Source organism: Podarcis cretensis, assembly GCF_951804945.1.
Source record: "Podarcis cretensis genome assembly, chromosome: 9".
NCBI classification, from domain to species: Eukaryota; Metazoa; Chordata; class Lepidosauria; order Squamata; family Lacertidae; genus Podarcis; species Podarcis cretensis.
The window spans coordinates 14176717-14320217 of record NC_137178.1 but is presented as its reverse complement, the minus strand read 5'-3'; the positions used below and the strand labels follow the sequence as shown (position 1 = coordinate 14320217).

Genomic DNA, 143501 nt, shown 5'->3' with positions numbered 1-143501 from the left:
ATTGTACTTTGGGGAACTCAACAATGTGAAATTGCTCGGCTTTTGTGAATTAGAATACAGATGCAGAATAATCCCGAGGTATCCTTGCAAGAGGGTGGCGCTGTGAGTTAAACCACAGAGCCTAGGACTTGCTGATCAGAAGGTCAGTGGTTCGAATCCCCGCGACGGGGTGAGCTCCGATTGCTCAGTCCCTGCTCCTGCCAACCTAGCAGTTCGAAAGTATGTCAAAGTGCAAGTAGATAAATAGGTACTGCTCTGGCGGGAAGGTAAACGGCGTTTCCGTGCACTGCTCTGGTTCGCCAGAAGTGGCTTAGTCATGCTGGTCACATGACCCGGAAGCTGTACGCCGGCTCCCTTGGCCAATAAAGCGAGATGAGCGCCGCAACCCCAGAGTCGGCCACGACTAGACCTAACGGTCAGGGGTCCCTTTACCTTTATCCTTGCAAGAGGCATCAAAGGAACATCATCTCATTATATCCAATAGTGCTTCTAACCCTGATGGATATGTTCTACCTCCCCTGTCAGAGGCAGTAATGCTTCTGAATACCAGTTGCTGGAAACCACAGGACAGGAGAGTACTGCTGTGCTGAAGTCCTGCTTCTGGGTTTCCCACAGGCAACTGGCTAGCCACTGTGAGAACAGGATGGTGGGCTAGATGAGCCATTTGCCTGATCTATCTGACTCTTCTGCTTTTGAATTACGGTGCTGGAGGAGACTCTTGAGAGTCCCATGGACTGCAAGAAGATCAAACCTCTCCATTCTGAAGGAAATCAGCCCTGAGTGCTCACTGGAAGGACAGATCCAGAAGCTGAGGCTCCAATACTTTGGCCACCTCATGAGAAGAGAAGACTCCCTGGAAAAGACCCTGATGTTGGGAAAGATTGAGGGCACAAGAAGAAGGGGACGACAGAGGACGAGATGGTTGGACAGTGTTCTCGAATGAGTTTGACCAAACTGCGGGAGGCAGTGGATGACAGGAGTGCCTGGCGTGCTCTGGTCCATGGGGTCACGAAGAGTCGGACACAACTAAATGACTAAACAACAACAAATCAGAGTCTTCTTATGTTCTCATGTTCTTGAATTAAAAGGGTTGACGGTCTATTTTTTCCCCAAATTTTTTTATTCATTTTATAACACAAATAAAGAACAATACAAACAAATTCTTGTCATATCCTTATTTTTCTAAATCTTGTTAAGTGGGCTTCCCCAGGTCCCACCTATTTGATTTTCATTTCACTTCATCTTTAGCAGTTTACATATATCATAGTTTCTTTTTTTAAATCACACTTAAAATAACTTCACATTTTCTCACTTACAAATAATACTATTTTAAAACACACTATCTTCTACTTCTAACCCTATGGCCTATATCCACTTCCAAAGCTATTCTAAGATTTAAATATTAACATATTTTTTTCAAATATTCCTTAAACTTCTTCCACTGTCTCTTCTCTCTGGTCTTGGAGTCTCCCGGTCAGTTCGGCAAGTTCTGTATAGTCCATCATCTTCATCTGCTGTTCTTCGATAGGTGGTAAATCTTGTTTCTTCCAATTCTTTGCTAGCAATATTCTCGCAGCTGTTGTGGCATACAGGAAAAAAAAATAGCATTTTTGGGGGGGATTTCACTCCCCACTATACCAAGTAAAAAGGCTTCTGGTTTTTTAATAAATGTGTTTTTCAACACTTTTTTAAAAGGGTTGACATTCTAAAGGCAGCTGGTCCACGATGTTCTCACGCTGACCCAGCTAACTCTTGCTGGCGTCAGGATTGTGTTGCTGGAACAATGATCCCACTTCTCTTCATCTCCTTCCCATACCCGGCAGGGCCACGCTATGCCTAACAACATAAGAAGATCCCTTTTGGATCAGACCAAAGCTCCATCCAGCCCAAGCATATATTCTTCAACCAGATGCTTATGGGAAGCCAAAAAGCAAGACCTGAGGGCAACAGAGTTCTTCCCAATTCTGATTGTGTGGTGAGTTCCTGCCTCCCCCCGGTGGAAATAAAGACACATGACACAATCATTTGTGGCCACAACTTTATTGGTTACAGGTAATGAGCGGTATTGGCTTAGGCATTAGTCCTAATTGACTATCCGGCTTCAGCCTGTTTGCTTGAAGTCTGGGAAGGGTTAACCACCAGTAGGGGGAGACCTGCTGATGTACATCAACTAGGGACTCCCCCGGAGTCACCGCTTGGGGATGTGCCTTGGACCCTTGCCTCCATAGGTTTCGGACAAGGCCATGCCCCCCAGAATCCTTTACTGGACTACCCTTCAACATGCGCTGAGGCAGCAAAAGAAGGCGATCCCCGGCCGCGCCAGTGTATTATAATATAAGCCACGCCCCCCAGGCCAGCTGATTGGCTGGCTTGGGGATGATGCGATCGGGGATTCCCTCAATCCCCTGAGAGCCAGCCCCTGCACACGTGGAGGGGGCGTGAAGTCCGCAACTCCACCTCCTCTCAAGTTTGGAAGTAGCTTTACCAGCGACTGTCATTCAGAGAGACCTACTGCCTCTGACACAGAAGGGAGAAATATAGCCCTCATGCCCAGTAGCCACTGATAGCCCTATCCTCCCTGGATTTGTCTAATTCTCTTTAAAGCCAACGAGGTTGGTGGCCATCATCTACAACTTATGGGAGGGAATAAGGACAGAAAAAGAGAACATAAGAAGGTAAAGGGCAAGAATCCCACCCATTCCCATCTGAAAAGCTTGCCAAGTTGGTTGTGTGCCCCCCTTTTTACTTTATTTTTCAGTTTCTAAAAATGCAAGTAGTCCCCAACCCCCTAGAAACATTCCACACATATAAAAAGGTAAAGGTAAAGGTACCCCTGCCCGTACGGGCCAGTCTTGACAGACTCTGGGGTTGTGCGCCCATCTCACTTAAGAGGCCAGGGGCCAGCGCTGTCCGGAGACACTTCCGGGTCACGTGGCCAGCGTGACATCGCTGCTCTGGCGAGCCAGAGCCGCACACGGAAACGCCGTTTACCTTCCCGCTGGTAAGCGGTCCCTATTTATCTACTTGCACCCGGAGGTGCTTTCGAACTGCTAGGTTGGCAGGCGCTGGGACCGAGCAGCGGGAGCGCACCCCGCCGCAGGGATTCGAACCGCCGACCTTTCGATCGGCAAGCCCTAGGCGCTGAGGCTTTAACCCACAGTGCCACCTGCGTCCCCCAGTTAGTTGTCTTCTATTCTTTGTCTTGACCGATGGTCCCAGAGAGAAGCATGGGTAGCTGGTTGTGAAGGTACAACATTGTCCTTTCCAGTTTACTAAATAAATATGTACCATACAGTTTCAAAATAATATTTGGTCTTTGTGTTCCTCGGCACTCCAAGATGCTTCGTTAGTTTCTCCATAACAGTCTATCCCACCATGCCTCTGGGCTTAAGTGAGTAGCAGTTTTCACAATATTGGGTTAATATATTTCTAGCTGCAGACGCACACAAAATATTTGCAGGTCATTACACAGCACCAAACTGGCTGCTGAGTCCTATTTCAACATTGTTGATGGAGCAAGCTCGCACAACTCTGCCCTTCAGTGCCTTGCCATTGCTCCCTGCTGCTCATCACCACCTGCCGCCTAAGGCAGCCATCTCACCCTGCCCAATGTTAGGGCTGACCCTTGGCAGAAACACTTCAGGAACTGAACCAGGAGCAATGCAGATCCAGCAGTGGTGGATCAGGTTTTAAGGGTGCGCAGGAAAACTGCAGGAGAGAGGAAAGGAGGGGGAAGTTCTGTTACGCAAGCAGAGATCTGCTTCGTAAGTGTTAGATACATCCCATAATAAAGGTAAGGTAAAGGGACCTCTGACCATTAGGTCCAGTCGTGGCCGACTCTGGGGTTGCGGCGCTCATCTCGCTTTATTGGCCAAGGGAGCCGGTGTACAGCTTCCCGGTCATGTGGCCAGCATGACTAAGCCGCTTCTGGCGAACCAGAGCAGCGCACGGAAATGTCGTTTACCTTCCCGCTGGAGAGGTACCTATTTATCTACTTGCACTTTGACGTGCTTTCAAACTGCTTAGTTGGCAGGAGCAAGGACCGAGCAACGGGAGCTCCCCCCGTCGCGGGGATTCAAATGGCTGACCTTCTGATCAGCAAGTCCTAGGCTCTGTGGTTTAATCCACAGCGCCACCCGCTTCCCACACATCCCATAGTAACTCCTTCTAAATGTCCATCTATACATAAATATTAGTACACACACATCTTATGCAAACGAGTGCCTTCTGATTATGATGCACTTTTAGCGACACAGAAGTGGTTGTCCTACCTACAGCTCTATCCTAATAGAAACCCTCTTTTGAAAACAAGTTAGGAACATAAGACGATCCTGCTACATCAGACCAATGGCCCATCTCGTCCAACATCCTGTTTTCACAGTGGCCAAGCAGATATCTGTGGGAAATCCACAAGCATGATTCAAGCGCAAGACAACTCTCCTCTTCTGAGGATCTCAACAACTGGTGTTTAGGTTTCTCATTGATGTGGATCAAAGAGTTCCTCTGACAGAAGGCACTTTCTGCCTCCATTGGAGGAAGACTTCTTGCGCTGGAGGAAACTCCTTCCAGAAGAAAGCTTCAACCTTCGGATCCAACCCGTTGTATATTTTCTGTGCCTCTGTCTCTAACTTGGAAATAATGGTGCTGGATTGACCAACAGATAACCCTTCTCCATCATGAGTAACACAGGCGAGTATATCTTTCATGCATTTTTTGCTTTATTCAACAGTTTTTTGCCAGCGTGACCTTACTCTATTAATGTTAAGTCAAATTAATTAAAGTCATCAGGGCGTTCTTCCCACACTCTTGCTGACACACAGCTTGCATGAAAAACGACTCTCTCATTGATTCATCTTTCATGACCTACAGGATTACATGTTGTCACTTTGTGTTGTTTTTTATGAGCCTTTTTATATATTATATATTAAAATATATTAAAATATCAAAATATATAAATTTTAACCAACTTTGCAAAAGTGAACAGCCGTTTTGCTGTTCATGCCTAGGTAGGGCTGCTGGTGATTAAAGGAATTATTGGAGGCAGAGGAGAAATGAAATTCAGAATCCAGAAATTCGGATCCAGAAATTCACCGCTACAAGAAATTGTGATGCTGCTACTGCTCTGCAAACTGTTGCACTATAGCTAGTGAGAGACTCTGCACAAAATGGAATTATTACCAGTGCTTTTTCTCAGGTACGCAGGGGTACGCATACCCCTAAACATTTTGTGAATCCAAGTTTGGCCTCATTGAGGGGCAGTATTTCAATATGAGTAGGAAAATGAGAGTACCCCCTAAACATTTTGTTAGAAAAAAAAAGCACTGATTATTACTATCAGTAGTGGTAGTGTTCATTAAATTCATATTCCGCTATTCAATCTAAAGGTTCCCCAGGAAGTACATAACGAAATATGAAATATATGAAATAAAGGCCATAAAACAGTATGAATCAAATATCAGAAAAAAAAATCCTACTTTTTAGCAAAAGGCTACAAAAAAGGATGGTCCAGCAACTGGAGGGCCACCACACATGATATGTATTGCTCAGTGGCAGAGAGCATGTTTTGCATGCAGAAGGTTCCAGGTTTTGTCTTTGGCTTCACCAAATGGATAAGGCAGCTGTGAGCATGTTCAGGGAGACAGGAGAGGATATATTGTTTAATGATAGCCTTCCTAACTTGCGTTAGCAAATTCTGTGTCTTAGCAGAGTTTAAACATTCCCCTTTAAACGCACAGCGGTTTGCTTGTTACAGGTTCGTCTAAGATTCCTGGTAAGATCCCTTCTTGTGCCTCTTAAAAAGAATATACACGACAATCTTATTAAAGTCAGTAAAAGGAAGTTTACTCGCAGTATCATCCATTCAGTTAGATCCCTGAAGGCAGACTTAGGTTATAGAAGTATATATACATGTGGAACTATCCCTTAAAATTTATTGATATTTATAGACTGATTACACAAAGTTAAGCTAAGCAGATATATAAGATTGAATGTTTAATTATTAAGATACAAAATTACAATCTCAATAATAAAGTTACAAAATAATAACAAGGAAGTAACGCACGGGTGGAGGGAAGACACAGGACAAGAAATAAGAAATGGATAAATGTTGGTACATAATGAAACGTGAAAATGTGAATTTACAAATATAATGTATATGTATCAATATGTAAAGATTTCATATATGTATTGCAACATACATAAATAAATAAATAAATAAATAAATAAATAAATAAATAAATAAATAACATGTGGAACTATCCCATAAGGGAGTTATTCCCAAGTGACTACAGACAGGCAGTCACTTCTCCTCACACATAGAGAAAAACAAAATGGAGAAGAGAGGAGCAAAAGAAGATGGTGTGCTCCTCTTCCCCAGATTAGGCCACACACACACACACACACACACACACACACACACTAGTCACATGCAGAGGAAGTTTCTCCCAGCTCAGGAGGAAACAGGAAGTTTTCTCCTGGCTGGTACAAAGCATCCCCTAGCATGTCCACTCTAGGAATGTTGGACTTGACTGCTATGTGTTTCACATCCCACAGCAGCAAGTGATGCAAAAGACCTCCCTCTGCTTGACTTTCTGGAAGGCTACCATCACCCATGAGCAGACAGCACTGAGCTAGATGGGCAGAAGGTCTGACCTGGCATAAGGCGAGTTCCTCTGACTACTGCTCTGTATTCAGTGATGGGACACTCCATGTGGTACCCTAGGGCAGCATTCTTCCACCTTGAGTCCCCAGATGCCATCGGACTACAACTCCCATCATTCCCAGCCGTCATGGATGATGGGAGATGTAATCCAACAGTGGTTGGGGATCCAATAACACTGCCGTAGGGAGAGGAACCCCAGCTTAGAGCAAGACCTCCATGTGAGATAACAGATTTGGTGGGTATTGTCTTTTGTTTCTTGAGTGCTCCCTCCAGAAGTTTGCCTAATAAGAGATCTGTGGTTGCTCTTGAAGAGCTGGAAGATGGGGAGCCAGAAGCGAAGCAGTTAAAATGGGACAGAGAAACAGGGAGATACAGGGGCATGTTTACTAAACCATCTGAAGTTGATAGCCCCCATGGCCTGGCTTCTTCTTCTTCTTCTTCTTTTTTATCTTCCTCTATCTTCGTAAACCTCAGTGAATTGATGAAATGACCTGGACTTGATCTTCAGGGCAATATGTCTGATGGCACTGCTGGATTGATAAATTGATTCAAAACTATTACCATGGTGAAAAAGCAATAAGGTCATAAAAATTGCATCAGCTGGCTAAGTAAATCCTGGCATTTCATGACAAGCAATGCAGAAGAATCGCAAGGAGAGCCAGGCATGAGGCTGAATGAGTGAGCGAGAAATGACTTTGAAGAGCTCATCATCTCCGATCTATTCTTCCTGCCAGCGACTCATGCCTTCGCATAGCGCCACTTCATTATGGGGAAATAACTGTACACTTCTAGCATATTCCTGGCCGTCCCTGGCGGCCCCTGGAGGACCCTTAGCTGCTTAATACCTCATCATGGGCTTCATTGAACACTTTAATCTGCACTTGTGTGATCAATAGAATACTGGTGTAAATTAAAAGGACAATTTCGTGTAATCAAGCCTGTTAATGCTCATTTTGAAAACCATTATTTGTGGAAGGCATTTAGAAGAAAATTGCAACACGGCAAGGCTGATGCACTCAGCGATTATTTGAAAGGAAGCCGCCTCTCATTTATCTCCCCCACCCTGATTTCTGTGGTTTTTATATGTGCATATGGTGAAGGGGTCATTAGAAAACACAGGGTGGAGGTGGGAGGAAGGGAGGGAGGGAGGGCTGGAGGGAGGGGGGGAGAAGAGCCGAGAAGGGAGTCCAGCAGGAATAGATGTGTCCTCTTTGCCTGCTGAGCTTGCCTCCGTGCTGGGAAGAAAATGAAATTTTCCAGTGTTCTATTTCTGTGGCAAATTCAATTACTGTGGGGACTTGTTCAAAGCGGTGTAACTTCCAAGAGGCAGAAATTGAAAACCTGGCAGCTAATGAAATGGCAAATGACTAGTAAGTTCAGACAAGGGCCGTCAATCGGATCAAACGCCTAGCAAAAAAATAAAAAAAAATAAAAAGCAACTTCCCTTCCCTTTCAGCGTGGAAACCTGTCCCGGCATATTCTATTTTTCTCCCTCCTCATCTCTTTGTTGACCTTTTTCCATTTTTTTTAGGTCGGACCAACCTACTCTCTGTATAAATACTCTGTATTTTACTGAAGTTTTGAATATATATCTGTGCTGCTCCATGCCCATTTGCTAGGCCTGATTTATACAGGATGCGGGCCACAGGGAGACCCCATACCTGTGTCACTGTTGCATTTTCACCAGATCGTGCTTACATTTATTTATTTGTCTCCTCATACTTCCATCCACCCTTCCTCCCAACGGGAGTGCAGAGCAGCTAAACAGTGAAATATCACAGGCATCGCAGTCCACAGCCATTAAATATTGCTCGCATCGCTCCATAGCTAGATATAAAAGCAGAGCAAAAAAATCAAAACAGGTAGCAAAAATAAATAAAGGATAGAATCACCTTTTAAAGAAAAATGCCAATTACATCCCAAAGGCATGGACAAATACAGTCATACCTCATGTTACGTTTGCTTCATGTTACGTTCTTTCAGGTTACGTCCCGCGTCGACCCGGAAGTACCGGAAAGGGTAACTTCCGGGTTTCGCCGCTCGCGCATGCGCAGAAGCGCAAAATGACGTCACACGCATGCGCAGAAGCAGCGAGTCGCAACCCACGCATGCGCAGACGCGCCACTGCAGGTTGCAGTCTTTTCAAGTTGCAAACGGGCCTCCGGAATGGATCACTTTCACAACCAGAGGTACCACTGTAGAAAGGTTTCACCTGGGCCAGAAATGTGGAGGCAACCAAAGCACTTGTCTAATGCCCTAGCTCATTTGCCTGTTTAGAGTTGCCCTCTCATGTTTCATGGCCTAAGGTTGCATGTCTGGCCCGCTAGGATTACATGTGAACAGGCCTGTGCATGTAGTATTTGTGAATGAGAGACAAGGTCTTTCCTGTGGTCATCCCCAGACTGTGGAACTTCCTCCCCTCTCAGGAATGAGATCTTGGGGGTTGTAGTGGATAGTTCTATGAAGATGGTGGCCTAGTGTGTGGCAGATGTGAAAAGAGACAAACACCATGCTGTGGATCATTAGGGGAAGGATTGGAAATCAAGCTTCCCATCTGGCAGAAGTGTGTTACCCGCTGCTGCTCTCCAAAGGTGACCAAATGAAAACTGGTTGGCTCAGCACACTCATAGAACCATAGAAATGTAGAATTGGAAGAACCCACAACACTGGGATTAAGAGTCTCATGCTCTACCGACTGAGTTATCCCAGGAATAAATACGGACACACACAACTTGGGATTGTGCAATTATTACTGCAAGTATCTGGGAAAGTATGTATATCTGAGGGAGGAAATACAGCAGCATCTTTTTTTTTTCAAATTCCTGAGGATGCCTTCAAGCCTGGTCACGATTTTACTGCTAATTCAGTCCTTCAAGAGTTCCCGGTGTCAAGTTAATGAATTGTTGTTGGCATAATTATAAGATGTGCTCACTTTTTACAATGAGCATAAAACTCTGAAACATAATTTGACGGCACCTCGCTTTTTAAAGAGCTATTCCTTAACCTTTGAGACTTTTTCTTTTTGGTGCGGCCCATTAATTTAACACGATCCTCCTTTTTGCATTCCGTGGCGCTCACTTGAGCTTCTAGTTGGTTACTGAACTCTTGGATTTCTGCACTCACTGCTTTAGCAAACATCGACAAAAAAAAAACACTTAACACTGCAAAGGGGAGTACCAGTAGACACATCTCAGACTTGTCGTAGTTTGAGCCGGGGCAACAACATAAAATAAGAAGAATCTGCCTATGCTGAACTCATAGGCTTCATGTTGGTGTGTGATTTTTGCCTTGATCACTCTGCAGAACAAACACCTGAGGCACCTTTACCATCTTCTGGCTGCATCTGTCATGGAGGTCCAGGGGCACTCCAAGCACTTGAGCCTGGAGATGGCTTGAGAGCAGTTTCCCTGTGGCACAGTGCACCAGTAAATGCTAAATGGGAGAGGGAACTAGGAGGGGGGACCTTTTCTTGTGCCACTGCCTGGTAAGGACAGGCAGAAAAAAGCTGAGTGATAGGAGTATAGCATCTAGATCAAGGGAAGTAATAGTGCCACTGTATTCTGCTCTGGTCAGACCTCACCTGGAGTACTGTGTCCAGTTCTGGGCACCACAGTTCAAGAAGGACACTGACAAACTGGAACGTGTCCAGAGGAGGGCAACCAAAATGGTCAAAGGCCTGGAAACGATGCCTTATGAGGAACGGCTAAGGGAGCTGGGCATGTTTAGCCTGGAGAAGAGGAGGTTAAGGGGTGATATGATAGCCATGTTCAAATATATATAAGGATGTCACATAGAGGAGGGAGAAAGGTTGTTTTCTGCTGCTCCAGAGAAGCGGACACGGAGCAATGGATCCAAACTACAAGAAAGAAGATTCCACCTAAACATTAGGAAGAACTTCCTGACAGTAAGAGCTGTTTGACAGTGGAATTTGCTGCCAAGGAGTGTGGTGGAGTCTCCTTCTTTGGAGGTCTTTAAGCAGAGGCTTGACAACCATATGTCAGGAGTGCTCTGATGGTGTTTCCTGCTTGGCAGGGGGTTGGACTCGATGGCCCTTGTGGTCTCTTCCAACTCTGTGATTCTATGATTCTATGAGATCAGGCTACTCACCCGTCTTGTCCAGCTTCCTGTTCTCCACTGTGGCCAAACAGATGCCTCTGGGAAACAGGATTCGAACGCAAGACCACTCTCTCCTCCTGTGGTTTCCAGCAACTGATATTCAGAAGCAGTACAGTGGTACCTCGGGTTAAGAACTTAATTCATTCTGGAGGTCCGTTCTTAACCTGAAACTGTTCTTAACCTGAAGCACCACTTTAGCTAATGGGGCCTCCCGCTGCCGCCCTGCGATTTCTGTTCTCATCCTGAAGCAAAGTTCTTAACCCGAGGTACTTTTTCTGGGTTAGCACAGTCTGTAACCTGAAGTGTCTGTAACCTGAAGCGTCTGTAACCCGAGGGACCACTGTACTGCCTCTAGCTGTGGCAGCAGAACACAGTCATCAAGGTAAGTAGCCAATGGATCCTACATATCTGCCTCTCTCTAAGCTGAGAGAGAGAGAGAGATCTGCATGTGAGAAGGTCAATGGTTGGAAACCTCCTCAGGGTAGCTGGAGAAAGGTACTGATTACAGTAGAATCAGGATTAGGATATTCTGCAGAGGTCAGGAGAATATTAAAGTAGGTTATGGATCTGCAGTATCCCAGACTTCTTTGGTTCCCTGAGACACACACCGAACAGGCCAAAGAAATAAGCCATTCCTGAAACTGGTTACAGTGGTACCTCGGGTTACAGACGTTTCAGGTTACAGACGCTTCAGGTTACAGACTCCGCTAACCCAGCAAAAGTACCTCAGGTTAAGAACTTTGCTTCAGGATGAGAACAGTAATTGCGTGGCGGCAGTAGGAGGCCCCATTAGCTAAAGTGGTACCTCAGGTTAAGAACAGTTTCATGTTCAGAACGGACCTCCAGAAAGAATTAAGTTCTTAACCCGAGGTACCACTGTATTTGATTTCCTCCCATTGCTGTCAACGAGAAATAAATTTTACAAGGGGAAGGGAGGGGGGAACCAGATGGAGGGACGTGGGAAAATCCTCCCCCTTCACCTTCTGACCCAACAGCAGTGTGCCCGATTTAATTCATGCAAATTTAATCAATAGAGCAATCAACTAAAACTCATAAGCTTAATCAACTAAGATTTCTTATTTAATTAATCGATTTACAGATATATCATTTGTACAAATGACCCCACAGCAGGTTACAAAAATATCACAATTAAAAATGAATAAAAACGGCATTAAAAGCATAAAATAAAACAACAGTAACAAAAATAACAGCGCAGCAGGGCACATCAACTGATGCTTATTTATTGAGAAAATGTATTTATAGTCCAAAAGAACCTTTAAGCAATGCACAAGCAGAAATAAATAAAATACGTTAATGATCGGATTAAAATGCATTTTTTTTTAATAAAAAGAAAAGTTCCAAAATTAAGGATGGACAGTGCAGGGCACTTCCTCTGGGAAGGCCTGGTGGAATAAAAATGTTACCTGCCGAATCTGGTAAAAGTCACTGACTATACCTTGAGCCTCTTGTGGCAAAGATGGGTTCAGGTGCATCCCTGGAACTACAAACCTGCTCCTTAAGAGAGAGTGCAACCCCATCTAGGGCAGGTAACTGACCTGTCTCCTGGGCATGGGAACCACTCAGCCCCAGCCGCTCCCTCTTACAGAGCTTAAACTCAGATTAATCCGTGGGATGTAATCCATTGGAGCAGTCAAATACAACATTCCTTTTTTCCCTAGAGTGGACACAGGCAGGGGGGTGTTACTCTAGCCAGTATAACTTCCTATTACAATGGTCTGGAGCATCCTCCCCCTGCATGTGACCAGGCAGATGGGCGTGGCCCTGGCTGACTCCATAAAAGAGCCGAGTCACGCAGCCATTTCCCTCTTGATGATATTTCCTTCTCTTGATGCTGTTCTCTTAATGTATTTTGCTGTTTGCTGGCTCTCAGCCAGCAGCACATGGGCTCAGTCCCCATATGGGATGAACTCACACTTTGTTCTGTAACTACTAGCTATTGCCTGCCTTCAGGGATCATACTGTGAACTGAATGTGAGTAAACTTCTTGTTACTTTTAAGGAAAGACTTGTGTCTTTCTTCCTTTAAGAGGGATCAAAGGGGATTTACCAGGAATAATCCACTCTGGGCAAGCCAGACTGGACTGCTTAATTAAAGAAATTCAAACGAATCTGCAAACTAGCTTCCTGCTGTATTGAGAGGAATCTGTTCTGCTACATGACTCACTAGAATGAGTGAAGGAAGGATAATATTTAATCAATATATCCTCTCCTACTATCCTTAACATTCCCACATAATCAAGAGACAGTTTTTACCAGGGGTTCCTAAGAACATTATTAAGAGGGCCCTGCCAATCATGAGAGACTCACTGAGTGGAGCAGGAGTGCTGTGCTAGCTTCCTGGCAGGAGCATCACTATTGCTTACCAGGCTGGGTTGAGGTGGTGGGAAGGTTGGTGCAGTGCAAACACACCAGCAGGAGCTCTTGATTGGCTCCACCAGTGCATTCGCACTGCGGCAACCTCCAGGCCGCCTCACCCTTCTTCCAGGAAGCAACAGTGACCCACTTGCCAGGAAGATACCCAATGAACAGCTTCTGCCCATCATGTTTGCCTTGGTCCCTTTCTTTAACCTCACCGTCTAACCCATGTGCAAATCCTATTGTTTTCTTCGAAATGAGCACAGCAGCTGGTACACAGGAGCTGCAACTGTGCAAGGCCTTGAGAAGAGGAGGAGGAGGAGGAGGAGGAGGAGGAGGAAGAAGAAGAAGAAGAAGAAGAAGAAGAAGAAGAAGAAGAAGAAGAAGAAGAAGAAGAAGAAGAAGAAGAAGAAGAGTAGTGGTAGTAGTAGTAGTAGTTTGGATTTGATATCCCACTTTATCACTACCCTAAGGAGTCTTAAAGCGGCTAACATTCTCCTTTCCCTTCCTCCCCCACAACAAACCCTCTGTGAGGTGAGTGGGGCTGAGAGACTTCAGAGAAGTGTGACTAGCCCAAGGTCACTCAGCAGCTGCATGTGGAGGAGCGGGGAAGCGAACCCGGTTCACCAGATTACGAGTCTATCGCTCTTAACCACTATACCACACTGGCTCTCAAGCAGCAACGAAGGGCTCTTGTGGATGAGTGAAAGCAAAAGACCCAGTTGCACCGGGGGTACTCAAGCACTTGAGAGAGATGAGCAATATCTGACATTACTTCTCTCCTTTGGTGAGAACCTACAAATTTCCCTTTCATTGACAGGCGAGGAAGGAAGAAAACCACTTATATGCTCTTAATAAGAAAGTCTTAATGCAGGAACTGCTTCCTCCAAGACAAATCTGTCGAGGGGAGAATACGTTCTGTACAGTAATGAGGAATAATAACGGTCAGCCTGAGGTAGTTCCCACTCACCAGCGTCCACTTCATCTGCGTTTATCAATGAGAACAGAAAGTCACGGGATTCCATTAGCCAGGCGCTATCAAAGTATTGACGAGGCAATGAGGAAACCTCGTCCTTTATCGTCAGCTGTCTAGACCTGCTCTCCCAATTGCGACAGAAGGAAGGTCGTGTTCTGTGCATGCCTAAGTATCATTGGAAGTGGGGTCTTTAAAAGGGGGGTGTCATTAAACCAATTTTATCTTTGCAGAGGACAGTATCGTGTTGTTGGAATCGATATGGATCACAAGATATATACCATCGCTGATACAGGGTATGCCCTCTGTAGTAAATCAAGGTACAGTGGTACCTCGGGTTACATACGCTTCAGGTTACATACGCTTCAGGTTACAGACTCTGCTAACCCAGAAAAAGTACCTCGGGTTAAGAACTTTGCTTCAGGATGAGAACAGAAATCGTGCTCCGGCGGCACGGCGGCAGTGGGAGGCCCCATTAGCTAAAGTGGTGCTTCAGGTTAAGATCAGTTTCAGGTTAAGAACGGACCTCCGGAAAGAATTAAGTACTTAACCCGAGGTACCACTGTATCTTGTGGAAACGGAGAGCATGTTCTTCCTCTAGGGCAGGAGAAACATCCCCGGCGTGCACACTCTCTCACACAATAATGTCTTCAACAAGTTAAGCAGGATATCAGGATATCAGGGATCGCTTCACAACCTTGGATGCTTCTGGAAGTGTTAAGTTGTGGGTGAACATATCAGACAACACAGCAATTCTTCAAACAGCTCTTGTTTATTCACAGGCCAGAACAGAACAGAACTGAAGGGTTCAGTCAGCCTGCTTATATAGAGCTCCAGCACAATGTAACTGTAACAATTTTCTAAAACTATCCAATCACTGAACGTCACTTTCAATCCCTTATTTGCATAACTATCTACAGTATCCCCCTGCTGGCCCAGGGTGAGAACTTCAGTACATAACAGGAAGTTTTCAACGGGGGCAGGTGTTCGAATCCAGAAGGCACATCTAAAATCCAGAAAGAGCTAGCTGTGCAAGTAGCCAGGATTGCATTCAAGTAAACAGGATGTAATGGGGTGGGGCAGACTTATGTGTGCTTCAGTGACACACATGGGGGTCAGGAACAGAACCCTCACACAAAATGGTATGTATATATGGCCAGATTTTTGTATTAAAAGGGAGGCTAGGCATCAATAGTGATCCCTTTTGAGATCTCAAGTAGCAATCTGATGCTGGACCTGCCACTACCAATAGTGACCTTCTGAGTGCTTGAACACTGCTCTTTTTCTGCAGTTTTAGGTGGGTTGCAAAACCGTGGGATTTATCAGCTTGGTGGTCAGGGATGTGCCATTGGGATTTACACCACCAGTTCTACAGAATTTGCACAAAAAGTGGTTTTCAGGTCTCTGCAGAAGGCAGGAAGGTGTCTGTGCTTTACTGGAAAATCAATTCTGTTGTAAGCAGCCCATGCGCATGATGCTCAGCAGAAAAATATGCTAACGTGCAGGTCATTTAATTGGGAAACCCATTTATCATGTTTTCCAGGGTAGACACCAGAGTTTAGTGCCTCATCATCACAGAGGCTTCTGGACTCCCTTGAACCTTGCTCTGCTAATGACCCCATAAAGACAGCCATTTTGGTTTATTGTAGGCCTCCATTGGAGAGATATTCCTGGTTGATTGTAATGTGCGTGTTTTCTGTGGGGAGAAGGTCCTTCTCACTTGAGCTCTGTTATAATTTTATTTATTTATTGAAATTTATAATGGACACTGCTCTGAAAGGTTAGGACATGTAATAATTAAAAGAAGCACAAAGGATAAATGGAGGATGGGCATGGAAAGTCACAAGAATATATAATATTTGCACTAGTCTGTCATCTATTCTGGTAGATGATAGATAGATAGAGATGATAGATAGATAGATGATAGAGATATATGATAGATAGATGATAGATAGATAGATAGATAGATAGATAGATAGATAGATAGATGATAGATAGATAGATAGATAGATAGAGATATAGATAGATGATAGATAGATAGATAGATAGATAGATAGATAGATAGATGATAGATAGATGATAGATGATAGAGATGATAGATAGATAGATAGATAGATAGATAGATAGATAGATAGATAGATAGATATCATGGGTAGGCAAACTAAGGCCTGGGGGCCGGATCCAGCCCAATCGCCTTCTCAATGCGGCCCATGGATAGTCCGGGAAGCAGTGTGCTTTTACATGAGTAGAATGTGTCCTTTTATTTAAAATGCATCTCTGGGTTATTTGTGGGGCATAGGAATTCGTTCATAATTTTTTTTCAAAATGTAGTCCGTCCCCCCCAAGGTCTAAGGGACCAGCCCCCTGCTGAAAAAGTTTGCTGACCCCTGAGATAGATAATAGATAGATATAATTTGTAGTATATAATATTTGTACAAATCTGTCATCTATTCTGGTCCATGTTTCAATACCAGTTCATGCTCCAGGCTCTATTAGTGCAATGTGCTCTAGGCGCATCTATCCTTTGAAGATGACTTGAACTTTTCAGAAAATCCAGAATGCTAATCCTGATGTGTGTTGGGATGTAGACACATAGTCACACTGTTCATTCCAACTCTACTGGTGGTCAATCCACTTCCAGGCCTGATTCAAGGTGCTGGTCTAAAGTTCAAAGCCTTACACAGCCTGAGACCCTCCTAACTTAAGGACCATCTCTCTACCCCATTGCAGTCTAGTCTGCAGACCTTACTGTCTTTATGCCATCTTTGCTGCAGGGTTGAACATGTTAGTTTTATTCAGCTCTGGCCCGTGAGCTGATATGGCTCATCTTGCCTTGAGCCCAACAGAGCATAATCCCATAGTCTGCAAACGAAAGGATGAAGCAGGTATGGCTACATTGCTAATTTTTATTTCTAAGCTATACCAAGAACACACAAATGTACATCTTGCCTCTGTGAGAGCAGAGAGCAACTCCCAACTCCCAACTCAGAACGACAGAACAGAGAAACAGGAAACCAGTGAACGTCACATCCAGTCTCCCTTTCCTGTGAGAATCAAACAGTAACTTGAACTGTGGAATGAAAACATAGTCTTGTGACTACCAGCTGCAGCTCAGTGAGGAAAACAGAAACCAACAGAACAGTGATGGTCAGAAATGGGACAAGTGCTTCATATTGTCCAAAGAGATGTGGAAAGCTACCTTCGGGGGGGGGGGGATTCCAGAAGGGGTGTAAGACTCTTCTTCCATCAAGCTTTTGGGCTGCATATACCTTCCTGAAGAATCTTGGGAGTTGTAGTTTACCTCTCACAAAGCTACAGTTCCCAGCACTCATAACAAACTACAGGTATCAATATTTTGGGGGGGGGGAACCTTTAAAAGTACTGTATGTTGAGTGTGCAATCAACAAATATTACTTTTGATACAGTTTTCTTTACCCGTATTTGAGTTACATTAATGTGATATTAAAAGTTATGACGCTGGAAAAAGTTATGACCCTGGAAGATGAGGCCCTCAGGTCAGAAGGCGTCCAACATGCTACTGAGGAAGTGAGAGCTGGACCATAAAGAAGGTTGATCGCCGAAGAATTGATGCTTTTGAATTATGGTGCTGGAGGAGACTCTTGAGAGTCCCATGGACTGCAAGAAGATCAAACCTCTCCATTCTGAAGGAAATCAGCCCTGAGTGCTCACTGGAAGGACAGATCCTGAAGCTGAAGCTCTAATACTTTGGCCACCTCATGAGAAGAGAAGACTCCCTGGAAAAGACCCTGATGTTGGGAAAGATGGAGGGCACAAGGAAAAGGGGACGACAGAGGACGAGATGGTTGGATAGTGTTGTCGAAACTACCAGCATGAGTTTGACCAAGCTGCGGGAGGCAGTGGAAGACAGGAGTGCCTGGCGTGCTCTGGTCCATGGGGTCATGAAGAGTCAGACACGACTAAATGACTAAACAACAACAACAAATGTGATATTGTTCGCTTTTAACTAGTGTAGTTTTCTTCTTCTTCAAACTGTTCATGAAAGCAGTATGTAATTTTTAAAATAAATGAATAGCAAATACATCTTACAGCTGTGCCTGAAAACAGTTTCAGTGATATTCCAAACAGTGATGTTTTGGAGTGCTTTAATCCAACAGTAGGTCTCTGTAGGCTAAGGCCTGCTTGTCGTTCATACACTTGACTGGCAGGCAGGCATCATCTTCGTCAAAATATTACAGAGGCGAGATAATGACTACTGCCACTTGAGAGAGCCAGGCCAGTCAGCGGGGGGCGGGAGCGGGGGGGTAGACAGACTAGCTGTACTGTCATTTTTGTAGTTATCAGCCAATGCATTGTTACTCATCCTAATCACAGTAATTGTAAGACGACAACAGGCAGACAGGTTAGGAAAGATTCGAGGAAATGAAAGCTATATCTCCCGGCAGCCATACAACTTCATTTAACCTTAACAGAGCAAAAACTGCTATCATTTCTCCCTGGCCCGGCCAGGCAGGGAGGTGTGATTCTTCTGGTGTCAGAAAAGCTTCTCATTTGCAATGTATGACAATTTCCTCACACCTGGAAAAGAGAGAGAGAGAGAGAGACTGCCACAAGTCAATAGACTATAAATTGTGCTTGGAAATGGGATCGTCTTAACTAAAGCCAACTTGCTTTCCCCAGGAGGCTCCCCAATGCTTTTTTGCTCACTCACTTTCCTTTCCCCCTCCTCCTCTTCCTTTTGATAATTTGTATGTTTAGACGTTTGGTTACTGCACTTGTAACGTCTTATAGCGGACAGCATCTGTCAGATTCAGACACACAAAAGCATACAGACATATTAAAGGTAAAGGTAAAGGGACCCCTGACCATTAGGTCCAGTCGTGGCCGACTCTGGGGTTGCGGCGCTCATTTCGCTTTATTGGCTGAGGGAGCCGGCGTACAGCTTCGAGGTCATGTGGCCAACATGACTAAGCCGCTTCTGGAGAACCAGAGCAGCACATGGAAACGCCGTTTACCTTCCTGCTGGAGCGGTACCTATTTATCTACTTGCACTTTGATGCGCTTTCAAACTGATAGGTTGGCAGGAGCTGGGACCGAGCAATGGGAGCTCACCCCGTCGCGGGGATTCGAACTGCCGACCTTCTGATCAGCAAGTCCTAGGCTCTGTGGTTTAACCCACAGCGCCTCCAGGCTATTAAAACCGTGGTGGAGAAAGTAAATTATATTTGCTCTGTGTTTCTCTTTTTTAAAAACTTAAGAGCATAAGAGGCTGGGTGGATCAGGTCAGTGGACCATCTAGCCCAAGCAGATGCCCATGTGATGCCCCACATGAATGCAATAGCAACTCTTCCCCATCTGTGATCCCCAGAAGCTAGTATTCAGATGCATATTGCATCTGACAGTTGACGTAGTCATCATGGTTAGTGGCCATGAAATCATCTAATCCCACCTACTCTCTGGCCCTTGTGAGGAAGGGAGACCAGGCCAACCCAAATGCCCCCTCTGTTCGCCTTCATTTCCTATGAACCTTTCACTGCCATCAAATGGCTGCCTCCATCAAACAGCCTGAGCGCAAGAACATCTGTACATAGTATGGTGTTTGGCTCTTGACCAAAAGAGACCACATGGCCTTATGAACCAAGGTTAAAAGTTTACTCCAATAAACCTTTGTTGGGGAGGATGCTGGATTAAGAGAAAGTATTGCATTTCGAAATTAACAATTAATAAAAGAAAAGAAAATCCGTAGAGTTTCTGGTTAATCTCTTGAGCAGGAGGATCCTGAAATAGAGAGAAGTTTAGTCTAGACTTCTCCACAACAATAGTCTATTTCTATCTCATGGAGACTGGGGGGGGGGGTGTTCAGCCGAAGGGCCACATTCCCTCCTGGGCATAGCTGTCAACTTTTCCCTTTTCTTGCGATGAATCCTATTCGGAATAAGGGAATTTCCCTTTAAAAGGGGGGAAACATTGACAGCTATGCTCCTGGGTAGTCTTCTGGAAGCCATAAGCTGATAGGCGGAAGCAAAGGTAAACATGGACCAGGCAAAGGATGTGACTCTTGCCTGTGTACAACTGGTCACATTCCAACCATGCAAGAGTCAGGTTTCTACACAAACACTCCTCGTCCCAGACAGACAAGAGGCATTATGGTAGTGCAAGGACATGTTCTAGCCATGCCAAAGAACTTGAGGAAGACAGGTGCAGGAAAGAATGTGGTCTGGGGGAAGTCCCAAAGGCCACATAGAGAGACCTAAAAAGGCACATTCAGCTCACCACCTTTGCGCTAGGCCCAACCACAGATCCCACAAAGCCCTGGCCCACATCCCTAATCTACATCTGCTGCCCTAGGCTGGAAACAGTTACTGTTGTTGACACATATTATCATTGCTTTTTTATTTTTTTTATTTTTTTTAAGTGATAGTCCTCACCAGTACAGAATACTGTCTGCTCTCTTTTTGCTACCTGTGGCAGCCATTTTGTTTTGGCACCCATGACAATTTTATCAATATACGAGTACCGGCACCACACATTTTTCCACATCCACCCACAACACCCACTATATTTTATCATTTGCTTTTTAAAAAACTTGTATACCGCTTGACATTTCAACAGAAATCTCTAAGCAGTTTACATATCCAAACAAAAATAAATACATTTTCGTTTAAGCACGTGGGCCTGAGGTTCCCAATCCCTGTTCTATAGAGAGGGGGCTTCTTCTTCATTTTAACAATCATCTCCTTCTAGCCCTATTAGGCCACATTCACACCATACATATAAAGCTTTATAATACCACTTTTAACAATTATGGCTTCCCCCAAACAATTCTGGGAACTGTGATTTGTGAAGGGTGCTAAGAGGAGGCCTCACAGAGCTACAATTACCAGAGTTTCCTGTGAAGAGGGATTTACCATTAAAACCTTTCTGAGAATCTTAAGCCTGAATACTGCTATCTTTTTGCGCCATCATATTAATGCACAAGGCCCAAGCAGTTACTGCAACACTAACCTTTTAAAGTGAATTTTTGTGAGGCCCCTGGCGCGCTGTGGCAGATAGATGCCACATAAATAACATTTATTGTTATTATCACTATATGTCGTGTTCACTCTGTTTGGCCGCCATTAATAAACCATTCGGGCAATGTTGTTGCAATGTATAATATTAGCAGCCTGTTCCTCGGGGAAACATATAACTGGGTATTTAATATTCTAGATGTTTCCTGACCCATCTCTCCCAAACGCAAGGCTGCCGAATGGTGTTCAAAGTTCAGTGGGAGTGAGAACGGGGTGGGTTGGGGGGGGAGAGATTGCGCAAGCATGCTCAGGTTTCTTTAACATTACAACACGATCCGCTGTAACTCATGCAATATGTCTAGCTATTAAAATTCTGCTAGTTTGGGTAATATTCGCTAAACTAAATTGCAGATAGTTGAAAGGTTGCCATTTCAAGCTCTTTGGATATTCAGTATAAAAGCTTGCCCCGACGTTCCTTTTCCCCTCTCACAGCTGCAGTTTCAGTGATTGATTTTTTAAAAAGGTTTGCATGTCATCCCCAGAGATTGTTGAGGCAGACCTCCTTCGCTGAGAGTCAGTACGGTGTTGCGATTGTAATACTGGTCTGGGGCCTAGACCCTAGCCACCAGTCAGCCATGGAATTCACTTTGGGTCAGTTGCTATGACTCCACTTAACCCACTGCCACAGGGGCGTTGTGAGATTAAAGTGTGTGAGAAGGGAGAATTCTGTACACCAAGAGTAAGGAGCATTTCCCAGGCTGAGAATGACGTTTTTCCCATATGTGGACCACTTTCAAGTGGTGGGGAGGGCCAGAGGCAGAGAGGCATGTCCTCCACACACATCAAGGTGGAAAAACAGGAAGCCATCTTCTTGGGCCACACTTCCTCATGAGTCACATGACCCATGCGACATTGTGGCCCTAAAAGACACTCTTTGGGGGGGCTACCACCCCAATATGGGCATGTTTGGGCACAGCACAAGATCATGGCTCTGAAAAAAAAGCGCCTTTTGGGGTCGAGATTGCATGAGATAGTGGAGCCCAAAATGGCCGCCATGCTCTTGTGCGAAAAAAACCGGCATGTCCCAGTTTTATTGGGTCAGTTGAGGGGTATGGAAAGGGAGTGTTGGTCAAAAGAGCAATGGATACAACTCTTACCTTTGTATAGTTGTCTACATTCCAGCCATGCAAAATTGAGGTTTCTGCAAATACACACACACACACACTTCTCTATTCTCCATCCAGGCAAAGAAGAGGCCTAACCTAACCACTCAAAAGCACTCAAAGAGGGCATGGAGCATGGTGCGTGAAGGTTGTGGCCTCAGAATGGAAGACATAAACTATGTACCCATTAGCTGCTTAGAATGCAGTCATGGTGTCTCCCCACACATGCACTGTGTTTCAAGCCCCACTTTTGCACTGCTGTCCACACCAAAGAGGGGTGGCCGTGTTTTTTCTGGGTGCCCATTACTTGATTTGTTTCCCTGCACCTACAACCCCCCCCAAAAAAAAATAAACTTGCCTTCACTGTAGCTACCATCTGCACATGTGCAATGGCTGTATAAAATGTACACACCTCAGCTTAACCGCACCTTATGTTTTCAAATCAGATGGAAGCTGGTCTGAAGGAAGGCATATCAAATAGGTGTATTTCTCAAGGAACTGCAGGATGCCTAGGGATTGTGGCTAATGCCATGTGCAGCTGGCTTCCAACACTAGCAGTTGGAGGTGCTGCAGTTGGTGTAAGCAATAATGTGTACACAGTCATGGTAGGGCCAGAAAAGAGTAGCCAATAAGGTGCCTATGGGTAACCTGCAGGAAGGCAGGTCCTCTCCTCGTCTCTCTCTTTTTGCACAGGGGTCTCTTTTTTCCTAGGTATTATGTAAAATAATAATAAATGTGGAATGACAGCTAAGTTTCAAATCAATCACAGGCATCTGATGGTATTACTAAGCGTCCATACTCTATTCTCAGGTCTATGGAATCATAATTTGAGCCCCTCAAATTGATTTATACCTCTGTGATAGAGCAGTCCCAATTCATTATTCCATATTTAATTAATATATGCTTCAAAAGGAGTTGTCAAAAGACCAAGTTAATTATAAAAATGGAGGCAAAAGAAAAGGAGAAGCTAAAATCCATTGTGTCACATTTCAGTTCGGTGACAATCACTTCACTCCTGAAAGGATTATGGATGGATTTCTATCATTTGATGTGGCTTTCAGTAAATATTGATTTAAAGAAATAGATCATAGCATGGCTCCTTGAGTCTATGGAGCTGTAAGAAGGAATGGATGAAGAATTTATTTGATCTGCTTTTTGCAATGGGCCGTCCAAACGACTGCTCACAAACCTACCTGTGGATCGGAATTTTGCGATAAAATTTTTGTGATAAAATTTCATTGTGAAAAAAATACACACAAAAATGCATATTTTATATTTAATGATGTGTTTTTAAAAAATCATATTGCTACACCCCTCTGTCTGAGCAGTGTAAGATTCCAGTCGTTCCAGGCACTCTGGTCTGTGGTGTCTTTATGATATATGGCTTTATTTACACATATACACAACCTGCACCTAGATGGAGGGGTTGTAGAGCATTCACTTCCTATGAGGATGTGGCTCCCCCCTTTAAAAGTTTGCATGAAAAATGTGAATCGACTGCATTTCCCTCTTTTCCCTAAGTGTAACGTGGGTCTGTATTATTTTAAGCAGTTCTGAGAACATCTGATCTGTGCTCCTGATTTTGTGTGACACAGGAAAGTCACTGGATTGGGAGTTCACATGGGGGAGATGAGAAGGTGTCCTAAATATTAATCCCACCTTGGAAATAGTTTGTATGCTTTATCCTCCCACTGCTAGGGGAACTTCCTAGGGCCAAATCCCCCTCCTGTGGAACCTTCTGGGAGCTGTGTGCTAGTTGTGGGTGAGGCCAGAGGCAAAACTGACTGGAGCAATGGATGCCCCTCTTACCTTTTCTACAGTAGGCTACACAGCACATTCAGAGGTTTCCACTTGCCCTCTCTCTCTCTCTATCCAGGTGTCATGGACTGGCTAGATGCAGAACTGTGGTGAGGGACACCAGCTGGACAACCCCCAGGGGAAGAAGGCTCAGAGCCAGGGGATTGGTGGTGGGACAATGAGGAGTGGTCAGAGGGAGAAGATGGAGCAGATTGGGAGGAGGAAGTGTCCAAAGCTGAAGAGATAACAAGGTTTAGTGAGCAGGAAGAGGCTGTGGTGGCAGAGAGAAGCCAAGAAGCATGGAAGAAAGCCGGCCAAGAGGCAACCAAGCTGAAGCCAAGATGCCCACCCCCCTGCTGTAACCAGCTCCCTTTCCCCCTGGTCTCCCAGCACTGCCCATATGAAATGGGCAGAGTAGATACAGACAAGGTGAAGAAGTCTCAGGGTGCAAGGGAAAGAACCTGGGGAGGAGGAGACTTAGAGAGCTGTGGGAAGTCGGGGACTCTCAGTCCTTGCAGCTGCCTCATTAGAGCAAGATCAACTGGGAAGAGCTGCTGTGCTCAATAGGCCTGAGCTGTTTTTGTTTCTTTGAAGAAAAAGTTAATATCACTGACATCTTGTGAGTTTTTGCTGACCTGACCCCAACACCCACCCTGACACCAGGTAAGCAAAATGTATTTTCATAGTTCCAGCCTTCCAAAAAGCACTTTAGGAGGGTGCCAAGCAGGACCAGTGAGAATTGTGGCCCAGAGGAAGGGGTCTGGAGGGCCTCTTACTACTCCTAGGCCTGAGGTTCTCCACTTTTACACTACACATTTTCCTCCCGGCAACAATGAGCCTTAGAAGCAAAGCGCTCTCTCTCTCTCTCTCTCTCTCTCTCCTCACCTCAACCTCATCCAAGGCTAGTTCCCATCTTTAACACTGACCAGAAATGCAAGAAACGCCATACACATCTGGACTTGGGATCAGAGACAGTGCTCCTGATCCCCCCAACTGAAGGTGTGTGTGGTAGAGAGCCATTGTGCAACGTTATACTAGGGAATCAGCAACTGAGTCCATACACTCCAGCATTGCTCTGACGAAAATCAGGATGCGTGTCTTTTGGTGCTCTTGCAAGAGCCAGCTGACTCACGCAAGTGCATGAGACCACTGCAGTCACTGGCACATCCTCTTCCCCGAGGTTGGTGGCAGCAGCGCTGGAGGGGGGGGGAAAGGCATTCCGTGATCAAATCAGGATGTCATTCCAGGATGTCCCAGGAAAATCAGGACACTTGAAGGGTACGTGGGTCAAGTCTGATGACTTGAACAATGATGCTGGGTTTCCTCAACTGCCAAGCCAGAGGCAATATGGGAGTTGTGGCTGCAGGAATGGGAATTGCTGATGGGCCACATTCAGTGCTGACCTGGGCTCTTGCCCTGAGCTTTGACCAAGCTAGTTCCTGCATCAACCTGATCGACCTTTGCAAACGTAGCTTCACCCTCCTCAGAAAGATGCTTGAGGTCTCCCAGGGGCCAGTCGCAAACCGCAGCATGTTTGCAGATTTACAGAGGAGTCATGTATGGTTGGAGGGGTGGGACGGAAGGGTGGAAAGAGACGGGAGAAGGAGAAGGTTGAGAACTGCCTGCTTGGGAGTCTATACAAACTAAATCAAAGGTATTGTTCAAAATTTACAGCGGGTCACCTCTTCTTTTTTCCTCCCTCTATTTCTTTTCAATATCGAATGAAGGGCTGCCCAGCAAGGTCATCCTTTCCTTATTAATGAGGCATCGCTGGAGCTTTGTCTCATTAGGGCACTCAGAACTGTGCATTTACTGCAATTTCTAGCACTTAATAGAGAGGGGTCAGAGCAGGTCATATTCAATTTCCACTTGGCAGAGGGAGGAAAAATGGAAGCGATTCATTTGCACAAATTTGAATAATTCTTCTCCGTCTCCTTTTCCCGGGCCCGCTCTGCAGATAATTCTTGCATTTGAGCATCACGTCCAAAGCTTTCCTGGCGGCCAGCAGTGGGTCCTCTGCAAAAAGCTGTATTGCAGCTGACAGGTTCCAAGAATCCAAGTGTCAAAATACAACTGTTCCTTATCTCCCTAATGCCACCATTGCTATTACCCTGCCTCCTCCTCTCCCCTCACAACTGGGAATAGCGACTGCCTCCAGCGAGCTCTTAAACTTATCATAAATGTATCAAGATTGCTGTGGGCCATGAAACAGCTGTAGACAATTAATCTTTCCACAATTCTCCGGCATAAGAATTGCTCTCCCCGCAAAGTAACATCTGCTGTGCCGAGGTGATTATTCATGGGCAGCGGGTGACACCATAGTTTTATGCATAGAGCCATCAGTGGCAATGAAGCAAAATTTATAGTTTTCCCTGGTTCAGTAAGAATAACATTTCGGCTGCATTAAAACATCATCCATCAGCATTGTCCCAAAGCTCAGGGCCTCATCTCATCTGGAGAAATTAAAAAGTATTCATTTTAATGCTAAGTTGTGAAGTCTGCAGTGACATTGCTTTTTATTATTTTGTGGGGGTTTTTTAAAGCAATATTAGTGAGGGTGTTGGAAAGGTGGAGGGGAGGGGAGGTTACACGGTGCAGCGAAGCTGAGGATTAAATGTGCTAGCAGGTAGTAATGATATCCCAATTATTGGGCTGCTGCTTCTTATTTATTCATAACCCTTGAATGCTTAATCAAAAATTCTTGAATCAAATGCAACAGCTAAAGAGGGAAAGTTATTTCACCGAGGCAATGTAATTCTATGCCTTGGATGAACACAAACAGAGACGGAGAGGCAAAACCTCTCTGCTCCAACCAGTGAGACAAATTCAGTGTTTTAAACATGAAACCAAAACCCGGTAAGAAAAGATATTAGATGGTAGTATAAGATAATGATTTGCTAAGGGTGGGGTGAGGGGGAAGGACCCCTTCTAATTTACTTATTTTAAGCTGATTAACCTCCTCTTTGGCAAGGATCTGGCTTAGGGGAAAACCTGGAAATTGCTTCTTATGTGCATTTAAAATAGCTTGTATTAAGTGCAAGGTTGTGAAACGTTTGTGCTTTGGTAACAGCCATTTTTAGTTCATGAGCAAAGTTCAAAGCAACACAAGGAAGGTTTCTATGTCACAGGGAAAATTCACTTATTAGTGCCTTTTCGCTGTCGCCCTGCTATAATGTACTTGTCTCCCCCACCAGCCCTACAGCCATGCAGAGTCAGTTTAATATTTTACCCATAGTGACTGGAAATGTTCATCCTGAATCATCAAAACTTGGGCAGGTGACACATCTGTAATCTTCAATGGGAAGGTCATGACTGATGCTCTGCTCTATAGAAGCCACTTCTCATCATAGTTTTGGGTGACAGCCCAGAATCTGCACTGGCAGATTGTCAGATATTACCATTCTTTGGTGTCAAAGCTTCCTAAATCACACCTACAAAATGATGATGTATTGGAGCTTCAGGTTGGCCTATTGTTACACATCTCAACATAACGCATACCCCAGGTACATGCCCATCTTGCATTCTGTGTGCACGCCCAAACTAATATCCCATCATCTCTGTTTGAGAAGGGCCTGGTTTCTTGACAGGTTAGTCCAAGCAAGGAAAATTCCAGGGGTGCTTTGTGAAAATCAATAATAATAATAATAATAATAATAATAATAATAATTTATTATTTGTTTCCCCAGCCACTCTGGGCGGCTTCCAGCAAAGATGAAAAGTACACTAAAATGTCACATTCTGCCTTCAGATGTCTTCTGAAAGTCAGGTAGTTGTTTATCGCTTTGACATCTGATGGGAGGGCGTTCCACAGGGCGGGCGCCACTACCGAGAAGGCCCTCTGTCTGGTTCCCTGTAACTTGGCCTCTCGCAGTGAGGGAACCGCCAGAAGGCCCTCGGAGCTGGACCTCAGTGTCCGGGCAGAACGATGGGGGAGGAGACGCTCCTTCAGATATACTGGACCGAGGCCGTTTAGCAAGAATGAATGCTATTGATTTTCTCCTTGAGACAACTAGAGGTGGCCTATTGTATTGGGGGCGATACCATTCTGTCTAGGGGGGAAATGGCTCTGAGGTGAAGTGTTTGTATTCAGTTGCTTGGAGAACAGTCTCTAGGCAAGTATTATAGACATGCAGAGATGGCCAGAGAAGTCTATAATCTCTGTGTCAGATCAGCCAGGGAAAAAAGGCAACAATAATGATGCAAAGCCAGGAATGGCACAAGAAATGGAAGATGGTGGCCCTGATCCGATACTGATACAATTAGCTGTGACTAAGCCCCATTGGAACAGATTAGTCACAACTCATATTAGCAGGGCTGGGGCCAGTACGTCTAATCTTAAAAGTTCAACTACAGTGGTACCTCAGGTTAAGTACTTAATTCATTCTGGAGGTCCGTACTTAACCTGAAACTGTTCTTAACCTGAAGCACCACTTTAGCTAATGGGGCCTCCTGCTCTGGTGCTCTGGTGGCGCGGCAGTAGCAGGCGACCCCATTAGCTAAAGTGGTGCTTCAGGTTAAGAACGGACTTCCAGAACGAATTAAGTACTTAACCCGAGGTACCACTGTATAATGAATTGGGGGGGAAATGTTTAAAATAACATTTGTTTAAAAAACCAGAAGCATTTTTGTTCAGTATTTTAGGACAAGAGCTGCCGAAAGAAAAACGGACATTATTCATGTATGCTACAACAGCAGCAAGAATCTTAATAGCACAAAACTGGAAGACTGGAGAAATACCGTCAAAAGAACAATGGCAAGAAAAGTTGAATAACTATGCAAAGTTAGAAAAACTAACTGACAAGCTGCGTGAAAAGGACAACGGGGACTGTGAAAAAGAATGGGAACCTTTTATAATATATTTGCAGAAACCAAACAAAAAAAATGGACTCATTGGCAGGATTTAAATAAATATTTACAACTTTATTGAAAGAGAACAAGAAGTATAACAATTGGACAACATAGAACTAAATACAAACAGTAGATTGTACCATTTGATGTAACAAACCAGAAATGGAAGCTGAGGGAAGTCAACAGGGAGGGGGGGAAATTGGAAAATGAATGTTTAGTAATGGTGATGGATATTTGTTGTAAAAAAGAAAATCAATAAAAATTATTTTAAAAAAGAAAAAAGAAGAAGATGAATTGGGTAGCGCCTTTCCAGGTGAGGAGATGGTGCTGAGAGAGATCAGAAATAGCAGCTGACGTCTTCAGAAGACAGCAATACAAGAGACAGAGTACTGTGAGTTGATTAGGGATGAAAGAGAAATTCCATTCAGTGCTCATTCAAAGCCAAAACTGTCAAATTTTCACTTTCAGAAATAATACGAAAACTGAAACACAGCTACCCCTCAAAATTTACACTTTTCTGAATTTTGCATTGCAGTTCTCCAACTGAATATTCTTTACAAAATTCATATAATGGGGGGGGAAACATGCATAAAAATGAAGGTACTGGTGACATACAAACATGCATTATGGATGGGGAAATTGCTTGCAACAATGTGTACATTAGTCAAAAAGGCATAGAAAAATATGTTTATCGAGAGAAATTTGCAGTAAAATGTTGGTGAATTTTCATGACGATATAAAACAAATCACAAATTGATGCAGAATGTGAAGAACTGAATTTAAGATTGGAATAAGTAAAAGCTAAGAAAACAGAAAAGGATGGCTCCTTTCCTCCTTAGAGTTTTTAAAATTTTATTTATGATTTTCAGGTTTATACATTTCAATAATTTCACAGTCATTTTAGCATTTCAAAACTTGACTCCCTTCTCCCTCTTTCTGTGGTTCCTTAAAGTTATTTTTGATAACTTCTGCATATCCAAATTAACTTAATTTGTTCATTTATTCATCTACTTTAAACATATACTCTTATGAAACTGCAGGTTGTTACCATAATCCTACCAATGTTCGAATCTTATCTGTTTATAATTTGTCTTTCCTCCCTAGAGTTGACTGACAGTGAAACACTGTGGGGTTATGGGTGTCTCTCAGAGGATGTTCTGCCATTGAAGCCTCTCCTTTGTACTGCTGAGGTCATCACATAAAACAAAATAGTGACATGCTCATAGCAATCAAGATTAACTGTGGTAGAGGGAGACACAGCTTAGAAAGCCTTGGGTTGCCCACTCCCACCCTTCAATAAACACACAAGACGTAATTGGCTGTACATTTGAATAAATAAAGTATACTATTCATTGTATTAAATTGTAGATTTTAACAGAAGTAGCTCATAAAGTTCAACAAAAAAAGTAGAAGACCCAGTGGATCAGTTCATTCTCTAATCAGTTTATGCGTAAGGTCCATGTCTGTGTAAGTGTCTATTCCACCTGTCTGTTCATAGAGTCCCACCCTTCACCAATTCTCCTAAAAGACACTCATCATTGTGCTGCTTCTCAGAATCACAGTTTCTCAGCAGGATGACCTCATCTTGCTTAAGCACCGCAAGTTCTGAGTTAATGCTACAATTCCCCATCTCTTTAACCCTGTTGGGAAGAACTGAAGAACTGGAGAAAGTGCACCGTTCCTTCTCAGTTGTTTGCCGCTCAGCAGCAAGCAGAGAAATCGCTCTGTGCAAACCGTATTCCGCATAGTGATCGTTTTCCATGAGAAAGACTCTCCTCCTTGAAAGAGAGGGGAGTGGTTGTGGGCGGGAGCCCGAGCACCGCCCTAGCAGGGGGCGTTTGCCCCCTGCCTCCAGCTCACCTGGCTGGTGCTCACGCCCCCACCGGTGGCCATCCAACCAGGTGCCATGGAGGGGGCGTGCTCAGCAGCCTTTTGCTGCAGAGCCAGCCTCTCCCTGGCCTCATTCTTCCTCGTCGTCATCCCGTTGCGAGTCACCCACCCTCCACTCCCTTCGAGTTAGGGCTTAGGTCATTGGCCTTGCTATGGACCTTAGGTTGGTCGCCCTGGTTGGCCGGGGGGCCTGGTAGGAGTTTTTCCATTTGGCATTAGGCTTTTTGGTTTTTTCGCCTACCTCGTAGCAATCGTCACAACTTTTGTGGTATTGGTGGGTAGGTTAGGCATTGGAATAATGTGTTGTGGTGTGTCGAAGTGCTAGGTGTGGCCATCGCCTATGCCTTCAATTTTTAGGGGTATTCCGTTAAAGGAATCTGGCAGTCGTGTATTCTGTCCGATGCCTGCTTGGCGGGAGGCCATGGCATAACCCTCGGTGACAGCAGGGGTGAGCCTATAGCTGGATTAGCATCAACAGGCTCCACCTACTGGTGAATAAACCCATCTGTTTTGTGATCCAATGCCTAAGCCAATACCTTTTCACTGCTGTAATCAATAAAGTTGTGGCCTTTCCTAGCCCATTAACCTTATATCATGTGTCCTTGTGTCTTCATTTCACTTTGCGGGGGTCGGGTCCTCGAACCACAAGAAAACATTTCTGCAACAGCCAACTGGGCCACAGCTCAGTGGAATCCTGGAATATCCAAGTTGAAATATACTCGGAGTCGAGAGTGGATTTCATGCTCTTTATTCAGCTCATAGTGGTGAGGAGGAATGGAAGTTCCCCCAGAATGTCTGCTTTATATACATTATTTACACAATGGGCCCCACGTGATTGTCTAATTCCAGGATTCTCCTGTAGGCCAATCAGGTTGCGGATTCACTTCCACCTGGAGCTGGATTGGGTGGCTCTTGTGGACCAATCAGACTGCTGCATTCTGGATCCTATTCAACTCAGTACATAACACCAGTGTAGCCAGGAAGGAGCCCTGATTGAAATACCGGAAAGCTGTGTACGTGTCAGGGGGGGACTGAGGAGGAATGCTGGGAGCCGCTGCCCCTTTCTCTGCACCTTCCCAAGAAGAGACGGACAGTCTAGATTTAGAACAGTGGTTTGCAGAAGGGCATAGTTCAGAGGCTGCCGAGGGGGAAAGCTGGGACATATTGGAGGAGCAGCAGGATGAAGACGCACCGGGGCAGAGTAAGCTGGCAGACTCGGTGGCTTTGGAGAGCATTCCTGATCCCCACTCTCCCAAAACCAGTTGGGCCGTGAGAATAGCAGAACAGAAATCTCAGACGCTGAAAGCACTGACCAGCCAGTGCAGGGGTGATGTAGATTAGGAGAGACTGAAGGGGTGGGAGTTTACTTGGAGCAACGCTATAATTTAATAGAGACAGCGTTCCTTTGTCTCTCTCTGTGAATACTAAATAAATTACATGGTAAGAACTCTTTTCAGTTATCTGCTTTTTGACTGCCACCGGAGGAGGGATCTTAATTCCCTGGAACCTTGGCAGTAAGCCAGCTTTGTCTGACCAGATAGCAACTTTGGACTGCATCTGAAGCTGGGGGAGGCTAGTGTAGAATATACCAAACTAGATAGGCCAACAGCCTAACTTGGGTGGAGAAAGTTTTCTTAACTTTTTCCACCCATGACATTTTTGATCCATTCAATCAGGGATGGAAACTTGTGGCCCTCCAGACATTGCTGAACTATAACTTCCATCATGCCTGGTTTTTTGCCATGCTGGCTAGAGAGGATGGGAGTTATAGTTCATCAACATCTGGAGAACCACATCTGGAGGTTCTCCACCTCTGAATCAAATCTCCGTTTCCTATTTCCAGGGTGTGCAACCAGTAGAGGGACACAGCTAGTCCACACATATTATGGAAGTATAAATATTTTCATTCATTCGTGCGTATTAGAAATTGAATTCACATTTAAAGGCAAAATTACCTGATTTGGACTTTAGGGGGGGATATGTTATCTGAAGCACAGTCATCCTTCAAAATCTGTACATGTACAAATTTTGTAATGCGGTCCTCCAAATTATGTGTACGAAAAAGTGTAAGTGTGCATTAAAATGCAACTGCAGGAGACAGTGGAAGACAGAAGTGCCTGGCATGCTCTGGTCCATGGGGTCACGAAGAGTCGGACACGACTAAACGACTAAACAACAACATCAGTGAAAATGACATACAAAAATGTGCTATATTAGTAGAATTTGGTTTGCAACGATGTTCATATTGGGCAAAAATTGCATACAAAAGTTATATACAGTGGTACCTCGGGTTAAGTACTTAATTCGTTCCAGAGGTCCATACTTAACCTGAAACTGTTCTTAACCTGAAGCACCACTTTAGCTAACGGGGCCTCCTGCTGCTGCTGTGCCACCGGAGCCCAATTTCTGTTCTTATCCTGAAGCAAAGTTCTTAACCTGAAGCACTATTTCTGGGTTAGCAGAGTGTGTAACCTGAAGCGTATGTAACCCGAGGTACCACTGTATTAGGAGAAATTCACACTAAGATGATGATATAGTTACCTGAAGATTTTTGAAATAAATTGGCAAACTGATACAGCAATGTAGAGAATTGAACTTAAGATTACAAAAATGAGAAACTAAGAAAAACAAAACAGATGCATTCACTGATTCCCTAGTGTAGATGCAGGGTGGTACGCAGCTACATTCCACTCACAGAAGACCCATTGAAAGCAATGAATATGACTAACTTAGGTATGTTCCATTACTTTCAATGTTTCAATGGGTCTGTGCCAGGTGGAACTTAGATATAGTCGACAGTGTTGTTGTTTCTCAGGTTGGAAGGATGAGGCTTTTAATATATGTAGCTAAGGTGAGGAAAGAAATAGATGGCCAAATTTCTAAGCATTTTATACCCTTCCTTCTATTTGATTTTTTTTTTTTTAATGGTGAAGCACAAATTACCCGAGCCTTAGAACTCCTGGTGTCTTTCCCAGGCCTCTGAAGTCAACAGTTATGGTGCTAAACTTTAATCAATCCCATAAAATGTTACTCAGAAAGTGACCCTGGTGTTATGGCTGAAGTACATCTCCTACATTAAAAAGCACTTTTGTTTCAGCATGGCCAATATTATTGAGAGAGAGAGAGAGAGAGAGAGAGAGAGAGAGAGAGAGATGCTAATAAGTGGTGCCTAAGATAAGTATGCGAGAGGAAGAGACAGGACGAAAGGGTGAAAAGAAACAGAACAAAGGCAAGGGAGATTCCATTAGGCTAGAGCAGGAGTAGCCAACATGGTGCCCCCAGGTGCTATTGGACTACAACTCCCATCAGCCACAGCTAGTAGGGTCAATGGTGAGGGAGGATGGGGGTTGTAGTCCAGCAATATCTGGAAGCAGGGCCAGGCCAAGACATTTTGGCACCTGAGGCAAACCACCAAATGATGCCTCTCTCCCTGCCAGGGAAGAAGGGGTGAGTGAAGATCTCTATCGGAAAAAAGGGGGGAAATCTAAAGCTCTGCACTGGTATCTGATGTCCCTATGGATTCTGCCGCCTGAGGCAGTTGCCTCACCTTGCCTCATGGGCGAGCCAGCCTTGCCTGGAGGGCACCATCTTGGGTGGAGTCTATCAAATTGTTTTGACAGGGTTGGGTATATGTCATTCTTCCCTGAAAAAGTGGGATAATGTAAATGTGGTTAAGTGGGAGCCCAGAGAGCACCCAAAATGGGGCACTCAAAGACAGAGGCTATGAAAACGCTGAAGCCATATTAGACGCCACAGTTTTCCTTTTTTCAAAGCCAATGTTTCTGCAATGAGAATAAAGAGCCACAGGGGAGACGCTCTGTTTGGGATTATTAAAGAGAAATGTGAGTCATGTTCATTAAAGGCAAGCTTGCAGAATGTTTTATATTAGTGGCTGTGTAATGATTAGAGCTTCCTGCAATAATGATAATGAGGATTCAACTATATGAATTGAACATTCTAAGTTAATTCACATCCTTTCAACTAATAAGCCCTTAAGGAATCAGCAGGAGGAAGTGATGGTTTTAGCTCATCATTTGAGTGAGCTGGAGAGAACTGAGTTGACACCTATGTCAGATCTGAAATGGCTCCTAAACTGTGGGGTTCTCTCTCTTTTGAGATCACACTCTTCATTTTGAAGGGGAATAAAAAAAAACCAATTTACACTGGTACCTCGGGTTACAGACGCTTCAGGTTACAGACACTTCATGTTACAGACTCCGCTAACCCAGAAATAGTACCTCGGGTTAAGAACTTTACCTCAGGATGAGAATGGAAATCGTGTGGCGGCGGCAGTGGGAGGACCCATTAGCTAAAGTGGTGCCTCAGGTTAAGAACAGTTTCAGGTTAAGAACGGACCTCCAGAACTAATTAAGTTCTTAACCCGAGGTACCACTGTATTTTATTGTGGCTGTCACAGAGTTATTTAATTAAGGAGACATCACGTAAGGTTTGGCCTGTTTGTCCAATATAGAGAGCTGAAGGACACTGTTGGCATTTGATGGCATACACAATGTTAGACGAACAGGCCAAACCTTACGCCAAAGAATAAACGGACATAAATCCGACATCAGGAACCACAAGACAGAGAAACCAGTAGGAGAACACTTCAATCTCCCAGGACATTCTATACAAGATCTCAAAGTAGCTGTTCTATTACAAAGGAATTTCAGAAATAGACTGGAAAGAGAAGCTGCTGAATTGCAACTTATCACCAAACTTAAAACCATGGAGAGACCTGGTCTGAACAAAGACATTGGATTCTTATCTCATTATACATGACAAAGCCATTTTTCACCTTCTCACCCCTTGCTTTTTCCTGTAAGACCTATTGCAGTCGTTAAGAGTCGTCAACAGGCTCATCACAGCAATCTGCCAATCACCCAATCCCACCACCCTTCTGAGTAATACCCCTCCCCACCTTCTCACTATATAGAAGGGTCTGGTGACTTCTGTTTCAGTGTATCTGAAGAAGTGTGCATGCACACGAAAGCTCATACCAAGAACTAATTTAGTTGGTCTTTAAGGTGCTACTGGAGGAATTTTTTTATTTTGTTTTTGCTATGGCAGACCAACACGGCTACCTATCTGTAACTGTGTATTAGTTGTCTTTTTATTTGACATGTAGTATGTAGAATTCTAAACTGGAGCCATCTGCATGCAGGTACCAAGTTCCCACTTTCTAGATGTGATCCATTGGCACATGGATTGTGTTGCACCCAGCAGGCCATGGGTGCTAGACTCCCTTCTAACCTCCACCCACCCACTCATGCGCAAATAATGCATCTGGTTTTCATCAATCAAAGGCAGGAAAGCATGGTACCTATTTGCTGCACAGACGCACGTTTTATTTATTTATTAATAGAAACATTTATGTGCCCCCTTTCAGGTCCCACAATTGATCCTAAGGTAGCTTACAAACCCTGATATGCTAAATACTGAGAACAGTGAAAAACCTTTCTAAAAACAAACAAAAATGCCTTGATCCCCCAACCTGCCCATCAACAAAGGAGCCAGTCAGACCTCTCTTGGGAGAGAGTTCAACACCCAGGATGCTGCCACCTCTAGCTGTCAGGCTTCAGGATATCGTCTTCCTCCTCCGTGGCAGTAGATAAGCAGAACTAAGGAAAAGGAGTCTTCTTACCTGTTAGAAACTTTAATAATCACAGCAAGAGAACAAAGAACACATCTCCTAGAATGGCCGTGCTCCCAATTAAGGATTCCACCTCTTTCTGTCCCTATTAGTCTACTTCCCTTCTAGGTCTTGTAATCTGAGCTTATACCCTCTGTGCTTTCTATTCTGCCACTTTCTGAGCTCTCCGTGACTTTGGGGGGTGAATGCTGCCCACAGACTGTGAATCTGTTAACCCTCTCTCTCTCTCTTCCAGTGTTTCCTCTCCTAGCTGTTCCCCATCCAGTATTTCCCAGCTTCTGCCTTCTGAACTGTGCCCCTCTGCAAACCACTGTTCCAAATCTATACTGTCCTCCAGCTCCTGGGAAGATTCAGGATCAGGAGGAGGGGGTAGCTCCCACCTGTGCTGATCCCGGGGGAAAGGTTACCGTTGGCGTAGTCAAAGTCCGGTCCTGGGTCACTAGCCTGGAATCCGTCCACAAGGAGCAGGGCGAGGTCCGAAGCAGGAAGCCGGGCGGGGACAGGAGTACTGGAGAGTCAGGTCTGGGTCCGGGCAGGAACAGGTACTCAGCAACGACGTTGCTCCCACAACCTGGGACCGGGCCGACTGGCCTTTATCTGTTCTGAGGCCAGGGGCGGCCCCGGCCCCTAGGAGACCCGCCTCTCTTGGCCTTAAGGCGAACACTCCTCCTGGGAGAAACCAGTTCCCTTCGCCTCTCTGCCCTGAGCCTCTGCAGTTCAGGAGAGGCTGAAGGGTTACTGGGCCCAGGGGGAGACTCACCTGCAGGCACTGAGTCCTCAACCACCTCTGGAGCCAGAGTGGATTCACCTGGTGCCTGCTCCTGAGGATCCGGCACAGGTGCAGGCGCTTCAGAATCAAGGCCATGCCCCAGTTCAGCTGGCCCTGGAGGCGGGGACTCCTGTGCAGGCTGGGATTCCTCTGGTTCAGCCTCTGAATCGGAATCCCAGGCCATCACACCACCATTCTTCCTCAGTGCTGCCCTCCTCAGCACGGTCCCTGACGCTAGCCAGTATTCCTTTGATGGTGGAACATAGATCAGGACCCATGAGACCCCACTGGAGGAAGGAAGGTCCATACAGGAGGAGGTGGGGAAAGCCTTGCCCCAAACACTGTCACTTTGCATCCATTTTTATAAGTAATGGGCCGAAACTTTAATATCAGACTTTTCATGTGGGTGTACTCCCCTGAACATCTGTTTCAATTATCATGCCTTTCTTACGTGTTCCTAGGAAGAAGCGGGAACTCATCGTGATTTTCAGCTGAGGGAGCAGAATGAAAATGAACTTTGATAAGGTTTTCTGTAAACAAAAATATTGCATCTCTTGAAGTCAGTTACCTGACAGAAGACATTAGAGCAGAGGAACCTGAGATTGTGTTTAGACCTGGACATGTATTGTTAAATGTGACATGCTCAATTTATCATTAGTTATGAAGTGAAAACGGATGAATACACATTCAATTTAGTTCAGCTGCTTTCTTCATTTATCACACTCTTTCATCATCCATCATTCCCCCCTCCGCACCCCTTTTGATTTAAACAAATAACACACTTTCATAAGTTTAATCTAATTAATCATAATTGTAATGTAATGTTCCCTTAATGAACCATACATTGGGCTTTATAAAGTTTGCGGCAGATTTTAATAAAATCAGCTCCAGATAGAATCTACAACTCGTCTTGTTTCCCCCAAAAACTACCAACCGCTTTTCCTGTTATTGTTTCGGCTGATAATGATGATGACAGATCGGTCACTCGAGCGAATTGTCCTTGTAGAAAGAACAGTTCCAATATATTGGAAAGTGTTCGTCATTATATGAGACAAGATATATATTTAAGGACAGATTAATTGAAGCAGAAGCAAATCAGAAAATCAACCCAATGGATTTTTCCACTTTATCGCGGCAGAAGAGGCAATACTTCCTATCTCGCTGGGCCATCACAAACACCACTGGCTGGGCAAAGGAAGTGTCAGCTCACTTAAGAAACGGGAGAAGACTGTTCAGATATTCTTCATCATATTTACCTCTTAATTTCTCACATTTCTATTGAATGGGTAGATCTTACCTCCTAAGAGCACAACTCTGTTGAGTTTGTTTCAAGTCACTTCCTAACTTGGAAGTAGCATGGCGGTTCTGAGCTCCTAATAGTGCAGCCATTGTATATGGCTGTTTTGGATGAGGTGGCCAATCTTGTGAATGGGCACGGGTTGGACATTGCAGCAAGCTTTTGCAAACGTAGCAAGTTGCATTCTCTGGCTGTATAAAACACATTTTCTTCTGGAATCAATGGCAGGTGGGTACTTGTTTTTTGCTACACAGTTCACACATGATCCGGATCAGCGGCATATTTTTGGACCCCCAAAAAGCGCTTCTGGAGAAATTGGTTTCATTCTGAAAATAAAAGCTCATTGCTGAGTGATTCTGCAGCTCCTCACTTGAAAGCAGATGTAGGTGGTCATAGCAATGAAAGGTGTGGTCCCACCTGTCTAATTTTGGGGGCCTCAAAATTTAGAAAATAGGGGGGATTGAGCATTTGGGGAGGATTATTTGGGGGGGAGGCCAAAAATCGCTCACCCGCCAGAACGCAGCACACAACCGCTCGTGTCACTTACAAAAAAGGTTTACATACTGCACTCTCATAAAATATCAGGGTGGTGTACAGCAGTATAAAAACATAAAACCCTTAAAAGCAGTCTAGAACTAACATGAAAATAGATGATACGCAGGATCTCAGTGATCAGGCTGGTATATAGCCTTGAGGTAGCCTGAGCCCAAGTTGCTCAGGCCTTTGTGCCCATGCTTTAAGATAGTAGGGTTCAAAATCTGTTTTCCTGCCATTCTTGTAATTGCCTTCCCTGCCTTTCTCAATGCAACTGGCTAATTTGTAGTGGTGTCAGAGCGAGTCTGGCCAATAAGTGTAGGGCAACTAAGCCCAACGGGTAGCTTCAGAACTAGAGGTACAAGAGGTCCATTTTTTAAAGAAAATTAATAGTACAGTGGTATACAGTGGTACCTTGGTACTCAAACAGCCTGGCTCCCAAACATATCAGCTCCCGAACGCCGTAAACCCAAAGCTCCTGCAGCCAATTGGAAGCCACGCCTTGGTTTTTGAACGGTTTCAGGAGTCGAACAGACTCCTGGAATGGATTAAGTTCGAGAATCAAGGTACCATTGTAAAATGAACTAAGCCATGTCCTCAGGGCCTGGGCACCATTGATTTTCCAAGGGTGCCTTGCTAGTGAGGAGTGGCTGAACAGCTACAGAGCTCTTTGCTGCAAAGGAACATGTGACCTTTGCTGCTTCTTGTGCAGTTGCTGCTGTTTGCCCCCAACTTCATAAGCTCGCTTGGCTCTTTCCCTCCCTATTCCCCACACTCCCGTTTCTGGTCTTACTTTTGCAGCAGAGAGAGATGCACATGGTTTGTCTGCGCCTCAATTCTCTCCCAAGTCAGATGCAATCGTGGTTACATGGAGGGGAAGAGAAAAATCACCCCTTCGGAGGTTTCGCCCATCAAGTAGATGATCAGTCAAAGTCCTCCAAACACTTTAGCAGAGGTTGCTGTCACTCTTCCCATTATCCTGGCTCTGTAGGCTCCAGTCCCCTTGTCTCCCCCATGCTGCTCTCCCCATCACTTCCGTAATGCCCCTGACAAGCTTTGGCTCTGCAATCTTCTCGGTGACACTTTGCCCCTCTGCTCGTCCTCCGTTTCTCCTTGCGTTTCCTCCGGCACAGCTTCGCTAATGCCCCGAAAGCCGTTACTTGCCATTAGAAAATGGCCAGAAGCACGGCTATCAATTAACGTTAAGTGTAAAGCATGAGCTCTTGTTAATCATTCATTATCCTCGTGCTGCAATAGCACAAGTCGCAGGAGTAGCCTGTCCAATAATCCTTACGGCCCCCAAGGTGCCCATCAACTGCAATACTGATTACTAAGCTCCTGCATTATCCGGAGGAGATATATATGAACAGAGTCCCGCACAATTTATAGGATGTCACCAGCAGCCGGAGAGTTCGGCCCCAGCGTCCCCTGTGACATTGCAAAGGATCCTGGAGCACACCTCTCGAATCAGGCTGTGTGGCCTTCATGCAGCCTTAGAAAATCGAGAAGCTCAGTGCTACAGCATCTGCTTTGCATGCAGACCCCAGCTACCATCCCTGGCATCTCAAGGCAGAGACGGGAATGTTCCCATTAGAGCTGCTGGCAGCCAGTGTTGACCATACACAGCTGGAGGGACCAGCTGGAGGGAAGGCTGTGGTTCAGTGGTATCAGCATCTGCCTTGCATGGACAAGGTTCCAGGTTCAATCCCTGGAGTCTCCAGATAGGACTGGGAGTGAATTGTGCCTGAAAACAAGGAGCATAGCTGTCAACTTTTCCCTTTTTTTAAGGGAAATTCCCTTATTCCAAATAGGATTCCTCGCAAGGAAAGGGGAAAGTTGACAGCTACACCCAGGAGAGCCCCTGCCAGTCAATGCACATGACACTGAGTTAGATGGAGCAACGGTCTGACTCATTCAAAGCTAGCTCCCTATGTCCCCAACAGCAAAACTTGGGCCTGGCCCCCTGGGTGTCATGGCAGGACACTTAAAATGGCAATTCAGTTACAAAGGCATACTTAAGTCTAGCTTAAAATGGTGGCTGAGCTTGGAGCTCAGACAAAGCGGATGTTCGCACATTGCTGGCAGAGCAGAAAGAGATGGAAAGAGGAAGGAGATGTGCCCAGGTAGGTAGGAGAATATATATCTATGCCCTCCCCCTGTCAGGGCACAGTGGGAGTGTCTCTCACAGAGTTCTCTCACAGAGTTCTCTCTAGGAAACTTAAGGGGGAAATCTGTGAGCTTCAGCTCCTATCATGTGCTCATCTAGCAAAACATGAATTGTTGGTTTGGCCGGATTTTAAATATCCTACTGTGCCTCCATGGCAACTACGGTGGCCGAAGAAGGCTAGGTGATGGCTGGCACTCTCAATGACACAGATATGGTGCCTGGCAACCAGAGAACAGGCCTTTTCTGCAGTGGCCCCACACATGTAAAATCCTTGGACAACTGACTCTGTGGTCATTATGGGATCAGTCATTTGAACAGGAGTTTTTACTTCAGCTGTGGTTGTTGTTTTGACTTTGCTTGGTTCAATTCATTGTACACAGTACTGCAATTTTCATAACTGTTTCTTCCTCTTCCTCCACATTGAGTAAGCAACACTGTGGGGAATAAATTTGGAAGGGTGGGCTAGATGGGCCATTGGTGTTGTTGTTGTTAAAATTTGTATACATCCCTTCATCTGAAGATCACAGGGCGGTTTGCAACCTAAAATTACAAAATGAGGACACAAAGTACCTAACAAAAAAACAAAAACTAATAATAATAATAATTTATTTGTATCCCACCCTCCCAGGCCGAGGCCTGGTTCAGAGTGGCTAACACAATAAAACAACGCATTATGCATAAAAACACACATCAATCAATTAAAATACATCTTAAAATTAATTCCGACAAGTTAAAATCTGGGCAGGTGGCAATTATCAGGTTGGAATTGAGAGTGGTTAATACTTGCCAGGACCAACTGTTTCCACTGATCATACAAGGACCTGTGAGCAGGTTGGGGGCCTCCTTCGGGCTTGCTTTATACAAAGGAAAGCAAGTCAAACTGCATCCTGCCCAAAGGCCTGGCAGAACAGCTCCGTCTTGCAGGATGGAAAGATGTCAAATCCTGCAGGGCCCTGGTCTCTTGTGGGAGAGTGTTCCACCTGGCTGAGACCGCAGCCAAAAAGGCCCTGGCTCTAGTCGAGGCCAGTCTAATTTCCTTGGGGCCGTAAGGTCCTCTGTGGGGCATACCAGAAGAGGCGGTCCTGTAGATACGAGGGTCCAAGGCTGTATAGGGCTTTTAACCCTTCTCCCACAAGTACATTGTTCCTATGTTCTTATTGTCTCTGACTCTTGGCCATGCTGGCTGGAGCTGAGGCTTGACAACCATATGTCAGGAGTGCTCTGATGGTGTTTCCTGCTTGGCAGGGGGTTGGACTCGATGGCCCTTGTGGTCTCTTCCAACTCTATGATTCTATGATTCTATGATTCTATGATTCTAAGCTGGAGTCCCAACAACATTTGGTAGGCCACAGGTTCCCCACCTTTGGTTTATAGCAAGCAGAGGCGCATTCTAAAACGCACATGTGGCAAAGCATCCTAGGATAGTAAAGAAAATCTGCTTGGCCACTGCCAATTGCTAAATAAGAGCATAATTAAATTTTTTTTCCACCAAATCACCCTGAATCCTACCACAAATCAATGGGCTCTCCTAGCCGAAGATGCACTGACTCTATTTTAGCTCAATGAAAACAAAATCAATGAAGGCCAATTATAGCCCATCTCATTAGAGTATGCAAATAATGGGCCATACAAATCAGAATTCAAATCCCCGCTCCCAGTAGCAGCAAAGAGGAGAGAATCACGTTGGAGGTGATTCAGAGAAATGTGCGTGGTGATGCTGGCCTCTAGCTGTTTCATGCTGCAGAATGCCGGCTTGTGTTGTGGGATTTCCTTCTAGCGCATTCAAAAGGAACAGGCAATAGGTTTTCCTTTTGAAGAACATCCATTCTCTGCTTGCAGTTCACTCTGCATTCTGCCTCCCGGTAATCAGGTACCTTGGTCTCCCGAACATATTTCAGCATAGAAATTTCACAGATGGCCTACGCTGCTAGAAAATGCTAATGCATGCATCCGAGGAAATAGGAGATACCTCTTTTTGAAAAAGCTCACGCTTCCATAATCTTCATGCTAATATCTGGCGAGAAGCCACTTTCTGGAACATGAGATTGTTCGGCAAGATAGACCAATGACAATTACCTAAATTTCTTGGGAAGTAGCATAATTGTTTCCAGCCACAGATTGCAGCAAAATCTTGTCCAACAGGACACAGGGCAGGGGTGGACCTTGGTAAGATGCCACCCTGTGCTAGGCCATTTGATGCCCTCCTGCCATCCCTCATGGCGCTGGCTTAAGCCAGGCTTTGGGGAAGAGTTAGGAGGGCTCTAGGAACCTGCCAGAGCCCTCATGCTCCCTGACCGGTGCCGGGCAAGGGCTTACCGGACTTTGAGAATGAGCCCTTCTCAGCTGTGCACCCGGTGCAACTGCGCAGCTCGCACTCCCCTAAATTTGCCCCTGCACAGAGGTGTGCATAGCAGTGTTGTGAGTTTGGAGAGCGAGAGTAGGCTGTAGGCCAGGGCCCTTCTAATGCCTGGATCCAGCAAGTGTAAGCCAGGCTAGCTTCCTAATGAGGTGATGGGCCATTAAAGGGCTCTGTGTGAGACGGCCAATGGATGGGCCCTCAACCTGTGAATCGTTAGAAAGACACAGAGTTGAGAGCGGAGAGTTGCAGTGCTAGAAGCTAGAAGCAAATCAGCAAGCTGGAGAGAGTCTAAGCGATGTTTGATTTTTATTTGAATCCAAGATGGGAGAAACAAGGCCCTCTGGGAGGGTTAATGCTGTGAACCTCTCCATCATAGGCTCAGGTTGTATATATTTGTCAATAAACCATAGACCATAAAGACACCACAGTCTCCGCTGTGCCTCAGTTCCTGGACCCCTGGAATCACACACCACTTGGAGATTGGGGTGGCACGCAGCAGTAGTATATGTAGCTAAATCTTAGAATCACAGAATCGTAGAGTTGGAAGGGATCCCTAGGGGTCATCGGGTCCAACCCCCTACAATGCAGGAATCTCATCTAAAGCATCCATGGCAGGTGGCCATCCAACCTTTGCTTAAAAACCACCAAAGAGAGGATTCCAGTGTTGGAAGTAAAGCAACAATACTTGGAATAAGTCACTGAATCAGTGGGGGGAGATAGAAAGGCAACTTATTCTTCTCTCACTGATTCCTTCCTGTGTAACCACTTCTTGTCATGTAGAGCATGTGTCTCCTCATGCTTTACTTACCTCCTTCCTGCTGCTGCTTCAGTTAGCTAGTGTTAGACCCAAGGCTGGCCTGCTCATGAGGTGGGCTAAGGCATCTGCCTCGGATAGAAACCCAAGAAGCTATGCCCTCACACGCACCCCACCCCACTGCTTCTGCTGGGGAAGGGGCATCTGCAATGCCAGTGGTTTCCAGTGAGATCTCACAAGACCTTGTTTGTTCTGCAAGAGCCAATGAAATCTCACCATGACTCCCCTCAGTGGCTGCCATTTTGCAGGAGCCGCTACACAACGTAAGTAAAGGAGGCTTCTGGCAGTTCCCTCACTGCAAGAAGTGAAGTTACAGGGAACCAGGCAGAGGGCCTTCTCGGTAGAGGTGCCCGCCCTGTGGAATGCCCTCACATCAGATGTCAAAGAGATAAACAATTATACGACCTTCTGTAAACATCTGAAGGCAACCCTGCATCAGGAAGCTTTTAATGTGTGGTGTTCTGTTGTGTTTTTGTATATTCTCTTGGAAGCCACCCAGAGTGGCTGGGGCAACCCGGTCAGATGTGTACACACACACACACACACACACACACATATTATTGTTAACAGATTGAGGCAGGCGGGTGTGGGGACTCCCTGGTCCTGAATGGGGTAACTGTGCCCCTGAAGGACCAGGTGCACAGCCTGGGAGTCATTTTGAACTCACAGCTGTCCATGGAGGTGCAGGTCAATTCTGTGTCCAGGGCAGCTGTTTACTAGCTCCATATGGTATGCAGGCTGAGACCCTATCTACCCGCGGACTGTCTCGCCAGAGTGGTGCATGCTCTGGTTATCTCTCGCTTGGACTACTGCAATGCGCTCTACGTGGGGCTGCTTTTGAAGATGACCCGGAAACTACAGCTAATCCAGAATGCAGTAGCTAGTCTGATGACTGGGAGTGGCCACCGAGACCACATAACACCGGTCTTGAGGAGGCACCTTCCCATTTTGCCTCGAGTGGCAAAACATGAAGTGCTGCCCCTGGTTTGACCTTCCTCTTGTTAACTTCTGGTCCCATGTTGGCCACATGTAAGCCTGTGCTCATAATAGTATTATTTGCCAGGAGTAATAAACCTTAAATTTCTTTATTCTTTTCACCAGCAGTCTTACCAGACTATTTATTTTTGCGTGGCAAGATATATATGCCAAACTCCCAACATCCGACTGTCCTCTGTGAAGTAGGAAATGTGACTTCAGCCAAATGCCTTTAAGAAACTTCAGAGGAGGGCATCAAAGAAAGAGATCCGCCTGCACAAACAAAAATTATCTGTGTGAGCCTGCACATTGTTTCTTTAAAGTACATTCAAAATACATTTCCCCCCCTCAAAGAATTCTGGACAATGTAGTTTTGTTGAGGGTTGCTGGGAATTGTAACTCTGTGAGGGGTAAACTGCAATACCCAGAATTCTTTGAGAGAAAGAAAATGCTCTGAATGTACTCTAAGTGTATATGTGCAAACACAAGCAAATTTATCCAAAGGTGAAAACCTCTAGCGGACCAAGCTGGGGATGATACAAACTTTCAAGTATTAGGAATCCATTCTGTACTATACAATTAAGAGTCGCTGGCCCCTCCTGTGTCCTACTTTCCAAGTCTTTCAAGGTGCTTCTAAAAAAAAAATTTTTTTTTATTGCTGTTAGATTAATGGATCCACTTTGACAAGTTCACCATGACCCCGGAAATGGAAGCAGCTAAACACTGGAGTAAGAGAGAAGTTGGTGGAAAACCTAAAAGGAATTTTATGTTCCTTGGGTGGTAATTACTGTATAGCACTATGATATTTTTTAAAATGTAAAAATCGTGCTGAGAGTAGGAAAGCTCCCTGCAGATATTTTATATGCATATGTGAAATCTCAGAGCTGACGCTCTGAATCCGAAAAGCCCCTTCTTTATCCTGGTGTGCTTTTGCCATTTATGTCTGCCCATTTATGTCTGTCCTCTAATATATAAATATATAAAGATGCCTGATTGGAATGATCCCTTCTGGTCTGATCACAAGCTCTACTGTATAAAGGGGAAGAGAAGGTGAATGCTGAAAAGGTCTTTTGATGTGGGGTCAAAGAAATATTGTATTTCCAAATAACAGCCACGGATAGAGAGGTGCTGTGGCTAGGGATGTTGCAAAACTAGATTTTGAGTTTCCATGAGATGATCTTCATAGCAAACAACTGCATCTGTGTAGCCAACATGGTACTCTCCAAAGGCAGTTGCACTACATCTCCCATCCTACCTGACCATAGGCCATGCTGGCTGAGGCTGATGGGAGTTGGAGTCCGACAACATCCTTCAAAGAACCTGCTGAATCAGGCCAGTGGTCCATCTAAATCCAGCATCCTTTTCCCACAGTGTGCGGCTAGATACCTATGGGAAGCCCCCAAAGCAGGACGTGAGTGCAACCGTGCTCTCCCTACTTGCGATTTTCAGGGCCATACATTGGCTCACCCTGAGCTGTGTTACCTGTCAGCAGCCAAAGGCCCCCATACTAAATCTGCCCACTGAGATGTGGTACCCGTTGGGCAAAAGAGCTACAGAGAAGTAGCAGCTGTGGGAAGGAGGTTAGTTGTCAGGTGAGGTTGCTCAATGCCATCCTCAACAGCCCTCACTCCCTTTTCAAAGTCTTCCTTCAGGAACAAAGTAGTTTGTTTTGTTTTGTTTTCAGGTCCTCTGCTGGGCACCGCTGGGTTCACCCGCAGCCGTGACTGAGGCGAGTCCAGCTGCCATTTTGGTTTCCCACAATGCCCCAGGACAAGTTTCTGTCAGGGGCATTGTGGGAAATTAAAACAGTGACTTTTCCCCAGCAGAGCACCACAGGCAGGCATCTGCCCAGACATGCCATGGAGCCTCTTGGGCTTGCCGATTGGAAGGTTGGCGGTTCAAATCCCCACGACGGGGTGAGCTACCGTTGCTCTGTCCCAGCTCCTGCCAACCTAGCAGTTCAAAAGCACACCAGTGCAAGTAGATAAATAGGTACCACTCTGGTGGGAAGGTAAACGGCGTTTCCATGTGCTCTGGCTTCTGTCACAGTGTCCTGTTGCGCCAGAAGCAGTTTGGTCATGCTGGCCACATGACCCGGAAAACTGTCTGTTACAAACACCTGCTCCCTCGGCCTGAAAACGAGATGAGTGCCACAACCCCATAGTCGCCTTTGACTGGACTTAACCGTCCAGGAGTCCTTTACCTTTTACCTTACCTAATGCTAGCTCTGTTGGATTGCTTTGAAACTATCCTCATATTAAACGTCTCTCTGGTGGCTTCTTTGAAATGCCAAACGGAAAACAGCTATAAATGTGCTCAGTCTTAACAGAAAACACTCTCAAGAGGTTTGGAGTGGATTTTTTTTTCCTAAAGAAAGAAAGCTTGGTTTAAAACAAAAAACAAAAGAGCCACATACTGAATGCGGAAAATGGACAGAACAACTTGGGAAAACGTTTTATTTTTAGCAACTTCCTCCAAAAAGGAAGAACAAGGAAATTGCAGTGTTAGATCTCTCATTAGATCCTATTAGAATTTTATTAGGGATAAAGAGATAATTATTTCATTACCTGCTGATGGCAGCAGAAATGTTAGCAGTGCAACAAGGGGAAAACAGTTGAAGTACCAAGAGGTTTTATTAAAAAAAAAAAAAATCATTTTTCACTTTTACAAAAAACACAATAAGATTCATCTAAATATAATATACAGATTTAGAAGTACCAAGAGTTATTGATTGGGAATAAAGAGTTGGAAATGAATTAGATTTGCAAAATCAACTTATAAAAAAATAAGGAGTGAGGATGAAAAGGAGGTTGAATACATTATTTTGAGTTCATTTTTAGATATTATATTAAGGATTCTATTGTAGGTGTGATGAGTTGAATTAGATTATCGACTAAAGCATTTTTAACTAAACCACTTAATTATTATTTTTTTAATCGCTAAGTGCTGTACAGAAATGCAACATAAAAACAATTCAACAGTTTTCACAAAAACAGAAAAGATAAAAACCAGCAAAAGTAGTGCTATAAAAACAGGAGCTCAGTAATGGAGTCCAATCCTATGGCTCAGGGGAAATCTTGGCAAAAAAGAATTAGGAAACTAATTGAAATGTATATAACATGTTAAACCGAGGATTAGAGGCTTAATATATGTAATTACTGATTTAGTATAGGTGGAAAAGAAATTATAAAGTAAAGTAATTGGATATGTGTGATTAAGAGGTTGGCATTGTATTCCCTCATATTGATACCTATGCTTTTATTTATGAGCAGTAGCCAACTGGAAGCCTGCAAGGACATGTACAATATTTAAATATGAAATAAATTCTACTATTTTTTTTTTAAAAAAAGTGACATTTTTTTGCAGCTCCCAGGTTTTGGGGGAGGCAGGAGAGTCAGAGGTGCCCAGCTTCTGTGCACAGCAAATCAGCCGACGACATCAGGGCAGAGAGTTGATAGTTCTGAAATGCCCACACTTGGTGTAACTCTTTGACTGGAGAGCAAGAAGGCAAAATGTCATAGCCAAACTCAGCACAGGTGGCGGCAGAAGGAGGATGAGAAGAGCAACCACCCCCTAGACCAGCTTTTCCAACCTGTGGTACGCTGGTTTGACATCAACTGATAGGAAGTGCCTACAGAGGGTGGTGAATACAGCACAAGATATTATGGGCTGTCCCGTGAATCCGCTGGATGACATTGCGGAAGAACGTTGCCTCAGGAGAGTGAGGAAAATTCTCAGGGATGAATCACACCCTGGCTGGCACTTCCTTGATCTCCTGCCCTCGGGCAGAATATATAGAAGCATGATTAGTCGCACCAACAGGGTAAAGAACAGCTTCTATCCGTGGGCTGTTAGGCTGCTGAATGAAAAGATAACAACAGGGCAAGTGACTTTCGGGTTTGGTGGGTTTGAGTCAGTAAACGAGGGGAATTAAGACAAAGAGAGCTGAGTGGGGGGTGCTCGTGTAATCTCACTATATACAAGTTGTACACGTGACAATAAAGTATTTCAATTTAAGACTGCCCACCTATCTTCAATATCTTTCCTTCTTTCTTTCTTTCTTTCTTTCTTTCTTTCTTTCTTTCTTTCTTTCCTTTAATACAGGACAAATACAGGACAAAGCCTTCTCCCTCCACCCCTGGCCAAGAACAGACCCTACAAGCGTCCCTTTTTCCAGGGACATCCCTGATTTGGAGAAGCCATCCCGGTTTCTGATTTGATCCCGCAATGTTCCCCTCTTCCTTAGCACGTCCCTGTTTTCATTGGAGAAATGTTGGAGGGTATTAAATTATCCGACCCCTAAGCTGTCTGAAGGCAATCCTGTATAGGGAAGATTTTTAAAATGTTTTATGAGGTGCTTTTTTTCTGAGGGGGACACTTACCCCTAAACATTTTGTGAATCTTTATACTTTTGTCCATTTACTGTATTTATATTTCCCAATTTGAACTATAAAATTGTGTTTTTCTTGAGTCAAAATGAGAGCATCTCTAAACATTTTTTTTAGAAAAAAAGCACTGGTTTTATTATGTTTTTATATATGTTGGAAGCCGCCCAGAGCAGCTGGGGCAATCCAGTCAGATGTGTGGGGTATAAATAGTAAAATTATCATTATGGAATGGGACGTCCCTATTTTCATCCGAGAAATGCTAGAGGGTATGCAAGAAACACACTTCTCCCATTCTGTGCTCTCCTCAATATTTCTTTTTCAGACACCACCCCTGAAACTGGGGACAAAATGGGCCTCAGCAGCACGCAGTCTTCCTCCAAAAAGAAATGTACAGTGAATTAAACCGCTTCTATGTCTTGTTGGCCACGTGTGCTTCAGCTCCCTTCTCTTCTTTTTAAACCAATTTTTCTTAAGAACCCATTTAAAGAGAGGTCACGCTCACTACGACAGAGCATTGAAGGCTGATATGATGTCTGTTTGTGAGGGAGACGGAGGGAGGGAGGGAGACTGTCTGATTGACTGAATTAGCTCGGTGAGCAGGGAAGTTAGTGTCATTCAAAAACGAGGTCTTACAAGCACCGGCTTCTTCATAAAGTAAATTTACCTTTTCGTTATTATTTACTGAGTATGCCTGGATTTCATTTGTATGGATTTTTATTCGGCAAATAATAAAAAAATGAAATAAAAATAGTACAGACAATCTAATAAGATGGGGATGGCAAACATTATTTGGAGTCTGTATTATGATCCTGAGGTCATGATTCTTTCTTTTCTTTTTCTTCCCCCTTCAGTTTAAAGCTTGCAATAGATTATGGGTGCAATTCTGCAGGGAGTTCTCTTACGCAAACCCCACAGAAATGACTCTTACCTGTGAGTAAACGTGCACCCATGCTGTGGGTAGTAGTCAACTAAGCCTTACTCAAACTAGACCCACTGAAATTAATGAACATTTCTACTCTGAGTAGAACTTAGCTGTCAATTTAAAGCATTCTTAAACCACTTTTAACCGTCATAGTTCCTTCATAAAGAATTATGGGAACTGTTGTGTGTTTAGGGTGCTGGGAGTTGTAGCTCTGTGAGGGGTCTCCTAACTAAACACAATAATAATAAAATGACATCCAACGGCATCCAAACTTTGACCGAAATCTGTTCCTTATTTTCCTGAACCACCATGCAAAATTCCATTGCAGTATCTTAAGAGGCGTTAAATGCAGAGTAAATAAATTCCCAAATATATATATAGGAGATGCTGGTAGATGCTTCTTCTTGTCCATTCATTATTATTTTTTGGAAAAAAAATTAGCTGACGGTTTATCATTTTCATTGCATTTTTATTATCTGCTTTGAAAACAGGTAGCGCAGAGAAGTAGATTATGTAAACCTTTGTAAACTGTAGGATCACCTTAACGGTTTTTTTAAACGTTTGAGGTGTTAAAATGCCTTTGCATTTGTGCTTTTACGTGAATTCAATTTATTACACCAAATACATGGTTCTAACTGAAAAAGTGTGCAAAGGTTGTGACAAAGACGAGAAAGAAAAGTAGATTACTTACCGGTACTTAGAAAAGCCATAAATATAGAGAAGGAAGGACATTTTGAAATAAAATATGATGTAAGAATGGTTGGGACATGAGATAGTAGTTAGAATCAAGGGGTTCAGTGCATTCATTTCAATGAGAGTGTGAATGAAGACTGTGCCACTGAAATTTGTGGGACTTTAAAGTCCTTGCTGATAGCTGCATCCTCCCAGGTTTTTTAACCGTAGATTGCTTTGTAACATTTGCAATGCAGACAGGAGTGTGAGAAGCAAATGGAGGAAACAAAATGGATTTTTCCATAAAATTCCATCGTTTTGTTATTTTCTGCCTAGCACTCGTATATGCATTCAAATCAAAGGTCCTCTGGGTATATACAAAACCACACACTTTGCTTTTGGCTTGGCTCTTGGATAAAATAATTTACAACACTACCACCTTGTGGCAAAAGAACTGCATTTGTTTAAGGTAAAGGTAAAGGTACCCCTGCCCGTACGGGCCAGTCTTGACAGACTCTGGGGTTGTGCGCCCATCTCACTTAAGAGGCCAGGGGCCAGCGCTGTCCGGAGACACTTCTGGGTCACGTGGCCAGCGTGACATCGCTGCTCTGGCGAGCCAGAGCCGCACATGGAAACGCCGTTTACCTTCCCGCTGGTAAGCGGTCCCTATTTATCTACTTGCACCCGGAGGTGCTTTCGAACTGCTAGGTTGGCAGGCGCTGGGACTGAGCAGCGGGAGCGCACCCCGCCGCAGGGATTCGAACCGCCGACCTTTCGATCGGCAAGTCCTAGGCGCTGAGGCTTTAACCCACAGCACCACTTGGATCTTGCAACGTGTGGATTCAAAGGCATATGCTAGACCCGGTCAGCTTTTCCTACATTAGCTCTATCTAGTGCCATGATTCCTAATTTTGGGCACATGCCTCACGGGGGGGGGGGGGCAATTTGATTGGGGGGGGCAATTCGGGAATGTGTTATTAACAGTGAACGGCCTTTTAGGCTTCCTCCACGTGAATAGGAGTTCACTTTTTGAATAATAAGAATTATATGTCACTGGGGTGGGGGGAGGCATCAGGATTTTAGAGATGCTTAGGTGGGGCATGGCCAAAAAAAAAAGGTTGGGAACCACTGGTCTACTGCAACTGATGCCTCAGCTGGTCACCATTCTGTGCAAATGAAGCTTACTCATTTCACAACAGCAACAGGCATCTGAGAGATCCGTCTTTGTTAGAAGTCTGCAGGCTCAGAGCTGGCTCAAGTTTCAGAAAAATAGCTCAAGTAGAATCAGCGGTGCAGGTGGGTCATTTTAGACTCTGGAGTTAATATTGTTACTGGAGGTGGGGTGTGCTCTTTCAGGCCTGTCTTACCCATAGAGGCTAGTGGCGCGGGACGCCAGGGCGCCAAGTTCTGGAGGGCGCCAGGCGAGAGTCCAGGGAACACCGAATGAGTGCGCTGAGTCAGTTAGCGAGGGTGCATGAGCCGCTCCCACAGAGCGTCGGCTCAGTTTTTTCCCTTTTAGCCTGCAGGCGCCGAAACGCTCAGCACAGGCCCGCTCGCTCGGTGTGCTGCCTGCCGTGGCCATGGCGGCACAAAGCGGCTACCTAGTCCAGCATCCTCTTCTCAGAGTAGCCAATCAGATGCAAACTGGACTGTCCACCTGGTAACTGGTATTTCAGAGGCATATTGCTCAACAGTGGAGCTAGAACCTAATCATCATAGCTAATAATAATATATAATAATTTATTATTTATACCCAGCCCATCTGGCTGGGTTTCCCCAGCCACTCTGGGCGGCTTCCAACAAAACATTAAAATACAGTGGTCTGTGAAACATTAAAAGCTTCCCTAAACCTGGCTGCCTTCAGATGTCTTCTAAAAGTCTGGTAGTTGTTCTTCTCCTTGACATCTGGTGGGAGGGCGTTCCACAGGGCAGGTGCCACTAGTGAGAAGGCCCTCTGCCTGGTTCCCTGTAACTTGGGCTTCTTGCAGTGAGGGAACCACCAGAAGGCCCTCAGCACTGGACCTCAGTATCCGGGCAGAACAATGGGGGTGGAGACGCTCCATGAATTTTGTCTATTTCTCCTTTAAAGCCATCTGTGAGATCACAGCATTTTGTGTGAGTGCATTCCGTATCTTCTAGTCCATGCATCTCCCATGCAGGCACTGCCAGGCTTAAGATCTGGATCAGCATCCTTGCCCCATGTCTGCGGAGGCTACATAAGAGAGAGGGTCTTCCCTGTGATGGTACCCAAGACTGTGGGACGCCCACGCTGAGGCCCTGCACTCTGCCAACTGCTCAGCCTCCACAAAGTACAGGCAGGGAATCCCATCCAACTTGCTGGGCTATGATGGACAGCATCTTCCTTTCCCTTGTGCTGCATTCTGGAATCCAAGCAGCAAGAGTTCTCCATTCCACCTATGCCCTCCTCAAAAAGAGAGAGATACAGCCTGAAGGGCCAATTTGCCGGCACATCTACAGCATCGATACCGTCGCCCCATTTAAGCTGTTTGCAAGTGGCATGTCAAAAAAGGAGAGCCTTGCGTCTGTTTGTGAATGGTGGGTGCACATGATTGATGGGTCATCAGAACACACAGGTGTTTCCCATGAGCACCAGGTGGCAAAACAATGCAATTAAAAGGTCCCACGGCCTCCCCAAAAATCTGTTGATCAAATAACCAAGAGCTTTGAAAGGGAGAGTGTGTGGCCATCACTTCTAGATTGGTTTTGGAGCCGGAAGCCACTCTGGGAGATCTTCAAACTGAAATTATGGGGTGGGTGGGAATACAAAAAATAAAAATAAAACCTGCCTCCGTGATCAGATGTCTCTCCCTGTATTGTGTGTACAGGTCTTCATTCGGGGGGGGGGCGGGGTGAATGGGAGAAAACGGGCACGGAAAATGGGCACAAAACAATATGCAATCTTGATTACAGAAATCAGCTTCCCAGGAAGCTCATCTTCAGTTTTTTTAAAAAACGGAGATATGCTTGAGAGTGGCAACACAGGGACAAACTCTCAAAAGCCACAAGGGAAATACAATTGACACTGATAGGGGATGAGGCTCCAGGAGCTTCTATTAGTTCTCTGGTCTCTCACGACAAAATTATGTAAAAGGTATTTTACGTGCATAATTCATACAAGCTGAATGTTTTGGGCGACCTTGGCGCAGGTTTCTATTTTAAGTGCCGACTATGCACAGCTGTGGGGAATGAGTAAAAAAAAGGGGGGTAATGCTACCACTAGTAGAAATATAGAATTTATTTCAATTTACAATAAGGCAACATAACATTTCTCATACAGGAAGTGACAGATACACATATAGGGCTGCTGCCAACACAGACCATGGAAGAAGTGCATTTCAGCAGACACTGTTTACCTCCAATATTTTTTCCCCTTCTGACTTTTTAGCATTTTATTACAAAGGGAGCAGAGTGATTTATATATATATATATATATATATATATATGTATGTATAATTCCAGACAGTTCTTCTGAAAGATGGAGTGGATTTCTACAAGAAGCAACCTTTTTTAAAAAAAAAAAATTAAATAAAAACAATGTCTGCAGGCTGTTTTGGTTCCTCACTGCAACTGTCAAGAATAGCCACCAGTCAATGTTTCATTTTTCTAGCTGTTCATCCTGGTAACACTAAATGACATCCACTTCCTCCCTAAAAACTTCTCGGCAACAACAAAAATACACCCATCAAAAACAAGCCATCGAAATGTTAGACCACCTATTCAAACAATCAACACACAGCAATCCATCAGAGTGACCGTAGAGGAGTTTCCCAAACTTTCCATAACCATTTAAACAACGTTGACTGTTATTTGTACAAACTACATAACTTGGGCTCGATTTTTATTACTATTATTATTATAATCATTATCTACAATCCCCCTTGGGCAAACATTCAGAAGTTGCTGCCTGGGATTTTTCCATTCTGCTTCAATCCAGTCCTCTTTTCCCAGACATCGAAAGCAAGAATTCACCGGCGGACAGTGGCAAAACCAACAAGCCACAGCTGAAGGGAAAACAAAACGACGCCTTGGCTCTCCCCACACTTGGTGCTTTGATTTCTTCTCTTTTCTAATGGGGGGGGGGGAAACAATCCACACGTTTCTATAGCGATGAGGCATGGAAAGCGTCCGCCACAAGAGATCAGTCAGAGTCTGCTGGTCGACTCGACAAGGCTCCATTTCCTATTATCATCTTGCTGTAGTTCTTCTGCTCCTCTTCCTTGAAAGTCTCCTTGACTTTGGCTCGTTTCAAACCTCCGTCCCTTAAAAGAACAGGGCAGAAAGGGAAATGTATGAAGCAGAATAAAGATGGCACTCCTAAGAAGGCTGGCTAGCGCAAGGATTCCCAACAGAACGTCTCCCTCTTCTCTCCCCAAATAATAGAATTGGAGGGTTGAAAGCCAGCCCCCTGCAACGCAGGAATATGCAGCTGTCCCACACAGGGATCGAACCTGCAACCCTGGCATTATCAGCACCACGCTCTAACCAGCTGAGCTATCCAGGTGATATGCTACAAAGGATTGCAGGAAGTTAAAGGGGTATGTGGAGAGAGAGGTGAAAGGAGATGGCGGTTGCACAACCAAAAGTCATTGCAATCGCAGATCTGTTCAGCTGGACACTATTGCATTTGTTGGCAGTGCTCAGAGCAGATCAAGACTGCAATCCTAAGTGCCATTTGTGGCGTTTGTCCGTTCGTTTGAACATGTCTGTACAGGGCGAGAGAAAGGGTTAATAGGTAGACCAATAGGAAAGCCAGAGGCGGAGCCTACCTGTTTATAAAAGGGCTTAGCCCAAGGTTTGTGTTAGCTAATTGGTTGGTTTTAGTGGGTTGGTGGGTTGGGAAAGGCAGTTGGGAAAGCAGTTGGCAAACAGTTGGAAATAGAGAGACAGTTAGTGCAGTTGGTTCTTGTGTGAGGGGAGGTAGAAGAGTTAGAGACAGGATAAAAATAAGACTGGGCCATGTTGCATTTTCCTCGCCTCTCTGCCCTCCTCCTCCTCCGGGCAAGCGGCTTCGTTTGGGCGGCAGCGCCAGCGGCAACTCGCCTCAGATCACCTGACACGGACCCGCTGCTGTGGCTACCTTACCGTAAATACCCCAGCCCAGGCAGCAGCAAGAAGAAGCTGGCAGCGGCGGCAGGTTAGGGGTTAGGGGCGCAAATTACTTGCCTTGCCCCAGATTAGGGGGCGCAAATTACTTGCCTTGCCCTGGGTGCTGACAACCCACGCTACGCCGCTGGGGCTTACTTCTGAGCAGACCTGGTTAGGCTTGCACTGTTACTTCTAGAATCACAGAATTGTAGTGCTGGAAGGACTAGTCCAACTCCCTGTAATGTTGGAATCTCAACTAAAGCATTCAAGACAAATGGCAAACTGAATTCTAGGTCATTACCACCCACTGCTGAAATTTAAGGCTCTAAATTTTTGCAGAGTACGCTCTAATTTCTCTCTCTCTCCTCTCTTGGACATAGTCTCATTTTTCTCACCAGGGCAATTCCGTAAGTCCTCCTTGGCGAGCGATAGCAGACTTCACCCTGTTAGCAAACTGAACGGCATCTTCTCCTTCCTGCCAAGAAAGAAACAGAACGCAGTCGTCTGTAACCCACATATAAATGCAATAAGGAAGTCAACTGTGGACTTCTCAAGTTTAGCCAGGAGAGGGAGAGAAGGGGGTTGAGAATCAAAACAGCATCTCTGGTTAGCTGCCCCCAAAAGTTACAAGGGCACCACTATGGGCCGTTCCTCCTGCTAATTAAACGGCAGTGTCTGTGCCAACCCGCCAACAATGCGAAAACGGCAGATACCTCTCTCGTCACCGGCGGCAGGTACCAGACGTGGCACACGATGGCCCAGCTGGTCATGATCCGCAGAAGGTAGCTGACGATGCCGTGCTTGCTGCTGTTCCAGAAGGCGTCACCAAACTGGGGGTCGTACTGCAAAGGGAGGAGGACAGCATTTGAGAGTCACGCTCACAGCCAACGTGAAAAGGGCCATTTCACAAGCCGTGTTAGAAGGAGCATTCTTGGAAGGGAGCAGAAATTCCCAAAAGTGTAGGGCTGTGAGAAGTTAATCAAGAGTTCTAAGGGGGGGGAGCAACCATTAGGCCAGCGGCGAGACAACCTCTCGCCTATGGGCACAGTGAGGTCTGGCAGGCTCCCCCCATTTGGCTTGCAAGGTTAGCATTCATGAGTGGTGGGGAGCTGGTAGATGAAGATGATGGAATATATGGAACTTGCCGAACTGACTGGGAGACTCCGAGACCAGAGAGAAGAGACGGTGGAAGAAGATTGAAAGAAGTTTAAAGAATATCTGAAAAAATATGTTAATACAGTGGTACCTCAGGTTACATACACTTCAGGTTACAGACTCCGCTAACCCAGAAATAGTGCTTCAGGTTAAGAACTTTGCTTCAGGATAAGAACAGAAATCGTGCTCCAGCGGCGTGGTGGCAGCAGGAGGCCCCATTAGCTAAAGTGGTGCTTCAGGTTAAGAACAGTTTCAGGTTAAGAACGGACCTCCGGAACGAATTAAGTACTTAACCCGAGGTACCGCTGTATTTAAATCTTAGAATAGCTTTGGAAGTGGATATAGGCTGTAGAGTTAGAAGTAGAAGATAGTGTATTTTAAAACATTATTATTTGTAAGTGATAAAATGTGAAGATTTTTATGGTAAAAGTAAGCATGATTTTTAAAAATGGTTAAAAATTATGATATATGTAAACTGCTAAAGATGAGGTAAAATGAAAACCAGACGGGGGGACTTGGGGAGGCCCACCTAACGATGTTTAGAAAAAATAAGGATAAGATAGGAATTTGCTTGTATTGTTTGTTTTTTTCTGTTTGTGTTGTTATAAAATGAATAAAAAATTGGTGGGGGGAGAGTGGGGGGGGGAGCTGGCTAATTATAGTCAAGCGTCCCTATTGTATTGAGGCTTCCGCTTTAAGTTTTCGGTCTTCAAACGTTTCAGAAGTCAAATGGTCTTCCGGAACGGATTACATTCGACAACCAAGGTTTGACTGTAGTCTGTAGCTAGTTAGTACAGTGGTACCTCGGGTTACAGACGCTTCAGGTTACAGACTCCGCTAACCCAGAAATAGTACCTCAGGTTAAGAACTTTGCTTCAGGATGAGAACAGAAATCGCGTGGCGGCAGCATGGCGGCAGCGGTAGGCCCCATTAAATAAAGTGGTGCTTCAGGTTAAGAACAGTTTCAGGTTAAGAACGGACCTCTGGAACGAATTAAGTACTTAACCCGAGGTACCACTGTATTTCTGCTTTTTTGGAACAACCCACCAGTAGCTTTTTGTTTTTCTTAAAGTAAACATTGCGATCAAACAACTGGTCTCCACGCTAAAGAGTAACTTTGTGGTCCTAGATGTTGGTCCTAGGCAGTTTCCCAGGGACCTGTCTTCTGCTCCCACATTTGTGAAGCTAACTACTGGACTTGGTGCCATGGGTTTATGGCACACTGCTCCCTGGAAAGAGACAAATCTGCTTTCAGATGTAAGAACAGGGAAAGCCTGGTTGCGCTCCATTCATTCCTCTGCCCAGTCCCTCTTTAGCAAAACTCATGGATGGAGGAAGCTGAGCTTCCAGATGCTGGCTCTCACTTGCATCTTTGTCCAGTTTAATGTGTATTGAACCTGTCTGGAGGCATCTCCAGACTTCCATGCCTGCGTTGGAGTCCATGAGATCCAGCAGCAGCGACACCTTCCTGGGAAAACATGGGGAAGCGGTTGCCGTCCAGATGTTGCTGGTCTCCAACTCTCAGTGGCCTCAGCCAACATAGCCTGTGATCAGGGATGATGGGATGTGGCGTTCAATACATCCAGAGGGCACTAGGAACACCTGTCCTAGGAACCGGCTAGAATTGGCTAGAAAACCTTCTAGAACCTAGAATATTTTTGCGTGTTCTTACCTTGATAGCAACTGGGTAAATTGTGCCACCAATTTCAAAGCTTCCCTTTTTAAACATCATGACCGAGGTGTTGTTTATACAAGTGCCTGGTTTTTTAAAAAGAAATAAGAGACAGAGCAATCAGTAAACACAAACCCAGATGGAGCATTATTCACATTAGGCATTAAAGTCCTGAGTTGCAGAAGCCTGTATTGAACTAAGTTGACCCGATCATGCAAGGACTTCTGATTGCTCTGATGGATCTTTATTCTCTCCCTACATCCCTACCACATTTTGAAATTTATTTTTATTTTGCGGGCTGGGGGTGGGGAGTTGGGGAAGAAGAGGGAGGGCAAGTTCCATTGTGCAAGCTGGAGTCGTTCCGTGAATGACAAAGGAACACAGGGAGCTGCCTTATGCAAAGCCAGGCCATGGGTTCATCCAGCTCAATAATGTCTACACAAGGGTCAGGGCCATCTTTACCCGGGGGTGCAGGGCACCTGGGCGCCAAATTCTGAGGAGAGCCAGGCGCCCACCACTGAAGCCGCCTAAGCTCTTATCTACCTGTTATGAAATAACAAATAATTTTGATCAAGCTAGAAAAACAAAATACATATATACCTAGGTATTACTGAAATGTATACCTGCTTCACTAAAGGACGTGTCCACTAAAGGACACTAGTGGGACGCGGGTGGCGCTGTGGGTAAAACCTCAGCGCCTAGGACTTGCCGATCGCATGGTCGGCGGTTCAAATCCCCGCGGCGGGGTGAGCTCCCGTCTTTCGGTCCCAGCTCCTGCCCACCTAGCAGTTCGAAAGCACCTCTAAGTGCAAGTAGATAAATAGGTACCGCTTTATAGCGGGAAGATAAACGGCGTTTCCGTGTGCTGCGCTGGTGCTGGCTCTCCAGAGCAGCTTCGTCATGCTGGCCACGTGACCCGGAAGTGTCTCCGGACAGCGCTGGCTCCCGGCGCACAACCCTAGAGTCGGACACGACTGGCCCATACGGGCAAGGGTACATTTACCTTTACCTTATACCTGCTTCACTAAAGGACTTTCGACTTTGTGCGCTCATTTACCAAAGGCGCACCATGCCAGAGGCGGCGCTTGTCATTTACCACGGTGGCGCTTGTCAGTAAATAAATTAAAAAACAAAGTTTGTTTCTTTTTCCTCCCTTCTTTTGTGAACAAGAAATAAGGTGTGTGACATAAGCACAATAGTCATACCTTGGATTACAGCCGTTTCAGGTTGCGTCTTTTCTGGTTGTGGACTGCCAAAACCCGGAAGTACTGGAATGGGCTACTTCCGGGTTTCAGCAGTCGTGCATGCACAGAAGCAGTAAGTCGCGCTTTGCGCATGCGCAGAAGCGCTGAATCGCAACCTGTGCATGTGCAGATGCGGGTTGCGAACATGCATCCCGCACGGATCACGTTCCCAACCTGAGCGTCCACTGTAAAAGTTAATTTGGGACTAAACTAAATTTGGGGGCGCTGGGCGGATTTTTGCACCACGGTGGCACATACACTAAAGACTCCCCTGACAAGGGGTATATGCTGCATGCCAAGCCACATATCAGGGGGCAGGAAGGGACAAGGGCAGGGAGAAGCTCAGCCACATCGTCTTTATTATTTATGCATTCATCATTATTATTTGTTGAATTGTTTGTCGCATTACCTTGCCCCGGGGCAAACTAAAGCAACTTACAACCACCCAGACAAAAACACCCCATGCAGACACGTGAAAACCAAGAGAAAATAAGAAATTAACTTATTTCTCTTGGTTTTCATGTATCTGCATGGGATGTCTGTGGCCCGCTGCTAAGTGGCCACAGATAGTTAAATTAGGCCAAAGGCCTAGTTATAATGCTTTTGCCTGGTACCTAATGAAAGGCGCCAATTGAACTTCCCTGGGGAGTGTCAGCATCGCCCTTGAGCCAGTGTCACCAACTGGACTCATGCACTTCAACCCCGACTGGGCTAGGCGAGCTGGGTAGCACTTCCAGAGACCACCAGGTCAAAGTGCTGTGGACTCACAGCTTAGAGTTGTGAGCACCGGATTCACTTCCACAATACAGTCGTCGCACAGCAGAGTATAGTAGAGTCTAGCAGTGTATACACGACTCGGAGAGCAGCTCTGTAGAATATCTTCTTTTATTCTATAACTACAACTATAATACAAAACTATATACAGAGCTAAATAGGTCTAAGCATTAATGAATGCTGCACTGAGTGTCTGCAGCTGCTCTTAGCAGCAACCTTATCTCTACACACGATCTCTAACACTCAGTCTCTCTCTCTCTCCGACACACTGACTGACTGACTGACTGACTGACTGACTGACTGACTGACTGACTTGGTGCTGGAGCTGAATAAGTAGAAAGCAAAACACTGCTCCTCCTCTCTGCAGAATCAGCAGACTCGTCAGGAGATTCTTGGATATGGGAGGGGTGAAATCTCCTCAGGGAGAACATGCCACAAATGGGGAGCCACCACAGATAAGGCCTGCTCTTGTGTTGCCATGGAGGAGGCAAACAAAGATGGGCCTCATATTATGATCTCACTGTTTACGGTCATATTCTGCTGTTTTCCTCCATAAGACTGTCACAAGAGAGGATGTTCTCGCAGGAATTTGATGTAACCAACCTGAGGGGAACTCCTCACGGCGAGGGAAGAGTCCAAGAGCGACTCAGACAGTATTAACTTATGGTCTGTGTGTGTGTGGTTTGGGAGCTGCATGGTCAGGGAAAAAACAATGCTGTCCAGGGTTGTAAGGACTGCGGAGAGAATAATTGGGTGCACTCTTCCCACCTTGGATCAAATCTATGCTTCCAGGTGTCATAGGAAAGCTGCAGAGATAGTGCAGGATAGTGTACATCCCAGAAATGATCTCTTTCAGCTTCTGCCTTCTGGATGAAGGTTCAGGGTTATAAAGACTAGGACTAGCTGCCTGAGTAACAGTTTCTATCCAAATGCGATTTTGGTTTTAAACGCAGTGTAAGGTGGTCTCTATGGGAGTATATTGTATTTAATTATGGGGTATCAGAGTTTTTAGGGGGTTAACCAGGCTGGGATAGCAGGCTTGTTTGTTTTTGAAGGTCTGCTGTAGATTTTTCAATTTCGTTGTTCTGTATGGGACAATGACAATAAAGTTTGTCGTATCGTATTGTATCGTAATTGTTATTAACCCACAAATGAGGGAACAGAAGTGTATGTTTTACCTTCTGGAAAAATTAAAATGGGCAGCTTCTCCTTATCCGCAACATGTTCCCTCAACCTGAAAGAGAAGGAGAAATATTTCAGTCTTCGCCTCAGTACTCAAGAGGGTCTCTTGGAATTAATCTGTTTCCAATAACTCAGGACATAAGTAGAGGGTTGCTGGATCCAAGCCGGAAGCCATTGGCAACACCTTGTGGGAACAAATTGCACACCTTAGCTCTGTGCTGTGCAGTGAAATATTTAAGAGTCAAGCGAGCTAAGTGGTTCTCAGATCGGGAGGTACCTTTCAAGGTTCTACTCTTCAAAGCACCATTTCAGTTTGGTGCGGGTGGGGAAGAAATTTTAGCAACAGAAGGAAGACAAGGTTTTAAACTGCATTTTAACCTGTATTTTAAATTGCTTTTTTTCACTATTATGTTTTTACTGTAATTTCACTGGTGTTAGCTGCCCTGAGCCCGGCTCTGGCCGGGGAAGGCGGGGTATAAATAAAAATTATTATTATTATTATTATTATTATTAAGGTTGTTGGCATGGACTTGCCTGAAGGTTTTGGTTTAGTAAGCCAGGATATTCAAGGAGCTGCATGCGGGTTTGCAAATACTTTTGCAGCTGCTTCACTCCAGCCAGCAGTTGAACAAGCAATAAATAATAAATAATGATGATGATGATGATGATGATATATAATTAAACATTAAATATATGTGTCAGGGGCTCAGGAGCAGAGGCACAGGGGAGAGAGGAAATGGAGAGCGAAGGGGAATAATCTGAGGGCAGCGTAGGGGTGTATGAGAGTGGCCCGAGAGATTCCATGAGCTTCTCCAGCGAATCAGAAGATTCCCAGAGGGGGGCGCCGACGGCCAGGGCAAGGGGGGTCCCAGGGGGGACACACCAGAAGCAAGGGGCCAGCGGGGACTCCCAAAGCAGCAGCGAGAGATCAGGACCGGCTCCTCCACCAGAGCGTAGTGGGGGGGAAGAATCTCATGTATCAGGACCAGCTTCTCCTCCAGCAGGGAGAGAAGATGAATCAGGGCTGGCCACGCCTCCATCGCAGAGTGAGGGAACGGAGGGGAAGTCAGATCCAGCTAGCCTCTCCGAAGGGGGAAGCAGTGACAGGAGCAGTGTAACGGTCAGGAGGAAGGTGGCCGGGTGGGCGCGCGCGCCAAGTTCAAATGTACAGGCGCGTGGCACAGCAGGTAACCCGGATTGGGAACCAGGTCCTAAAGCCCGCCGGAGGGAGGGGGAAAGACTCAGGGGACTCAGCGTCAGAAGAGTCTAGAAAGGGCAAGACCCCAGCGGACAGGCGGACCCAGAGGAGGAAAGAGCAAAGGAAGAGGTGGAGCAAGGCTAGAGTCTTAAACTGGTGTCTGGGGGGAGGAGATTCAGCGGTCTAGACTCCAAGACGTAGAGCTGCGCGCCGCGGCTTTGAAATCGAAACTGATCTTCAATAAAGACTTTTGTATATAACAAGAACTGGCGTTGGTCCTTTGTGAGCTGGGACCTCGGGCAGCTCTGACAATATGTCATTAAACATTAAAAACTTCCCTAAACAGGACTGCCTTCAGATGTCTTTTAAAAGATAGTTGTTTATTTCCTTGACATCTGATGGGAGGGTGTTGGGTGTTCCACAGGGCGGGTGCCACTACCAAGAAGGCCCTCTGCCTGGTTTCCTGTAACTTGGCTTCTCACAGTGAGGGAACCACCAGAAAGCCCTCGGAGCTGGACCTCAGTGTCCGGGCAGAACGATGGGGGTGGAGACGCTCCTTCAGGTATACTAGGCTGAGGCTGTTTTGCCAGCTTTTCCCAGAGATAAGGCAGACCAGGGTGCATAAAAACAATGTTTTTATTTTAAAAAAATTAAACCGGATTTTTTTTTATTTTTAAAATAAAATCCTTTTGGAGGAAAATATTTCTAAAGATAGTTTTCTATTTAAGTTACATTATAGTCCAAAGGCTATTCATTAGAAAATAAGGATTTGTTTTACATTTTTCATGTATGCTAAAACTCAGTTTTTTAAACAAATTTAAAATTGTTTAACCACATCAGTTAAGAAACATGGATGCATATGCTATAATGTTATTGTTTTAGTTAAATAAATTGTGTAAATTGTTACTAATGATTATTTTCCCATTTCCAATAAAGTACAGCAGAAAAATTGTCGAAATATAAACAGTTAACTCATTAGACCTCAAAATAATTTCATAATTATCTGTCTATGTATTTCTAATAGTATAACCAAATCAGGAATTTCTGATATAACTGAAAAAACTACTCTGAAAATTTATCATTCCGAAAATGAAACCTTCATCTGGTTGTAAATATTAAGATTATACCAGCAAGAATGAGTCTTTCTGCAAAAAAAAGAGAGATTTAAATCAAGTCTTACTGACTAGTGATTTAAATCGTGATTTAAATTGATTTGAGCTAAATCAAATCCACCCTGAGGCAGACTATACCTTTATTTGCATTTGCAAGGTTATGAATAGACAGAACTAACACAATGACATATCAGAGAGACTGCACACCATTAGCCTGGCCCTCTCTCTTACCTTACTTTTCTAATCCCCAATGGCAGTTAACACAAGGAGTCCCACACTTTTCCGTGCAGTAAATAAGAAGCATGGGTAGGCAAACTAAGGCCTGGGGACTGGATCTGGCCCAATCACCTTCTAAAAATCCAGCCCGCGGATGGTCCAGGAATCAGTGTGTTTTTACATGAGTAGAATGTGTGCTTTTATTTAAAATGCATCTCTGGATTATATGTGGGGCCTGCCTGGTGTTTTTACATGAGTAGAATGTGTGCTTTTATTTAAAATGCATCTCTGGATTATATGTGGGGCCTGCCTGGTGTTTTTACATGAGTAGAATGTGTGCTTTTATTTAAAATGCATCTCTGGATTATTTGTGGGGCCTGCCTGGTGTTTTTACATGAGTAGAATGTGTGCTTTTATTTAATAATAATAATAATAATAATAATAATAATAATAATAATAATAAATTTTTATTTATATCCCGCCCTCCCCAGCCAAAGCGGGGCTCAGAACGGCTAGCAACAATAAAATAATACAACATTCTAAAATCAATTCATTATAAAATCAGTTTAAATCAAATCAAATTAAATTCAAATGCATCTCTGGGTTATTTGTGGGGCATAGGAATTCATTCATTTCCCCCCCACAATAAAAATACAGTCCGCCCCCCCAAGGTCTGAGGGACAGTAGACCGGCCCCCTGCGTAAAAAGTTTGCTGACCCCTGCTTTAGAGCAACCCACAGCCATTTGCCTCTTGGTGTTCGGGTCAAAAAACAACAACAAGCCCCATACCTTTTCGTCACCAGGTGGCGATCTTTCATTTCGGAGCGTTCAAACCAAACATGTGGGCAGGCTTTGACGGTTGCTCTCTGAATCACACCCATTAGGCCCCCGTGAGCTTGGCCCACCTGTAAGGTCCCCCCACCAAAAAAAAAAAGAGACACAATTAAATCAGCAGGGAGTTCCTTCAAAATAGTTCCCTTTTAAAACTATAAAGGAGCCTTGTGAGTGGAGTTGATGCCCCCCCCCATGCATTGAAAGTGATGTCATTCTTGAAGGACATGATTACCGTATTTTTCGCTCCATTGGACGCACCGGACCATAGGAGGGGGAGAACAGGGGGGGGGATTTTTTCTTGTTCTCCCCCTCTAAAACAAGGTGCGTTCAAGGTACATTCACCAGAGCTTGTGGGGCTGGCGGTGGGGGGAAGCGCTGCTTTTCCCCACCGCCAGCCTCAAAGATCCCTGAAGCCTTTGGAGCGCAGCGCCCCGGTGCCCTGGAGAGGCTGTGCGCGCAGCCATCCCCAAGCTAGAGCAGCGAGACGGAGCCCTCCGCAGTGCTCCGTCTTCCTGTTCTGGCTTTGGGCTTAGCGGCGCAGCCTGCATTCGCTCTATAGGACGCACACACATTTCCCCTTAATTTTTGGAGGGGAAAATGTGCGTCCTATAGAACGAAAAATACAGTATGTCATCTTTAAGTGCCCACAATCTGCTTTTTTGAGCTTCCATTACTATCTGTTTGCTGGGAGGTTAACAACGTTGTGTCAGGGAGGTGGTTATCTCACACTTTCTACTGCACGTTACTGTCACTTCCCAGAACCATAGAATTGTAGAGTTGGAAGGGACCCCTTAAGTCATCTAGTCCTCCACCCTGCGATGCAAGGATCTCTAAGCTAAAGCATCCATGATAGATGACCATCCAACCTCTGCTTGAAAACCTCCAGGGAAGGAAAGTCTACAACCTCCTGAGGTAGATCATTCCTCTGCCAAACAGCTCTCACTGTCAAAGTATTTTCTGATGCTTAGTTGGGATCTACTTTCTTGTAACCTGAATCCATTGGTTTGGGTCCTGCTCACCGGACCCAAACATTATTTTAATGGCATTTAATTGAACATTGTTTTAATGGCAGGGTGCAGATGGGGCCTTTGCAGATGGGCCCAATTCAGCCCACTGGTTGGTTTAATCTGGCCCCTGTGGCAGTTTATTTCCTGGGGGTAATATCCTAAAAAAAGCTCAACAACTTCAAAGGTTAACAACTTTGGTTGGTCGGCCCTCATGGCCCTTCACTTCATCAAATCTGGCCCTCTCTGAAAAAAGTTCGGACACCACTGAACAAAGCCTTTGTGGCAGTGAACTGGGCACAGCGGCGTAGCGTGGGTTGTCAGCACCCGGGGCAAGGCAAGTAATTTGCGCCCCTTAACCCATGGATTTGCGCCCCCTAACCCATGGATTTGCGCCCCCTAACCCTAACCCCCAGATGTTGGGCCCAGTGCAGCCGGCCCCCACTGCTCCCCCCACGCTACGCCACTGACTGGGCAGGCATGTCAACAATTTGTTTTGCATGGGGAGCTATTTTTTCTGGCAACCCTACACACAGATAAGACACAGCCTTTGAATATCTACCTTGATATAGCACTAAACCTTCCTCATTTTCTTTCCCCATTTACCCTTGCCTCTTCTTTCTCCATTTCTCAGTGTTAACTGTAAGCTCCTCAGGACAGAGACCTGCTTTCTTAAGCAATGTCAAGGCTTATCCACACTGATAGCACTGACAGGTGGAAACTATTAAAAGTGCTTCTGTGCAGCTGCACAGCTAAATCAGTTGCACAGTTCCTCTTCCTTTTTGCATCAAGAGTTTTCTCAACTCAACACGAAGCAATGACTTCAATTATTAGCAACTAGGAAGTAGCTACAGTTCAACGCTGGCTTCATGTACAGAGGTCTTTACAACTCTCAGTCCTTGCAATTGCAAAACTCATGAGACTTAAGACGTACCATTGCGTAACAGCCATCATTGGTCAAGATTATGACGTCTATTGGGGATGTGTGGTTGGCAACACAAATTCCTCCTTTCTTAGGCTTGTTCTCCCTGCAAAATAACAGGAGGACACCACAAGTTTTTCACAACTTTGCAGTAGGGGACGAGCGGTTGCGAGATGCCCATAAACCGGCAGCACGTTACACATGAGTATTTTTCGCTGTAAAGGCTTAATAAGCAGGGTTGCCATTTAAAAGTCAAAAGAAAATGCATTTTTTGTCAACATTTAACATTTCTAAGCTGCAATTCTCAGCCACAAGCAAGGCATTTAAAGCAGTGCACAGACTTTAAAAAGCATACAGCGGTACCTCGGGTTACATACGCTTCAGGTTACATACGCTTCAGGTTACAGACTCCGCTAACCCAGAAATAGTGCTTCAGGTTAAGAACTTTGCTTCAGGATGAGAACAGAAATCATGTTCTGGTGGCGCGGCAGCAGCAGGAGGCTCCATTAGCTAAAGTGGTGCTTCAGGTTAAGAACAGTTTCAGGTTAAGTACGGACCTCCGGAACGAATTAAGTACTTAACCCGAGGTACCACAGTATTCTGAAAGCAATTGGACTTGGCATTTTTTTAATGGTGTTTAACCCCCAGAAGACCCACACAAAGGCACTACACAGACAATTTGTGGGACCTTTCAGCTCAAGGAAAAGTCAAGTAAGAGGGGCATGATAAGACTTGTATAAAATTAAGTATGCTGTGCAGGAAGTAGATAGAGAAAGGTTTTTGTCCCTCTCTCATAATACTCAGGCATCCAGTGAAGCTGAATATTCAGGACAGATAAAAGAAAGCACTTTTTCACACAGTACATAGTTACAACTATAGGATTCACTCCTACGGGAAGCAGCTATGGCCACCAACTTGGATGGCTTTTAAAGAGGTTTAGACAACTTTGTGGAGAATAAAGTTATTAATAGCTACTGGGTAAGTCTCCCCACTTGGGAGCATTCCAAAGTCAAGGCATCACCACCAAAAAGGCCCTGCTTCATGTCACTACCCACTGCCCTTTCCAAAGGCCCACAGACTATACTCAGAAGAGGATGTTGACATCCGAGCAGGGAAAGATAAGCCCAGATAAGCCCTGTTCTTCATCATGCAGAGCCCAGAGATGACAGAGTGGACTGTACCACTTGAGACAGCTGGGGGAAGATGAAGTTTCTGAATCCATCTCACAACAAAACACAACAGGCCCTTCCAAGCATCCTTTTCACTGTGTATTCATGATGCTTTTGGGGGCAGTTATGTGCAATCCCACTTCGCATACCGTTTGAGCCTGCAAAGATTTTAGGATGGACATAATTTCTTTGTTTCCAATTGCTGGCTGCCCTTTTGCTTCCCACCAAAATTCTGTAAATGTCTAGACCACAAATGTACTGGGGGGAGGGGGGGACAGGTTGTCCCAGATGTGTTGTGCTCCAGCGCAAAAGTACAATAATGCAGTAACGTTGGAGAAGCATTGCAGAAGTGGAAGGAATGTGTGGACAGCCCAGTATTAATCCACCACCATGGGGTCACGAAGAGTCGGAGATGACTAAACGACTAAACAACAAAAACAACTAGGGAACTACTGATGTACCAAAGACATAGCACAGAATGTACCTGCAAAAGCAACACACCTGTTTGGAGGGACCCAAACACACACACAAAAAGAACTTGCTTTAAGTTAAACAAACAGCACTTCAGCTTAAAAGAGTTCATGCGCCATCCATTCCTTGTGCTAGCAGTTTACTTGCAGGGGTGTTTTGTTTTTTTTACGCAACAGAATGTTAAAAAGATGTGATCCCAGACTGGTAACCTCTAGTGGTACAATTCATTCTACCACTTGATTCTGCCTGATGTGCACATCAGCAGTAGCAACAAAATACACCTTGATCTACCCGGCACCATCAGAAAAGAACTTATCTAACTTCAGTCCTGGGAAGGGGTCGTGTTTTCTTTCACTCACTTGTTATGGTAATAAATGTTGCCAGAAAGCGCTCTGACAAGGATCCGGGAGCAGGTGAGGTGGACAAGATCACTCAGCCAGTCTTTGGTTCTGCAAAACAGGAAAAACTGGGTGTAACAGCAGCCTTAGAAATCTAAGTTACGTAGGTCCACATTTCCCAGGATCTCAGAGTTGCAGCACTGGTTATTTACACATCACAACCTAATTTCAACTTCTTGATAGCAAAAGAGGAGTCAGCATTCTAAACAAGCTGAAGAACAAAGAGTTCAGTAGCTCTGTCTATAAAGATACATATTCAGAAAATGGATGATTTGGGAAAAGTAGCTTCCCAAAAATAATGGATACCCTCTTCTCTACAAAATCCAGCAGCCCCCCACTTAATTCTCAACTCTTCTTGTCCTTTCAGCTGCTTTTGATCATGCTCTCCCCTTATCAATTACCGTATTTTTCGCTCTATAACACGCACCGGACCATAACACGCACGTAGTTTTTAGAGGAGGAAAATCCGTAGGCATGCCACCCGTAGGCATTCCCTCCATAACACGCACAGACATTTCCCCTTACTTTTTAGGAGGAAAAAAGTGAGTGTTATGGTGCAAAAAATACGGTACTTTTACACCCCAAGTCTATAAGATTGTGTCACCAGCTGGTTCCCATCTCTCTGCTTGTTATTTCAATGTCTCCATAAATGAAAATTCGCCCTTTGCTTTCCCTCTTATAAACACAGTCACGTATGTTTATAAGAACTTTTCTGGCAAAACGGATGGGCCATTAGTTTTACACAGCGAATAATGAAACTTGCTCCTGCAAGATTATAAAGCTTCGCACGATATAACGTTATGCTTTGGCAGGTGAATCCCAGCTGTCAATCGGCATTCCAATAATTCCAAGAAACAGCTTGCGTTGACGCAAGAGGTTGGCCCAAGGCGGAGGTGGAGTTTTGTTTTCTGTTTCGTAACCTCTTCTTTTCCCAAAGTTACTGATGCAAAGGAGATCCACTTACTCCCCATTTGGAAGCTGGCCTACCAGCGTGGCACCGCAAATCATGGAAAGGATCCCAATGTGTGCCAAGGTAACCCTGGGGAGGGAAAACAGAAGGGAAAATCCAAAATGCATTATCCATTCAAGACCATCAGAGCCTACTTGGAGCATCTTCAGATAATTTGCAATTGGAAATCCTGACAAACGAGTTTGATCGGAAGAGAAAGGCTTCCTTAAAGTGCATACTTTTGGTCTCCAGATGAGTTTTTAAAATGTAACCATCTCCATAACCATGTAGCATACTTGGGTTCACAGGGAAACCCAGCCAGATGGGCAAGGTATAAATAAAGAATTCATTAGTATTATTATTATTATTATTACTATTATTACAGTGGTACCTCGGGTTACATACGCTTCAGGTTACAGACTCAGATAACCCAGAAATAGTGCTTCAGGTTAAGAACTTTGCTTCAGGATGAGAACAGAAATCGTGCTCCGGCGGCGCAGCGGCAGCGGGAGGCCCCATTAGCTAAAGTGGTGCTTCAGGTTAAGAACAGTTTCAGGTTTAGTACGGACCTCTGGAACGAAGTAAGTACTTAACCCAAGGAACCACTGTATTATTATCATTATCATCATCATCATCATCATCATCATCATCATCATCCTTCTCCCATCCAGGCACTGACCACCTTGGCTGCAGCAAAGTACTGCATTGTGTGCCTTCAGGCGAGGACTTGGGTCACATATTGTGGTATGGATTAGTGCTTTTAGAGCACTATTTCCCAAACTCGAGTCTCTAGCTGTTGTTGGACTACAACTCCCATGATCCCTAGCTAGCAGGACCAGTGGTCAGGGATGGTGAAAACTGTAGTCCAAAAAAAAGCTGAAGGCCCAAGTTTGGGAAACACTGGGCGCCGGACTAGGGCTTGGGCAACCAGGGTTCAAAACGCCACTCAGCCATGAAGCTCGCTGGGTGACCTTGGGCCAGTCACTGTGTCTTAGCTTTACCTACCTCACAGGGTTGTTGTGAGGATTAAATGAGGAGGGAAAGGACCATGTTGTCACTTTGAGCTTCTTGGACGCAAGCTGGGATACATACTAGTGGCCAAAATTGTGGGAACCTTTTGGGGAAAGTATTTCTAGGTTTGATGGCTCACAAGACCTGATTGACTCTCTAAACACTCATGCTCATTGGTTACATACTGAATATCAACCTAAACAACTTATGCTTCTTTTTTCTGGTTATTTGGCTATAACTTTTGATAGAATACAGATAACTGAACAAACTTCGTTACATTACATTCTTCATTAAATTATCTTTCCATTGATATATAATTTTATGGTGTTACTCAAAAGAAAAGTGGTGTTGTGAGCCATCAAACCTCAGAAATACCCTTTTTTCAAAAGGTTTCCACAATTTTGGCCACTAGTGTAATTAATAATAATACTTAACTCAAGCTTGTATGTTATTTGCAGCATTCCTGCAGAGTCCAAGGGTCCATCTCAGCTCAACCCCAGTGACAAAGAATAGCAAAGTAGAGCATTTGCCAGGTTTCAGAGGCCAGCAGGAGGAATCCTCCAGAAAACCAAGGGACAACATAGCCTTATACCACATTGGGCCATTGGTACACTGACTGGCCACTGCTCTTCATGGTTCCAGCCCAGGCGTTTAACCTGAAACCGCCTGCGTGAAAAACAGGTACACTGGCACCGAGCTACCGCCCTTTGCCAAATAGACGTGCCACGTCCTTAAGTGGCAGCTAGGCTTGTTAATCCACTCTATTAAAAAGAAACCAGTGCTGGCTTGCGCATAAACCTTCAGCCTGGCATGCAGTTTCGGCTTGTTCTCAGGAGCTAGTTGAGCAGAGAACAGCATTTGTGCACCAGGCCCTTGCTCATTTAAAACTGCTAAAGCTCGACTGGTTCCTTCTGAATAAATAAGAGATTTTTTCTCTTTCTTTCCTTCCTTTCACACAGGGTGGATAAAAATCAATGATTTTAAAAATACATATATCAAAAAAATAGGTGTTTTTTTTTTATTTAAATCTGATTTTTTAAAATTAAATGCTTTTGGAGGAAAAATCTTTCTAGTTTTCTAGTTAATTTACATTATAGTCCAAAGGCTATTCATCGGGAAATAAGGGTTTGTTTTTAATTATGTAGCATGAGGCTTTGTATGCCATGTTTAATTTTTTTGGTAAATTGATCCATTCACAATGTCATGCTCTTCCAGACGTTTCTGTAAGGTTATTTGGGGCAGTTTTTCTAACGAGACGATATTATCACAGATGCTTGTTTGTGCAGTTCTCAAAAGTGTGGATTTGTGTCTGCAGAGATAACATGCCTTTCCTTCACAGGAAAAATGTTATAAAATAAACATAACAGAGTTGAGGAAGAACCTTAATCCCATTGTTCCTTTGCAAATTTATATACACAGAATCAATTTTTGTTAAATAAATTGTTTAAATTGTTATTAAGGAAATGAATTTTTTTCTCTCCTTCTAATAAAATACAGCAGAAAAATTGTCCAAATATAAGCAGTTAATTATGAAATTAGTGTGAGGTTTAATAAGTTATCTGTCTATGTATTTCTTATAGTATAACCAAATCAGTAATTTCTGATATAACTGAAAAAAATACTCTGAAAATTTATTATTCCAAAAATGAGACCTTCACCTTGTTGTAAACATTAAGATTATCCCAGCAAGAAGGAGTATTTCTGTAAAAAAAAAATTATTTAAATAATAATAATAATAATTTATTATTTATACCCCGCCCATCTGGCTGGGTTTCCCCAGCCACTCTGGGCAGCTTCCAACAAAATATTAAAAATACAATAAAACATCAGTCATTAAAAACTTCCCTAAACGGGGCTGCCTTCAGATGTCTTTTAAAAGTAAGATAGTTGTTTTTCTCTTTGACATCTGGGTGGAGGGCGTTCCACAGGGTGGGTGCCACTACTGAGAAGGCCCTCTGCCTGGTTCCCTGTAACTTGGCTTCTCTTACTAACTAGTGATTTAAACCATGATTTAAATCATGATTTACAGTCATACCTCAGGTTGAAGTAGCTTCGGGTTGAGCGTTTTCAGGTTGCGATCTGCGGCGACCCGGAAGTAACAGAACGCGTTACTTCCGGGTTTTGCCGCTCGTGCATGCGCAGACGCTCAAGATTACATCATGCACATGCGCAGAAACAGCGAATCACAACCCACGCAGACGCGGGTTGCGTTCGCTTCAGGATGCGAATGGGGCTCCAGAACAGATCCCGTTCACATCCAGAGGTACCACTGTAAATTGATTTGATTTAAATCAAATCCACCCTGCTTTCACATTACAGTGGTGCCCCGCAAGACGAACGCCTCGCAAGACGGAAAACCCGCTAGACGAAAGGGTTTTCCGTTTTGGAGGCGCTTCGCAAAACGAATTTCCCTATGGGTTTGCTTCGCAAGACGAAAATGTCTTGCGAGTTCCTGCAGGTTTTTTCCCCTTTTTCCCCCCTTTTCCTAAGCCGCTAAGCCGCTTATCAGCTGATCCACTGATAAGCCGCTTAACAGCTGATCACTAAAAGCCGCTAAACCGCTAATAGCGCTAATCCGCTAAGCTGTCAATGGGCTTGCTTCGCAAGACGAAAAAACCGCTATACGAAGAGCCTCACGGAACAGATTAATTTCGTCTTGCGAGGCACCCCTGTATTCATCTTTCTTTTCTTTCACATTATTTTTTCACTGATTTTTTTAAATTTTAGATGATAGATAGATAGATAGATAGATAGATAGATAGATAGTCTGGAGAGGTTGCCAACTGGCTACTCAAGGTGTGGACAATGGTGAACGTGGATGGGCCCACGCCCTGACTCTGTTTAAAGGCAGCTTCCTACGTCCACACACAGAGACAGGCTCACCGAAGAGGCAGCAGGAGACAGTAGCGAACGAAGACGCCAATGACCCACACGATGGTCAGCCGTAAACTGATGTAGTGAAAGTTGACGTTGGTCCTGGTAAGGAGGTTCCAGGAGACCAGCTCCTCCGAGGTGAACCTCTGGGTGACTTCGTCTTCCACAATCGCTTCATACCCCTTTTTGCAGAAGTAAAACACATCGGAGAGCTCAAAGTCCCCATGGCGCAGGCCAGCAATGGCTTTCTCCATGGTGGTCTGGTCCCTCTGTATGATAACTTCAGAGTAAAGGGTGGGGAATAAACAAATAAAAAGCACATTATAGATCAATGAGAAAATGAAGCCGGGCAGTAGGCAGGTCAGTTACCTGCAACACAAGTTCCAGGCAACACCTGGTACCATTTCCACAAGCTCAGTTTATACCTGCCATTAAAAGGACCAGGTGGCAACATTTTATCTAGGAGATCAGCAGGAAATAATTTTGCCATTCTAAGTCCCATTAGCCCGGTGACTCCCTGGGTGAGAAAGCCTTGCTCCTCCACATGTGGTTTGGCTGAAACCAATTGGAATTACTTCATCCATCATCAGCTTTCCACAACACATCTGCTATGCCAGCTTTCAAATAACCAATTGCATAAATTGATTAGGAGTGTGGAGGTGGAGATGGAGGTGATGCTTTGATCCGACATTAATGGCTTGTTCCGTTGAGTGGGGATCGCACTTCCAGTGTGCTTGGCTACCTAAAAGACCACCTGCCCCTGTGTAGACTTGTAAGATGACTTGGACAATCTGGGAAAATTCTACTCATGACGCCACACCCTACAGAATATCAGAGGCAGTGACCTGAAAATGGGCATATTCTGCTGTGGCCCTAATAAATAAATAATAATTATACCTTGCCAACAAAGGTCCGTATAGTTAAAGCTATGGTTTTCCCAGTAGTGATGTATGGATGTGAGAGCTGGACCATAAAGAAGGCTGATCGCTGAAAAATTGATGCTTTGAATTCTGGTGCTGGAGGAGACTCTTGAGAGTCCCATGGACTGCAAAAAGATCAAACCTATCCATTCTGAAGGAAATCAGCCCTGAGTGCTCACTGGAAGGACAGATCCTGAAGCTGAGGCTCCAATATTTTGGCCACCTCATGAGAAGAGAAGACTCCCTGGAAAAGACCCTGATGTTGGGAAAGATGGAGGGCACAAGCAGAAGGAGACGACAGAGGACGAGATGGTTGGAGAGTGTTCTCGAAGCTACCAGCATGAGTTTGACCAAACTGCGGGAGGCAGTGGAAGACAGGAGTGCCTGGCGTGCTCTGGTCCATGGGGTCACGAAGAGTCGGACACGACTAAACAACAACAAGGTGTTTCCCTCAATTACCTGTCAGCTGTTTTCCCCCAGGGTAAAATCATGGCTGCTTCAAGCAGAACCCACCCACTTCCCCATCTGTTCATCCACCTGCGGCAATTGGGAAAATTCACTTCAGCAAGTGAAGCTTTTGTTTTCCCGATAACTACATATTTACTATCTTTCCTGAGTCAGGAGGAAAGGCTGGCTTTCTGGCTGCCGCACCATTGCCCAATGCGCTGGAACCCAAACCGGAGGAGAGATAACAGGGCAACTCTGGAACAACCCAAGGTCCCCAATGCAATGCACGGTGGGGGAAATGAAAGAGTTGTTTCTGTGGTCTCGAGAGAATAATACAATCCTCCAAGTCAACAGCTGGTGAAGGGAAGAGACTCCCCACAGATCTTGTTCCTCGAGGCCGGCCTGACAGTGATGAATTATGCAAGCCCGGGGCGGCGTTTTAGCTAACAATGCGCTATAGAAGAAGGAGGTGCAACACTGAGTAAAGCAGGGGTCACATTCACAGAGAGTACTGGAGCAAGCCTCAAAGGGATGCCAGGGATGCAGGAAGCAGAGACAGCACAGGGGTAAAAGAAACATTCAGAGAAGTGAATCCACCCTCTTTTTACCCTCTTCTGGGTGGGGTAGGGATATCAAGCAATAACAACAGAAGTCTTCAAAACCTCAAGCTAGTGACGACAAAAGTAAAAGGAGCGTAATTCTTTTCCACCCGGTCAACCATGGCCTATTGACAACCGCTGAGCAGTGAAACCACAATTTCAAAATCTTGGTTAAATGGAAGTTGTATTAAGCAACCACCTTTCCTTAAGTGCAAAGGAATCAAGTAGGGGGGAAATGTGTTGCAACTAAAGATAGCAGAGCAAGTAAAATAAATCGGATAAAGGACAGATTTAATCAACTTACTATGTTGTTGTTTTAAAAAATGCCACCCTCCCGCCAAAGGAGCTTAGGGAATATCTATGGCTCTTCTCTGCCACACCAATTCTCATTCTCACAACAGCCCTGTGAGACAGGATAGGCCGAGAAAAGGTGACTGGTGCAAAGCTACACCACGAGCTTCACAGCCAAGCGGGAATTCGAATCCGCATCTCTCCACTCCTAGTGCAAAACAGTGTTCTGTACCAAACTGACAAACCTGTGGTCTTGGTTTGCAGACAAGCACAAACAATAGTTTGGTCATTTGGAAAAAATAAACTATGGTTTGCCTCAGACCAAGACTGGGAATTGCTTTGTGCAAGAAGCACACAAATTCTTCAAGACTAGTCTAAAAAGGTAAAGGGACCCCTGACCATTTCGTCCAGTCGTGGCCGACTCTGGGGTTGCGGCGCTCATCTCGCTTTATTGGCCGAGGGAGCTGGCGCACAGCTTCCAGGTCATGTGGCCAGCATGACTAAGCTGCTTCTGGCGAACCAGAACAGTGCACGGAAACGCCGTTTACCTTCCCACTGGAGCGGTACCTATTTCTCTACTTTGATGTGCTTTCAATCTTCTAGGTTGGCAGGAGCTGGGACCGAGCAACGGGAGCTCACCCCGTCGCGGGGATTTGAACCGCCGACCTTCTGATCGGCAAGTCCTAGGCTCTGTGGTTTAACCCACAGAGCCACCCGCATCCCCCAAGGCTAGTCTATGTAGTGCCAAAATTTGGTATTATGTTTGCTTGAGCCCAACCTTAACATCTACCACACCACTTAATCAACAAAATGTTTGTTTGGTTGATTAATCTCCTAATTAAAGCTACCTGGAACCCAGTGGGTGCTTCTGCATCAGAGGTGGCTAAGCTGTGAGCCTTCCAAATATTGATGGTCTCCAAACTCCCATGAGCCCCAGCCAGCATGCCAAATGGTCAGGGATGAAGTGAGCTGTAGTTTCACAAACCTGACATAGAAGCCTTATTTACTAAAGGGGGCATGGGCTCAGCTTGCAATTTGGCATCACTTTCCAAAATTATAAAAAGGAAGGGCAACTAGTGAACAAAATTTCCACTGTCTTTGGGCAACGTGAACCAAATGGATCTGCACAAGCTTGTAAACAGCTACCTGGGGCAAGAAGGAACCTCCTCTAAGTGTCCAGGAAGGAAAACATTGCAAAAGTTGTTTTACTTAAAAGCCACACTTATGCGTCCCAAATGACTAACACAGGCAATTGTGGGTCAGGCATGCAATCGGGGTTCCAGGACTATCACATCAAGACCCCCATGCAGAGAACTTGGTTTAACATCCTTGATGGACCCATATGAGTATCTCCATCATTTAGCTGACAACCGAGTATTGTAAGATTTTTACATCAGATTTCAGGACCATTCCCCGCCCCCCTCCAAACAGCCATTCTTGTTATAATGGTGCAACAGTTCTAATTTTTAAGAAAACCCTTACCATTTGAAGAAGGAAGCTTCTGTGCCTCTCTCTGTTTCTCAATACGCAGCGTGGCCCACTGTTTTGTAAAGAAGAAAAGGGACAGATAAGGCAAATGTGCAGTAGTAATTCTGATTTAGGTCATCTTCCTGATCTAAATATTGTTGTTGCAAGAGATGCTCGCTTTACCCTTTTATCATTTCTAACACCTTATTGGTATGTGTGTTTTTATGGTGACTATTACCCATTCAAGAGTTGTATTTCATTCAAGAGATGAAAACAAGGGATATACTTATTTGAATACTGTACTGGTAATGCTCTAGTAGCTCCTTGAGCATTCAGTTCCCCATTCTCAAGTTTTCTATACCAAAACAAAAAACAAAAACCAGCACCACACCTCCAATCATATTCTAACTGCTACTGTGCCACAGTTAGATATGCCAAGCCAGGTTCATAAGAAACAATTATTTCGGTCCCAGCTCATGCTTACTGCCCTTTCCTATCTATAGGCTTGTCACCACAGCCCAACACAAAATAAACTTTTGCAAGTAGGGCATCGCAGCTTCCCACATAGATCAGTTGGACCACACGCCTGTGACAGCACCACACAACCAATCAAAGTTGCGGCAGCTAGCAACAACCTCCTGTTGATCCAGGAATTTCTACTGCATCTGCAATGGGTGGTCATCTAGCCTCAGCTTCAAGCCTTCTAATGAAGAGCCATCTCTTCCACTGTCAAGCAGTTCTTCCCAATGTTTCGTCTCCATCCTCTTCCACTTAAATGTGAACCTACCCCTCTGGACAAAAGAGAATTTGCTCCCATCACCTATAGGGACAGGGCGTTGCAACACGGCTGGTTGCAATCCGGGTATGAGGGCTGAGCTACCAGTCCAAGACAAATGGTCTGAAGATGGATCTATAAACGGATTTGAGGAAAGAGCTTGAAGAACAGCCAGCAGCACCTACTCAAGGGTTCTCCCGTTCATGTATGTCAACAATGATATGAAATATTGAAAGACACGCCAACAACTCCCATATGTTCATGTTTTGGGGAGAGGAAGAAGTAGAGCAGGAGGGAGAAAGATGTTCTTGAGAAACCAACACTTCTGCTTGGAATCTCCTTCCTCGCTGGCAGTTTTTAAAGCAAATATCTGGACATCTTTTGATTGCATTTCTCAGTAGAAATTAATCTGAAACCTGCATGCAGATTGTAACATGTGATCACTTATCCCTGTTAACTGTATAATATAATTACTGGTTTTATTTTTTATTTATTTATTTATTGTATAAATTTTTTATTAGTTTTCCATTTTTAAAAGACACAACAAGAACAACATACAAACAAACACATAAGATCATATTTTCTTAGCCTCATTTTCATAAGCCTCTTTTCTCGGACTTCCCCATACCTTCCCCTTTTTGCATCCTTTTTTTTTTTTTTACAATTATTCAGCAACCCTTTTAACCAATTTAAATTTGTTCTCCTTTTCAATTTCACCCTAAATCAAACAAAATTTACCGCTGTAATTCTACGTCTTCCTTTCCCTAAACATTTTAGCACTCCTCAATTTTATGGTAGTTCTTAAGATATATTTTAAACTTCTTCCAATCTTCCTCCACAGTCTCTTTCTCTTGGTCGCGGATTCTGCCGGTCATTTCTGCCAGTCCCATAAAGTCAATCACTTTCGCCTGCCATTCCTCCAGCGTGGGTATATAATTACTGGTTTTAAGGTGTAGTAGTAATATGTAATCTTACTAGTTTTCAAACAACAGACTACTTCAACAAGGTAACACCTAACAACTATAATAACTTAATCCCCACAGAGTACACAGGAACAGATGGTGGAAACCAGTTTCATTCAAATAGGTTTCAACAACTCAACTAAAACTGATGTTGCTATTTTGGGGCAAGACAGCTCTAAATTCTTATTTTTCAAATGACTGACTGGCTGTGATTATCAGTTAAACATCTGGCTAGGCTAGTTCCGATGACAACCTTGAGCTAGGTTAAGAGCTTTGAGAAATTAAAAGAAGAAAAACTACTTGATCCAGGGACAGTCTACATATACATATTGGCTTGTTCTGACCTCTTTTTCTTAATGGCGATTGCTCCTGCTCAGGCTGCACAGAAAAAGCATTTTTGGACTCAGAAATCCATTCCGACTGTGCAGATAAAATAGAACTGATAGAATTCTACAGGATGGGGTATTAGTGTGTGAAAACTGTCCAGATCCAATGATCCCCAGATGGTGGAGATGTCAGGCACCATGCTGATACCCAGGCATCTTCACCTGGCCGCAAGCCGTCGAAAGCCAGGTGCAAAATGTGCTTGGCAAATTTTGAACACTGCACAATAGCTAAAGGTAAAGGGACCCCTGACCATTAGGTCCAGTCGTGGCCGACTCTGGGGTTGCGGCGCTCATCTCGCTTTATTGGCCGAGGGAGCCAGCGTACCGCTTCCGGGTCATGTGGCCAGCATGACTAAGCCGCTTCTGGCAAACCAGAGCAGCGCACGGAAACGCCGTTTATCCTCCTGCCGGAGCGGTCCCTATTCATCTACTTGCACTTTGACATGCTTTCGAACTGCTAGGTTGGCAGGAGCAAGGACCGAGCAATGGGAGCTCACCCCGTCATGGGGATTCGAACCGCCAACCTTCGGATCGGCAAATCCTAGGCTCTGTGGTTTAACCCACAATGCCACCTGCGTCCCGCACAATAGCTACCCAAACCCTTATGTGGGAAGCCCACAAGCAGTTCCTGAGCACAATAACACTCTCTTCACTTGCAGTTCCCAAATGCTGGTATTCCAACGGTGGAGGTACAACACAGCTATCATGGCTACCCACCATTGTGTGGAGTGATGTTTTGACCCATATTTTTCAGTTCCCATTCCTTTTCAAACCTGTATCCTTGCCTACTCCCACATAGCTATGACAGCAAAGGAGTTAAGGCCTCAGCTATGACTCTTGGGTTTCTAGAGCACCCTCAGGACCTGTTCACAGGAATACAGGAAGCTGGCTTCTACTGAGCTCGACTACCATCCACTGAGCTTTTGTTGTTGTTTAGTCGTTTAGTCGTGTCCGACTCTTCGTGACTCCATGGACCAGAGCACGCCAGGCACTCCTGTCTTCCACTGCCTCCCACAGTTTGGTCAAACTCATGCTGGTAGCTTCGAGAACATTGTCCAACCATCTCGTTCTCTGTTGTCCCCATCTCCTTGTGCCCTTAATCTTTCCCAACATCAGGGTCTCTTCTAGGGAGTCTTCTCTTCTCACGAGGTGGCCAAAGTATTGGAGCCTCAGCTTCAGGATCTGTCCTTCCAGTGAGCACCCAGGGCTGATTTCCTTAAGAATGGAGAGGTTTGATCTTCTTGCTGTCCATGGGACTCTCAAGAGTCTCCTCCAGCACCATAATTCAAAAGCATCAATTCTTCAGCGATCTCCATTGAGCTTAGTAGGTAGCATTCCTCCAGGATTTCAGCAGGGGACCTCTTACCTGGAGATATTAGGGGTTCAACCTGCGAACCTCACCTCTTCTTGGTGAACCAGGAGGCAGCTCTACTAATCAATCACATGCCTCCTATTCTACTGTCCTACAAACCCTGCTTGTGTCCTTCTCCAGAGGTTATTGGGGAGCAGAAGTCTGGGTTAGTTGGACCTTTGGCATCATCCAGCAAGGATCCTCTCTGCACTGACATGCCCCGTCTCGCCCTCATTCCCAGCTAGCTTGTTTTAGCTGTGTTGAGTCCTGGAATCAAACCAGTATCTGCTACTTTTCTTCCACCAAGGAGCCCAGGGATGCTTATTATGGAGCTATCTAATTTTATCCTCATAGCAACCCCGTGAAGAAAGTAAACAGAGACAGCCGATTGTTTTTAAGGCTCTACTATTCATAGTTGACCCCGTGATGAACAGCATCTGGCTAATTCTTGCCACCTGTATTTTTATGTTGTGAACCGCCCTGTGACCTTGTGGTGAAGGGCAGTATACAAAATTAATCATCATCGTAATCATCCTAAGCACACTGACTTGAATGAAAGCCCCACTGATCTCAACAGAACAGTTATGTATGTTTATGTGTCCAAGGCCTGGATTGCAATGTCCCAGCACTAGTCGATAAATGGTTTCAGGGTATGGAAACTCCAGGTTGTGACAGTGGTTGAATGCATTTAATTATGACTGTTCCATGACAAGGCCTTCAGATCCAGCAATGGCATGATGTTTAGCAACGTTAAGAAGTTTAGTACAGCAGTATGGTCTCTGAAGCGACGCGGGTGGCGCTGTGGGTTAAACCGCAGAGCCTAGGACTTGCCGATCAGAAGGTCGGCGGTTCGAATCCCCGTGACAGGGTGAGCTCCGTTGCTCGGTCCCTGCTCCTGCCAACCTAGCAGTTCGAAAGCACGTCATGTGCAAGTAGATAAATAGGGACCGCTCCAGCGGGAAGGTAAACGGCGTTTCCGTGTGCTGCTCTGGTTCGCCAGAAGTGGCTTAGTATGCTGGCCACATGACCCAGAAGCTGTCTGTGGACAAACGCCAGCTCCCTCGGCCTATAGAGCGAGATGAGCGCGCAACCCAGAGTCGGTCACAACTGGACCTAATGGTCAGGGTTCCCTTTACCTATGGTCTCTGAACGACGCTCTTGAAGGCATATTTATGTATGCTGCAGCTGATGCAAGACAAAGGCACCCTCTATCTTCAGTGCAAGATCCAGTGCAATGAAGTTGTTATGCTCATGAAATGCCACAAATTGCAATACTAACTTCACACAGCAGACTACAGCTATGCCTCCAAGGTCTCTTTCCAGATGACCGTGCAGTCATCACGATTTGTTCGCGGGGAGATTAGATCACGTTGTGTCAAGCAAGTTTCATCCCACGCTTTTCCACCACTGTCCTTACTGCAAAATGACCAGCCTTTTGGGGAAGCAGTCTTGTTGCCAAGAGAGCTCCAAATCAGCTTTAATTGCACAACCTGAATTGGCCAGTATGTGACTGAATCGCACCCAAAAGGTGCGACAGTCTGGAAGCATCTTTTGCATATTTACAAAGAACAAAACTGACTATGGGCATAACCCCTTTGCATGATGAATTAGGATTTCATCGCAAGAGTGTAAGCACGATTCTGGGTCTAAGGCAACTGAATGGCAGCTTTATACAGGCAGAAGGACAATAAAGTCCATTCTCTCTCCCAGCACTGTTAATTAAAACCTGCTTCAGAGGAAGAAAAATATTGCAGGACAGTATTTTGCTATTCCACCTCGAGTCAGTAAGAGGAGTCCAAAGGGCAACTCTTTATGTCCACCTCCAGCCTTAAATTGTCCTCCTTTTGCTTTAAGCACTTTAAGTTCCTGGTTTTGTTGCCCAACAAACAAGATTCATTAATAGCCAGATGCAAGTCCAAAATAAACCAAGATCCCATAACTCATCTTCCGACGATGAAAGGCAAGCAGGACGGTTTAAGAAGAGGACGTTGAGTTAGTTGTGCTCCTGAAGATCAGATTTCAGTCTCTGGAGAGCAATTGCATTCTACACATGGTGGTTGAGTGTCAACGGGCATTGGGAGCTGCTGACAATAGGCTGGGTGGCTCTGGCAAGCGACTGAATATACCATCGCAACAATTATGCATTTTGTGAAGAGGAGACAATGTTTTTGTTTACCTGCTCCATGAATAGTCTCACCAGCAATCTTTTCTTCTATTAGCTTGACTCTGCCATTGTGTGTCAGCATATATATATGTGTCCAAGGCATTTAATATATATATCATGAGAGCCAGCCTTAACCAACCTGGTGCCCTCCCAATGTTTTGGACTACAATTCCCATCAGTCCCAGCTAGCACTGATGGGAGCTGTCGCCCAAAACATCAGGGAAGGAGGATAAGGATAAAACCAACCTCTAGAAAAACAAGGAAACCAGAAATCACACAAAAATGAGGTAGAGGCACTAAATGGGAAGGATGCATCCCAGACGCTCTGCATGGGGGAGAATGGATGTCCTTCAGGCTTTTAAATAAGACCAGTAGGCCGTTTTTCCCCCATAAGAAGAAACTATCCGAGGCACTGCAGACATCTCTAGAGTGAAGCCAACATAATCTCACAACAAAGCAGAATCAATAAGCATAAAGCGTATTTTATGGGGGGCGGGGCGGGTTAAATGCACTAACCTATCGGTGGAATAACACAGAGGAGACATCTCTCGAGCCTATAGCCCTTTATTATCTTTGGGTGTGCGCGTATCTGCGTTCCCCGATTGGCTAACGCCGGGGATGCAACGCGAAAATGGATTTTTTTGGTAGAACTGAATGACAGGCGCAGCGACGAATTGGAGGTCAGCCTCGCGTTCGCTCCTCCGCAGAACTGAATCTAGGATTTTTAGGGAGGGGGGGATCCCTAAAGAGCTGCCATTGTTCGCGTGCAAGACCCTTTCCGGGCTTCCCAAAGGCCCATTTCATTGAAGTGCAAAATAAAAATAAAAAGCATCGCGGGTGCGAGGACGTCCACGCCCTCCTCCGCGTTGCAAACCGCTGAATCACGCAAGAAAGGTCAGCTGTTGTTTATGGCAATGGGGGGGTCGGAATGGGGAGGGGGGGGGAGCGCAGCAAGGAGAAAGGAGGCGGCGAAGTGTTACCTTGGGGGGGGGGGAATCGGGAAGGAGGGAGGGAAGATCTGCTTGCTCTTTTTGGAGAGGCAGCCCCGAGGGGGCGGCACGCGTCGCCCTTTGCGCAGGCAGCGCGGAGCCGCGACTCACCTCCAAGGTCTTCACCAGGACTTTGAGGTACAGCTCCGAGATCCCCAAGGACACGCCGAAGATGGAGGGCAGCACGATGAGCAGGAAGACCGCGGAGAACCAGAAGCCGAAGAGGCGTAGCAGGAGATCCAGGAGCTGCTCCATCCCGAGGGCTGCGGGCGCCGCGCTGGCTTCCCCAGACGCCCTACTCGCTGCAGCAGCGCCTGAGCCGGACGCCGGCTCGCCGCGCCCCGCCTCGGCAGGGGGAAGCCGTCCGTGCGGGCTCGCCGGGGGAAGGCTGGGCAAAGAGCAGCGCCGGAGAGGCTGCCTCTTTCTCCGCGCGGCTCCGCCGCGGCGCAGCTCCACCCACTTAACTCCTCTGCGCCCAAGGCGCGCTGCTGCTGCTGCTGCTGCTGGTAAGGGTGCCGCCGTCGCCGCCAGGCGAGCGCTTGGGCAGGAGGGAGCCTCTGTCCAGGAAGGCGTCGTCGGAGCTGGGACCCGGGTTGGTCAAGGAAGAGCGGAGCTCCTGCCGAGCTCCCCAAGAGGCGAGCTTCCCCGATCTCATGAGCGGCGTGGGTGTCTCCCTGCAAATGCTCCTGGGGGCGCGCCATCGAGGCGCAACTCCGGCGCGCGGCGGGATCCCGCCCCTTCGATTGTTCGCTCACGGCCGCATTGTGATCTCAGCACAGGAGCCAACTCCCATAGAATAGTTGAGGCGGCCATCCCCAGCCCCCTCCCTCCATTTGATAGTCATTGCTATTTAATTAGTGTGCGTACGCCCCGTCTGGCGTACCTGTCGCACCCCCCATTATTCAAGTTGGCACCCATGGGGGCCGCGGGTAAGACCGGCGGCAGTGGGCGGAACTACTGTCAGCCTCCCCCCCCCCCCCAGCTGCAGGTGTATTCAGCAACATGTCCTGGAGAACAGAAGAAAAGTCGACTGCATCCCCCCTAATCTGATACAGTGGTACCTCGAGTTAAGTACTTGATTCATTCCGGAGGTCTGTTCTTAACCTGAAACTGTTCTTAACCTGAAGCACCACTTTAGCTAATGGGGCCTCCTGGTGCTGCTGGAGCCCGATTTCTGTTCTCATCCTGAAGCAAAGTTCTTAACCTGAAGCACTATTTCTTTTTTTTTTTTAAATAAATTTTTTATTAATTTCCAATTTTTTTAACATAAACAAAAACAACATAAAAACAAACACAAAAAATCATATTTTCTTAACCTTATTTCCATAACCCTCTTTTCCCGGACTTCCCCATACCTTTCCCTTTTTGCATCCTTAATTTTAAACCATTATTCAGCAACCCTTCTTAACCAATTAAATGTAAATTCATTCTCCTTTTCAATTCCTCCCTAAAATTAAACACAATTTTCCGCTGCAATTCTACGTCTTCTTTTCCCTCAGCATTTTAGCACTCCTTCTTGGTTAGCTGAGTGTGTAACCTGAAGCGTATGTAACCTGAAGCGTATGTAACCCGAGGTACCACTGTATCCTGTTCTCACAGTGGCCAACCAGACACCCATAGGATGCCAACAAGCAAAGCCTAAGTGCAGTGGCAAGTCTCCCCACCAGCACTGGCAGAGGAAGGGGGTGCTGAGGGTGCAGTCTGCCCTGGGTGTCATCCTTGAGGGGGTTGACATCGCCACGCCACCCCCCGGGATGCTCGACACTCGCTCCAGCCCCCACCTGGGATTCACAACAACTGGTCTTCACTTGCCGTGATTATGTATTTTGTGGTTTTTATATTTTGATTTTATTCTGTGAACCACCCTGAGACCTCCAGGTATAGGGCAGTATATAAATTCAATAATAATAATAATAATGATAATAATTACAACAGTTGTAGCCATGGATGGCCTTAAAGGTAAAGGGACCCCTGACTATTAGGTCCAGTCATGACCCACTCTGGGGTTGCGGCGCTCATCTCACTTTATTGGCCGAGGCAGCCGGTGTACAGCTTCCAGGTCATGTGGCCAGCATGACTAAGCCACTTCTGGCGAACCAGAGCAGTGCACGGAAACACCGTTTACCTTCCTGCCGGAGCGGTACCTATTTATCTACTTGCACTTTGACGTGCTTTCGAACTGCTAGGTTGGCAGGAGCAGGGACCGAGCAACGGGAGCTCACCCCATGGCGGGGATTCGAACCGCCGACCTTCTGATCGGCAAGCCCTAGGCTCTGTGGTTTCACCCACAGCGCCACCCACATGCCCCATGGATGGCCTTATCACCCATGAATTTGTCTAATCCTATTTTTTAAGAAAACGTATTGTCACCCAGGAACTTGACCTCACTGTAATTTTAGATTTGCTTCTGTCATAAAAACACAAAAATAACCATTACTGGATCAGACCAAAGGCCCATCTGGTCCAGCATCCTATTCCCATTGCCACCTGCCAGATGCTTAATGAGCACAGCAGCACAATCTCCTGTTGGTTTCCCTCCTACACCTGGTATTCAGGCGCATATTGACTCTCTGACTCCAGGTGTCATCTGAGGAAATGGTTGAAAGAACATGATTAGGCAACACAGGACAGCTGACTTAAAATGATCAGTGAAGTACTCTTGCAGGTATGAGAACATTTAAATACCTTTCTGTACTGCCTGACCTCTAACCTAGTTAGGTAATCCTGGATTCTTTTTGATTTGTTCATCCTAGAGCACTGAAGGAGTGACAAGCAGCGGGTTATAATCCATCACTTTGCTGAGCTGTGGCCTTTCCCCTTCCAAGGGTACAAAATTTTGCACGTGCGGCGGGAGGGAGAAAACGGTCAGGCCCTCTCTCATAATGCTAGAACCTGGAGACATTCGATGAAGCTGAATGTTAGAAGATTCAGGACGAGCGAAAGGTCCAGCGCCGAGAGCCTTCTGGCAGTTCCCTCACTGCGAGAAGCAAAGTTACAGGGAACCAGGCAGAGGGCCTTCTCGGTAGTGGCACCCGCCCTGTGGAACGCCCTCCCATCAGATGTCAAAGAGAACAACAACTACCAAACTTTTAGAAGACATCTGAAGGCAGCCCTGTTTAGGGAAGCTTTTAATGTTTAACAGACCACTGTATTTTAATATTTTGTTGGAAGCTGCCCAGAGTGGCTGGGGAAACCCAGCCAAATGGGTGGGGTATAAATAATAAATTATCATCATCATCATCAACATCTCCACTGGAGTGAACCGGCCCAGGTGAGGTAAACCTTGCCGACCCCTGACATAGTTAAACTATGGAACTCTGTGCCACAGCAGACAGTAGTAATCACTGACGTGGATGGCTTGAAAAGAGGACTGGACAAATTCATGGAGGATAATATCAATGGCTTACTAGCCATGATGGCTATGCTCTCTCTCCCAACACTGTACGATTCCAAACGCTGGTTTGCTGGAAAACCATAGGAGGGGAATGTGCTCTTGTGCCCGGGTCCTGCTTGAAGGTTTCCTACGGGCATCTGGGTCGCGGCTACAAAAACAGGGAGGTGGACTAGATGGGCCACTGGCCTAATTCAGCAGGCTTCTCTTTCGTTCTTCGGAACCCGAAAATTATATCACAGATATGTCCAATAGACAGGGGTTTTTGAAGCTTCAGTCCAGCAACTGCTTGGCTCAGCTGTGCTAATGTGACTTTCCTCATTCCTCTAGAAAACCCTGTTCCTACCAAGAGGCTTGGAGGCTGGGAAATCAAAATAAGCAGCTAAAACAGCCAGCTACCTCTCCGCTAAATATGTAAGAGAGTTCAAAAGGTAACCATCCCCTTTGGGGAAGTAGGCTAGGTGCCTACTTGTTGCAAAGTTCAATCTAAATAGAAACGATAGCAATTGGCAGGGTTTCACATCTCACGTTAACGCATTACATAAGTATGTGACAGATGAACGCGGGTAACTATTGCATCAGTCAGACTAAAGAAGTGATTTTTAGTGTCAAGGGTGTGGATAGTGCAAGTTACATACCCAGGATATGGGGCGAGCCTTGATTGCAATCATTTTACCCACTGCATTAGAGTAAGTCCTTCTGTAGTAAGTCCCAGCCGACAGGATTGCGACAAGAACTGCCCCACTGAGAAACATGTGAGAGGTAGTAGCATTTTCAGTGGAATTCAAAGATTTGCAAATCTACCCCCCCCCCCCAAAAAAACCCAGCAACTAAGCAGACAACCCACGCACCCCCTCCCCATGCAGCTCAAAAATAAAATAAAATTCTGGTGTGGCTTAAGCGTGCTCAGTAGTCGTGGAATATTGAGTGCCGAGAATTCTCTGCAAACATGGTAGGTAAAGCAGTTAATAAACCATATGAAGAATGCATGCACACCAAATAATCCTGAAACCGTAGTTTGTTAAGGGAATGGTAGCTCTGTGAGGGGTAAACTTTAGTTCTTCTTTGGGAAAGTCTCGTGCTTTAAATATATGGTATGTGTATGTATGAATGTCTACAATCCCTGGTAGAGGACAGGGATCCTGAGATCACATTAAGGGTAGCCAAATTCTGTGTGATTGCCATAAAACTTAGGGAACAAGCTGTGCTATCATAATGATTAAGGCTTTAAATGATAATTTTAGACTATTTGTTAGTGACTAAGTTTTAATTTATATATTTTTAAAACTGTTGCTATATCTGTAGTGTCCCTGTTATACCTAATTGCAAATTCAAATGTATCCCTATTGTGTTTTATGATTTCCTTGATATTATATGTGGGCTGGAACTGGTCTGTGACAGAAATAATAAATTATTCTTCTATGTGTATGTATCCAATATTTGTAGTATGGGCGGACTCCCCTGGAAAATGGAGTGGCCATTCACACTGCTCAGGGAGGGGAGACAGGAGAAAATGTAACTTTATACCAGCTCCCTTTTCAAGGTCACAGAAACATGCTCTGATCTGCAGTGAGCCATCAGTATTCCTATGCGTCCCTTGCTGTGCTTGTGTGCAGCCGCACATTTCAAGGCCCCCACATCTTTGTCAGGGGAAACCACCTTGCCTTGCAGATATTTATCTACGATAGCTCAGGTTTCACTTATTTAAACAGCTGCGCTGTTTGTCAAAGGCAGAACTGCTCAGGAGAGTTTTCTATCAATCAAGGGAAGGGAAGGGAAGGGAAGGGAAGGGAAGGGAAAGGTATTTTGAGGGACATAAAATAATAGCAGGAAACGAAAGCAGGTTTTATTTCCGCATCGCAATATGAAGTTTTATGATCCACAAAGATCACAAATAGGTCCAGTGCTTTTTTTTTAGGGGGACGCAGGGGTACACATACCCCTAAACATTTTGTGTATCTAGGTTTGGCCTCATTGGAGGCCAGTGTTTTGATATGAGTAGGAAAATGAGAGTAATCCCTAAACATTTTTTTTAGGAGAAAAAAAGCACTGGATGGGTCTAACTCATAGCTGTCAACTTTTCACTCTTCTTGCAAGGAATCCTATTTGGAATAAGGGAATTTCCCTGTGATAGGAAAAAAAAATTTGTTCACAACACCCTTAAAAAAAGGAATATGTTGACAGCTATGGTCTAACTTGCACTTAAGGCATGCGCCACAACCAGATTCACATCTGCATTGTATATTTAAAGCAGTATCGTAACACTTTAAACAGTTCTAGCTTCCCCCAAAGATTCCTGGGAACCGAAGTTTAAGGATGCTGAGTTTGGTTAGTAGATTCCTATTCCCCTCATTGACCTACAATTACTAGAGTGCATGGGCATAGCCAGCATTTTTGTTGGGGGGGCAGGCCTTTCGTTGGGGAGAAGAACCTCAGTTTGCTATGTATTTTTATTTATTTTTATTGATTGGGGGGGAGGCAACTGCCCCTCCCTGCCCCCCCCCCTTGGCTGCACCCATGCTAGAGTTTCTTGGGGAGAAAACTGTATTGTTAAACCACTGCCCAGGCTTGCACCCTGAGGTCACTTGGTTCTGCTAATGCAGCAGTTTGACTTTACCACCAAAGGTTCACACCATTGTCTCAAGACAGGTGGATGTCAACAATAAGAACTGGAGCTGCACAAGGGGAATGGAGATCTCCTCTTGGCACCCTTAGCAAACTACAGTTCCCAGGATTCTTTGGGGGAAAGCCAAGATTCTTAAAAGTGGTATGGTACTACTTTAAATGTATAATGCAGATGGGACCCAGGAGAAGTGTTTTGGCAGCTTGTGTCAATGATGTTGGGTTGTAAACAACCAAACATACAAAGGACGACAACTGCAGAACTGCATAGCCAATCAGAGCACACACTAACTCAGCAAAGAACATGCCAGAGAGCCAGTGTGGTGTAGTGGTTAAGAGCGGTAGTCTCGTAATCTGGGGAACCGGGTTCGCGTCTCCGCTCCTCCACATGCAGCTGCTGGGTGACCTTGGGCCAGTCACACTTCTCTGAAGCCTCTCAGCCCCACTCACCTCACAGAGTGTTTGTTGTGGGGGGGGGGGGAGGGAAAGGAGAATGTTAGCCGCTTTGAGACTCCTGAAGGGGAGTGAAAGGCGGGGTATCAAATCCAAACTCTTCTTCTTAAAACAAACAAAAACCAAAAAAACAAGCAAAGAACATGCCACTCTGCTTGGTTGCTAAACAACACAACACCCACCCACCCCTTGATTAACTGACTTAACCCTTCAATCACTCACAGAATGATCTCTGCTGTTGCACTTCTGACAACTTCAGGGGAATCACATGCTCTCCATTCCTGCGCTATAGCCTGCTTAGCATCAACTATCAGGCGTAGTATTTTAACATGCACAGCCCGATCCTATACGGAGTTAGCTGCACCTGAGCCCATTAAAAAAATCAATGAATTTAAGCATACCTAGCTCTGGAGACCATCAAGAAGGCTGATCGCCGAAGAACGGATGCTTTTGAATTATGGTGCTGGAGGAGACTCTTGAGAGTCCCATGGACTGCAAGAAGATCAAACGTATCCATTCTGAAGGAAATCAGCCCTGAGTGCTCACTGGAAGGACAGATCGTGAAGCTAAGACTCCAATACTTTGGCCACCTCATGAGAAGAGAAGACTCCCTGGAAAAGACCCTGATGTTGGGAAAGATAGAGGGCACAAGGAGAAGGAGACGACAGAGGACGAGATGGTTGGACAGTGTTCTCGAAGCTACCAGCATGAGTTTGACCAAACTGTGGGAGGCAGTGGAAGACAGGCGTGCCTGTTGTGCTCTGGTCCATGGGGTCACAAAGAGTCGGACACGACTAAACGACTAAACAACAACAACAACAACAACAAAAGCTCTGGAGAGGATAGGGGTCTAGCCGGTTACAGTTACTTTTACTGTACATCTTAAATTATTGCTAGCGTCATCTGCTGCTGATGTTCGTTCATTTAAAACATCTCTGTCTTTCTTAAGCTGAGCTCACAGTGATTACAATCATTACTTATTTCGATTGGATTTTTATGCTCAGGTTGCAAACCTAACACGCGCTACTTGGGAGTAAGGTCCATTGAACACAGTTGAATTTACATCCAAGTAACATGCAGAGGTTTGCATGCTAATCTGCTTCAGGAAACTTGTATAAGGTGTAAAGGCAGTGTGGAATTTTAAAAATCTGTTCTAACCTTGTTTGTAATTATCATTCAGCTATAAAAAAAAATGTGCCTAATCGTGATCTTCTTTTAATGACACAACTGTTGGCAAACTCTGCCATAAAAGATGCTAAAGGTCATTGTCCACGCACTGTCTGCATTCTCATCGTATAATAACTGGTTGTTAAATTAGGTGAGAGGGAAATGCTGACTCCAAAGAACTGCTATTTCTGAACCTTGGACTGTTTTTAAAAAAAACCTACAGGTTTTCTTACAGTGCCTCAGAGTCCACCACCTGTCCAATGAACCCATTGCAGAGTAAAACTGAATACCAGCCTTGTACCCAGCACTGTTTAGGAATCCTAATAAGTAAAATAAATAAATAAATAAATAAATAAATAAATAAATAAATAAATAAATGCATGCAGTTTAAAAATCAGTGGGTAAAATCAGTGCCATTTTGAAAGGTTCATTCCGCCATCTTGATTCAAAATGGCACCCAAATGTAGATGAAAACCTGCTCCTCATCTCCAGAACACCATGCAAAATTTGGTTACGGTGTCTTAAGAGGTTCCCAGATGCACAGAGAACGAACAGGTTTCCAAAATATATAGCAGATTAGCACCGACATGAAGTTGACAGCACCTTTCCCATGCACATGGCTATAATAAACATATTAGCAGTGTTCACTTTCAGATTTTTATGCTTCTAAAATCCCATCCACACTAGTAGGCAGTGCCTGAGGGTATATACTCTGTTTGTGCCATGAGTTGTCCCCTCACCAACCATTATAAGTGCAAGAAACCTGAGGTGTGTGTTGTTGTATTATGTATTATTATTATTATTATTATTGAAATGCAGGTTGTCACCTTCCTATAGTTGCACAACATAGCAGTAAAAAATAATTTGTAACTCTTGAATGATCCTCCTTAAGCTCAAACCCAAAGTGCAATGGTTAATTCAGTAACTGGTTAAGGTTCCTATTAGCTTTTTGGCTTTTAACTATTTGGGAGTGTGCATACCTCCCCCACATCTGTATACACTGAATTATCTACTACTTTTGAGGCAGGCAAGAAGGATGCTTAAATTGGGCGGGATTTATGCTATACTGTATAAATTAAAATAGTGCCTAGATACCTTTATTTGTTTTCAGACTACAGCTCCTACCATCACTCATTGTGCTGAACACGATGGTGAGGAGGGAACCAAAATAAATAAATAACCAAATAAAGATGTGCAACATACAAACACACTTAGGTTTGTTTGTTAATAAAAACCAAATAAATACACACACACACGCGTGCGCACACATATATGTATATTTATGTATATATATGTGTGTGTGTGTATATGTATGTATGTGTGTGTATATATCTAGATATCTAGATATCTAGATATATATATATAGGTATATAGATATATAGATATATATATATAGGTATATATCTGTGTGTGTGATTCCTTATGTTTATTGTTCGTGTGTTAATAAAAGCCAAAGAAAGACACCTGCAATGATTCCTTGTTTCTTGCGTGTATCTTAATAAAAACCAGATAAAGGCTGTGCGTGTGTATACTGATTCCTTATGTACACACACACACATGTCTTTATTTGGTTTCGATCAACAGAGACAAGTACAGATCCCTTTAGATCCCTTTCTCTGTGTGCCAGTGGGCGGCCTCTTTCTCTCTGGGCGCCCGATGTCTCCGCCTCCTCCCTCGTCGGGTCTCCAGGGCCGGGCGCGGCCATTGCTCCTTTCGCAGCCGGTCTCGCTTCCTTCCCCACCGGCCTCTCCCGCCTTCCGCTGCGCGGCTGAACAGGCCCGCTGGGCGCGGATCCGGCCATGGCAGCCGCCGAGAGCACGACGGCCCTCCTCTCGGGCGCCTTCGTGGGCGCGCTCGCTTTCCACCATGTCAACAGCGGCTCCGACACTGTGCGTAAAAAGGTGCCCTTCGCCCCGCGTTGGCGAGTATCCCCCCTCGCCATTACGCATGGAGTGGACGCGGGTGCCTTCGGGTTACCCCGAGGAAGTGCTTTCGCCCCGGCACCTCTTGTCCTTGTTTAATGGGAACTCGGCTGCTTTATGCGTAAACGGGAGCCAGGGTGTGTTGTTGTTGTTGTGTATGTGTTTGTACAGAGGCCAAGTGAGTGCGCATCTCCTGCCGTGGCTGCCCCTTCCCGCACCAAGTTTCATTCCTGGTTACCGTATATGTTTGTATGCATGCGTGTATATATGCACGTGTGCATTTCCCACTTTTAGACAGCGACGGAGCTGCAACGCGCGCAGACCCCCCTCTCCACCACTTACTTTGGGAAGAGTTGCCTCGCGTCTCGTGTGAATCCCAAACCCGAGTGCTTTTTGCGCGCAGCTAGCCCGGTGCCCTGCGTGGGTCTGTAACAACAGAGGGACCGTAACCCTCTATGCGACCCCTCTTAAAAGCACAGCTTAAGTTGAGCTTCCCCTCCTCCCCAGGAAGATTTCACGTCTCCACTGCGGTGGAGTCTCCACTGTGTCTTGGGCGTGCTGGAGATATATGTATTTCAAATTTCCCTCCTCGCAGATCTCCCGGGTCCTAGTCGTAGTCTTGACACTCCATAGCCACTACTCGCTTGACACAAATTGCCTAACCTTGCAAAACAGCTATACAGTAATGGATGTTTCATGGAGAGGTCACCTGAAAGCATCCAGAGTTAGTTTAATGTTAGAATATGCTTCCAAATTTGCTAAAGTTTGGGACTAGTCAGTGGCAAAGGGTGCGATTTGATCTGCTTTTTGAAAGGGGACGACTCAAATACTTCCGTCCAGGCCCAGCCCTTAAATTATGCTGTTTTAAATGAGCATTTTATATTTGACTTCCTTCAGTAATGTTTTCTTTTGAAAATTTTGTTTTGTCCTGCTTTGTTTTGCTAACTTTGCTGCATTAAATATGCATTCTGTAGTTGACCTCCTTTGTAATGTTTTGTTTTGAAATCTAATATTTTAGATTCCTGTTCATCTTGTTACTTTGGATGTATGCATTATATTTTACTTTCTTCAGCAATGTTTTATTCGGGATTGCTTTATTTGATGTTTTAATGTAGGTTGCAAACCGCTTTGAGATTTTTTTATTCAAAATATAAAGTGGTTTAGAAATAATAATAATAATAATAATACTGACTATACAGCTCCTGTTAGTGATGTGTAACTCTGGTGTTTCTTCAATCGCAAAGGAAGGATTCCTCCTTGGGGAGGTGAAATCTGAAGCCAAGGACATCATTACTGACTCTCAGATGGATGGTGCTGAAGTTGTGTATACAATTGGTAAGTCAGCACCCAACTGATGTATTTCCTTTGGGGCGGAATGAACATTATGTGGCACTTGTAAAATATTATTATTAGTTCTTGAGTATACCAGTATATATGAATGCGGTAATGGTGCTGCATTGCTTCTGAGCTGCTGTGAAGTCATTCTGTGGGATTCCATGGTGGCTAGCAGCAGGATGTACCGTATTTTTTGCTCTATAAGACTCACTTTTACCCTCCTAAAAAGTAAGGGGAAATGTGTGTGCGTCTTATGGAGTGAATGCGGGCTGCGCAGCTATCCCAGAAGCCAGAACAGCAAGAGGGATTGCTGCTTTCACTGCGCAGCGATCCCTCTTGCTGTTCTGGCTTCTGAGATTCAGAATTTTTTTCTTCTTGTTTTCCTCCTCCAAAAACTAGGTGTGTCTTGTGGTCTGGTGCGTCTTATAGAGCGAAAAATATGGTATTTTATTCCTCGGCTGGTCCTTTCCCTCCCGCACAAGGAATAGTGTTATCTCTAGGTTTGTCCCATGGCTGTGTAGTTCTTTTATTTCTATGCAGCTTTTCATAATGGTCCCTTGACATTCCTATCTCTTCAGAGCAGCAGAAAGAGAACAAATGTGCTCAAAGGCCTGCCTACTTTGTTTTGCATTTGTTTTTGAGGAAGAAAAATTATATAGATCTTCAAATTTACTGTAGTAGGTTGTGTGTCAGTATACACATGAGAGAAAATACCTATGATGTGTGATTTTAGTGGATATGCCCAGCTGTATATTTCATTTTCAAGACTCTTTAGTCACATGGACTTTTGCTTATCCGCTGTTTGAAGTATATAAATGGAAAGTGGGCAAGCATTTTAGGAATTCTGTATTGTACATCGTTCTTAATTTTTCTGACTTTTAGTTGATTTTAAGTCGCTTTAAGACTTTTTTTGTACAAAGTGACTAGCAGATGTAATAAATATTGAAATTATTTGAGTATCTTGTAAGGTTGTGACTAAACACAGAATTCAGTTATTACTGTCAGCAGACCACATTGTGCAGAGATATGCCTACACAATCATTCAGGGGAAAGTAAGATGTTGTTTCATTTTCAGATATACAAAGTCACATTCCATGCTACCAACCCTTCAGGTAAGTGCTGTACCCTATTTCAGAAAGAAACTTGAATTCTGTTTTATACAAGGGGATGGTAAAACCCTCCCCCTCACATGAAGCACTTCATGCGATGGATTCAATCAGAGCCTTGGATCATGGCAACAGAATATGCATGCCTAAGGAAACTTATTTCGGTGGGGCTTGATCACAGATAAATGTTTGCAGCCTACGTAAGCAAGGGAACCATGTTTAGAGAGTTCTTTCCCCAATACTTTGATACTACAGAGGTTATACACAGTTGTGTGATCTGAATCAGAACATTTGTTTCTCTGGTAATATGGTCTTGGAACTTTTATAAGAAAAAGAACTGTTCCTTTTTCGTTATGGGGTATCCAAGAGCCCGTATAGAGTCCTTATGTCGGTTCTCTATCGATAGGATAAAATAACAGAGGCCAACCAGAGAATTCAGTGGTATCTTGGGTTACAGACGCTTCAGGTTACAGACTCTGCTAACCCAGAAATAGTACCTCGGGTTAAGAACTTTGCTTCAGGATGAGAACAGAAATCGTGCTCCGGTGGTGTGGCAGCAGCAGGAGGCCCCATTAGCTAAAGTGATGCTTCAGGTTAAGAACAGTTTCAGGATAAGAACAGACCTCTGGAACGAATTAAGTTCTTAACCTGAGGTACCACTGTATTGCGAAGCAAAGCATATAGTAAGCCAGATCTTTTATTAGACTGTTACAACAGGGTGCTCACCCCACCCAGGAGGGAGGAGAAACCCAGAACAATGGTGTGCAAGTCCTTATTACTTTTGAAATTCCCACCCTGTAGCTCAAGACCACCCCCTAGTACATCATACATACATCACAGGGGACAGTCTACAGCAGAATCCTGTCTGGCAGAAAACCTGTTGAAGGGTTTATCAGGGGTCAGCAAACTTTTTCAGCAGGAGGCCGGTCCATTGTCCCTCAGACCTTGTGGGGGGCCGGACTATATTTTGAAAAACAAAAAAAATTCCTATGCCCCACAAATAACCCTGAGGTGTGTTTTAAATAAAAGCACACATTCTATTCATGTAGAAACACGCTGATTCCCAGACCGTCTGCGGGCCGGATTTAGAAGGCGATTGGGCCGGATCTGACCCAAGGGCCTTAGTTTGCCTACCCATGGTTTACCTGGACAGCCTGGCCATTCTTTTGTGATGATAAATACTTTATTCCTGAGTCCAGATCACAGGCTCACCCTATTCATACACAAATGTGCCCTTAAGGCAGGATTTGTGAGCACAGAGACAACGGGGAGGCTTTTCCCATTTCCACCCAAACTGCAGAGGAATATTTGAGGTCACTGAAATTAGTCAAAATGGCTTTAAGACTGTTTTCCTGTACTGTTTCAGACACGCGGTTTATATATTTATGTATGTGTTTGCCTGGTACATTTATGAACATTTATTTTATATCTTAGACCTAAGCGTATCTGAGCTGTACTGCTTCAGACTACATGGGAGAATTTGTGTCATATTATTGAATGCTCCTCTATGTAAGAATATTCACTGCACATAGCATATTGGGCAGAAGGCTGGGTTTTACCTGATAACCTAGTTTTCTGTGTTATTGTACAAAGAAGCATTGAGTCATTTGAGTCCTCGCCTGTGGTGGTACACCTCAGACACAGATGAAAACTACGTCTACATTTATTTTTGAAGCTAGTGAAGAGATGTGTCAGCAATCTAATGTGCACTGTAAAAATGTGCAGAAATATGTTTCCAAATAAATTTTAACATCTGCCTTACTAAAGAATACGAATCACTGTTTGCTTGACCCTTTTCTGTACTAGCAATCTGTACTCAGCCAATTAAAAATACCGGTACATGTAATGTTCAAATGATTTGCTTTGAGCTTTCTAAAAATATGGACGCCATTCTGAAAACATTGTTGCTGTTTATCCTCTTGCAGAAATGCATATTTTTATTTATTTATTCAGGGCATTTACTAGTTGCACATCCTCCATAGGAGTTCAGGGCAATGTACAAAAATTTAAAAACAAGGATAAAAAAATATGCAAACACCAATTTTGGCAAACATTCATTGAATACATATTGGTGCTAGTGTCGTCACGCGGCAAAAGCCTGGGTAAATAAATATGCCTTCAATTGATACTGAACAATACATATGGAAAGTCAGTAAACCAAACAAAGTCATTATTATTTCAGGGTAGAAGATGTTACATGATTTTCTCCATGACTTCCTTCTCTTCCAAAGGTCTAAAGGATTTGATTTCTGTATTTTTATTGAAATTATCATTATACCCTGTGTTCATTTGCTGTATGAGCAAATGTGTGAAGCTTAGTAATAAAAACCGATGCAACTCTAGAAATGTCTTTGATTCAGCACCTGTTGCCCTTGGGATTCCTTTTATCTTTTCCAGCTTTTACAACTCGGCAGGAGAATTGAACGAGCCACTGCTGAATAATATATTGTCAAGTTGCAAAAAGGTATTTTGCATTTAGAACTAACCTCTTCACAAAACAGAAATGTGTTCATAGAAATGTATGGATATTATACATTACTACTATATTCTTGTTTAAATGCATGCATAACATCCTACAGACTGGTTCTTATTAGACATGTACAGGCAGGTTTTACTTTTAGGTAAGTCCCAATGAGTTCAGTGGGCTTACTCCAAGTAAGTATAAGTGTGTCTAGTATTGCAGCTTTTGACTGCTAGCTCCACATACTTATTGGCAAAGAAGCTCAATTGAATACAATGGACCATACTTCAGAGCGAACATACAAACAGTTGCTCTGCCAGTGACATGGTTTTTCAACTTTTCACATTATGGGCACATGGTTGTTGTTACCAAAGAGACATTTTAAGTATGGCCTAGTACCTTGGTTGGTGGAAATTCCATTGCCTCTCAGAAGACAAGCTAAGCTGAGTCTTAGGGAACCCAGGTAAAATCACCTTTTAGCACCAGCAATAGGGTGACTCTCAGTCATTATGCAAGAGGTATGAGAACCAGTGAAGGCAGTGAAGGTCGTGTGTGAGTGTCTGGAGGCGGTTGGAGGATGGATGGCGGCTAACAGATTGAGGTTGAAGACAGAAGTACTGTTTTGGGGGGACAGGAGATGGGCGGGTATGGAGGACTCCCAGGTCCTGATTGGGGTAACTGTGCCCCTGAAGGACCAGGGGCGCAGCCTGGGAGTCATTCTGGACTCACAGCTGTCCATGGAGGCGCAGGTCAATTGTGTGTCCAGGGCAGCTGTTTATCAACTCCATCTGGTACGCAGGCTGAGACCCTACCTGCCCGCAGACTGTCTTGCCAGAGTGGTGCATGCTCTAGTTATCTCTCGCATGGACTACTGCAATGTGCTCTATGTGGGACTACCTTTGAAGGTGACCCGGAAACTACAACTAATCCAGAATGCGGCAGCTAGACTGGTGACTGGGAGCGGCCACCGAGACCATATAACACCAGTCTTGAAAGGCCTACACTGGCTCCCAGCACGTTTCCGAGCACAATTCAAAGTGTTGGTGCTGACCTTTAAAGCCCTAAATGGCCTTGGTCCAGTATACCTGAAGGAGCGTCTCCACCCCCATCGTTCTGCCCAGACACTGAGGTCCAGTGCCAAAGGCCTTCTGGCGGTTCCCTCATTGCGAGAAGCCAAGTTACAGGGAACCAGGCAGAGGGCCTTCTCAGTAGTGGTACCCGCCCTGTGGAACGCCCTCCCACCAGATGCCAAAGAGAAGAACAACTACCAACTTTTAGAAGACATCTGAAGGCAGCCCTGCTTAGGGAAGCTTTTAATGTTTAATAGGTTATTGTATTTTAGTGTTTTGTTGGAAGCCGCCCAGAGTGGCTGGGAATACCGAGCCAGATGGGCGGGGTATAAATAAATTATTATTATTATTATTATTATTATTATTATTATTATTATTATTATAAACTATATCTAATTTTCAGATTTCCATTTCTTTTCCAGACTGTGGTGGGCTGGTACAAACTCAGGCGTAATACTGACCAGACAATGACGTTCAGAGAGCGGCTCCTACATAAGCATTTACAGTCACACTTGGCAAATCAGGGCCTTGTTTTTCTGTTACTGACTTTCTGCCCAACGTCTTCAAATTTATCCACTTACAAACTTGAATATGCCTTACATAAACCGCAAGAAGGGTAAGTATATTCGTCACCCTTTAGTGCACTTCTGTAACTCAGTGAAATATAGCTAATCACTTTCTTGGGTTAATCCCTTTTCCTTTGAAATTTGGAGGAAATCTTTCAATGGAAATGATTTCTTTCTGTTGAAATTTCGCTTTCTTACTCTTGATATCATTGACTGCAATCTTGCACATAATTAGACTTGTGATAGCTCTACAGAAATGTGCGGGAGAGACCCAACATCACATTAGCGCAAAAAGGTTGAGAGCTGATGTGCAGGTGATAGCAAACTGTCCCGAAGCATAATACTGTATTTACTCAAATCTAACGTGCATCTTTTTTGGCCAAATCACGTTGCGAAAATTAAGGTGCGCATTAGATTCAATGGCGCATTAGAGTCTAGTTAATACAGTAGTAGCAGTTGCAGTAGGCATTGCACACCATCTTTGTAAGTTTCAAGACAACCACGGGATTAGTTTGTGTCTGAGCAGTGCTCAATCTTAAAATATTAAAAGCATATTTCTCAGCAAGTTTACTCAGAAGTAAGTTGCTCTGAGCTCAGTAGACATTAACTCCCAGGTAAGAATGTATAAGATTTTTTTGTAAGGCTGCAAACCTGGGAGTAAACCCCATTGAACTTAGTGGGACATACAAAGCAATCCTATACAACTCTTCTCAAAAGTAAGTTGTCTTAAGAATTAATAATGGAATGGCACAATTTCGTGCACTCAGTAAACCTACCCATTGTAGTTATATTAAATTCTTCTATTTATCCTTTTCTAAAGTCCTTTTCAGAAAGTTCCTCTTGTTATTGCCAATTTGAGAATGGCAGAAGAGCACGGATACCATACCGCATCTGCTTCTTGTATTTCTTCTGGCTATTGTAGAGCAGTTGCAAAACACAGGTATGAAAAGGATGTTTAAATTTTTTGCATTGCATTTTTGGTGACTCCAAATGATCGCCAGCTAGCAGCATGGGGGGGTGTTTGTGTGTGTATATGTACATATATATATTTTTGGGGGGTGCACACATATATACACACACAAATACATCTTATTCTTTGGCGATCACTCATAGCAAGTAAGATTGTCTTCCATAAACACGGTTTTAACAGTGAGTCCATAAATGACTGTGGAGGCCAGTTCTGGATCCACACATCCCTCCACAGTGGGGACATCGGTCTCCGGGCAAGAGTTGATCACGGTGTGGATTTGCCAAGCGTGTCTCCTCTTAGCACGTTTCTCCCTTGCGTCCTGAGTTTGAGTGTCTTCAAAACCCATGACACCTTTGGTAAAGGCTGTTCTCCAACTGAAGCGCTCACAGGCCTGTGTTTCCCAGTCGTCAGTGTTTATAGTACATTTTTTTAGATTTGCCTTGAGACAGTCTTTAAACCTCTTTTCTTGACCACCAGCATTACGCTTTCCATTTTTAAGTTCATACAAGTGGGAAAATACTACAGTGTGTCTTCATCTCCGCTAATACGAGTGCTTCTGTTCCAGCTATGGCCTCTTCCTGGATATTGCAAATTGGCCCAGTATGCATGTAAAATCAAGCTAAACCATAGCTAAGCCTGAGTGCACAGGTAATCAAAGCAGAAATAGTGGCTGATTTGCTCCTTCAGTCCTCATGCTGCTGTGCTACCTGCAGCAAAGCCATTGTTTGGCATAGTGTTGTATTTAAACCTCAGCCTTGTGGTCTGTCTCCCTCCGACAAACACTGGACAGTAAGCCAAGAACAAACATTGGCTATCGCTTGCAGTTTGTTAAGTGAGACAAACCACAAACCCAGGTTCAGGCAGAAGCAAAGTGCTTGCAATTTCTGCTGCAAGTACTTGTGAGTTTGTGCATTTATGCTTAGTGCCATATGTGAACCAGACCACAATGAAGGCCAAGCAAGCCACTTAATCTTCCTCCTTCAGGTTTCCATTTTTCTCTTTCACCTGACACTCAGCATTCTGGGCCTGCTTGTATCTTATGAGCATGCTCAGTCTTCATTGGACTATTTTGTTTTAAGTGCTTCTCTTTCAGTGGTGTTAAAAAGTTTTGTTTTGTTTTAATTCTGCAAACCAGGATTCTCCCCTCTTGTTTCTCAGTGGTTCAGTTTCACTGTTTGGATAAGTAATTTTTAAAAAGAGGGGTGGATGGTAGGCTTCAGCCTAGAAAGCTGGACTGTCTGGTGTTTACTAAGGAAAACATGTACTTGCATTATTTTAAGAACTCCACTCACTACACTGGAGATCGACTTTTAACTTACTATAAACAAACTTGTCTATAAACAAATATAAACAAACTTGCAATTCCATCAGCAAGCATTGACTCCTAAATGCCCTAGTCCTTGAGATTTCCTGCTTATTCCTATAGGTTTTCATGTCAGCTGTGGTCTAAACCACTGAGCCTCTTGGGCTTGCCGATTTGAAGGTTGGTGGTTCGAATCCCGCGACAGGGTGAGCTCCCGTTGCTCTGTCCCAGCTCCTGCCAACCTAGCAGTTCAAAAGTACACCAGTGCAAGTAGATAAATAGGTTCTGCTGTGGCAGGAAGGTAAACGGTGTTTCCGTGTGCTGCTCTGGTTTGCCAGAAGCAGCTTAGTCGTGCTGGCCACATGACCCAGAAAAACTGTCTGCGGACAAACGCCGGCTCACTTGGCCTGTAAAGTGAGATGAGCATCGCAACCCCAGAATCGTCTGCGACTGGACTTAACTGTCAGGGGTCCTTTACCTTTTTTTAAAGGTTGTGTTCAGTTGTCAATGCCAAAATTTAGAGATTTCAAAAGCCACTTCGCATAAAATGGCAGATGGAAATAGTACATTCTAGATTTTCTTTTTTGTATCAAAAGGTCAGAATTTTTTAATGAAGATGGGTCTCTAAAAGAGGTTCTAAAGACTGCTGAAATGTCTGCCACCTTGCAGGAGGAAATGGAGGTAAGTTACATGCTTTTGGAAAACTTCTCACGCATCTTTTAACCAGTAACACAAAGTTTGAAATAAGTGTTTGGCAACACAATCTATATGAAGAAATGTTGACACAAAATGTCCTGAAGCTGAAAATTAGGGGAAAGTAAACCCCATTAGCTTGTGCACCAGGCAGATATAATATTATTGTGTATCCTAGAAATAACCATAGGTAGGGAAATGAGTGCCATGTGCAGAATCACACTTATTTAGGCTGTATTCCAGAAAAACCTGTTGTTCTGGGGTCACCAGAAAGCTTAATCACACAACTTTTATTCAGGAAGTTAAGTGTTCGGTGACAGCATTATTTAGTCTCCAACAGCACACATAGAGAGTGCCTCAGTTTTATAAGAATAGCTCTGCTGCGTCAGGCCAGTGGCCCATTTAGTCCAGTGTCCTGTTCTCACAGTGGCCAACCTGTGGCCTGTGGGAAACCAGTAAGCAGAACATGAGTGAAAGAGAAACTCTCTCCCTTTCTGTGATTTCCAGCAGTTGGTATTCAGAAGCCTTGCTACTTCCAACTGTGGAGGTAGAGGATAGCCATCATCAGTTAGCTGTTAAACATTTTGATTAAGCTTTTTATGAATTATTTGTATACGGATAAGATGACAATTTATTCCACAAGGTGTCCCATTTTTTCCCTCTCTCCTAGAATATAGGCAGTAAAGTAGCAGATAGTGAAAGATCAGTAGAGAATCTGCTAGCAGAAGTAGATCACCTGAGACAAGAAGTACGAAGGAAAAAAGAACAGATGCAAACTGCAGGTAACTTAAAACACCTAACTTTCTGTTCCGTGTCATTAAATTGACAGGGTACGTAATCTTCCAGAGCTGAAATAGGAACCCTCATTCCCCTTTAGTGAAAGCTCCACAGAAATGTAGGAAACAGAAGAGTAAGAGTTACAGGTTCCTACTTCAATACCTGTCCTGGGATCTTAAATTCAATCTCTTGGTTCTGATTCTAAAACAGCGGTGCGCTTATGAATTATCACTGGATTCCCTTTACCTTTGGCATCTTCAGTTTACTTGTCAGCCTTTGCTCCTGTAAAAAGAGCTTACACACTTAATCAGGCACTGCTCAGAATTCTACAATAGGAATCAAGAGCATAGACCAGGAATAGGCTACGCAGTACCCTATGGCTGTTATTGGACTTCAGCTTTCACCACCCTGACCCCTGGCCATGCTGGCAGGGGTCAGTAATGGTTAGGAATACAACAGCCAATTGGATGACACCAGGCTGGCTACCTCTGATGTAGCTATAGATAGATAAACGGCCTCGGCCCAGTATACCTGAAGGAGCATCTCCACCCCAATCATTCTGCCCAGACGCTGAGGTCTAGCACCAAGGGCCTTCTGAGAGTTCCCTCATTGCGAGAAGCAAAGCTACAGGGAACCAGGCAGAGGGCCTTCTCGGTAGTGGCACCCACCCTGTGGAACACCTTCACATCAAATGTCGAAGAGATAAACTACCTGACATTTAGAATACTTCTGAAGGCAGCCCTGTTCAGGGAAGTTTTTAATGTGTGACATTTTAATGTATTTTTAATTATTGTTGGAAGCTGCCCAGAGTGGCTGGGGAAACCCAGCCAGATGGGCGTGGTACAATTAATAAATTATTATTTTTATTGATACTTGTCTAGAAATGACCCTGATGTTTCAAAAGCCATGTTAAGCAAATAGTTCAGATATTTAGAATGTATGAGCTGCTATTTCACATATGCTATGGTTGGATGTTTTATTAAGCTGTAGTTTCGCACAATATGAAAAGGCTTCAGCAAGTCTCAGGCCCCATGCTTTTCCCTTTCCTTAACCACAGTTTGTGACGTCATCGAATTCAAGGAACCTGAGGCTTGCCAAAGTCTTAGGACTGCTCATTAAATACTGTATTTTTTGCACCATAACACTCACTTTTTTTCCTCCTATAAAGTAAGGGGAAATGTCTGTGTGTGTTATGGAGGGAATGCCTACGGGTCGCGGGGGTGATCTGCTGCAGTCGTGAGCAGAGGATCCATGGTTCCCCTTCCTTCCCTCCTCCGTGGCTCGCTTTGAAACAGCAAAGCGGGAGAAGAGCCGCTGAGTGGGGAGGAGAGAGGGACAGAGAGCCTGCTTCTTTAAAGGAGCAAAGCGGGAGAGGAGAGGAGCCGCTTACACAAGTGTAAGCAGCTCCTGTCTGGTTGGTTCCTTTAAAGCAAGCAGGCTCTCTGTCCCTCTCTCCTCCCCACTCAGCTAGCTAAATAGCAGCAAAGTTTTTCAGCTCGCTAAGCCGGGGATGAGCGGGGAGGAGGGAGAAAAGCAGAGCCTGCTTGCTTTAAAGGAGCAATGCGGGAGAGGAGAGGAGCCTTCTCCCCTTATACCCCTCTTCTTCATTATTAGCAGTATCCTTCTCCACCCACCCCATGCATGCTCCTTGTCCCTTGAGTGCTTTTCCTTCCCTCCCCACTTAAAACGTGGTTACAAAGGATCCTCAGGATTTTTGCATTGGGCTACTCCAAACTGTCAGATCACATGTCTGTGGCCACAGCATGAACCACAAAAATCATACATCCACTGTTTCGTTTAGAATATTTTTTTTCTTGTTTTCCTCCTCTAAAAACTTACGTGTGTGTTATGGTCGGGTGCGTGTTATAGAGCGAAAAATACGGTAGTTACCAGTCAAGCAGCTGCTGTTCTTGTAGGCTGCTGTAGCTGTTATATCAAAAGAAAATACCCTCTGTCTGTTTCAGAAGTTACCCAAACAAAGAAAAGTCACCCAGATGAATCAAAAGAAAATATCTTCCTCTGTCAAGCTTTGCAAAACTTTTTCCCAAATTCTGGACTGCAGTCAAGCAGTGTTACTTTAAAAGGAAGACAGATTTCTAAGCATTGCTGCAACATTGACCACAACACAAAAATAATGGACTGGCTGACCTTAATGTTCAAAGAAAATAGTTGCCCTGAAGCTGAGACAAGGCAGGTAATTAAGCGAAAGGCTACTGTAACTACAAGTGGACCAAAGCCTTTCAAAAGGCTACGATCTTTCAAACTTCGTCGAAATCTATTTCGGGAGGACCAAAAGAACAGTGACCAAGAAACAAACATTGCAACCAGTGACACCGAACCTGATGAGGATGTTACAAAAGAGCCTGAAGAACGCAGAGTGTCTCCAAGTTTTTAATCCCTTTCAGTACAGATAAAGGATTTCTTTCCCCCCAGAAATTGTTTCCTATATAACTCTCCATTTATTTATGGTCTCGGGGGGGGGGGGGGGAAGAGTCTTGTTTATGAAAACTCGCCCATCAAAAATTAAACCAGCATTAATCCCCACAATTTGGGGGGAAAACAAAATAGTCTAGTTTCTTCCTCAGTAGATTTTGTATTCCTTATTTTCCACAGGGATTATCCCTGGTGGAAGACTTCAGCATAAGATGTACTGTACTGATAGTACCATGTTTGTTTTCTCCAAGGCAACAATATTTCTTGGCTTTTATCCAGTTGTCCCTCTTAGATCCAGTGGAGGCTTCTCTTGAGGGAAAGGAGAGGTGATTTTCACTAGTTCCTCCCCTCTTCAGGTTCTCATGCTGCCTCCCATGTAATTCCAAAGGGTCCACCAACCCTCTGGAGCAGAAAGGGGTTGTGCACAGGTCTGCAGAGGAAAGCAAGGGGAAATCTCCTCCACTGGATCAGAGTCTTCTGTCAGCAGTAGGATACAAAATGGTTATAACCCATTAAGTAACATGCTGTGCTTGAAAGCGAAGCAGCTGAATTGAAGGCTAAACATGGTTTCATGTCAGCCTACAGAGAAATGGCCAAGACCTTAATACAAATATTCATAATACTGCCTTTGATTGTGTTCCACTACCCCATTTTCCACACGGAGCAATATAGTACATAGTAATATAGCACACAGATGTGCCTAGCCTACACCTACCTAGGAGTAAGCCCTATTAGACATAGATACTTGCTTCCAAGTAGGTATTTTTATTGTTAGACATGACAGCATGTGTTTTCTTCTTTATAAAGTTTTTATTTCATTTTATGACAGCATGTTTTCCATCTTGCATACAAAATGACAGCCATTTGAAGAATGACATGATTATTAGCACAGAGGAGAAGCATTCTGCCATTCACATGGCAATCCTTTGTACTCTCTATACAGCAGAATTAACAGGATCGTATCTGATGTGTTAGTGGTTTGCTTATTAAGGATGTACCAGGAATGACTACAAATCAGTTACAAAATCAGTTTTATTAAGTACAGTTAACATAATTCATTCTGGGTATTTGATACTACATACTTTAGGGTCGCTGAGGAATGTTGGGTCCTTATATGTAACCGACATAAATCCTGCAACATAATAAATTCAGAAGCTTTAGAAACAAAGCAATTTGCAAAACATCTAAGTACCCCCATATTTTAAAAAGATGCTCACCCAGTTGTCGGGCTCTTTTAATATTTTTTGCAACCTCTTGCTGTTTCTTCATACATAAGCCTGTAAAATAAAAAAATCCTAAAAAGCCACTTCATTTGAAAACATCAAAAGATCAATTCCTTTATCAATGCAGATTAAACCTATAAGGGGCTTTTAAAAATATATGCACTCAAGACTGGTCTCAATTTAAGTTTTAGAAACCAAATTCAATATAATTCAGAATGATGCACAGGTCAAAGGTGGCTAGCTATTTAAATAGCCTTAAAATTAATAAGTAGTGAAAAGCATTTACCTTGAATATAATACTGCTAAATCTTTCACATACCTGTTATATGCCTTCCAAAAATGTGACCAGAATATGGTGAAATAAACTGTGATAAAAGCTGTTGAAGGAGGAAAAAAATTAACAAATATTAAACAACATTTTGATTTCTTCTTCTTTTTTAAATATGTGTAGCAAATCTCCACAGTTCACTTAAACATACCAATCATGCAATATTTAAAGAAAATTAAGTACTGAAATTTCACAAGCAGAAAACAATTTAAAATGTAGTTTCTGTTTTGTATGGCCAGTCAGTCTGCAAAGTGGAAATCCAAAGGAAGACCAGAGGATTGATAGGATAAACCAAAGTAGAGGCCCCATGCACTTAAGGCTGGGTGAGGCTTAACACTGTACCACAGGTATAGAAACTATTTTGTATGCAAGAGAAGAAGCACATGAGCCCACAAGATAATCCTGATATAGCCGTGGTTAAGAGATCCAGCATTATTATATACTTTATTCCAAATGCAATCCTGTTTCTATGCTTGCTTTACTTGGCTTTACACCTCCTACTCTTGGTTATTAGGTGTAGAATTATTGTACTTACAAGGTGACACCCTATCAACCACATGTGCTGGGCAAGCACAGTATTCTGCATTCCTGCAATTCTCCTGCCTCCGCACCTTTAAGTCATAATAACCATGGGGATTTGGCATATGTCCAAGGCATACTTTGGATTACCAACATGCAACTGATCTTGTTATATTTTCCTTGCACGTATTCCTGAGTATATTCTAAAAGAGTGAATTTTAATTTTACATATTTAGTGCCAGTGGCATTCACTCCTAGGTGAACGGAGCCAAATGAAAGGAACAGAAATGTTGCAAAAGGACCGCCCTGAAGCAGTATTCTTGTAACACGTAGGAGTGTATAGAAGTGAACTAGCATGATCTCCTCTGATAAGTATAGGCCGGATTTTGCTCAGCCTTCTTTAGTACACCTTGACAACAAACACAAATACAGAGGAATTTACCTGTACATTTTTGTAGTCAACAGCTACCCCACACAAGACACACTTCTTAGGGGGTTCCTTATAGGGATTGTCCATTGGCACAGGCTGAAACAGAAATAGTTTTAGCAGAAGTGTATTTCTACTTTATTTTAGTACTGACTGCTTCAGTCAGCCTTTCTCAACCTGTAGGTCCCCAGATGTTGAACTACAACTCCCATCACCCCTAGCTAGAAAGGACAGAGCTCAGGGATGATGGGAGTTGTAGTCCAACAACATCTGGGGACCCACAGGTTGAGAACTGCTGCCTTAAGTGCTGGAGCAGACATGATTCTATCATACAGGACAAGTGTCTTGCAACATGTTACACAAAAATCAGCCCTAGGTTGGACTCTAGCATAGATATATGGTACCTGTCTATTTGGTTGACCCACCAAATGGGGCTTCTAGTTAGAACTGTTTTATAGAATAGACTAAAAAAAGCAAAAGGCTGCTTCTTGGTGGTTTTTTAACTTATCTTAAAATTGCCACATAGTTCTTATATTAAACTTTAAATGTAAGAACAGAATCCATCATTGACCAATCTTCTTGATTGTCTCCCCTTGTATATATGTACAGTGGTGCCCCGCAAGACGAATGCCTCGCAAGACGGAAAACCCGCTAGACGAAAGGGTTTTCCGTTTCGGAGGTGCTTCGCAAAACAAATTTCCTATGGGCTTGCTTCGCAAGACGAAAATATCTTGCGAGTTCCTGCGGGTTTTTTTTCCTTTTCCCCCTTTTTCTAAGCCACTAAGCCGCTTATCAGCTGATCCGCTAAGCCGCTTATCAGCTGATCCGCTAAGCCGCTTATCAGCTGATCCGCTAAGCCGCTAATAGCGCTAATCAGCTAAGCTGTCAAAGGGCTTGCTTCGCAAGACGAAAAAACCGCAAGATGAAGAGACTCGCGGAACGGATTCTTTTCGTCTTGCGAGGCACCACTGTACTCAGCCCATAAAATGTTGCTACATCTCAATCCCTTGTGTACCATCCTAGTACAGGAAAGGCGGGGTAGAAATTTTAACCATATTTCTGGCACTTTGGTTTACAAGCATTGGCTAGTGTAATTTCTACCAGGCTGTGGTCAAACATTTAATATCAGGCAAGCACCTTCACAGTATTCTTTTTTGGTGCCTACTGAAAACATTCATATTTGGACAAGCCTACCCAGATGTTTAGAAAGTTTGCGTGAGTTTTCATTTGTTTTAATCTATTATATTGTGGTTTTAACCTTCTGTATGTTTTTAATTATGGTTGTAGTTTTTTATTGTTTCTTCCTTTTTGTAAAACACTTTGAGGGTTTTTTTCTACAATTAAGCAGCATATAATTTTTTATGAAATAAATGAATAAATAAAATAGGCTGAGAGGCAGTGATTGGCCTAAGATCATTTGGGGAGATTCCTAAGAAGGACCTTGCTGGATCAGACCAAGAGACCTTCTAGGCCAGCAGCCTGTTGTCAACCTGATGCCTAAGCCACTTGCAGAACCTGAGCGAGACAGCAGTCTCCCCACCTGTCAATCCCAGAGACAAGCATTCAGAGGCATACTGCCTCCAACAGGGGAGGCAGAACATAGCCGTTGTGGCTAGCTACCACTGACAGCCTTAGCCATTCTTCCTTGGTAATTTTGGCACCATTTTCCAACTTGACACAAAGTTTCTTTTAATTATTTGCCAAACAAGTTCTGTATTTGATGCCTCACAGTTTTCAGAGTAAATAAATGGAGATTGTTGTAAACACTGTAATTTTGAAACAGTCATTTTTACTTCAGGTACCTTTCAACAAAGTGTCTTCTGTGTTTACAGTCTATAGTTGATAATGAGCCTTAAATAAAGTAGAAATACCTGATGTATGTTCAGTATATATACTGACTCCTGTGCAGTTTCACAGCAAAAAAAAAAAGTGCAGTTGGAACACTATTTTCTTTAATAATGATGATGATAATAATAATAATAATAATAATAATAATAATACCTTTGTTGTCGTTGTACAACCTGTGTAAACCACTATCATCCTATATTTTGAGTTTGAAAACTTTCACAAATTTGTAGGCTGATTAGAATGTTAATTGTAACACACATTTCTTACCATATCTGCATTACTGGACAACTGTTCACTATATGAACTACACTCCCGTCTCCATGATGCAACTGAAAAAGACATATGTAACACAGCACACTCACAACATGTTTTTAAGTATTCACAAGAAATTTAAAGCTAGCAGTGGCAGCAAAGAATTAATGTTAAAGCACCCAAAGCCCATCTCTCCTTTTTAATACTTTTGTGGAGACTTATCATAACCCAATAGATATGCATTGATATACCATCAATGGTCCCCCACCCCTGATGTTAGCACAGGTTTTGTGTTTATATTTAACATACCTAGTGACCATACATGAGAAAGAGTCCCATGCAAGCAGCTGTATGGAAATCCATGCAGAGGAATGAGCAGGCTGGCAGAGGAGGGACAGATCATTCTCTTTCACCCCCTTAGTTTCATGCTAGCCTTAAGAGGAAGCAAATTCCCTTCCTCTACAGCAAGCACAGAAGCCAAGTGGGCTGGAGGAGGTACAATGTAGTGTTCCTACTGAATTCAGTGAGCCCAGGTAGATGGCATTAGAGTTGCAGCCTAAGAAGCTGCATTTCCATGTTTGCTGCAGAGAAGAGGGTTCCCCTCCTCTGTGGCCAGCAAATGTGAAAACAACAATAATGCAAACTAATAGTTTCTATTGGTTTATTTACAAGGCTGCATTAGAAGGAACCACGCAAAGAATACATGGTCTGTAAAAACAATTATAAAGCTAGTATATGATCTTCAATGTCATTCAGCAAGCAGTACTATACTGTTGATTTCAACTAATTCAGAAAGAGAGTGCACACAGGCTAAGGAAAGCTCCCAATCACCAGCTTTGGCATTCCACGACATACAGTTGGATGCAAAGGTGATCAAACGGGGGAAATCCCTCAGAGTAGATTTTCTAAGTAATTGCATTCACTGCTAAAATGGGTGTGTAACAATGCACACTAAGTAAAAAAAAAAGATGGAAAGAGCCCAGCATGCAGTGCATAGGGCATAGCCTTTGCAGATGGTACATTTCCAAAATATAAGTTAAAAAACAAATAAAATAAAACCTACATACACCAACAGTGTTTTATGTTGCGTAGGCTCCAATGATGTAATTAATGGGCCCTGCCTGCTAGCCTGCTCCCTAAAATATCACTGGTTTGCTCACTTCTATATATAGGATGCCTACATTCTGCATGGGGACTTGGGTGGTGCTGTGGGTTAAACCACAGAGCCTAGGGGAAGGTCGGCGGTTTGAATCCCCAAGACGGGGTGAGCTCTCGTCGTTCGGTCCCTGCTCCTGCCAACCTAGCAGTTTGAAAGCACGTCAAAGTGCAAGTAGATAAATAGGTACCGCTCCGGCGGGAAGGTAAACGGCGTTTCCGTGCGCTGCTCTGGTTTGCCAGAAGCGGCTTAGTCATGCTGGCCACATGACCCGGAAGCTGTACGCCGGCTCCCTCGGCCAATAATGCGAGATGAGCGCCGCAACCCCAGAGTCGGCCACGACTGGACCTAATGGTCAGGGGTCCCTTTACCTTTACCTTACATTCTGCATGGACTGGTTGCAAGGCAACATGTCCAAATGGTTTTAGATACTTATTAGGTCCATAAATTACCATATAACATATATTCAACACAAAAAACAGTGACAATTTGTTGTTGACAAAGGACAGCTGACTATATAAAGGGCCCCATTACCTTCAGCAGCTGAGGGCCTCATCAAACCTAAATCCGGCCCTGAGGCAGACTACGCCTTAGCGAAAGAAGCAAACTCCCTCCCTGGGGCCTTCCGTCTCTTACCTGCACCAGAGGAAACAGCGCCCTTCCTTGCGCCAGCGAAGAGGCAGAAAACTCTCCCTGAGTCCTTGGCTGCCATCGCCAAGGCAGCCATGTTTTCCGCCTTCCAAGCTTCCGCTGCGGAAAACGCACAGAGCAGCACCTAAATCCTTCCCTCTCGGTACATTTCCTGTCCCGTAATACGTTTTAGGCCTCGCGCATGCGCCGCGCCGGGAAGAAGCCGCAAGGGCGCACAGTTCGAACTGTCAACAAAACACGGAGTCCAATCGCCGCACGGCGTTAGCTCCTTGCCCCTCCCCTCTCTCAACGGTCATTGGGTCGAGTTTTCTTATACCCACTTTTCCGTTTCTCCTCAAAGGCTCATGAACGGGAAGTGACGTAACACCCCCACACGCACGTTTAATCACATAAACATACCCATTATAGCCTTTGCCTATCAGGAATTCTAAACGGCAACTGCCGGGATTTAAATTACAACTGCCCTCCGCTGGGGCTGATGGGAGTTGTAGTCCACGAGGGCACTGGTCCTACGGAAGGCCGCCTTAATGCCGTGTCCTAGAGTGGGGGAAAGCGGAGCTCCTCGGGGCAACTATATCTCTTACTTTCTCCCTCTTTCTATAGCAGTTGGAATCGCCCTCCCAGGGGCAAGAACGCGGCTGTGAGGCGAGCTGGGCGGTTCCATTTGTGTCCGGAGGGGTGAAGGCAAACGGGAGGCGATGGAGCCGGGGCTTCCCCTCACGGGAAACGGCTCTCTCCTCCTGCTCCTCCGCCGCCCGCCCGCCCGGTGCCGGCTTGGCGGGGGAGCCCGGTGCTAGGCTATGCCGCTGCCCGATGGAGGGCGACGGGGTCGCTGTGAGGAGGGCGCGGGAGCGGCGGCAGAAAAGGCAGCGGTCGGGAGCCGAGCCTGGCGAAGGCAAGGGGAGCTGCGGCCGGACTTCCTCCCGTTCCCCGCCGGCTCCCAAGAAGCTGAGCACCGGGGAAGCGGAGGAAGAACCGGAGGATGAGGTACCCACATTGACTCTGAGCCCCATCCTCCTCTCAAACCACAGATCCATCGAGCTCAGTATTGCCTACACGGGCTGGCAGCTTATCTCCAGGGTTGCAAGCCAATAATAATAATAATAATAATAATTTATACCCCGCCCATCTGGCTGAGTTTCCCAGCCACTCTGGGCGGCTCCCAATCAAGTGTTAAAAACAATACAGAATTAAATATTTAAAACTTCCCTAAACAGGGCTGCCTTCAGATGTCTTTTAAAGATAAGATCGCTGCTTATTTCCTTCACATCTGAAGGGATGGAGTTCCACAGGGTGGGTGCCACTACCGAGAAGGCCCTCTGTCTGGTTCCCTGTAACCTCACTTCTCACAATGAGGGAACCACCAGAAGGCTCTCGGCACTGGACCTCAGTGTCTGGGCTGAACGATGGGGGTGGAGACACTCCTTCAGGTATACTGGACTGAGGCCGTTTAGGGCTTTCAAGGTCAGCACCAACACTTTGAATTGTGCTCGGAAATGTACTGGGAACCAATGCAGATCTCTCAAAACCGGTGTTCTGTGGTCCCGGCGGCCACTCCCAGTCACCAGTCTAGCTGCCACATAGGAGCAGCCGTGGGGGATTTGAACCTGGGACCTTGTGCTGCGCACCACTAAGCTTCAGCCCTTCCCCTGTGGGCTTAGGAGCAGAGGGATTTATCCGCCTGCCTGTCGTGCTCAATATTACCTTCACCCACCAGTACTGGCTTTCCAAGGTTTCCAAGCCCTACCTGGGATTTGAACCTGAGGCCACCTGCATGCAAAAGGAGATGCTCCCTGCTACCTTCTGCGGAGTGTACTCAAAGACATCGGGGATAATTCCCACCCAGCGCAATGCACCTGTGGTTGGAAGTATGAATTCTTGTTCTGTCAGTGCACGTGGCCCTTTGCAGAAGTGCAGCAGGAAGGGATGGCCCTCGCCTTTGATCTGGGAGACACGGGTGGGATTTGGCAAGGGGAAGCCCAGCCGAGGAGGTGGATCTGCTGTGTTGTGTTCCTGTTTGCTTTTCTGCGACGTTTCCCCAAAGGGCAAGGGCCATCGCTCAGTGGTACAGCATCTGCTTTGCATGCAGACTTCAATCTCTTGACATCTCCAGGTGGGGCTAGGAAGGGCTTCTTTCTGAAATCTTGGATAGCCGCTGCCTGTCGGTTGTAATACTGAGTTAGGTGAAGCCAAGGGACTGCGATTCAGTATGAGCCAGCTTCCAGTGTAGAAAGGAATCCAGAGTAATGTTTTCCAAGCCCTTCCAGCTCTGTCTGTGAGACTTGTAAATAAATTTTGACAACCATGATTATGGAAGCTAATTGGCTTTTTGGCAGATGAAACAAACCTGTGCTATGCATTTTACCATTGGAATCCATCTAATTTAAACATTAATTTGAAGAAACAAATTAATGTATATTAGGCGAATTTTGTCACATGTTTGAACCAGATTCACATTTCATTGTCCTGTAAATCTTAGTAGAACTGCCATCATTTTTTATGCTCTTCTAAAAATAACCTGAAGCAAGCTAAACAGAGGAAGCTTTTAAAGCATGAGAAAGGGAAAGTTTCACTGTTTAATTTCCCACTTTTGAATCTTATTAATGACATAGAGCCAATAACAATAGCTTGTCTCATGCAAAATCTCTTTAGATGGTCCTTGATAAATTATGTCTTAGTTGACCTTCTGAACGGTGAGAATAATATTACTCTTCTACCCTAATAGATTGCCATAAGGGTTATTGAGATAATGTGTCTGAATTGCATTAAACTCTCTAAGGTGCTTATGTAAATGCTAAATATTATAAAAACTCATTCAGATTTTTGTTTCTTGCAGTATCTTGGCAGTGAAGTTGAATTGTTTGGGGACAATGACAGTTTTTCTGGCGACAACTCTTTGTTAAATGAAGTATATGATCTAGAGCAAAGATGCATGAAGTCCACTGATGGTGTCCTGGATATTAAAAACCTAGATTGCAATACTTATGTGGAGCCTGTATGTCGAGATGTTCAGCTACAAAATGCTAAGAATATAGAACAGATATTGTCAATTCCAGAATCAACTACCAACTCCAGAAGCAGAAGAAAATATGATTTTTTAAGCACTATGAAAGAGCAGAAGGATAGCAGCCTAGATCCTCGTGGTGATAGTCTAGAAAACCTGCCATCATCACAGCTTTTATTTCTTAAACAATCAGAGGAATGCTTGATTCATCCTCACAAAGTGGCAAATGTAAAAAAAAGAGCCTATCACCGGAATCAAAGTCCTGATAAGATCTCAGACATACCTCATTGTCATTATACAGAAAATGTTAAAAAAGATAGTGAACCATCTACAAGTTCTTTGTCTGAACCAAGGAGGAGGAGTCTCAAAGATCATCTCAAAAGTGCAATGACTGAAAATGCAAGAGCTCCTGCTTCACTGGTGTCTAAAAGCAAACAACTCAAAGAGGCTGTTGTATCTGAAGAGATTGGGGTTGCTGAGAGAACTCACAGTGCTTCCTTTGTTGACATTGGTCCATTTTATGGATTGCCAACCAAGGTCAAGGAGCTGCTAGCAGAGTTCAGAGGAATTGACAAACTTTATGGTAATACCACTGTACTGCTTGTTGTAGTATTAAATTCTGTGCTAATCATAGAGTTGGAAGGGACCCTGAGGATAATCTAGTCCAACCCCCTGCAATGCAGAAATACGCAGTTGTCCCATATGGGGATTGAACCTGTAACCTTGGAATTATCAGCACCATCCTCTAACAAATTGACCAATAGTGATCCTGTTTAGTGAACAATTTGCAGAATTCCAAAAGACTCTTATTTTGATCTTTAATCACTGAATAGAACACCTGTCTTCTTATTTAATCACTGAATAGAACACCTGTCTTCTTATTTTTACAGACTGGCAGCATGCTTGTTTAACGTTAGAATCCCTGCAGCAGAGAAAGAATTTAATATACTCCTTGCCAACCAGCGGTGGAAAAACACTTGTAGCTGAAATTTTAATTCTTCAAGAATTACTCTGCAAACAAATGGATGTTTTAATGATCCTACCATACGTGGCTATAGTCCAGGAGAAGGTGTGGAAATAATAGGCTTTTTATCCTTATGCATCCTTGTAGTGAGGCAGCTGGTCTTCTGCCTGGCATAAAACATTTGAGTGTTTTAGTAGTATACTTCAACTTTTTTTGCGTAGATTGCTGAAAGTGATGGGCTGCAACCCTGTGCACACTTAATTGGGAGTGCCAAAATCCATTTTTTAAAAAAATGATATTTATTGAAGTTTCAAATAATACAAAAAAGAAAAAAGAAGACAAAAAAAAGAAAAAGAGTCAACCTTAACAATCCTTTTTTTCCAATAACTTCTTTTCTGCGACTTCCCCTCACCTCCCCTTCTTATATTCCTTATCCAGATATTTATTCAACAAGTTCTTGTTCTTAAATTTTTAACCCTAATTTGTTATTATGTCTAATTCAACTTATATATCAAATTTTAACTTGTATACATTAATCATTATGCTTAAAGACTTTTTCTAAGGTCTACCCTGTTTCCCTTGCACGAATTCCCCGTTTTTACACTAATAGCAATACAAAAAAAGAAACAATAGAAGAAATCAAAAACATACTTGTGCACCCTTCGGATTTCCAGATCCCACCCTCCCCTTCCCAGTTTCAATCCCCAAACCATTGTCCATTTGTCCTTATGCTATCAGCCTGGATTCCTCACATCAAAAGCCCTTAAATCTCTCTCAGTTCCTTTCTGCCGGTTTTTTTGAAAGTCCTCTGTAATAACCACTGAGTCTCGGAGGGACTCTATCCCAAAAATGTCCATGTTCCATCCGGCCGGGCCTCCAGGTTTAAAGGTGGAGTTAAGAACTTGTTTCTTAATCTTTATAGGTCCAAATGTCCCAAATTCTTCAGCTCTCCACAAAGGGAGAACTTTCCATTCTTCCTTCTTCAGTTCAAACCAAATTTTCATCATCCAGTCCTCTTTTTCTTTTATATCCTTCTTGACAGGCCTCCGGTTCCCTTTTGCCTTCTGCAACATGTCAGCCCCTCCTTCCTGATGCTCCTGTTCAACAGATATCTCTTTGTGCACTTTTTCTTGTTCAGCTGCCTGGGCTGTAGACAAAACATGGCTCTGCTGTACCAATTTTCTCACGAGAAAAGCAACCTCTTCCAGATCAGCTAGTATTTTTCGACCTTTTCCATTCTTGTAGTGTCCCTGAATCCCCTCTAGAGGGATTCTGGTTATTAAGTATTCCTTACACTTCCAGCTCAAAAGTCCAGTTAGCTTGTTTCAATTCTTCTTTATTTTCAACAATTTCTCACTAGATTGTAACAAATGTGGCCAGCAAAGGCATCAGAATCAAAGTTCTCTACTTTTCCCCACTTTGACAGCTAATTTGACAGCTGTCAAAGTCTTCTATGTCTCCTCAGCAGGCTCCTCTCACGGATCGCTCCCGGGTCTCGGGGGGGCACTTTAGCTCTCAAAGTTAGCTCTTATCCTCCAGCACAGTTACTTATACTGTCAATTCGTGCAATTAATAATTTAATCCATTTAAAAAGGAGATATTCTCTCGACCTTAAATATATAGTCCTTGCTTCAGATTGTTTACAACACTGGGGAGACGGACTTCCTCCTTGGTCTTCCCCGGTCGTGGCAAATTCAAAAAAGATTTTTTCTTTTATAAGTCCAATTTCCGTATTACTCACGGGTTGTTGCTTTTAGTCCAAATGTTCATAGGAAAAAGTCAGCGCTCTCGGTCGAACGGCATGCGGCTTCGCTTGTCAGGGGAAGCAGAAGACTCACAGCACCACGCTGCTCCCGTCCCCCGCTCCGCAGCCTTTAAAAAGGCTCCGTCAAGGGTCGGGGGCGCAAAACGGTGCCCGCCGAGTCACCATGTCCACGGGCTTCCGCGCCCGTGGTTTTTGAGGGTCCCCGCGTCGCCGGCGCGGCAGGACCCGACCCCTGTTGAGCAGATTCCCTCCGAAGCTCGGAGGGAATCCGCCATTCGGCTGTGGCGCCAACCCGGAAGTCCGCCAAAAGCCATTTTAGGATGATCAGGCCAATAAAAATGCCCCCAAATAGTGTGCAAGCTTTCTCCAGTACTCTTAATCAGGCTAGTGATAAACAAAACGAGTGGGAGAGGGGGAAATAAGTGGCTGGTGGTTAAACGGCGGGGATCTGCATGTGATCAGTCTAAAGATGAAATGTGGGAGCGCTAGGGAGCAGATAATCAAAGGAAGCTCTTTTATGCAGGTAGGTGCTCCTTAACTGGAATTACTGAATTCTGTGGGATTCACTTCTGAGGAAATGAGCACAGCACTGGACAGGCATTCTTCATTTGACAGTTGATATTTTACTTACTGATTTTGAGCTGTAGTGCCACTGAACCCTTATAAAAATAGCTGTGAAATAAAGCTTGCCTGCAGCAGCTGGTCTCTATTATAAGCTGCTTGCAAACATGTTACTTGTATAAAATTTTGATAATACTTGTAAAAAAAAGAATTCTCAGTTGTGTTTTTATTGTTTATTTATTGCATGTGGTAGGTTGCTGGTTTGTCGGGTTTTGGAATGGAACTAGGTTTTCTGGTTGAAGAATATGCAGGAAGTAGAGGAAGGATTCCTCCAATCAAAAGAAGGCTTAAGAAATCTCTGTACATTGCTACTATTGAAAGAGGGCACACCCTAGTAAATTCCTTGATTGAAACTGGACGAATTGGTGACCTGGGTCTAGTTGTGGTTGACGAGGTTTGTTATAAAACTCCTGAAATTATTTTAAAAAGCTTTTAATTTATTTATGAATTCAAACTTGTTACACTGTGCTACTTATTTATATTAATGGGCACTTGGCTTTTTAAATAATCCCTAATTGGCTGAAATATATTCAAGACTCTGTATTGGTAACTCAGTGGCGTAGCGTGGGTTGTCAGCACCCGGGGCAAGGTAAGTAATTTGCGCCCCCTAACCCGTGGATTTGCGCCCCCTAACCCGTGGATTTGCGCCCCCTAACCCGTGGATTTGCGCCCTAACCCCAGATGTTGCGCCTGGTGCGGCCGCCCCCCCCCCTGCACCCCCCACGCTACGCCACTGTGGTAACTAGTAATATTACACATGCTTACATTCAATTGTAACCAACACAAAATATAAAAATGTGTTTTAAGACTGACATTAATTGGTCTCCCCACACTATGCCAAAGAACCAAGCCTATAGCTTTAAAGAGGGAGGTGGGTCAAAATGCAGCACGTATGCCAAAGAAATCTGATCTCGTTTTAACGTTCATAGTGTTCTTGGGTTCTGATTCTTTCCTACTCTCATAATCTCTTTACACCTTTCTTTAATTGAAGTTGCACATGCTTGGAGAAGGAAGTCGTGGGGCTGTTCTAGAAATGACTCTTGCAAAGATTCTTTATACAAGCAGTAAGTAATTTCTGCACGTCTTGGACTCAAATAATAGCTACATCAATTCTGCCGTTTCTAAACACGTATGTAATTTGTCTGTGTAATAGTATATTTCAACATGTAAAGTGTTTTAAATGCTTATTTTTCATCTCAAGCCCCCAGACCCCAGGAAGCATAAAATATATTCCACTTGTATTGTTTTGTATTTTTTATTTGTATTTAATTCTTAATTTTTGTGAGCCACTCAGAGAGCATGTTAGTTGGCAGCTGTAAGCTATACAAAATAAAACATTAAATAACACTGGCAACATGAAGTTTAAAATTATTTCAAGATGGTAAAGAGAAATACAAATTAAACAAATCAAGTAGCCTATTTGTATATACTGAGGTTTGTTTTGTTCACCTTTTCTTTTTCTTTTTTTCCAAAAATTTTATTGATTTTCCATATGTTTTTTAAACAAACAAACAAATAAATAAATAAACATAAATCTCTACCCTATTTAAACCAAACTTAGTAACATTGTTAAGTGACTTTCTCATATCCCCATGGTTGAATTTCAGTGTATATCATTTTAATGGTTTTCCAAAACTACTATTCTTATAAAATTAACTTAATCACTTAACATCTTTTTGTTTTCCTTTCCAGTTCAGTATTAAACATACTAATTCATGCCATTACCTGATTAAATCCTAAGCCAATCTGTATTTGCAAGCTTCTCCAATTAATTTAACTTAACATATTTAACTAAATAGTCTTTAAATTTCGTCCATTCTTCTTGGTAATCCTCCTCCTTCTGGTCACAAACTCTTCCAGTCAGGTTGGCTAGCTCCAAAAAGTCCATCATCTTCATCTGCCAATCTTCCACTGTTGGTACTTCTTGTGTTTTCCACTTGTTAGCTAATAAAATTCGAGCAGCAGTTGTGGCATACAAAAATAATTTAACATCTTTCTTGGGCAATTCCAAACCTGTTATTCCAAGAAGAAAGGCCTCTGGTTTCTTAGTAAATGTATATTTCAACATTTTGTTTCAATTCATTATAAATCTTCTCCCAGAAGTCTTTCACCTGGGGGCAGGTCCACCACATGTGATAAAAAGTACCCTCTTTATCTTTTGTTTTGTTCACCTTTTCAAGCTACACCCTAGAATGGAGGGAGCATGGGAGGCAACAGGCTATGTAGCAAGGAGAGCTCTTTCCTTCAACAGAAAGGTCCAGCCATGGGTCTTAGGAAGAACAGCCACTGCTGCCTGAGGCAGCTGCCTCACTCTGCCTCATGATAGGGATAGCTCTGTTTTGTCTGCTTATTTTGGCAGCAAGTCCCACTGATTTCCACTGAAATTATTCCCCAGTTAATCTGAATATGGTACCATTGCAGCCTCAGATATACAAATACTTTATTATGTAACTGTAGACTTAGGAAGTTTTGCCACCTCAGCTTAGAGTTATCCAGGGCTGCATTTTGTGGGTCAGTCTTAACAATATCCGGTGCAATTAGTCAAAAAGGGTGATTATGAGGTTGATGCTGCTCTTGCTATTTATCTAATGAAGAAAGTGATTGTCTTGTTCTATTTGAAATATGAGATACTATGACTTTCCTTTACTATTCTTCTATGATACATTGAGGGTAATATTTCAAAGTATGTTGCTATATTTTGTATAGAAACCACTCAGATCATTGGAATGAGTGCAACTTTAAATAACGTTGGAGATCTGCAGCAATTCCTGAATGCGGAATATTACACCAGTAATTTCAGACCAGTATGTATTTGACTAGAGAACTTGTTGACTTTCTTAGAGGTAAATGTTGCATATTGACCATTTTGAACTTACTGAAGGGATGAGAAGGCATTTTTCCTTTCTGAGCTTTTTAGGCATTTAATTTGGTGAAAAGTGGTATTTGTTGTTTTTTCCAGGCATTTAATTTGACAGTGAACATAGCATTCATTATTAGCCTTTCAAATGTTTAGCTTTACATGGTCAAATTTCTTTAAAATATGTTACCTTCTAATCACTATTGTGGCAAAGATGAGTTTACGGATTCCTCTTTGTAAAACAAGTCATAAGGAAAATACCTTACAAAACGTAAAAGCCACAGACACCATAATTCAAGAAAGTGTTTCAATTTACAGTATTTGTGATTTTTAGGAAAGGCAAAAAGAATAATGCATATATTTTTTTTTTAGAAAAAAAATAAGCTACTCTTCTCTTTTCAAATGCCTTCCACATTACATCCGCAGTATGGCTTTTTCTCAATAGAAGTCATAATCTAATTATTCTATGTACATTTGAAAAAATATAGGTCGAACTGAAAGAATATGTAAAAATACGAGACACGATCTATGAAGTTGATAACAAAGAGGAAGATGGCTTTAGATATTCACGTCTTCTTAATTTCAAGGTAATGTCAATAAGCATTAGAAGTTTTTCTTTAACATTTATCCATAGCCAGTTAAAGTAATATGCTTTAACATGTTCTTCCTTGTGTCTAACAAAAACAATTGGCTCTAAAAATGCAAATCAGTCTAGATAGTAGTAGTAGTAGTAGTAATAGAATTGCTTACTTTGTTTACAGATAATGTTTGATATGTGTGTATTTTACCAGCAGAGAATGTATGGTCCTGATTCTAGTATCCTTAGGTGGGGGATACTAAAATGACAAAAGAAATGGGTGCTATTTTTGTATATATATATTTTTCATTTAAAGCAACAATGTAAAATGGAGGCTTCAGTCATGGATAAGTTTGTAACGTCAAATACATTGAAGTTTTCTTTGAATATTTTGATTACCGGTAACTGAGGCACAACAAAGTTATCCAGAACAGAAACAAAACTGTGTTATCTTTTAGTATTCTACTGGTCTGCAGAAGACTGACCCTGATCACCTTATTGCACTGGTGACGGAAGTTATTCCAAAGTACTCCTGCCTTGTCTTCTGTCCCACTAAAAAGAACTGTGAAAATGTAGCAGAAATGATTTGCAAACACTTGAACAGGTATGCTTCCTGGATGCTGTATACCTACTTGATTGGCATGTTTACAATTAACCTCGGAATTTACTAATGTTGACGCAGAGGCCTGTTCCTTCACTTTGCAAGCAGAGTGATCAGAATGGTATGCATTGATCAAACAGGATCATGTATAACACTGTAGGATTATATGTGCATCTTGAGCAAACTGTTGAGTACTGCAGGGTGTGATGGTACTATTGTGTTCAGAATAACAACTTTTGAAGTACCATATAATTCTGTGTTGTGGCAGCGATGTTGATGGAGAAAGGGAGAGACTAGGAATAATTTAGCACTGTGTGACACATAATAAATAAATAAATTTTTATTTATACTCCGCCCTTCCCGATTCAGAAAACCGGGCTCAGGGCGGCTAACAGCAAATTTAAAACACTTAATTGATGCAACAGAAAACAGCATAAAATACAGTATAAAACGTGAATAACAATAAATTCAGAATTCAAAAATCAATTTAGGAGGGGAATCCATCCAATAAACATTAGACGATCACCAGGGCTAGCTGGCTAAATTAGTCCTATTTGGGCCAGCGAGGAGACCAGGGGAGAATTAGCTGTAGGATCCCAGAGCGGGTAATCTTCATAAAAAGGGGGAGGGGGAGAGAAGGAAGGGGAATAAAAGATCAGGCTAAGTTCAAATTGAAAGTCAGGTGGAATAGCCAAGATGGTTGGTATGCAAACATAATCTAAGTGTACTTTTCTTTCCTAGAGACTATAAAAAGTTGAAGGAGAAAGAAAAACACGATCTTCTTACAGATTTGAGAAACATCTGCAATGGAAGACTTTGCCCAGTACTGAAGCAAACAATTCCATATGGAATCTCCTATCACCATAGTGGCCTTACCAGTGAGGAAAGGAAACGAATAGAAGAAGCTTACTCTTCAGGAATCCTCTGTCTCCTTACCTGCACCTCTACCCTTGCTGCTGGGGTTAACTTGCCAGCTCGAAGGTTAATCTTTAAGAAATGTTGCGTCTTTCTGTTTTTATCCTGTGGAGCATGGAACAGATTTTAACATTTCCTTCACTCTGGAGCATGAAGCCAGAGGCAGGGGTCCAGCAGGGCATCAGAAGCTGACAAGAAAACGAGAGCTCAGGCGCCTTTTTCTGACATGCTAGCATTCTGTACGCAGGGAAATGTTTTTACATAGAAGAACATTTTGTCCTCTGAGCCCCCTTCCCTCCTTCCATGCACAAAAGTAATGCAAGAGTCTGAAGTGATAATTTGCAGAAACAGATTTACCCCCTTATTTGTTGTTGGTACATACTAGGCCTGAGTTCAGGGTCTGGTGTGAAGATGCTCTCGAGTTCCTCTTGCATGGGCTCACATATGACCAGTACAGTACTAGAGATAGCTAGTAACTTCCCTTTCCAGTCTCATTTCACTCTTCAATGATTCCTCCTTGAAGCACTTCTGGCAATGATGAAGAAGGAACGGAATTTGCAGGATTAGTCTTGAGGATTTTAGTATCCCTTAAGGAACTGTTCAGGTGTTTCCTTTGCTGCTCAGCTGCTGACTATTCATTAATTCCGAGGATAGCTCAGTCGGTAGAGCATGAGACTTAATCTCAGAATTGTGGGTTTGAGCCCTTCTTTGGGCAAATCCTGCACTGCAAGGGGTTGAATGAGATGACCCTCTTGGTCCCTTTCAACTACAAAATTCTATGATTAAATCTAAATCAAGTTACAGTGGTACCTCAGGTTACAGACGCTTCAGGTTACAGACTCTGCTAACCTAGAAATAGTATCTTGGGTTAAGAACTTTGCTTCAGGATGAGAACAGAAATCGCGCGGCAGCGGAAGGCCCCATTAGCTAAAGTGGTACCTCAGGTTAAGAACAGTTTCAGGTTAAGAACGGACCTCCAGAATGAATTAAGTTCTTAACCCAAGATACCACTGTACTTTGATGTAGTATACTTGTCTTTTGGTCTAACTATTCTTTATTCTCTCAGTAGCACCAGGCAGAGAACATAGCGGAATTCTAGAGTTTGGCTATTAAGGATACTGTTGCTGTGTCCCCTGTTGCATGCAATGCTCTACAGATTCCTACATGCCTTTAGAGCATATTTCAGAAATAAAAGGTGCTCCAAAGTCAAAAGTTGCTGTGGTATAAAAAATTGTATAACTGTATGCACTGTAACAATTCTGAGGAATGTTGGGGTTCCAACAATCTGATGCATTTTGTTTTCTTCATTTCAGTAATTACTTTTTAAAAAATCAAATGCTTTGAACATTATATACGATAATTCAAACACATTCTCAATGTTTCCACAGGGTCATTTTAAGAGCTCCATATGTTGCAACAGAATTCATGAAGAAAAACCAGTATAAACAGATGATAGGCAGAGCTGGCCGTGCCGGTATTGACAAAGCTGGTGAAAGCATTCTTATCGTGCAAGAGAAAGACCGGAATCTGGTAACTTAAGCAAAAAAAATTTGATTTTCACACTTATCAGTAAAGTCATTTGTGTAATATGGGGTGATGGTCAAATTTTTAAATGTAAGCATGCTCTGAAATAATTTGACCATCCTTTTAGGAAGCATATTTAAAGGCCCTTTTTCTTTTATTATAAGCAAAGCAAGGCCAGTACCGCATCTTGAAAACCAATGATATCTCATCATAAAATAGCATTACCACCCAGTAACATAACATACTGACTTTAGAAAATGTTTTATAAGGTAAACTGCCTGCCTGCATAAGCTTTGGGTAGATAGCATTCTGTAACAAAAATGTGATATATGAAAAAATAAAATACTGATTATAAATCCACATATTTAAAATATGAAGCATATGCATTGTTAAGGAAGGTATATACAGCTGAAATAATTGCTTTCTTATCTGTTAAACAAATGCCAAATTGCAGTCTTAAGACACCACTGAAAAAGGCTCAGTGTCGTATTCAGCTAAGTCCTACATTGAGTAAACTCACTGAAATTACTGAACACAAGTTAATCATGTCCATTAACTTTGATGGATCTATTCTGAGTAGCGCTAGCATTGAAAACTATCCACAGTAAATTTGAAGAGGAATAGATCTGTAGATCTGGGAAGCATCCTCTGAGAATAGCTCTGTTCTGTATCCTTTTTGTTTGTTTTTATTTAAAACTTTTATAACTTTCCAAAATAGCTCAAGACAGATTACAACCAGCATTTAAAACTGTAGTCAAGCAGAGCAAACCCACAATTTTTAAAATGCAAATGCAACAGCAGAAGACAGGGCAAACTATCATACATCCTAAAAACTCAAAAGGAGTTGTAAAGAGCCAAGAGCTGTTACTGCCCAAAGGTTTCATTAATAGATGGACATTATATAGTCACAGCCACTCCCCGAGAAAGAGGTCATTCCATAAACATGAAATTTCGGAGAAGATGCTACTCCTAGCTGCAAATGACTTGATTTGTAAGGCATTACAGAACAGGGCAGTTGATTCACAAATGCAGTGGTTAAAGCAGTGCAGATCTTGGGGAGATCTTGTTAGGACATAATGGAGAAGATAATCTTTTAGGAACATTAGGTACAAATATGCCATATTTTATAACTTGCATTCACATAGCTGTTGCTCTTTTTTTAAGGTTCAAAAGTTAGTATACAGCCCTCTGGAAAGCTGTTACAGCAATCTCCTGCTTGAGTTCAACAAGGGTATCCGGAGTTTAATCTTATCATTGGTTGGATTAAAGGTAATTTTGAAACCTTAAAACTGGTTGATTGTATTAAGAAGACTGATTGGGGGAGGGAAAGTTTCTGGTAGAATAACGAAACACCAAACTCTTTTTTTTAGTATTTTTTAGTCTTTGTATACTCTCGTTTGTCCTGTTGTGTTCCACTACAGATAGCAACCAGTCCTGAAGAGGTTTTCCAGTTCATGCAACTAACCTTGTTTAGTGTCCAGCCACAGCTTCTGCCTGAAGGAAAGAGCCTCCGGGATGTAACTACGGAAGTATTGCAAGGGCTGAAACAAAATGGACTCCTAAAAGATAATACAAGCTGCGATGGTGGACAAATTCTACTTATCACTAGGTTGGGTCAAGCCACTTACAAAGGTATAAAACCTCCCTCTGGGATCTATTAAAATACAGTCACGCAAGCAGGCAGAATGAAGTGTCTACCTTGAATCGGATTCTGACTGCAATTAGGGGGCAGGAAATCTCCATAATTTTAATTTATAGCTACAGATAGCGACCATTTTGTGTGCATCTGCTGATGCACGGGACCCGGAAGAGGGAAGAATGGGGGCAGGGTGGGCTTATGCTCACTCTGCCGACGCTTGCAGGGACAAAAAATGGACCCTCCATGCAAAATGGTTGCTGCCTGTATCTTTTTCTGAAGTGAAAAGGGATTTGATTTGATTCGATTTGATTTTCACCTCACTCATCAAAATGTCTTAGCCTGGCCAAGATGGATCTCAGTTCCCAGCTCAACTACTGATTTTGTATAGACGTATAAAAATAAATCCAGTATCTCTTTAGCTTCTCATTTCTGCCCCCCAAATAGTATCCTCCTTTTGTAGTTTAATCACATTCAGACCTTGTCCGACTGTCAGATTGGGGTGGAAGGAAACATTAATAGGTAAAACATGTTCCTGGTGCGTATTGCAAGGGAACTGCAGTTTCCCAGTACTCCACAAATTCAATCTGCATGTAAGCTACATAAAAACCTGCTGGATCAGACTTAAAAGCCTATCTCATCCAGCATTCTGTTCAGCAATTTTTTCAAGCAGAGCAGCCAACTAGATATGTATGGGAAAGACACAGCAACACTGTAAGTATTCTGCAGTGCTTGCAAGCATGTCCATGACAGTGATGAATTAGTGTGGAATGTCATAGACATATGGAAAGGCTACTTCCCCACAGAACTGATGCCCCCTTGAATCAAGGAGAGCTCTGCTGGGCCTGGTTTGTGGGGATCAAATATGGAGTTTGAGTTGACAGCGCTTCCTGCTAAGAAGAGCAAGTGGTTGGCCACCCTGAAAGGGTAGTGAGAATTTAACAGTCTTCCAACAGGTTGACATGCTGAAATGTCTCATCAAATTCTGAAGATCAGATCTGTACAATGTGGGCCATTGTATGATGTCTACCTTTTTATTACATCTTAGGTTCTATCGATTTGGCGTACTGTGACACGCTCTATGCAGACTTGAAGAAAGGCCTTGAGGGGCTAATCCTTGAAAGTTGCCTACATTTAATCTACCTGACAACGCCGTACAGTATGGTTTTGCAGTGTAGCCCAAACTGGATGATCTATTTTAGACAGGTAACCTTTTTTAAAAAAAAATCCAGCAACAAGAAGATTTTTATATCTTTACATAGCATCCCTGGGAGCCTTCCTCTCTTTTTCTGAACTTAGCAAGCACAAGGCTCTCTTGTCAGCTTCAGTGGAACAGCTAGAGTTGTTCCTTGTGAACATGGAGTCTTAAATATCCTAGGGAATAAATTATGCTCAGATACATGCAGGATCCAGACCTTTTAACATTAAACTCCTGGGTTTTTCTTTTTCTTTTTGCATTTCTTTTTTCCTTTCTCCTCCTGTGATGAGGCTGCATTTTAATGTTTTAATGTTGTATTTTCATCTTGTTTTTTAAGTTGTATTCATTCAACTTGTATTTTATTATTGGTTGTTAGCCGCCCTGAGCCCGGCCTTGGCTGGGGAGGGATTATTATTATTATTATTATTATTATTATTATTATTATTATTTATTTGTTACAAGGCAGATATTGAAACTTATGTGCAGCTAGTGAATTTTTTGCAGTATACCTCAAGAGTGTTTTATCTGTTACACGTCTGAAGTTTTTCATTTCGCGTGCAGCAACTGGCTTTAGAAATTAACGTCACGGGACTCTTCTTCCCATAGCCCAGCACGTGCATGATTTGAGTAACTTGCAGCCAGGCAAGACAAGAGAACTCGGAGGGTTCATGGAGGGACGTCTCATTCCCAGAGATTCCCTGCAGTGATGCAGTGTGCACATATCTCTGCTCTCATGCCAAGTTTGGGTGGTGGGAGGAGAACACTGTACAGTTGAGTCCAGTGCCGCTCTCCTATGTCTCTCACAAGGCACAGAGCATGCCCTGTGTTTTCTGCAGGATGTAACTTTCCTTTAGATCTGAGATTAATTCTGCTTTTTAGTACAGTCAGCTAAGTCCAGCAGAACAACAAGTAGCAGAGATTGTTGGTGTGCCGGAGAGCTTTATTACCAAAAAGGCATCTGGACAAGCTGTCAGAATGGTAAGAGGAAGATTTCTTATTTCAGATGTCTAAAGATAACTGTGGGAATGGATTATCCATCAAAATTGTGAATTCAGGGGAGATTGCAACAATAGCATATGCAATTCCAATATGGGGGTCCTTTGTTAATCTAACCCAATTGGAGGTAATCCAAAACCAGCTTCTAAGAAGGTTGCTCAAATTACCCAGGTGTGTAGGCAATACTGCTATACGACTCGAACTAAATGTTACATCTCTAGAAACCACATTATGGAAATGCATCCTCTGTTACTGGTTGGCATTATGGCATAAACTTCCAAATCTCCACTTGATACAGTGTCTCTGGAGAGATGACTTCCCTATCCCTTGGGCAAAAATAATACATGGGAAACTTGTGTCCTTAGAACTATCTCCATCTGAACTACTAAAATTGGATTTAATTTCTGCCAAGAGAATTATAACTCACAAATTAGAGGAGATGGATTTACAATTTAATATTGCGACAGGTGGTGGCACCTGTTCACCGATAAACCTTGGCTTAACACCACCAACGAAACTTCCGTCTTATTTAACTACCTTATCTGTGGTGATGCACAGGTATGCCTTTATAAAGGCTAGATTCAATGTTTTCCCATCAAATGTGTTGGGTAACAGACGCTCCAACGGACAGATCTCACTCCTCTGTGACTGTAAAAGTGGATCTATAGAATCGTTATATCATATAATCTTCTGTTGTCCATTACATTCGGCTTCACGGTCCAAGTTTCTGGCCCCATATTTATCAAGAATTGCTGACAGACCTCAAGAAGCCCAAATAATATACTTATTAAACGACGAAGACACATGTAGATCCCTTGCAGTTGCTAGATACCTGATTAATGTCTTATTTCAAAAGAGGAGAAATGGATCACTGTATGACTCTGACAGCTTAGCTAAACTTAAGAATCATCAATAAGTGCCAGAACTAAGACGCATATCCCCCAAAATCTGAGGGTTTTGAATTGCGGTTTACATAGAGGGAGCTTATTGTGTATAGTGTTTACTTAATTGAAGTAAAATTGGTTTTATATGGGTGTTTTAACTTGGAACTGTTTAAATTGTATTGTTTATGGATAAATTTTGATGTATTGTTTTCAATATGGGCCAATGGCCGTAATAAATCAATCAGTCAATTCAGGGGAGCTTCTGTGATTCCTTTCTTGGAGTTGGTCATAAACGATTGGATTAAAATTTTGAGTACCTTAACATTAAGTAGATCAGAAATTAGTTGCACATGAATGGCGGAAAAGCAGCATATTAGAGTCATACTAAAGCTTATTTGTTGTCATATTTGGGACTACTTGTTTTTGAAATTCTTAGCTGGAAATTGTCTTGTGTGGCCTCTTATGTTGCATTTCATGGTTTAGATAGCCTCAGAAATGGATGGATTTAAAACTGTAAGAGTGTTCTACTATTTCAGATAAATTGAAAGATTCAAACAATTTTTCCATTGGATTGTGTCTTCAATTTCTAATTATACTACGTATTCCTTTAGGATGTGGACATTGGCACAGCCAGTAGACTCTACTTGTCCTTGGTTCTTCATGCTTTGTTAAAAGTGAACAATGTATGGGAGGTGGCAGAAAAATTCAACATATCACGAGGATTCATTCAAACCCTTCTTAATTCAGCTGCTTCGTTCTCTTCCTCAGTTCTACATTTCTGTGAGGTAATGTATAGTAGCTGAATACTTCATTGATGGAACACAGAAATGTCGCTCAGAAACTTCTTTTACTTCAGATTTTCCAAATTGTTCACGCAGCTTCCCTTTCAAATTCCAGAACTGATCAAAGCTGCATTTCTTAAAAATAGTCCACATTCAGCACATTCTGTTTTACTTAACTTGCATGTGGAGAAGCTGAGAATAAATAACCAGTTCATTGTGCTTTTATGACGGTATTTTCATACATATTTCAATTAAAAAATCCATTTAAAAAGAACCACATTGAAATTAGTCAACTAGAAGCAAAGGATTTCTTGCTGTTAGCTGCTTCTATTGCTATTGAATCATTGCATTTTAAGATGGTAACCAAGGAATCTGTTCCAGTGACCTTCCACTGTTTCAAATTATCTGCAGCTAAAATATCACAATAACTTCTGCATATTGGCCTTCCAGTAGCACCTTAAAGACACAAAAGCTCATACCTAGAACTAACTTAGTTGGTCTTTAAGGTGCTAGGTAAAGGTAAAGGTACCCCTGCCCGTACGGGCCAGTCTTGACAGACTCTGGGGTTGTGCGCCCATCTCACTTAAGAGGCCAGGGGCCAGCGCTGTCCGGAGACACTTCCGGGTCACGTGGCCAGCGTGACATCGCTGCTCTGGCGAGCCAGAGCCGCACACGGAAACGCCGTTTACCTTCCCGCTGGTAAGCGGTCCCTATTTATCTACTTGCACCCGGAGGTGCTTTCGAACTGCTAGGTTGGCAGGCGCTGGGACCGAGCAGCGGGAGCGCACCCCGCCGCAGGGATTCGAACCGCCGACCTTTCGATCGGCAAGCCCTAGGCGCTGAGGCTTTAACCCACAGCGCCACCTTATGGCAGACCAACACGGCTACCTATCTGTTTCTGCATATTGGTTCCTCTTCCAGAAATTTGGCAGGATGTTGGTAGACAATTTTTTGACAAAAATGGACGGACAAAAGTTTATTATTATCATTATCATTATCATATAATAATAATAATAATAATTAATACCCCACCTATCTGGCAGGGTTTCCACAGCCACTCTGGGTGGCTTCCAACTGAATATTAAAAATACAATACAGCATCAAACATTAAAAACGTCCCTAAACAGGGCCGCCTTCAGATGTCTTTTAAAAGTAAGATAGTTGCTTATTGCCTTGACATCTGCTGGGAGAGCGTTCCACAGGGCAGGCGCCACTACCGAGAAGGCCCTCTGCCTGGTTCCCTGTAACCTCACTTATCGCCCTCGGAGCTGGACCTCAGTGTCCAGACTGAACGATGAGGGTTTCCTAACATTTTTAATTATGTTTATTTTTACAGGAGCTGAATGAATTTTGGGTTTATAAAGCTCTCTTGACAGAACTTACCAAGAGACTAACTTACTGTGTTAAGGCAGAGCTCATCCCTCTTATGGAGGTGGCAGGAGTTTTAGAGGTCAGTATATGCGTAACAAACCAGAATAACTACAGTAATACCTCTGCGAACATCCGCCTTGTCTAGCGTCCATTCCGGGAAACGTCCACGGCAAACCCAGAAGTACTGGAACCGGTTACTTCCAGGTTTGCCGCTCACACATGCACAGAAGCGCAAACCACTTCATGCACATGCACAGACGCGGCACTTTGCCCTGCATCCTTTTTGGCTAGCGGCCGAGGCTCCAGAACGGATCCTGGTCACAAACAAGGTACGCCTGTATTCTTTCACCAAACAAATCCAAGCAGAATTTAAAGATGGTTTGTAAAAAAATCCTTCAAAGTAACTGTTACTACCTGAGATTGGTACAGCTTTCTCTTTTCCAGGGAAGCAGGGTTTTAATACACAGCAAAAGAGCAGCACATTTGCAAGCTCTGGAAAAAACGTAATTCCTGCAGCAGAAGTTTCCTGCTTGGCATTCCTATGCTTCTGACCCCATCGCTCCAGCAAGTCTCATTTTGCCATGTTAGCTTGTGAGATGATGTTCCTTTGGGAGGGGTCAGTACAGGAACAGATCTTTGCTGCTGTTTGATATGTCATAGTGAATGTTTGCGGTTTTTTGCTGTAGGAAGTTATTCAAACTCTGTGTTCTTTTGGTTATTTTATGCACCATTAATTGTAGCTGCACAGCTGTCAACACCACCCTGGGTACATATTTAAAACGGTGTATATAAATGCATTAAGTAAAAGGGGTGTCTTGGAATTGTAAATTGTGTACCATTGCAGTATGATGGACAAAATGAACTTGGCCAATGGAGCCAAAACTCTCTGGTGTCATTTTTTATGAATGTATTTTTATGGAAATTGACTAGACAGATTGAAGATGGCCCTGAAATGAGCTTTCTAAAGTTGAAAGTTTTCCTCAGTAGGTTTTGCGGTTAAATAGACCAACTGCATCATCTCTGTACAGGAGTGATATTGCAACCCCTCATAAAATGCTGGATTGAAAAGCTAAAAGCTTAGCGGCTGGTGCAATATTTTAAATATCTTCTTAGTACATGTGTATGTGCTCAAAATACAAACCGTAAAGCATTCGTACATGGGAATTACAGAATAAATATTTCCAAAAGCCCTGAATTTTAAACAAACACGTTTCCGTGTTTATCATAGTGCCCAATAAATCTTACTGAAGCTAGTGTGCATTGAGGTGGTGAAAGATCTTGACCAATATACAGAGCTACTATACAAAAAGGGCTGTTTTGATGAAAGATTTAGTGGTCAGAAACGGTAACTAGAAATATGACAGGTTGATAGAGACTAGCGGCGTGGTGGTGATGATGAATAGATTTGTTGCCACCTCTTTTTAAAACTAGCCTTTTGTCCACTTTCTCAGGCTCGAGCCAAGCAACTCTACAACTCAGGGTATAAAACTTTAGCACACTTGGCTAATGCAAATCCAGACGTGCTGGTGAAGACTATTGAGCATTTGTCCAGAAGCCAAGCTAGGCAAATCGTTTCATCTGCAAAGGCAAGTAAAATTTGTGAAAAGCATCGATAGGAATGGGGGTGTAAATTGTGAATCTTAATGGGGAATGGTCTAATCTGCACATTTTCAAACCAATATGCCAAACGAGACACAATTATCCTTCTAAATTTGCACTTCTCTCAATTTTGCGATGCAGTTCTCTAACCAGAAATTGGGGGAAGGTTCATAAAAATGAACGTCTGCTTTTTGCATAGGACTGAATGCTCTTGTGCTCAGATCCTACTTGGTGGTTTCTTCACAGGCATCTGTTTGGCCACTGTGAGAACAGGATGCTGGCCTGATCCAGCAGGCTCTTCTTAAGTTATTACGAACAATAAGATTTCACTAAAATGGGAGAAAGTAAAGAGATATAGTTGGAGGTGCCATAAGAGTGAGGGTCAAGTCTAGCACTTGCTCCTGGAGACCATAGCCACTGAGAATCAAGCCCTTCCCATTCATCTGCATAACCTCTTCCTTGGTTCTGTTTTTGTTTTGTTTTGTTTTTACCAATAGGTGCCAGCATGTTGGAAACTGGCATGTGTGAGCCTTTGTAGGGATCAGACTAATCTTGTCTTTGTGAGTCTCTTTCCGCTACAGGAGAATGAAATATACATCATCCTGAGAACTGTCAACTCCCCCCCCACACACACACCAATGCATTCAGAAATGTTTCTTATACAGTATCAGGTTCATTTGACTTTACATGGTTGTTTTTGGATGCAGATGCTCCTGACTGAAAAGGCCGAGGCATTACAAGAAGAAGTGGAAGAGTTACTGAGAATACCTGCAGACATTACTTGAGTCTTCCTAATCACTCTAGCATGTGAATCAAGAATCAAACAATTATTTTTCTACCTTAATTATTTGTAGTTTGCTATACATGTACCTGAGCTTATTTCCCTATTAATAAAAGCTGCAAAAAATTCTCTATACTTGTTCAGTACATTATGAAACTCTGATGTTCTTTGACAAAGCTGAAATTGATTTATCATCTTTCAGACCTCTTATTTATCATTAGTGGCATCATCATTTGTTATGGATATCTGCTTATTTCTGTTATAAAGTGCTTCTTTTCTTTTTGAAAATCATTTTTGCTTTGTCTCTGTAAACAATGCCTTTCATAAGGCCACATTAGGAAATAGAAAGGGGTTGTGGTTCTTAAGCAAAGATCAATTTCTTGGGCTACTCTGAACATAAAAATTGTATAGACCTAATCATGATTTGCCAGCACTGAAGAAACTATCCAATAAACATGCCTCTTTAATGCCTGGATTACAAAATCATTATGAATTATGAATTATTGATTTTGGATTAATAAAAGTTACTATTTTAAAATATACTTTGGTATATTAGACTGCAATCTTATACACATAGTGAGAGTTCTTCTGCGTAAACATGTATAGAGCTGTACCTACATGTCCCTATGGCATGTTCTAGGGGCTGGGATTTCTGCATTGCAGAGAGTTGAACTAGATGACCTTTGGCATCTTCACTATCTTTCAGTGAGTGCTGAGGATGCCCCTCTTTAACCTGTCCTGTGATATCTCAGATGTGTGTTTTCAGAATCCACCCTATTCCAGCTCTACAGTTTTGTAATTTTGTGGCTCTGTGTCCCACCATGGCACATTGACAAGATGCCAAAACAGACATCAAAAAAATCTCACAGGTTGGTGAATGTATATTTCACTCTTTTAATGTGTCTGTAGTGTAGTAACAAATGGATCTCTTGTGTCTATACTACAGCCTTCGCACTGCTGCTTCCACTTACTGGGGAACAAACCCTACGGACCCTTTGTAACCAGTTCCACGAGGCAAACTGCTTTGGTCAAGGGACCAGAGAGGAGGGGACAGGAAAGCTTCTTTAAGTGTTCCATCATTTCTTGGGGTGCAGGGATGTTGCTTATCTGCCACTTTCATTGCTTCTTCCTTTCTCTGGTCCCGTTGCTGAGTCCACGAGGGATCTAGGTGGGGTGGAATATTCTCCAACAGGAGGAGGCCATAGTGGAAGCAGCTGGGTGAGTGTAGTTAGTGTTATAGACAACCAAACCTAGTTACGATGTACTGATGGCAATACTGCAAGCTCTAACCAGGTGTGTGCAGACACTTGAGGCACATAGCAGGTTCAGAAACCAAAGCGAGTCGGATGGTCAAACGTCAACATAAGTAAAAAGCTCCACAGTAGAGAGCTGCAAATTGTAATCTGCCATTTTAGGGGCAATACCACCCTAAAAAATCTAGGTGATTGTCTCTGTCCTTTACATATAAACCTAAGAAGAGCCAGCTGCATCAGACTGAAAGACCTATCTAGTCCAGCAATCTGTTTTCCCTAGACCTGGAGAACCTGCCACCTTTGCAGTGAGATTTTACTTTCTTGGGCTCCATGATCACTGCAGATGGTGACAGCAGCCACAAAATTAAAAGACGCCTGCTTCTTGGGAGAAAAGCAATGACAAACCTAGACAGCATCTTAAAAAGCAGAGACATCACCTTGCCGACAAAGGTCCATATAGTTAAAGCTATGGTTTTCCCAGTAGTGATGTATGGAAGTGAGAGCTGGACCATAAAGAAGGCTGATCGCCGAAGAATTGATGCTTTTGAATTATGGTGCTGGAGGAGACTCTTGAGAGCCCCATGAACTGCGAGAAGAGCAAACCTATCCATTCTTAAGGAAATCAGCCCTGAGTGCTCACTGAAAGGACAGATCGTGAGGCTAAGGCTCCAATACTTTGGCCACCTCATGAGAAGAGAAGACTCCCTGGAAAAGACCCTGATGTTGGGAAAGATGGAGGGCACAAGGAGAAGGGGACGACAGATGGTTGAACAGTGTTCTTGAAGCTACCAGCATGAGTTTGACCAAACTGCAGGAGGCAGTGGAAGACACGAGTGCCTGGCATGCTCTGGTCCATGGGGTCACGAGGAGTCGGACACGACTAAACAACAACAAGCCTAATTTCATGTGTGTTGTGCATTGGAATTCTTGAGCAAGCCTCGGTCCAAAGATTCATGAGAACTCTGTTGAAATGCTTGCCTTTGGGTTATTTTCATGCATCTTAATAGCAAAGGGAAGAGGAGGTCTTCCTGTGAGCCTGGAAAAGGAAGTATTATTGGTTTGAGATGTAGGAAAAGATAGAAGAGTATTTAGCAGAAGGTATGTTTCAATAGCCTGTGTCATTTCGATTTACTTGGTCACTTTGGCCCCACTTGGCTCTGTGATTGATTAAAGTAGAAAAACCTGTTGCTGGGTGGAGATTGCCTGGGAACAGCTGACTCATTGGCAGGTTACTCCTTGTTTATGTGCCACCGCCTTTAAACTGTGACTTCCTGTATTTATGATGACAAGTCTTGGGAGGCACTAAAGCTAATTTGAAAATACACCTTTCTTTGCAACAGATGTGCTGGTGTTATCAATGTGCCTGAAGCAGAAATTGCCATTTTTGCATTGAAAACTCGTGCAAACACAGGTGGCTTTTTCAAATTCCTATTGCCGCACTTCCAGAACTCCATAATATATACTGAGGAGCCAAATTGGACCGGGCAGCAAAAAAAGTAATAGATGCCTTCGATCAGGTCTAGCCAAACTCCAGATGTTGTTGAACTCCACTTCTGCCGGCCCCAGCTTAATGGTCAAGGATGATGAACGTTTAATTTATTATCCGCCCTTCACCAGCAGGACCTAGGGCAGGTTACAACAATTTTTAAATCCAGTATTAGAACAGTTAAAACAGATTGCTGTCATAGGAATAGGGTAGATTCTGAAAACACACATCTGGGATAATATAGGCCAGGTTAAAGAGGTGCACTTGCTGGAAGGTAGTGAAGATGCCAAACACTTCTTTTTTTAAGTTTTTATTTATACTTTTCAAATTTACACATTTCATTAGTTTTACAATCATTTTAACATTTCAGAGTTTGACTTCCCCCTCTTTTTTGCGGTTCCTTAAATTTTTCAAATATCAGCATATCCAAATACATTTAATTTGCTCATTTAATTATCTACATTAAATATATACTCTTATGAAACTGAAGGTTATTACAATAATCCTGCCAGTGTTTTTATCTGTTTGTAATTTATCTGTAAATATTCAATAAACCATTTCCATTCTTTTATAAAAAGTTTGTTACCTTGATTTCTTATTCTTTCAGTAAGTTTTGCCATTTCTTTCTGCTTTCATATCCATTCTTCCTTTGCTGGGACTTCTGCTTCTTTCCATTTGGGGGTGAGTAGCATTCTTGCTGCTGTAGTCGCATACATAAATAAATTTCTACACAATTTAGGTAGTTCTGTCCCTATAATTCCCAAAAGAAAAGCTTCTGGTTTGTTTGTTTTTTTACAAAGGTTATTTTAAACATCCTTTTCAATTCATTCTATATCATTTCCCAGTAAGCTTTGACCTTACTACAAGACCACCACAGATGATAAAAATAACCTTCTTTACATTTCCAACACTTGTTTGATTTAGATTTAAACATGTCCAAAACTGGTTTGAAGTCTATATCGTGATATCAGTTTCGTAATTTTTGACTTGACAATATATCGCGAATCACAATGTGTTTGCGCGCAAAACTCGCCTCATGGGGAAAACCATGACGCCAGCCAATGTTTCTATTTCTGCAGCCTATGCCAGCTCAGCAATCCACTGCCTCATGCCGGGGGCAGTGAATCACAAGAACAGGTGCCAGCAAAAATCACAATGCAGGAAAAACCATAAAACCATCCAATGCCTCTATATAGCTCCATCCTTATTTCAGACACTGTGACATATTGGCGTATTGCAGTGTTTAGCTAGTGAGACATCACCATGTTCAAAAACATATCACCCAGCCCTAGCCCCAGGGCAGGTCACAGCAACCAAAACCATTTAAAACAACTTAGGATCACAAAAATAAGTTGTACCAAAAACATGCATCACAAACATCAAAAGCCAGTGTAAATAGGTATCATGTATAATGAAGGTGTTTGATGCACCTCTGCGGAGAGGGACAACTTACAAAACACCCTCTGCTTCAAGGTGATTTGCAGACATGAACAGCTAAAAGACTGTACAAAAAGCATCTGAGAAGAAGCTTTAAAACAATGCCAAATGATAACCCAAGACACCTTTCATCCAGTAGGGAAAACTTGTCAAAACAAAAAGTGTTGTTTTTGGAAAGCATAGGGTGTAGGCACCAACAACAGGAATGCTGTTCCACAAAACAAGGTGGCCACACTCACAGCCCTGCTCTGATTTGCTGTGCAGCCAGCTTCTGATATTTTGGGGACTGGAAGGACAAATTCCTGCAGAACACACAGAACACAATGACCTACTGGTCACGTAAGGGGTGTGGTGGTCTCAAGTCACCTGGTCCAAACTGTATAGGCATTAAGTACCAAAAGCTGAAACGTGGCCTTGTAGCAGGGTGGCAGCCGGGTGTTAGATGCTGGTGATAGTTTGCTCTTCCCACCCACAATAAACCTAGCTGCCATGTGCCAAACTACCTGCGTCCTCCAGGCATACTTCAAGGGTAGCCTCACGTAGAGCACATTGCAGTAATCCAGCCTTAGCTTAACAATACAAGGACAACTGTGGTCAAGCTCTCCTGATCCAGGAACAGCTGTAGCCAGTAAAAGGCACTGCTAGCCCAGTGGCGTAGCGTGGGGGGTGCAGGGGGGCCGGGCGCACTGGGCACAACATCTGGGGGTTAGGGAAATCCATGGATTAGGGGGCGCAAATCCACGGGTTAGGGGGCGCAAATTACTTGCCTTGCCCCGGGTGCTGATAACCCACGCTACGCCACTGTGCTAGCCATCAAAGACACTCCTGCCACTTCCGAATTATGCACTTGTTTAGAGAGAGTGGGGACAAGGGTGGCGCTGTGGTCTAAACCACTGAGCCTAGGGCTTGCCTATCAGAAGGTCGGAGGTTCAAATCCCTGCAACAGGGAGAGCTCCCATTGTTCGGTCCCAGCTCCTGCCCACCTAGCAGTTTGAAAGCACATCAAAATGCAAATAGATAAATAAGTACCGCTCCAGCGGGAAGGTAAACGGCGTTTCCGTGCGCTGCTCTGGTTGGCCAGAAGCGGCTTAGTCATGCTGGCCACATGACCCGGAAGCTGTCTGCTGACAAACACCGGCTCGCCTGGCCTAGAGCGCGAGATGAGCGCCACAACCCCAGAGTCACCTTTGACTGGACTTAACCATCCAAAGGTCCTTTACCTTTTACATATGGTAGTGTGGAACCGCAGAGCAGCGCTACCAACACTGGGCGTTCTTGCTGCTGACAAGGGCAGGGCTGACCGTGAACGACGTCAAGGTCAACCAGTATCAGTGCTGCTGGTGCCCTGCTTCACATCTGCTGTTGCCCCAGCCCAGCTCCGTTTCTGTAGGCAGCAGCAACACGGATCCAAAGGGTCTGCCTCTGCCACAAACAGCTGAATGTTGGGAGATTCATAGAGTTGTAGAGTTGGAAGGGACCCTGAGAATCATGTGGTCCAACCCCCTGCTATGCAGAACTCTCAACTAGACCATACATGACAGATGGCCATCCAACCTCTGCTTAAAAACCTCCAAGGAAGGAGAGACCACAACCTCCCCATGGAGACCTTTCCACTGTCGGACAGTTGTTCCCATCCTAGCCACCAGAGCAGGAGAAAACAAGAGTGACAGCCCTTGAGATGTTTGAAGATGGCTATCCTATCTCCTAGGGACTCAGGTGGTGCTGTGGGTTAAACCACAGAGCCTAGGACTTGCCAATCAGAAGGTCGGCAGTTTGAATCCCCGCAACAGGGTGAGCTCCCGTTGCTCGGTCCCTGCTCCTGCCCACCTAGCAGTTCGAAAGCACCTCAAAGTGCAAGTAGATAAATAGGTACTGCTCCAGCGGGAAGGTAAACAGCATTTCCGTGCGCTGCTCTGGTTCGCCAGAAGCGGCTTAGTCATGCTGGCCACATGACCCGGAAGCTGTATGCCAGCTCCCTTGGCCAATAGAGCGAGATGAGCACCGCAACCCCAGAGTCGGCCATGACTGAACCTAATGGTCAGGGGTCCCTTTACCTTTACCTATCCTATCTCTTCCCGGGCTCCTCTTTTCCAGGCTAAACATACCCAGCTCCCTCAACCATTCCTCATAAGGCTTGAGCCATACATTATTCAGGAAGTACATCTTAACACGGTCCATGATTAAAACTATGGACTTTGCTACCCAGATAGATGTCGTGATGGCCGACAACCTGGGTAGCTTTAAAAGACGATAGGGCAAATTTATGAGTGGAGGAAGCTATCGATGGCTACTAACTGCAACGGCTATGTTCTGCCTCAATTATCACAAGTAAGATATGCCTCTGAGTGCCAGCTACTGGGGACAGCAATAGGGGAGGGTGCTGTTGTGTTTAGATCCTGCTTTCCGGCTTCCTATAGGCACAAGGACATAAGAAGAAGAGTTTGGATTTGATATCCCGCTTTATCACTACCCAAAGGAGTCTCAAAGTGGCTAACATTCTCCTTTCCCTTCCTCCCCCACAACAAACACTCTGTGAGGTGAGTGGGGCTGAGAGACTTCAGAGAAGTGTGACTAGCCCAAGGTCACCCAGCAGCTGCATGTGAAGGAGCGGAGACACGAAGATTAGGAGTCTACCGCTCTTAACCACTACACCACACTGACAGGTGACAGTACTCTGTTCTCTCAGTGGCCAAAGAGATGCTCACTAGAAGCCCACAAAGAGCACCTGAGCACAACAGCACTCTCCTCAACCTGTGATTGTCAGTAATTGGCATTTTCAGAGGCATTCTGCCTCTGGCATAGGGTCAAACACTGAGATTAGGATGCTAAACTAGAAGGAGGAGTCTGTTTCATGCTCTGAAATATGTAAATTGCTCTGATTTGCAAGGTGTATCCCAGTCAACAGGATGTGGATTTCCTGGAGATACATACAAAAGTTTTACTTGAATGCATGCAAGCAAAAGTACGGGTTCCTGTTTTCTTGAAAAGGTCACTAGAATTTGCAGCAAAAAAAGGGGAACCGTTTTTCCTCGCTCACTGTTGTTGTTAGTAGCATGGACTAGGATGGGGTGGCCCCAGTCCCTCTTCAGCCAGAGAGTTCAGACAGTGTCCATGGGCAAGTGACTCTTTCAGCACCAGACCTACCTTCCAGGGTTGTTGTGATGATGAAGTGGGAAGGAGGAAAAGCCATGTACAGTATATATACCATCTCCTTGGAGGAAGTGTGTAGGGGAAATATGATGCACACATACTTTGTGGTTGTCACTCTCCCAGGCTTTTTCTCTGTAGTCTTATCATTCAGATCTGACGCTCGCTCTGCTAATAACTAGGTGGCTTGTGGGAAACAGCAAATGACAAACGTGGAAGAGAACAGACATGGGGAAAAGTCAATTGCAAACATAAATAGGATTGTTTCAAAGGCTTTTTATCTTTATCTATCTCCGAGATAATTTGAAGGTTTGCGGTGCCTCATCGCAATCTTGGGGTGAGGCATTGATGGAGGACATAGGCAGGACTGGCAAGCAACATGAGCAGAGGCAGCAAATCTCTCTCTCTCTCTCTCTCTCTCTCTGTGTG

At 44.0% G+C, this 143501-nt stretch overlaps 4 protein-coding genes and 1 long non-coding RNA gene across 8 annotated transcripts; 3 read left to right on the top strand and 2 right to left on the bottom strand.

The window, feature by feature from the left end:
• Positions 1-54597: 54597 nt before the first annotated feature.
• On the bottom strand, positions 54598-85379 carry GPAT3 (glycerol-3-phosphate acyltransferase 3). Its single transcript, XM_079990996.1, has 12 exons — positions 85113-85379; positions 78390-78447; positions 74660-74930; positions 70781-70855; positions 69778-69867; positions 67791-67884; positions 65808-65923; positions 62489-62544; positions 59293-59378; positions 57179-57307; positions 56861-56940; positions 54598-55639 (listed from the first exon to the last, which is right to left on the bottom strand). Exons 1-12 carry the CDS (start codon positions 85254-85256, stop codon positions 55519-55521), a joined length of 1320 nt encoding a protein of 439 aa, XP_079847122.1. The 5' UTR covers positions 85257-85379; the 3' UTR covers positions 54598-55518.
• Positions 85380-94305: 8926 nt separating this feature from the next.
• Positions 94306-107273, top strand: ABRAXAS1 (abraxas 1, BRCA1 A complex subunit). 3 transcript variants are annotated; one of them, XM_079991008.1, is made up of 9 exons: positions 94306-94523; positions 95801-95891; positions 96967-97003; positions 99395-99461; positions 100951-101144; positions 101915-102034; positions 103964-104048; positions 104731-104842; positions 106802-107273. In XM_079991008.1, the coding sequence occupies exons 1-9, from the start codon at positions 94434-94436 to the stop codon at positions 107230-107232; spliced, it is 1227 nt and encodes a 408-aa protein (XP_079847134.1). In that variant the 5' UTR covers positions 94306-94433; the 3' UTR covers positions 107233-107273. The 3 variants fall into 3 exon arrangements, with proteins under 3 accessions (XP_079847134.1, XP_079847133.1, XP_079847135.1); XM_079991007.1 differs by having other exon boundaries at positions 94306-94535; XM_079991009.1 differs by having other exon boundaries at positions 94327-94523; positions 95805-95891.
• Positions 107274-108284: 1011 nt separating this feature from the next.
• MRPS18C (mitochondrial ribosomal protein S18C) lies at positions 108285-113816 on the bottom strand. The gene is made up of 6 exons (XM_079991257.1): positions 113660-113816; positions 111883-111944; positions 109783-109866; positions 108813-108870; positions 108488-108547; positions 108285-108402 (listed from the first exon to the last, which is right to left on the bottom strand). The coding sequence occupies exons 1-6, from the start codon at positions 113748-113750 to the stop codon at positions 108326-108328; spliced, it is 432 nt and encodes a 143-aa protein (XP_079847383.1). The 5' UTR covers positions 113751-113816; the 3' UTR covers positions 108285-108325.
• LOC307224420 lies at positions 109873-111539 on the top strand. The gene is made up of 2 exons (XR_013842494.1): positions 109873-110362; positions 110730-111539. It is a non-coding gene; the product is annotated as an uncharacterized lncRNA (long non-coding RNA).
• A 383-nt stretch (positions 113817-114199) lies between the features above and the next one.
• On the top strand, positions 114200-136291 carry HELQ (helicase, POLQ like). 2 transcript variants are annotated; one of them, XM_079990749.1, is made up of 18 exons: positions 114200-114661; positions 116511-117261; positions 117569-117747; positions 120222-120422; positions 121020-121092; positions 122735-122832; positions 123374-123472; positions 123921-124066; positions 124805-125044; positions 126367-126508; positions 127667-127771; positions 127924-128134; positions 129187-129344; positions 130216-130314; positions 131828-132001; positions 133335-133448; positions 134821-134955; positions 135676-136291. In XM_079990749.1, exons 1-18 carry the CDS (start codon positions 114488-114490, stop codon positions 135751-135753), a joined length of 3177 nt encoding a protein of 1058 aa, XP_079846875.1. In that variant the 5' UTR covers positions 114200-114487; the 3' UTR covers positions 135754-136291. The 2 variants fall into 2 exon arrangements, with proteins under 2 accessions (XP_079846875.1, XP_079846876.1); XM_079990750.1 differs by lacking the exons at positions 133335-133448; positions 134821-134955; positions 135676-136291 and having other exon boundaries at positions 130221-130314; positions 131828-131994.
• The last annotated feature ends 7210 nt before the right edge of the window (positions 136292-143501 follow it).

Bases quoted from the DNA above. Each gene is read 5' to 3' on its own strand.
- GPAT3 (XM_079990996.1), bottom strand. From the start codon at position 85,256: ATGGAGCAGCTCCTGGATCTCCTGCTACGCCTCTTCGGCTTCTGGTTC. The intron at 65,924-67,790 runs GTACGTCTTAAG...GGGACCTTACAG, and splicing joins ATGATGGCTGTTACGCAATG to GTGGGCCAAGCTCACGGGGG. The intron at 59,379-62,488 runs GTAAAACATACA...TTAAAAAACCAG, and splicing joins CATTTTAATTTTTCCAGAAG to GCACTTGTATAAACAACACC.
- ABRAXAS1 (XM_079991007.1), top strand. From the start codon at position 94,434: ATGGCAGCCGCCGAGAGCACGACGGCCCTCCTCTCGGGCGCCTTCGTG. The intron at 99,462-100,950 runs GTATTTTGCATT...TTTCTTTTCCAG, and splicing joins TATTGTCAAGTTGCAAAAAG to ACTGTGGTGGGCTGGTACAA. The intron at 104,843-106,801 runs GTAACTTAAAAC...TGTCTGTTTCAG, and splicing joins AGAACAGATGCAAACTGCAG to AAGTTACCCAAACAAAGAAA.
- MRPS18C (XM_079991257.1), bottom strand. From the start codon at position 113,750: ATGGCTGCCTTGGCGATGGCAGCCAAGGACTCAGGGAGAGTTTTCTGC. The intron at 111,945-113,659 runs GTAAGAGACGGA...TGTCTTTTTCAG, and splicing joins CGCTGTTTCCTCTGGTGCAG to TTGCATCATGGAGACGGGAG. The intron at 108,548-108,812 runs GTATGTGAAAGA...TTTATTTTACAG, and splicing joins TTTTGGAAGGCATATAACAG to GCTTATGTATGAAGAAACAG.
- HELQ (XM_079990749.1), top strand. From the start codon at position 114,488: ATGGAGGGCGACGGGGTCGCTGTGAGGAGGGCGCGGGAGCGGCGGCAG. The intron at 114,662-116,510 runs GTACCCACATTG...TGTTTCTTGCAG, and splicing joins AGGAAGAACCGGAGGATGAG to TATCTTGGCAGTGAAGTTGA. The intron at 125,045-126,366 runs GTTAATCTTTAA...ATGTTTCCACAG, and splicing joins GTTAACTTGCCAGCTCGAAG to GGTCATTTTAAGAGCTCCAT.